This window comes from Sceloporus occidentalis, unplaced genomic scaffold (genome assembly GCF_023333645.1).
Source record: "Sceloporus occidentalis isolate IW3139 unplaced genomic scaffold, rSceOcc1.0.p SCAF_3, whole genome shotgun sequence".
NCBI classification, from domain to species: domain Eukaryota; kingdom Metazoa; phylum Chordata; class Lepidosauria; order Squamata; family Phrynosomatidae; genus Sceloporus; species Sceloporus occidentalis.
This window is the reverse complement of record NW_028316983.1, coordinates 10,709,442-10,837,495: the sequence shown is the minus strand read 5'-3', so window position 1 is coordinate 10,837,495 and position 128,054 is coordinate 10,709,442. Positions and strand designations below refer to the sequence as shown.

The 128,054-nt window shown below is 40.8% G+C and overlaps 2 protein-coding genes across 3 annotated transcripts; both read left to right on the top strand.

Moving 5' to 3' along the window:
* The first annotated feature begins 6,425 nt into the window (after nt 1-6,425).
* Nucleotides 6,426-23,044, top strand: GID8 (GID complex subunit 8 homolog). Of its 2 annotated transcripts, none has more exons than XM_089513644.1 (5): nt 6,426-6,443; nt 16,402-16,531; nt 17,906-18,102; nt 19,115-19,312; nt 20,199-23,044. In XM_089513644.1, the coding sequence occupies exons 2-5, from the start codon at nt 16,414-16,416 to the stop codon at nt 20,370-20,372; spliced, it is 687 nt and encodes a 228-aa protein (XP_089369770.1). In that variant the 5' UTR covers nt 6,426-6,443; nt 16,402-16,413; the 3' UTR covers nt 20,373-23,044. The 2 variants fall into 2 exon arrangements, with proteins under 2 accessions (XP_089369770.1, XP_089369769.1); XM_089513643.1 differs by lacking the exon at nt 6,426-6,443 and adding an exon at nt 8,940-9,052.
* A 21,512-nt stretch (nt 23,045-44,556) lies between these two features.
* Nucleotides 44,557-69,676, top strand: SLC17A9 (solute carrier family 17 member 9). Its single transcript, XM_089518469.1, has 13 exons — nt 44,557-44,601; nt 47,534-47,731; nt 49,252-49,391; nt 51,475-51,574; nt 53,561-53,691; nt 56,140-56,236; nt 56,895-56,991; nt 61,331-61,418; nt 63,389-63,423; nt 64,815-64,930; nt 66,333-66,388; nt 67,533-67,562; nt 68,083-69,676. Exons 2-13 carry the CDS (start codon nt 47,559-47,561, stop codon nt 68,244-68,246), a joined length of 1,227 nt encoding a protein of 408 aa, XP_089374595.1. The 5' UTR covers nt 44,557-44,601; nt 47,534-47,558; the 3' UTR covers nt 68,247-69,676.
* Nucleotides 69,677-128,054: the final 58,378 nt, after the last annotated feature.

Genomic DNA, 128,054 nt, shown 5'->3' with positions numbered 1-128,054 from the left:
AATCTTGCCAAGAAAACCCCAGGATAGGTTCGCCTTATTGTCATCACAAATCAGAAACGACTTGAAGGCAAACATCAAGGAGAAGAAGCTGTCATGGCTTTGTTCTGAAGAGGTTTGCCATTGCCTTCCCCAGAGGCCAAGAGTATGTGACTTGCCCAGGGTCAGGCAGTGGGTTTCATGGCTGAGCTGGGAATCGAACCTTCGTCTCCAGAGCCATAGGCCAACCTTTATCAAACGAACAGCTCAGGCTGCATCCACTGCAGAAATAACCCAGTTTGACGCTGCTTCAACTGCCATGGCTCAGTGCTATGGAATTCTGGGAACTGTAGTTTGTTGGGGCACCAGAGGTCTCTGGCAGACAAGGCTAAGTATCTCAAAACTACAAATCCCAAGATTCTGTAGGATGAAGCCATGGCAGTTAAAGCAGTGTCAAACTGCATTATTTCTACAATGCAGTTGCGCCTTACCTGGTATCATCCAAACAATGATACCTTTATGGGGCCAGCCAAAATGCACAATTACATGTTGCAAGCTTTCAAAGTCACACTGGCTTCTTCATCAGGCAGACAGGAGAAAGAAATTGAAGATGTTAGTCATAGGCCTGCATTTTCTGTTTCTGGTCTTAGTTCAGATGATAAGTGTGAGATGCAGATTTCTTCTAAGTACCAAATCAAATTAATCAGGACAAAACAGTCCGGCCAGAGAGAGGAGAAGGAGAGGAGCTGCTTGGCAGCCATTTTGAGACCATGTGCTTGAGACCGTGTGCTCGTTGCTGAAGGGGCGGAGCTTCTGTGAGTCACATCTGTGAGTCACAAGGGGGCGGAGCTAGCAGACTAGCTTTATATACCAACTTCCAGAGCCAGAAATGGAAAAAGGGGGAAATCACGAAAAAGGAATTCAAAGAAATAGCAGGCATGTGTAGGGATAAAGTCAGAAAAGCTAAAGCGCAGAATGAACTCAGGCTTGCTAGAGAGGTTAAGAACAATAAAAAGGGCTTTTTTGGATATGTCCGCAGCAAGAGGAAGAAGAAGGAAACGGTAGGGTCACTGCGTGGAGAAGATGGCAAAATGCTAACAGGAGATAGAGAAAAGGCAGAATTACTCAACACCTTCTTTGCCTCAGTCTTCTCAGAAAAGGCAAAGGGTGCTCAACCTGAGGATAATGGAGCAGAGGACAGAATAGGGGAATTTCAGCACAGAATAAGTAAAGAGATAGTAGAGGAACACCTTGTTAATCTAAATGAATTTAAGTCTCCGGGACCAGATGAACTCCATCCAAGGGTATTAAAAGAACTGGCAAAAGTAATATCGGAGCCATTGGCAATCATATTTGAAAACTCCTGGAGAACAGGAGAGATCCCAGCAGACTGGCGAAGGGCAAACGTTGTCCCCATCTTCAAAAAGGGGAAAAAAGAGGATCCCAACAATTATCGTCCAGTTAGTCTGACATCAATACCAGGAAAGATTCTGGAGCAGATCATTAAACAGAGTCTGTGAACATCTAGAAGGCAATGCCATAATCACAAAAAGTCAACATGGGTTTCAGAGAAACAAGTCATGCCAGACAAATCTAATCTCTTTCTTTGACAAAATTACCAGCTTGGTAGATGAAGGGAATGCTGTGGATATAGTATATCTTGATTTCAGTAAGGCCTTTGACAAGGTTTCCCATGACATTCTTGCAAACAAGCTTGTAAAATGTGGGCTAGACAAAGAAACTGTTAAATGGATCTGTAATTGGTTGACCGGCCGAACCCAAAGGGTGCTCAACAATGGCTCCTTTTCATCCTGGAGAGAAGTGACCAGTGGGGTCCCACAGGGCTCTGTCCTGGGCCCAGTGCTATTCAACATCTTTATCAATGACCTGGATGACAGAATTGGGAGCATACTTATCAAATTTGCAGATGACACCAAATTAGGGGGAATAGCTAATACCCCAGAGGACAGGATCAAGATTCAAAATGACCTGAATAGACTAGAAAGCTGGGCCAAAGCTAACAAAATGAAATTCAACACAGAGAAATGTAAGGTATTGCACTTAGGGCGGAAAAATAAAATGCACAGATATAGGATGGGTGACACCTGGCTGAATGAAACTACGTGTGAAAGGGATCTAGGAGTCCAAGTAGACCACAAGTTGAACATGAGTGAACAGTGTGATGCGGCAGCTAAAAAGGCCAATGCTATTTTAGGCTGCATCAATAGAAGTATAGTGTCTAGATCAAGAGAAGTAATAGTGCCACTGTATTCTGCTTTGGTCAGGCCCCACCTAGAATATTGTGTCCAGTTCTGGGCGCCACAATTCAGAAAGGACATTGAGAAACTGGAGCGTGTCCAAAGGAGGGCGACAAAAATGGTGAAGGGTCTGGAAACCATGCCCTATGAGGAACGACTTAGGGAGCTGGGGATGTTTAGCCTGGAGAAAAGAAGGTTAAGAGGTGATATGATAGCCCTGTTTAAATATTTGAAAGGATGTCATATTGAGGAGGGAGCAAGCTTGTTTTCTGCTGCTCCAGAGAACAGGACCCGGAACAATGGATGCAAGCTACAGGAAAAGAGATTCCACCTGAACATTAGGAGGAATTTCCTGACAGTAAGGGCTGTTCGGCAGTGGAATGCACTTCCTCCGAAGGTGATAGAGTCTCCTTCCTTGGAGGTCTTTAAGCAGAGGCTGGATGGCCATCTGTCAGGGATGCTTTGATTTGGATTTCCTGCATGGCAGGGGGTTGGACTGGATGGCCCTAGTGGTCTCTTCCAACTCTACGATTCTATGATTCTATGATTCTATGATTCTATGAAAACAAGTGAAGCAGCAATTTCCAATTTATTCATTACAGTCTTGCAAGAAGGGTGTCTCAGGCAAGAGGCTCACCGTCTGAGGGTTCACACAGTATTTATAAGACATTTTCTGTTACAATATTTCTATCTCATTTTCTTATTGGCCAGATCTAGGCATGTGATCAATTTTAAGACCACCTTTTCATGTATGTAAAAACTCCACCCATAACATATCTCATCATACATCTCATGACCATTTAAATTAGTCATTATAGATTCATAGGTGTGTTCTAATATTCATAGCCCCCCATTAGGCATGCGCAAAAGGGGATATCTCTTGACTTTTAGTAACTCCACCAAAAAAATAGTGTTCTTGACATTTAATGAGGATGGAGCTCTCTTATCAGTTGGCTCCAAAAACTGCTTTGCCTCCTTCTTTGCAAAGCTGTCGTTGACTTCCAGGTGCAGTCTTATTTATTTCTTTATTTATTTAAACAGAACACTTAGCTGTTTTGATAATCTTAACAGAGACAAAAAATACTATTTAAAATAACTAAGTCCAGCATATTTTATAAGTGTATCTTATTTATTATCAAAGATATAACCCCTCTTTATTCCTATAAAACAATATATTTAATATTTAATAAATAAAAGTGTTATAAAAAGTTTATCTAAAAACTCTTATCTTTTACTAACATATCTTTTTATAAAATTCCCTTTCAGTTAAAGGGCCTCAGCTGAGCTTTACTCAATCCTATTAGAATAGATATATTGATTATAATAGTATACATGTATATATGTGGTTCCATACTATTTATATATGTAATCTAATTATAGCATACCATTATATAATCCTTTCTACTCTAGTCATGTGTTTCTAACTCTTATTAAATCTTATGTGTTTGATTCAAATCCATTTCTCTGAATAAGGAGGGATATCTGCAGGCTGGCACCTTCCACTTTGGCCATGCTGTTACTGGCAGATTTTCAAAGTCAAGGAAATGTAATGTCCATGTGAAATTCAAAGAAGATTTTCCTTGCAATCCAGCATGTCTCCTTCCTTTGAGAAGCCACAGACTCCTATGTAGGTACAGAACGCTGAATTTCTCCAGAAGCCTTCATGTTTTGCATCAGGATGAAGCCGCAAGATTTGGATGAATTAAACATAAGAGTGATACCATATGCCAAATCTCAAAACTGTTAAAATTAAAAAAAAAAAACAGACTTGAAACATAGAACTGAAGGTGTCTTTGTCTAAAATGCAGAGGCAGAGTGTGACCTGACCTTTCCAACAATCAAAGAACAACTATATTCTATGGTATACTCAGTTTACAAGGGACAAATGGCGTTGTATGATCTAACTATACCCTCTTTCTGAGTTAATTATGTTTAAGAACAGCTAAAAAGCTATGGTTTTTAAGGTGATGTAATCTGCTATGAGTGCTCCATTGTATTTGGAACATATACATGTAATCAATATGGATTAGTGTGTTCATCTGTCATTAGTAACCATATCTGTTAATGGATAGAATTAGTTTTTTTTAAATGGCAGGTATTGGTAGTGTAATGATGTAATGGGGGGTTGCCAAACATGATGTCAGTGGGGTTTGAAAAAGTATAAAATTGTCTAGAACTCTTTGTTCGGGACCCTGACAAGATTTGAGCTTTGCCTCTTGTCTCGGTCAAACTTGCCTTGATTTTGCAAAACCAAATAAAGTTTTTGTTCCTGTTTAAAATTCTCTGGCTTCTTGTTCAGTTTTTTGGCTAACATACTGAGCAGGAAGGAATATCTGCATCTTTTTGCAGTTCCCGATTTCAAGGAAAACTAATGAAAGTTAATCTTCCTCCTTTCCCCCCTCTACAGCATGCATAATCCATGGTCTTGTTGGCTGTTGAATTCCAGGTATAACAATCAATAAAATAATATTTTTACACTTCAGTGGAAAACAAAATGGACCCCCCCCCCCCCATGTTCTTAACTGCAACCACCTCCCCAGGGACAGAAAGAGGAAGTATTTTACTTAAACCAATTGTAGAAGACCTTAGAATCATAGAGTTGTAAGAGACCGCAAGGGCCATCCAGCCCGACCCCATTCTGCCATGCAGGAACTCTCAATCAAAGCATCCCCGATAGATGGCCATCCAGCCTCTGTTTAAAGACCTCCAAGGAAGGAGACTCCACTACACTCCGAGGAAGGAGTGTGTTCCATTGTCGAACAGCTAGTGTTGTCAACAAGCCTCAAAAATATTCCCTGGAATGTTTTACTAAAATCCCCGGAATTCCCCAATATTTATTATTATTATTACTATTCAGTCAAAATCCCCAGAAAGAAATTAATTAAATTCCCTGGATTCTGGGGAATTCCCCAGAAATTGGCAATACTGCGAATAGGCCTTACTGTCAGGAAGTTCCTCCTAAAGTTGAGGTGGAATCTCTTTTCCTGTAACTTGCATCCATTGCTTCGGGTCCTAGTCTCTGGAGCAGCAGAAAACAAGCTTGCTCCCTCCTCAATATGACATCCCTTCAAATATTTAAACAGGGCTATCATATCACCTTTTAACCTTCTCCAGGCTAAACATCCCTAGCTCCATGAGTCTTTCCTCATAGAACATGGTTTCCAGGCCCTTCACCATTTTAGTCACCCTTCTGTAAAGAGTGCACACATCCCCCTGTAAAGAGTGCTTGGGTATCTTTTAAATTCTTCACAACCCTTGTAAAACATCTTTTAAATAACGTGCCAAGAATACAGACTCAAAGTTTTTTTAGTTTAAGGTAAAAGAATAACTAGCCCTAAAGTTGTAACAATTTGGGATGAACAAACTTCAAAGCAACAAACATTATTTTCAGCTGACAAACAAGGCTAATGAGATATAGAAAGAAGAGGGAGACTTGGGGGGAGAAATCACGTCTCAGGCTATAGTCAATTGCAATAGATTTAACTTTTTTTCTAAAAGGTAAACTAGAGTTCAAGGGATTTTCTCTTCTGAACATGCCTAATGAGAGTTATTAATATTAGTCACACGTTCACGAATCTATAATAATTGATTTAAACGGACATGCATTGTATGAAAATAGTATGAAGAAGGTGTGGAAAATACACATGTAATGGCAGAAATAGCACAGAGAGATACACCAGCTTCTCAGATTTGAGAAATCAAAGGGAAATATAAACCAAGATAGATGACCAATAGAAGAACACACTTTATGATCAAGACAAAATTAAAAAGGTAATGGAAGCAATACAATGTAATAGAGTAGCTGCTGGGTCCAGGGAGGCTTCTTATTAAGGTGTTTACTTAGTTTTATATTTTAATTTTTATATTCACAACTTAGTATTTTAAAGGATTTTACATGTTTGTTTGTTATATTAATGGGAAATGTCTAATTAATAAATTGTAAGCCGCTCTGATAGCCTTGGCTGAAGAGTGGGATATAAATAAATATTATTATTATTATTATTACTACTACTATTTATTTCTTGTTGCTTTTAATCTTTTGTGAGCTCCAAGTTGGGAAGAAGGCAGCATACAAATTCAGTAAATATATACATGAAGAACTATATTAAAGAGAAGAAACAGTGACAGATTCCTTCAAGCAAGAAGATCTGGTTTATGATCTTAAAAGGGGTTTTAAAAGGTGAAGTAGGAGCTGCTCTCCAAACACTTGTAAGTAACTAATCACTCTATCAATAGTGCTGTTTCAAGTTACAGAAAGAAAATCTATTTAAATTCTAAGTGAAATCTGCTATTTAAAAAAAAGCCTGTAGATTGGAAATACTCAAAATATATTCCAACCATCAAGAAAGGGAACATGAGGAATTTAATTCAGTGATAAAGCTGTATTAGTCTGTAGAATCAGCATGTAGAGAGAGAGATCTTGTAGCACTAAAAAGTTGGCAGCATGATCTTTCAAAGACTTTAGTCTACTTCCTCAGATGATTTTGGTGGAGTGGAAGCCAGGGACAGACATATATATGGCATGGGTATGTGAGAAAGCCAATTCAAATTCAAAATCCTTTGTGTATGGATTGGAAATGAAGTGGCAAGCCCAGTCTTAACGATGGTCGTTAGTGAACAAAGATGGTGGGAACTAGCCATTGTTTATGGAAATGAAGTGGCAAGACCAGCTTGGCTTTGGAAACTAGCCTGGAGGATAGATGGGTGTAGGAGGCCCAGGAGGAGTCAGATAGTGTTGAAATGAGCCATGAAACCATTATCCCTGTTCAATCCATTGCTGAGGGACTGTAGTTTGTGGATGAATTCCAATTTAGCTGCAGCTATCTCCAGAGGAAATAAACTTCCAAATTCTGGAGCCCTGATTTACAAGTGACCCAGTCTTTTATAGTACTTTGAACAAAGGAAACTACAAATTACATTCATTTGGTTATACATAAATTAAATATATACACGCCTTTACACTCATTGGATGCCAAGAATACATGTCTCCATCCCTCATGGATACCCATCAATCAAACTGTTATCTCTATGTTTTCCTTTTACTGTCTCCAAGTCCAACTGTCCTTGCATTATATCTTCTTATTTGGGATAACAACTTGAATCAGGAGCTATTTCAGTTTTTTTTAATATTCCAGAGCAGAAGATTTGACCTGGCCTAATATCTGTCGTCTGGGGGACCCTTGCTTTCAATATCTCAGCACTATAATTCTCTGCTCTTGAGCATAGTAACAACTCCAATTTTAACCTATCCTCTTCAATATAGCGTGAATAGGCCTCTAGTCCATGGATGACTCTTTTTTTAAAAAAATGCAAATTCAGAGCCAGCACAGTGTAGTGGTTTGAGTATTGTAGAGTTTGAATCCCTGTTGAGCCATGAAACCGACTGGGTGAACTTGGGCAAGACACACTCTCTCAGCCTCAGAGGATAGCAATGGCAAACCCCTCTGAAGAGACTTGCCAAGGAAACCCTATGATAGCTTCGCCTTTGGGTCGCCATAAGACGTGTAGGCACACAACAACAACAACAAATGCCAGCCAGGATCCATTTTAGTCCAGCGAGGCCCACTCCCTCCACCATGAAAGAGTAGCCCTTCTAGCCCTCCCAGCTTCCATCTCTATGGTCCAAAACAAACTGCAGAAATCATACGGTCTGAGAGTGCTTTAAATGCTCTGGTTCAGTGCTAGTGAATCCTGGGGATTGTAGTTTACAGTGGCACCAGAGTTCTCTGACAGAGAAGGCTAAATGTTTCACAAAACTACAGTTCCCAGAATTCCATAGCATTGAATCAGGGGAGTTATAGAGGTCTCAAACTGGATCATTTTTGTGGTGTGTTTGGACTTAACAATAACATAACATGCTTTACTCACTGCAAAAATAATCCAGTTTGAGACCACTTTAACCTGGCTCAGGGCTAGGGCATCCTGGGAATTGTAGTTTCATGACCGATTTAGCCTTCTCTGTCAGAGATAGCGCTGGTGCCACAATAAACTACAAACCCCAGGACTCCCTAGCACTGAGCCAGAGCAGTTAAAACAGTCTCAAACTGGATTATTTCCGCAGTGTGTTTAGGACTTGAGCAAAAGTTGGTTGCAGTGGAGAACACTGGGATGTGTGTGAGTGTGTTGTCAATCTTATTTTCTACCAAAGTGTAAAAAGATTGTTTTATTGATTGTTATGCATGGAATTCAGTGTGTTTGGGAATTTTGTTACTCTTGGCTGCATCCACACTGGAGAAGTAACCCAGTTTGGCACCATTTTAACTCTTTGTCTGGTTTAAAGGGTATGGAATTCTGGGAGTTGGAGTTTGTTGTGGAGCCCAGAGCGGAGCAGAGCCAGACAAAGAAATAAAGCGGTGCCAAAGCGGGTTACCTCTCCAGCCCTTGTGGGATAATACATTTACGTTCATACAGGGCCTTTAAAGCGCCCTTTAAACGAACTGGATTATTAGTGTGCTTTGCACCAGGGACGGTCTATCCCTCTTTCTCTGTCACAACTCTATGGTACAGCCCAATAGCTTCAACTTCCGGCCTCTCTCCCTCCCTCCATCCGGGCGTCTCTATCATCCGCGATTTGGAGAAGCCGGCGGCGCGACGCCATTGGCGGAGAGAGAAAGAGGACGAGGAAGGCCGAGTTCTCGCGAGAAGAGCGGCCCTGAGGAGCGAAGAAGCGGGGGAAGGGAGGGAAAAAAAGAGCGGAGGAGAGCGTGAGAAGGGGGCGGAAGAGGAGGAGGAAGAGGAGAAGGGAGTCCGGGGGCGGAGCTCGCGCGAGAGAAGGGGGCCTCGGCGTCAAAGTCCCGGAGAGAGCTGAGACTCGGCCGGTGAGTAAAATGGCGGCGCCCGAGAGAGAGCGAGCGCGAGCGAGAGGGGGAGAAAATGTGGCTGGTGGGTGGGGAAGGGGAGGAGGAGGCGGCGGCGCCTGGAGGAAGGAGCCATCTTGTGGAGCCGGCGGTGCGTGAGGCCGGCCTCGAAGGGGACCGCCCCCGTCTAGGCCTCCTTTGGCGGGCGGCGAGGCTGGCCTGGCGGGAAAGGCCTCCCGGGCTGCAAGAAGGGCCCTGGTCCTGCCATGCAGGAACTCCCAGTCCAAGCCTCCCCGACAGCTGCCCTCCCAGCCTCTCTCCTCCTTCTGGACCATTGGTCCCCAAGCTGCGTCCCTTAAGAGACTGTGGACCTCAGCTCCCAGAAGCCTCAGCCGTGTGGGGCAGTAGCCTGGGATTCTGGGAGCTGTAGTCCGAAATCCCTTTTGAAAAGGACCACTGTTCTGGATGCTCTTTTCCTGTCTCTGGCTGTTTTAATGATCTGAACTGTATCTTGTTGTTGTTAGTTGGAATTGTCGCGTTGTTTTGTTTAAGGAAGGAGGGGATAGTGGGATTTGTTTTTATATCCTATGGTTTTTATGACTGCTGTAAGGCTCCTCGGTCTTATTGGAGAGGCGGGGTAGAAATAAAAAGGCGTCTCTTTCAAGCCTCGTTCAGCCTTTGATTTTGCAGCTATGGAGACCCAGGATGTATAGGCTACATGTGACCCAGCATCATAAAATCATAGAGCTGGAAGAGACCCCAATCCAGCCCCATTCTGCCATGCAGGAACTCACAGTCAAAGCACTCCTGACAGACGGCCATCCAGCCTCTGTCTAAAGGTCTCCAAAGAAGGAGACTCCGCTGTAAGCGAGTGTTTCTAGCAGAGGTCCCTATGGCAAAGGAGGAGGAGGACAAGGCACCATGAAATGTAGGACAGTCAAGAAAAATTGAGGGCATGAGCCAGTAAGAAGCTTTTGAAAACTCACTAAGATAAATGTAAATGTATGCCACCTTGAATGAGAGAAAAGCAGGATATGAGTTGATAATAATAAAGATAATAATATAGTTTTCTTAGCCGTGCTCAGAATAGACTGAAGGTCCTTCTGGACAAAAGGTGGCAATGTAGGACATCACTAGAAGAGATCCTAAAATGCAAAGATACACAGTTGAACACAAAAGTTGGAATCATACAATGATGATGATGATGATGATGATTATATTTACTTGTTTCCCACTCTTTTCCCAGAACTGGGACTTAGAGCAGCTCACAACATTAAAAGAACAGTGCAATTAAAAACATAGAAAAGTGGTACATTACAGTGGGATTAAACTATTACAGTATTAAAATAGATTGCTTATTAAAGGGACAAAGTACAGTTTAAAATGGTAAACTTAAACAAAACACTTTAATACAAGCCATTGAATTCTCTGTTACCATGTATGGATGTGAGAGATGGATGCTTAAGAAAGCAGATAGGAAGAAAGTCAGTCCATTTGAAATGTGGTGCTGGAGAAGAGTACTGACGATCCCATGAACAGCCAAGAAGACAAACAAATGGCTCCTAAACCAGATCAAGCCAGAAATCTCTCTGCAAGCCAAGATGACAAAACTAAGGCTGATATACTTTGGACACATCATGAGAAGGCACAACTCACTGGAAAAAACCATAATGCTAGTGAAGGTAGAGGGAAGCAGAAAGAGAGGAAGGCCACATGCTAGATGGATAAATTATAATATATAATAATAATATATTTATTTGTATACCGCCCTGTGGCGAACCAATCCATAAGGAGATCATGGATATGAGTTTACGGGACCTAAGCAGGACAGGAAGTCTTGGAAATGTCTCATCCACAGGATCTCCATAGTTGGAGATCAACTCAAGGGCAGTTAACAACAACTGGCCACCCTGTCCTTGCAGCATCAGGGCCAAATCCCCTCCTTCAGAGTCAGTGCCTCATCTTGCTTCCCTGCGTATGCCCTACTTTTGATGTTGTTCACTGTCTTCAGGTTGACTTAATAATACGTATGGCATACTAGTCTGAGTGTTGGATTAGGAGGACTCTGGAGACGAGGGTTTGATTCCCATCTTGGCCAAGAAAAGCACTGGGTGACCCTGGGCCAGTCACACTCTCTCAGCCTCAGGGGAAGCCCATAAGTCAGAAATGACTTGAAGGGACACATCAACAATGAAACCCTAATGAGGGCCAAAACAGTGTAGTGGTTTGAGCATAGGACTAGGACTCTGGAAACCAGGGTTTGAATTCCAGCTCATCTATGGAAAGCCATGGGATGATTTTGGGCAAGTCCCACTCTCTCAGCCTCAGAGGATGGGCATGGCAAACCCTCTCTAAAGAAACCTGCCAAGAAAACTCTACGATAGGTTCACCTTCAGGTTACTGTAAGTCAGAAGTGACTTGAAGGCATTACACCAGCAGACCCAGACTTACCATTTACTAATGATTCAATGGGCCTGCTCTAGTTGGAACTAACAAGTGGATTTTAGCTCTCCATTTCCTTCCCAGAACTTGAGAAATTTACTCCTCAGGGTGTCTGATGTGCTATTTTATTTTAACCTTGTTGTGATCCCGCTTCGATCCATGGGGAGAGGCGGGAAGATAGAAATAAAAATTATTATTATTATTATTATTATTATTATTTGTTCACGGCTATCAAGTCAGCTTTGACCCTTCGCCACTCTATGAATGAGAGTCCTTGCAAATTACCTTATCCTCAGTCACCCTACTGGAGCTTGCAGATTCATGGCCATAGCTTCTCTTACTGAAACTATCCATCTGGAATAAGGTCTTCCACTTTTCCTACTGTCCATCACTTTACCAAGCATTATAGTCTTTTCTAGTGAATTCTCTATGCCAATAATACAACAACCTCAGTTTACTCACACTCAGGGCTAGCTGTGTTGGCCATACAGCAAACTACAATAACTTCCAAAATCCACAAAACAGTGATATCTTTATTTGGACAACCAAAAATGCACAAAATACATGATGCAAGCTTTTGAAGCTCCACTGGCTTCATCATCCGACAAAGACATTAAAAAAATGTGCTTTTATAGTGTGTCTGAAAGTTGTTTCTGACTTATGCTGACTCTTAACGCGAATCTATCATGGATGTTGGGTTTTTTCCAACTTAGGATGACCCTAACATGAACCTATCATGCCATCGCCTTCCCTTGAGGCTGAGAGTATATGGCTTGCCTAAGGTCACTCAGTGAGTTTCATGGCCAAGCAGGGAATTTAACCCTGGCCTCTAGAGTCATACTCCAACACTCAAACCAACATTTTTATATACGGTATATATAAAATAGTGATGTTAAGCACAGGCCTTCATTTTCTCAACGTGGTGTTGTTGTGTTGTTCTGTGGAGGGATAACTATGCAAGTAACACCTTGAGCAAATGGAGGCCTGTGACTAACATACTCATTTTGTAATTTCCCTCCTCTTCTATGATTATTTAACACCTTTGCCTGATACCAGTGGAACTTGGGACAGCTTGCATCATGAATTTCATGTATTTTGGTTGGATGAATAAAGCTATGACTGTTGTGTAGATTTTGGATGTCAGTTTAGTCATCTTTGCTTTCAGGAAGAGTTTGGGCTTCATGTAGGACCCATCCATTGGTCTTTTTAGCCATCCACGGTATTCTCAGAATTCTTCTCCAGCACCACATCTCCATTTTCTTTCTATGAGCTTTCTTCACTGTCTAGCTTTCACAACTATACATAGAAATGGGAAACGTGATAGCATGGACAGCCCTAACTTTGATACTTAATGGCATATTTTTATATTAACAGATCTTGTCTAGTTTCCTACAGGGGAGTGAAAAAAGTGATGTTTTTTAACACTTTTTTCAGTTTGGGCTACTTGGTCTCTGGCTCCATCTGCACTGCAGAAATAATGCAGTTGACACCATTTGAAGTACTGTAGCTCCATTGAATGGAATCTAGGGATTTGTAGTTTAACCTTCAGCCTTCTGTGCAAAAAGTGTGCCTGGGCCTCAGAAAACTACAGATCCTGGGATTCTGTAGGATGGAGCCATGGCAGTTGAAGTGGTGTCAAACTGCATTATTTTACAATGTAGATACAACTTAAGACACAAAAATTGCTGTAATTTACCGAGCTATACATCTCACACCAGTAGGGAAGACAGGAAAGGTTTGCTCAGACATGGTGGATAGTGATATACATGTACAGTTTAACATCACTTTAAGTGCTGTAGCTCCATTCTTTGGGATTGTGGGATTTGTAGTTTTACCAGGTCTTTAGCCTTCTCTGCCAAGGAGTTCTGGTGCCTCGAAAAACTGCAGATCCCACGATTCTGTAGTATGGAGTCATGGTAATTAAAGTGGTGTGAAACTGCATTATTTTTATATTGTAGGTGACCCTTTGAGGCTTTCTTTTGTTTCTCAACTTTGCCTCCTCCCCCTTTACTGTACAAAACCGATCATATATCAGTCGAAAGGAAAGGTTAGTGAGGCCATACCCAGTGGATGGTTATATCAAATAATCCCAAGTTCAAATGTTTTGAATAGGAACACATGTTTATAAAGACATGTTTCAGTTCTAAGTGAAGTTTTTATGCTAAATTGTCTAGCTGTCAAGTAGAAAAAAAGAAGGGAAAACAAGTGCTTAATACTTACAGTCTCCAGAGCAATTCCTTTTGGTCATTCATTGCTGTGGATTGTTTTGGTTCTTATCTGTGAAGGGTTCCTGATGAGCTCATATAATTGTGAAATCCTGCAAGAGATAATTTATCTAGCACAGTCCCTATCAGTTTGCTTTTTCTGTTCAGGCGTGTAGCCTTCATTATCTTTTGAGGTCAAACATGATTTGCATAGAAGTGGTATTACCAATTATAATTTAAGCAACGTGTATTGGGTGGATATCCAACTTAACATGGGTGACTGTAGTCAAGAATCAGCAGTTTTTAAAGCTGCAGCAGCAACTAGTAACTGGTTAGAAGGTGGTGAGGCTGTTTGCCACCAACCTTTAGTGTGATGTTTAACTTACATACTTTTAGAACAGAGCAGAAATAATATGACTAATAAGAGCTGTAGTTATTGACCAGATTCATTCTTGCAACAAAGCTACCATAATAGATCATGGTCTGAATTCTGGATTGCCAAGGGTAAAACAAGGCTTATCTCAGGCCCTCTTTGCAGGCAATGAAACTAATAGCCCATTTATGTTTGTGTTTAACTCAGTTCCATTCAGTTAATTGAAACTTTTATGGTCAGCTAACGATTCCAACCCTCTTTTAATATGTGAGCCTGATTTGAGTAATTTTGTTTGCTGGATCCAAGAGATGTTGCATCTATTTATTTTTTAGTTCAGGGAAATAATTAATTTCATTTCCTCTGATAAGTAGAAAATGTTTCCTACTTATTGTATCCTTCTCGCCTAAGAAAATATAAGGTATCCAGTATATGTTGTACCAAATGAAATTCTTTCTGGCTGAAGGTTTTGTTCACAAAAGTTTTTTGTATACCCCTAGATATAACATAATGGTTGTTTTTGCCCATTGTTTGTCCTAATATTTCACAGTCAGAACTGCAGATCAATTTTGTTTAACTGTTGCATTAAGGGCATTCAGGGTTTCTCCCCTGTTAATCTCTCCCTCGCTTCACTTGCTTGTGATAAGGAACACACCACATACTGTGACAGTAATTTTCACAGGCTTGTTATGCATTGTGGGAGGAAGTATATGCCTTAGGATCCTCATGGAAATGACTTAAAGGCACACAACAACAATGAGGAAGTATTTTCTTTTGACCTACCATCAGTGATCGTAGCTGGATAACCTGAAATTCCAGTATGAGGACAAAGTAAATTCTCTGTGTTCACTTTCATAAACTTTTTCATATTCTCCCATTTCGTAATAAACCATCCATTCCCACACTTCTCTTTCCTATTTTTCAAGCTACTCTTTAAAAAAAATTGGGACAATTTGAATGTGGTTTTAAATGATTGCAGAGTGAATCTTCCCAAGACAAAACAGCAAGAAGACCTAGATATGCAAGCAGATCTGGGGTGTACAGTCACCCCTCCTTATCTACGGATTTTTTATCCACAGATTCAAGCATTCACAGCTTGAAAATACTCAAAAATAGTATAAATTCCAAATTGCAAACCTTGATTTTCCATTTTATATAAGGGACACTATTTTGTTATGTCATTGTATTTAATGGGACTTAAACATCCACATATCTTGTTATCCACAGGGGGTCCTGGAACCAAACCCCAGCGGATAATAAGCGATCATTGTATTCACTCCATGTCATAATAATTTACTTAATTAGTAATGTGTACAAACAGGTGTAAGATAAGGTGTGAACCAGAAAGAAACCTTACTTCTGCCACAGTGTTAATAAGTGTCCTTAGAAAAACCCAATCATTCCTTTTGTCTAGGGGAATTGTGCTTGGCCATTTTACATTTTTTTGCCCAGTCCTATTTCTGTCCAAAAATGGATGTTAGCAGATGGACACAAGGGCTTTGCCTCCTCTCTGCCTAAAACAGGTATTAGGACCTGTCATGAAGGTACCAGAATGAGAGTGGGCACAAAGTTTTCTTCTTGGACTACACGGGGTCTGTTTCTCAGTTACATGATCAGTAGCTGCCAGGTACATATTTTCAGTTGTGGTGCATTATAAGCAAGTACTGTATAGGTCAATCAAATTAAGGTTTGTGAGATGGATGTATCCTTTTCCAGGGTGGGCACTAGATCGCTGATAGGTGGGTTAAGTAGTTTAGACTGTAAAGGTAGATGACATCAGGTGCCAGTGTTTCAGTTTTATTCCCTTCTAGATCTCTTTTCTAGTATGCTATCCTGGGTACAGTCTGGCCTTTTAATTTGTTTTTCCTTTTTGCTCCACTTCTTTTGGTGAATATTGTACTTGGGTTAATGTCTGATGGAAATCCTTGAGTTGCAAGTCTCTGTTTGCTGGGTCTAAATAGAAATAGTTGCATCATAGAACTTGTATTATGTGTACTTTGAGTGGAAGCTTCCATATGTGCGTATATGTATATATATAATTCATTAGATTCTGGATATGATTTGGTGCTTTTCATAAATCCAGTCTATAGCTGTGTAGTAGTTGTGTGTCCAGAATGTGAATAAGTTGTGTGGAATAAATTCTGGTTGAGGGTGGGATGATACTAAATGAAATCCTCGTGGATTTTCAGTAGGACTTCCTATCCATGAATCTAGACCAGACCTGCACAACTTGGCAGTAGGTAGGGGCCAAAATTAAGATAGGTTGAACTTCTTTGGGTTGAACAGTAATGATGTATTTGTATATTGTTCTTCTGTCAAAGTCATTTCTCAGTATATACTTTTTTCCTTGCTAGTGAGGGAGAAGAATGAGTTATGCAGAAAAACCCGATGAAATTACAAAAGACGAGTGGATGGAAAAACTCAATAATTTACACATCCAGAGAGCTGACATGAACCGCTTGATTATGAACTATCTTGTTACAGGTAATCAACAAGGAATTAAAATAATTTATTAGTAGTATAATTAGTGCTGTGGAATCTGTCAAACCTTCAACTCTCAATACTGCTATTTTAGTTCTCACTCCTTCATAGAAGGCAAATGTATATTAATTAGTAATAGTAAAATTCACTATATGGTAGCACAAGACATTTCATTATCCCCATATTAATAGTCAAGCTACTTGGATTGATAAAGCACAAAATGTATTTACTTAATTAATTTGATGGTCTCATCCCTCAAGTATTGCCAATTGAAACTTCTCAGCATTAGCAATATTGAAGACAGGGCTGGGCAAAATACAGGTTTTTTAAGTGTTGGTGTGATATTTGGTCAAAAATTGCACCCAACGCTCTGCCACATGCGTGCAGACATGTAAAAAGAACTCGAAGCCCCACCCAGAACCCTACCCAGAATATATCTCTCCTCTTTCGCTTTGATAGTATCGTTTTTAATTGTTATCTATTTTTATATTCTATTGTACTATATTGCTGTTTTTATTGTTGTGGTTTGTATTTGTATATTGTATATTATATTGAGTTGTAATCCCACCTCGATCCACCTGGAGAGGCGGGAAAATACAAATAAAATTTAATTATATATATATTATTATTATTATTACCCCTTTCAAATTCCTTGTTTTAAATCTGTTTCTCCTTCAGTATAATAACCAAAAGTGACATGATCTCCTTTTTGAAGGAAAAATGGAAAGAAATCAAGTTACTTTGATGCACTTGATGATTGTGTGTTAGGAAATTGGCCCTCAGTCTTGCACAGTTGCTCACCCTTGTCTAAAGGGTGGTAAAAGATACCTTACAAGGCTCTCTAAGTGGTATAATTGTCCAGCTGAAGAGATGTGCAGTCTCACTCAGATTGCTATGTAGCAGGGCCAGAAATGGTTCTTTGAAAACCTTCAGTTACAGCACCTACTCTAGGGGAAAGGTGGACAAACTCTGGGGAACATGTTTTCCAAGGCTCAGGCTGTCATAGGACTAAACCTGGACTTCCGAATGAATTTGGAAGGTCACTTAGGCCTGTTACAGACTGCCAAAATAAAGCTGCTTCGGGTCTCTTTGGAGGTATGCTGTTTAAATGATGCATGGGTCCATTCCTAAGCACTGGAGTGCAGCTTTGGTGCAGCTTCCAGATTCTTAGAATGCATGCATAATTTAAACAGCATACTTCCAAAGAGACCTGAAGCAGCTTTATTTTGGCAGTCTGTAACAGGCCTTAGTTGTTTTTTTTAAAGCCCAGTTTATTAGAAAACCCAGATCTTTGGCTAAAATGTAGTGGGGGTGGAGGTCTGTGTGTACTTTAAAAAATCTTGTTGCATTAGTCATTTTTTTCATCTTGAATTTCAGAAGGTTTTAAAGAAGCAGCAGAAAAGTTTCGAATGGAATCTGGAATTGAGCCCAGTGTCGATTTAGAAACCTTGGATGAAAGAATAAAAATTCGAGAGATGATTCTTAAAGGCCAGATTCAGGAAGCAATTGCATTGATCAATAGCCTCCACCCAGAATTGTTAGACACAAATCGGTACCTTTACTTTCATTTACAGGTATGATTCATATTTTATTTTATTCATATTTTATAACTTCTAATTAGTTTTAAGTACAATCAATGCTTGTTTAAATAAATAAATATTTAAACAAGCACTGATTGTATTTAAAAAGAATTAGAATTTTAAAACAATGGTGTTGTACTAAAAAGCAGTTTTATTTGTTTTTTTTAATATAGTTTAGTATAGGGTATGCGTTTTAAACATTGTTTGACCTGGTTTATACTTAGCGTGGTTCACAAACTGTATGGCCTATCCCTTTTCTTGCTGTCCTTAACTGTGTTTACACTAGTGTGTTTTTGAGGGTACAACTGAAGGTGTGGCTTGTTTGTGTGAAAATGTAATTGTAACAATTATTTTTTTCAAAAAAGTAGGACAAAAGTTACTATTTCATTTTTTTAAAATTAAAGATTTATTCAGTGTAAAAAATCAAAACAATATATTTATTTCATCTATTCTACTGAAGGATGAGAGAGTCCTCACCCGGTCCTTCGTGAAACCTTCAGAGACCTTTAAAGTAATGAATGCCAACTTATTTGTAGGTGTTTCTTGAATCATTCCCTTGAATTTTTAAATTTACTGTCTCTGGAGTAGGAAAAGTGAGTCAGACTTAGAATGATAAATTCATAGATTTTGCATCCAGGAGGTTATATTCCCAAATCTCCTTTTGTGAATCCTATGGCTCCAAAATCAATGATGCAGTTTTATTTCAGATCTGTCCCTTGGAACTTTGACCAGGTGAATAGCCACTCTTTGCTATTTTAAAAACTTTGGCTTGGTGAACTTGAATTCTTAAGAGGCATCATTTTATAACTGTATGAGTTTTTAATGTGTGAAAGAAATCCACTGTACTGTACTGAAGTTTTTTGCTGGTGTCTGTTTATGCAAAGGGATCTTGTAGCATCTTTGAAACTAACTGAAAGAGAGAAGTTGGTAGCATGAGCTTTTGTAGACTTGAACCTACTTCCGCAGATGCATGCTTTATTTAAATGGTTGTGTTTCCTTTGCACAGCAACAACATTTAATTGAGTTGATTCGGCAGCGTGAAACAGAAGCTGCACTGGAATTTGCTCAGACGCAGCTAGCAGAACAAGGAGAGGAGAGCCGGGAATGCCTGACAGAAATGGAGCGCACTCTTGCACTCCTTGCTTTTGATAACCCTGAAGAATCACCTTTTGGAGACCTGCTTAACATGATGCAGAGACAGAAAGTAATGGTCTTATTTCTTGTGCAGTTTAGAACTAGATATCTCATGACTCTCAAGGGGGTTGGACTGGATGGCCCTTGTGGTCTCTTACAACTCTACGATTCTATGATTCTATGACTCCTGCAAAGACACCATAAGAATTGTCTTTATATTACAGTATCTTTATGATATTATAAAGACCATAACTTGCTTTGTTTTTAATACCTTACATAGTAAATCTAGTTTTAGTTTTTCTTAATGTTTGTAGCCTGCTTTTGGTATGCCTAACTGGATTGTCTTGTGTTCAGAGTTTGTGGAATTCAATAGGATGTTACATGTAGAAACCATTAACTCACTAGGTGAATCAACCAGTTAATAAGTTGACAGGGATAAATCTTGGTGAGGCAAAGGTTTTTAAGCTACTTTGGTTCTTTGTTGCTCTAATAAGGAGTGACATGGAAAATAGCCTCACTGTTTTTGCCACTGTTATAGAATGTGTAAGTTCTTTCTCACTTCTTTATTTCTTAAAAAGATACATATATTAAAGTTGTGATTATATTGACTTTCATGTCAGTGATTTACTCATTTTATTCAATTCACAAACCTTCATATCTAATCCCTGCTTTAAGGAAAGGAGTTTTAAGGCTAGGATATAAGCACTTAGTGCCTCTGCATGACTTAATGCATGACCTAATCCTTCAGACTTAGCCTAAGACTTCTTAGTTGTAAATTACAAAATGCATTACAGGCTATGTAACAATAGTTTAAATACTATTTTGTAGAAAGAGCAATCTCAGCATCATGATTGAGGGGAAATTGGTCCTTTAGATCAAAATCCCAATGCTCTTATATGATTTTAACTTTCTAACATAAGCTTATATGGTACTAACCTAATTGTTTCTCTTTCCAGGTATGGAGTGAAGTTAACCAAGCTGTTCTAGACTATGAAAATCGCGAGTCAACACCCAAGCTGGCTAAATTATTGAAATTACTACTGTGGGCTCAGAATGAGCTGGACCAGAAGAAAGTAAAATACCCAAAAATGACAGACCTCAGCAAGGGGACAATTGAGGAACCCAAGTAAAATGTGCAGGTGGACACTAAACCTCAGAACTGCACAGTTGTACACACTTTTAATCAGTCTGTGACTGAAATATTTTTACTACAGTTCAGGACTTTGCAATTTGGTTGTGTGTTCTTTTTTCTTTTCTTTCTTGGAAAGCATACTTAAAGGGAGATGGGTCCCTTTTTAAATGCAGCAATTTGGCATTGAAAAGCATTGTATATCACTTTGACCATCTGACTTTGGCTATGCACTGTCATACATTTTAGCAAAAGACCTTTTTTTTTAAATACTGTGCTGCAGGTTTATAATGTCTGGCTGCTAAAACATTTTGGTGGTCAGTGAATTAACATTGAAGCTCTTGGCAAGTTAAACTTAACCTGTCTCTCACTTGAACATTGACTATTTTCTGTGTTAATTTATAGCCAAACATGCATTCCCTATTTATAAACTAGCAATTGGTTGAAGTGATCATTTTGTAAACCTCATGGCAATGTTTTTTTTTTCTGCATAGAATATAGCATAGAAAGCTTGTAAGCTGTAATTGAAGATATTTTCCCTTGCTTTTCACACCTTGGTGACTTATTTATATGGGGCTGAATGTTATATTCATGATGGGCCTAGTTCTTTCACAGATATTGCTGACAATAAAGGCATTTCCTTTTGTAATTTTCCAGAGTGACCAAAATAGTTGAAATGAGACATGAAATCACTTTGTAGTTAGGTTTTCTTTCATCTGGGTTTTATTCCCCCCCCCCCTCTATTTTTGAATACTGGCTGCAGTAATATTACTGCTTGAAGTGACAGCTACAGCCTTAACAGTATATGTGTGGGTGGTATAAAGGACACAGACCGTACTATTGTGGGCTAGAGCCTTCTCTACTAGAAGAAAATACCTGTCTTGAATCAGATACACTGGAAAGCTTACATATGTTGGGCCTATAATTTATGATGGCGCCATTTTGGCAGTTTCTTATCGTGGATAAATAGGACTCTGGTTTTTACAAATCTTCCTTGTTGGATTCCCATATTGATCATGGGGTGTTGTAATTACCCTGATGTGTTAGGGTTTATTTCTACCCAAGTTAAAGGCCCTGAAATTCCATGAGGTTATGTTTGTTAAATTGCTACATTGCAGTCTTCTTCTAGGGTATAGGATGGTACATAGTGTGTATGAATGTCATAAAAGTATCAGTCACTTGTCCAGTTGATAGTATTAAGCACTCTCCATGCTAGCTTCAAGAGTGTCATGCTAAACACCCATTCAGTTAAGGTGTATGCAGAGCTACTGAGGCAACTAATGAGCGCAGTAGCAAAGCTGTATGTAATGTTATAATTGACTGGCAGCTGTGCAAGCAATTGCACACCTCCCTTATGTAAAAGTACTTCTCTGCTGATTTGCAGAGCCAATAGAATATCACAATGGATACTTCAATGATAAACTAAACTTGTTGAACAGATGGTAGACCTAAAGAATAACAGTATTTGACTTCTGGCAAGGTTTGTTTTTGCCTCTGTGACTGAGATTTGGGAGTAATCTTTGGACACAGTTCAGCAGGAAAGTCTTTCAAGTAAGCCACATAAAGCAAATGGATGTTACTTGAGAGGAATTTCTGGGTGATTGTGCTCATTCCCATCAATAACTGCTGTGAATATTGATTGTGCTGTATGTGGTTTGATTTTCTGGGCAAGATGGTATGTGAGCTATTGGAATACACTTGTTCAAAGACAAGCTGAATTGCTGGATGTTCACCTTTCTACAGTCTACCTGCAGATAGAAACTCTGACACCTCAAGGTTTTGAATTGCTGCAGAAGTGACCACGTGAGGGTGATCATCACTTATTTTTGTGTCATGAGTTAGCTTTAGTTCCTGTTTCCAAACAATTCAGCTGTTTTAACTGACTGATTTTTTGTTTTGTTTTGTTTTGTTTTATGGACAAAGTGAAGCAGTGAAAGTGAAATGGGTCTAAGCCCTTCTTCAAATATGACCAGTTTTTCTTCCCATTATTGACTGCTCAGTGCAGTCTGAAGTTTTGAAAAAGTGTGAAGCTTCTTCAGCTTTCAGTGTGAAGTTGGTCATTTGTGTAACAAATGGGATTTTTTTCTACACCAAAAATACTGCACTGCAGCCCTGCTTAACAAGTTTACTAAGTGTTTGAAGCACTGCGCTTATTCCATGAGTTCATAGATGACTGGAACTTTCTTTAGCTTGCTTAATTCATTAATTTAAGAGCCAAATATGTGATTTAAATATAAAACTTTAGATTTACTTCATTTAGGTTTGTTAAAACATCATACACTGAAGCAGCTTTAATCTGTAAAGTTTTTAGGGTAACTTGAGAGAAAATATTTAAAATGGTATGAAAGAAAGCTATGCATTTTACAGAAAGCTCAAGGGTGTAGTCCCAGTGGTACTTTTAGGAATCTTTATATTCACATGTATATAAAATAGTTTGCATATACAAAATATAATATAATCAATAAGAATTATTCTCAGAAAAGAGAGGCTGTGAAGCATAACTTATGAAAATATTGTACACAGAAAGTGCAGCCCTCACAGCATAAGTGAATTTGTCATATGCATGAGAAATGTCTTATTTGGTGGCTATGGATGAACGATTGCAGTTTTGTTAGCTCCATAATGTTAGATTGCCACTCTAAACTGCTTAGCATTAAATACCACTTTGATCAATATATTTTACATTTGTTTGGTTTTTTCAAATTTTCCTCTTACCATAAATAGTGCATAGTATTTAAGTGTCTTGCTCACTTCTTACATTTCTTTGAAATTCTCCCATGTCCTTATATATTAGGCAGATTGCTGTGTATACTCAAAAAACCCCAACTATTATACCATGGCAAGAAATTGGTATATTGTAAGTAGTATTGGTGGATAGTGCTTGAGTGTTGGACTACACCTCTGGAGACCAGGGTTCAAATTTCTGCTTAGCCATGAAAACCCACTTGGTGACCTTAGGCAAGTAACGCTCTCCCATCCTCAGAGGGTGGCAAACCTACTCCCCCCCTGAAATTTATCTTGGCAAGAAAATCTCATATAGGCTCTCTTTATGGTTACCATAAGTTACAAACAACACAACAAATCCCACCTGTGCCACCTGTTTTTGCAGTGATTGTTGAATTCCTTTTTTAAAAAAATTGTAAACGATACAAATTAATTAAGTCAGACTTTTAAAAAATAGATTCAAATCCAGTTGTTAGCCCCACCTTCAATTATTAGGAAACTGGTAAATCAAAAGTTAACGTAAATTAAATAGGTGTAACAGGGCTATTCTAGTTGGAGGGATTACAGGCTTTAATGTTAAAGTAAGTAGAGGTATACCTCTCTACACCTGCCCAGCCCCCTCAATTTCCCCCCCCCCCCTTTTGCTCCATCTATCTGGAAACTATCAGTATTGGCATTGGGAAGATAGTGAAGAGGGACTGAAGAAACAGAGACATTGACACTCGGTTATAGCAGCATGTCTGCAATAAACAATGCAATAAAGCTTGACCCCAATTGGCAAAGGGGTCACACAAGGTTGCATCTTATCTCCCTACCTGTTTGACATATATGTAGAACATGTAAGAAAAGTAGGCTTGGACACACTGAAGGAAGAGTGAAACTAGGAGGAAGGAATATTAACCATCTAAGATATACTAGCAGAGAACAACAACTAAGGAAGATCAAGAAAGAAAGTGCAAAGGCAGGACTACTGTTGAACATAATAAAATAAAAATAATGACCTTGGAGAATACATAAATTCAACCTAGACAATGAAGAAATAGTAGTATAATACAAGAGTTCTCACACTTGGGATCAAAGATTGATAGAAACAGGAACAGCAGCCAAGAAATCAGAATATTAAGTATCGGGAGAGTGGGTATGAAAGAACTAGAAAATATTCTAAAATGCAAAGATATTCAACTGAGTGCAAAAGTTAGGATCGTACATTATATTCCTTGTTACCATGTATGGATGTGAGAGCTGAACAGTTAAAGAAGATCGGAAGAAAGTCAGTTAATTTCAGATGTGCTGGAAAAAAGTACTGAGGATACTATGGATAGCCAAAAAGACAAACAAATGGGTCCTAGAGCAGATCAAGCCAGAAAGCTCCCTGGAAGCCAAGATGACAAAAATCAGGCTGTCATACTTTGGACGCATGAGAAGGCATAAAAGAATAATACTGGGAAAATGGAAGGGAAGCAGAAATGTGCTAGATGGATGGACTCTTGAGGCCACAGGTATGAGTTTCGAGGAACTAAGCAGAACAGTAGAGGCTAGGGAGTCTTGGAGGTATCTCATCCACAGGGTCTCCATGGGTCAAAATTGACTCAAGGGCAGTTAAGAACAAAATAGCTTGAGTAGGGAAAATAATGGGATTCTAATCAAGCCAAATCTATGGTAGCCATCTGTGCCTGCCTACAATAGGCAAGGCAAAGTGCAGCTGCCTCCAGAATCCCTTACTGAGCATGCATGAACAGCAGAATAAAGAGAAAAGGGGGGGGGGGAGGATAAACCTGTCTCACGAGCTACCCCTAATATGTTAAAAAAAAGTATCAGTCTGTAAATCAAAATGGAGACCAATTAAAGAAATCAAAAATTATCCCTGAATGCACTTTGGAAAAAGCTTTCAAACTTCAGGTTCTTTTAAACTTACAAAGCTTACTCGACCTAGTTCTTTCATTTCATTATTGCTTACTAGTTTTGGATTGAGCTGCTCTTCTTTTTTGTGGTGTAAGAATTTCTCTCTTGATATTTCTGCCTTTGGCACCACATTTTCTGTTAAAAGACTTAATGCCTAGGAACATAATGACTTTGTTAACTGAAGTATACCTGTTAACTGAAGTATACCTGTACTATGATACAGATGACAAGCATCATGTTAAGAGATACACCCTTTTCTGTCTCTTAAGGGAAGGGAAGGAAACCCTCCTAAGAAGAAATACTGCTGGAGTACATAGCATTTAAAAACAGTGGGCTAAATCCAGACATGACCATATATGACTGGAAGGGATATTTCTGTTCACAGAAGGGGATCTGATATAGTAAAGGTTCTTGCAAGAAGGTGGGAGGTAAGTTTTGTCAGTCCTCCTTTCTTGCAGTGCCTTCTACCTGCACCCAAACTTTTCTAGAAAGTCTGACAGAGGAAGAAAGAATCAGTATTGGACAGTCTGGATTCAGTTTTAAGCAGCGCTTGTAAGCTATCCAAGGTAGGGGACCAATAGGGCTTTGATTGAATTATGAGAATTAGAAGAAACCACAAGGGCCATCCTGTCCAACCCACTGCCCTGTAGGAACACACAGTCACAGCACTCTGGACAGATGGCCTTCCAGCCTCTTTGAAAACCTCCAAAGGAGGAGACTCCATCACATTCCAAAGGAGTCTGTTTCACTGTCGAACAGCTCTGTCAGGAAGTTCCTCCTAACATTTAGGTGGAATCTCTATCTCTGTAGCTTGAACCCATTGCTCTGTGACCTAGTCTCTGGATCAACAGAAAGCAGGCTCGCTCCATCCTAAATATGACATCCCTTCACATATTTAAACATGGCTATCATGTCACCACTTAACCTTCTCTTCTTCAGGCTAAACATACCCAGCTCCCTAAGCCACTCCTTATAGGTCATGGTTTCCAGATCTTTCATCATTTTGAATGCCCTCTCCTGGATATGCTCCATCATGTCAACATCCTTCTTGAATTGTAGTGCCGAAAACTGGACACAGTATTCCAGGTGAGGTCTTACCAAAGCAGAATAGAGTGGCACTATTACTCCCCTTGATCTAGACATCATACACCTATTGATGCATCCTAGAATAGGTCTTTTGTAGCTGTCGCATCACATTGCTGACTCATGTTTAGCCTGTGGTCCACTAAGACTCTTAGATCCCCTTTACATGTACTGCTGTCAAGACAGGTGTCACCCATCCTGTATCTGTGCATTTCATTTTTACTGCCCAAATGTAGTATCCAGCATTTCTCATGGTTGAAGTTCATTTTGTTAGTTTTGGCCCAGCTTTTTAATCCATTAAGGTCATTTTGAATTTTGATCCTTTCCTCTGAGGTATTAGCTGCTCCTCCTAATTTGGTGTCATCTGCAAATTTGATAAGCTTGCCCTCTATTCTATCTTCCAAATTACTGATAAAGATGTTGAATAGCACTAGGCCCAGGACAGAACCCTGTGGCACCCGAATGGTCACTTCTCTCCAGGATGAGGAGGTGTGCTAGTTGTGCTTACGGACTCCCAACTACCCCCCCCCCCTTTCTTTTTTGGAAACTCTGGGGAATTTCAGTCAGTGGCTTAGGCAACTCCACCAGTCCAAGGACCCTCTCTTTGAGTAGTACTGAACTAATATATGCTTTTTGGTTCAAAAAAGAATTTCTCGCATGTGCTTTTAATGAATGGATTAAAATATGGCATTAGTGAAAGGATCTAACACTATACCTATGGGGAATAAGCTCCATTGCATACATCTATATGAGCATATGCTTTATAAAGCATTTTAAACTAATTGGCAGTTCTACTTAATTTGCCTAGTACTGGGGAAAGACGTGGGTATTGCATAGCTCCCAAAACAACAGCAATCTTCCACCGTCTGAGATTTCAGCAGGTATCCACACACCACATAACACATTGGCTGTTGTTAAAGGCTATGCGTTTAAAAAACAATAACAGATTTTTCACGATGTTGAGTTCTTGTCCCCCTTAGCACATTATGTTCGCCTGTGGATCTGTAGTACTTTTGTAACAGAGTAGGGAAAGATTGTGCCTGTGTCAAACTGCCCCGTGAGGATGCAAGAATATGGCTTGCCTGACGTTATCTGGTGTGGGAGAGGTGACATTTCAGCAATGAGTTTGCCACCTGACAACTCTGCAATCAGGTTGCATGCATATTTAACAGACCCAGATGGCTTTGATAAAAGCCAATATTTGCTAGGATAAATGTGTTTAGATCTGATGTGTAACAGGCTCTATTTATAGAGTGGGCTCAGCTACCATTTATTTTTTAAAAAATCTATGCTTAGTTTTAAAGATTGTGTTGGCATTTTAGCGCAGAAGCAATAAGTTAAAAAAAAAGTTACACTTTTCACTGTACTCCTTATTTCCAAACATACTTGTGCAATGAACTTCTGTTGTTGCCTCTTTTCCTATTCCAGTAGGTTGGAATTATGGTTTCAGTTAAGATTAAGAGAGTCTGAAGATGAAGAAATCAGGGACAGTGTTTTGTGAAGTACATTACACTTTTGAGAAATTCATATATATATATATATATATATATATATATATATATATATAGTTTCCTATATGCTCCCCATACACCAAATCAGGGGTGGGGAACAGTGGGAGGGTGCTTTAGACCCCAAGGATAATTTGGAAGGCTGTACCCTTTTAAACCAAAATCAATTTTCAACCTCCAAATTCCCTCCAGGGCATTTTATTATTATTATTATTATTAAACTTTATTTATGAAGCGCTGTAAATTTACACAGCGCTGTACATGCAATCTTTTTAGTTAGACGGTTCCCTGCCCTCAGGCTTACAATCTAAAAAGACATGACACAGAAGGAGAAGGGAGTGGTGACGGGAAAGGGTAAGAGGTCCAGCAGTTCCTCTCTACCTCCGAGGCCTGGACCAAGGCAGATGGACTGGAGGGAGGGCTTGGCTCCAAAAAGGAAGGTTAATCATTATCCAGGGAAAATACATACTCACAAGTAGGATAATACATATACAGTACATAGCAATACAGGAAATGGATCGATAAACAGCCAACAACAGAACATCAGATAGTAAGCGACAATTATGCGATGCCTGGGAAGGCTTCTCTGAACAGGATGGTTTTCAGCTCCGTTTTGAAGCTGGTTAAAGAAGTGATGGCTCTTGCTTGTGGAGGAAGAAGGTTCCAGGAGTGAGGGGCAGCAAGTGAAAAGGGGCGAATCCGAGATGGGGCAGAGGAAATCCTGGGCTGAGACAGGAACCCTTGACTACCAGAACGGAGGGCCCTGGTGGGAAGGTGAGGAGAAAGAAGGTCTGATAAGTAAGGAGGGGCCAGTCCATGGAGGGCTTTGAATGTCGACAGCAGGAGCTTATACTGAATGCGGAAAGGGAGAGGGAGCCAGTGAAGGGATGCCAACACAGGAGAGATGTGGTCAGAGCGGTGGGTGGAAGTGATAATGCGTGCAGCTGAATGCTGGACAGAGATTAAGGGACGGAGGTGAGAAAAAGGAAGACCAGCCAGGAGGACATTACAGTAATCAAGTCGTGAGACCACTAGGGCATGGACCAGGATCTTGGCAGTAGAGGCGGAGAGATATGGTCGGATTTTGGCAATATTGTACAAAAAGAATCTACAAGCCTTGGCTGTGGTCTGGATCTGAGGGATACACGACAGAGAAGAGTCAAAGATAAAGCCAAGACTGCGGGCTTGCTGGACTGGTTGAATGGAGATGTTGTCCACAGAGACAGAAAAGGAGTGTTGAAGGTTGGGGTTAGGAGGAAAGACAAGAAGCTCCGTCTTGGACATGTTGAGCTTCAACCGCCGATGGCGCATCCACTGCGAGACAGCTGTAAGGCAAGACGAGACTTGCTGTTCAAGCCTTGGAGAAAGGTCAGGGGCAGAAAGATACAGCTGGGTGTCATCAGCATACAGATGGTAGGAAAAGCCAAAAGAGCTGATGAGTTTTCCTAAGGACAGTGTGTAGAGAGAAAATAGAAGGGGACCCAGAACAGAGCCCTGGGGAACTCCAACAGATAAGGGAACAGGAGAAGAAGTCTGACCCCCTGCAACTACTGCAAAAGATCTGCCAGACAAGTAAGATCTAAACCAGTCGAGAACAGAGTCTGAGAACCCAAGGTCAGAGAGTATGTCAATTAGGAGACAGTGATCAACAGTGTCAAAGGCTGCAGACAAATCGAGAAGAATGAGAACAGAGTAAAGGCCATTAGCCTTGGCCTGTAAAAGGTCATTCGAGATCTTAGTGAGAGCTGTCTCTGTAGAATGCCTTGGGCGGAAACCAGACTGAAAGGGATCGAGAATGGAGTTGGCTTCAAGAAACTCAAGACAGCGCGAATAGACAACCCGTTCCAAAACCTTAGAAAGAAAGGGGAGAAGAGAAATCGGACGATAGCTAGACAAAGAGGAGGGGTCAAGAGAAGGTTTTTTCAGAATTGGGGAAATGAGAGCATGTTTGAAGTCCGAAGGGAAGGAGCCTGTAGAGAGAGAGAGATTGAAGATATGGAGAAGCGAGGGCAGAAAGGAGGGAGCTATAGAGATTAGAAGACGAGTAGGAATAGGATCAAGAGGACAGGTAGCAGGTTTGGAAGAGTTCAGAAGTGTAGAGAGTTCATCCAAAGAGGCAGGAGGAAAGACAGAAAATTTGTTAGGCGAAGGCGATAGAAGATTAAGAGCAGAAGAATCAGGAGGGACTATCTCAGAGCGAATAGTGGTAATCTTAGAGATGAAATAGTTAGCAAAGTCATTAGGAGAGAAAGATGAAGAGACAGGAGGAGAGGGAGGTTTAAGCAAAGTATTGAAGGTGGAGAACAAACGCTGCGGGCACCTCTCATTGGCAGAGATCAATGATTTGTAATAATTCTGTTTTGCCATAGAGAGGGCGCGTGAGAAGGAAGAAAGAACAAATTTGAAATGGATAAAATCAGCCCACTTTTTGGACTTTCTCCAAAGACGTTCGGCCGCTCTAGAGCAGGACCGGAGAAACTTAATGTTGGGGGTAAGCCAGGGCTGAGGTCTAGTCTTGGAGGAAGAAGTGTGTACAGAGACAGGGGCAAAATGGTCAAGAGTTGAGGAAAGAGTGGAGTTAAATAAAGACATAGCTGAATCAGCAGAATCCCCGAGATTTAGGGAAGAGAGAGATGAATCCAGGGTCAGACCAAGATGGTTAGAGTCGACAGATTGAAGATCACGAAAAAGGCGTTGAATAGTATGGCGAGGAGGAGGAGTATAAGTGAGAGCAAAGGAGATTAAATGATGGTCAGAGAGTGGAAAGTCAAGTGCCAGGTAGTCAGAAATGGCGCAGTTTGCAGCAAGAACTAGGTCAAGACAGTGACCAAGAGAATGAGTTGAAGAGTTGGAGTGTGGTTGGAGGCCAAAAGAAGCTAGCAGAGAGTTTTTGCCCCTTTGGCAATTTTAGGCCCAGGAGTGATCTTTTTTTAACAAGAGGAAATGGCTGCAAGTTACATGTGGCTTCTAGGAAACACTTTGCTCACAGCTGCTGTAAGCCTATTTCAGGTGGAGCCTAGATAAATACTTTTATATTAAAGAATAAACTCTCTTGGACTTCTCAGTGTGCAATGGTACTTTATTTCATGTAAGGTAGTTACTTCACTTGGTTTAAACAATTTTGTTTCCTCTAGAACTAAGATTATGTCTTCTATCTCTTTTTTGTTTAACAGGAAGACAAGGTCTATATTTTCGGGAGCAAGGGACATTGAGTCTCTTTTCTGTGTTCAGTCTTGCATCGTGTTCACATATCATAAACCAGAGGCTCAAGATGGATTTACATTATCACTTTTGTACAAAGAATGCAAGTTATCTTTTTCAGATATCAGCCTGAAGCATATTGTTGTGTGCCTTCAAGTCATTTCCATCTTTCGGTGACCCTAAGGAAAACCTATCACAGGTTTTCTGGGCAACATTTGTTCAGAGGGTGTTTGCCTTTGCTTACCTCTGAGGCTGAGAGAGTGTGACATGCCCAGGACCACCCATGGCTCAGCCTTTGCCTTACTTTGAGACTGAGAGAACATAACATGCCCAGGGTCACCCATGGCTGAGCAGGGATTCAAGTCATGGTCTCTACAGTCATAGTCCAAGGCTCAAACCACTATACCATGCTGGTTTTCAGAAGCATAAATAAGATTTTTTTTAAAAGGGAAAGATTGTGTTCATTTTCTTTTCTGTCCTGCATGTACTAATAGCATTCACATGGGGTCTCAAGTAGCATAAAGTAAGCCAAGTTGCACTGCTGTGTTGAACCTACTTGTAACCAAACAGGAATATGGTCAGACCCCTGGGCTAGTTAAGCTCATATGGTGACCTTTGTGGAAATAGACCAGCCTTCCTTTCTTGATTTTATGTTTAGATTGCAATTTTGGCTTTCTTGTATACCTATACCATACATGATCCTCCAAGTAAAATGTGGTCTGTGGGCTTTCTAGTGTACCCCCCCCATTCCAAATCCCCCCCTTACTGGTGTAAAAATAGCAAGGTGTGCCCCCAGATACCTCTAGGAGGCACAGTTCCCCATTTAAATGCTTTCCTCTAATCTGCCTGTTCTTATGCTTGAAATAACTTTTTTTTTCTTTAGAAAAGGAATTGAGTGACTGAGAACTGTGAATTATCTTGACAAAAGCAGTGTCACTGAGGAACCAGGATATGCAAAGCATCTGCCATTTTAAATTTTCTCAAGTGCTTTAGAGTGATGCTATGCTGGGAGGAAATGTTAATAGCAGGTGGCTATTAGTCTCCAACAGAGACTACAGGGTTACTGCAACCTGCAGCTGGTAAGGAAACCAAGGGGAAGCTGCAGGCAATATTTACCTGGGTTTGGGTGGGGAAGATTGCATCTAAGGTGGCCAGATCTCAGAGTCTGTCCCTGAGTCCAGTTTTATGTGGGTCATCTTTAGGTTGGTGGTGAGGGTGCACATGCTTCAGTTTTGTGGGGTCTAGCACCAGGCAAGATGTAAGATTTGCACTGTGCAAATCTCCAGATCAGCCAGTAGAGCTCCAGCATGCTGTGCTAGTGCTCTAAGTTCCAATGATTAATTGATTGGTTGCTGCAACTTACAAGGACTATCCCGGGAGTCTATATACTTACTACTACTACTATTTTTATTTATTTATATTCCACTTTTCTCTTGGTATAGGGACTCTAATATAACATAACATAAAATAATATACATATAAATAGGGATTCTTGCTATAGGGACTTAGCCTTCTCCTTCCCTTACAGTTATAGCAGAACCAAGGCTCCAGTCTGCTCTCCATCCACTTTTTGGCCAAAAGCAAGCAAGCTAGATTAAATATTCCTGAGCCTGGCTCCCTAAGTAAATGAAAAGGAATAATTATCTCATTTCAACTTGATCAGAGAACAGCCCATTTAGGACTTTTTACTTAATTTCCAAACAGAGAAATATGTTCTCATTCCCTCTCTCTCCCCTGCTGTGTATGTGTACATGTGCATGTGCCATCAAGTTGCCTGTCAACTTATGGTAACCCCATAAATTTCACAGTGTACTTATGGGAGGTGGCTTGCCATTGCAGTCCTTTGAAATACGGCCTACAGCAGTGCTACTCAGAATGATAATCCTTGGACTTGGCAAGGTCCCAGGAAAGAAAGAAACAACTGTACTCAATGTGAACAGATTTAGTGCTGGTCCTTGGTATATTGTGTGTATGTATCTTCAAGTTGCCTGTTGACTTATGGTGACCTCATGAATTTCATAGGGTTTTCTTAGGCAAGGAACACTCAGAAGCAGTCTTCTCAGTTCGTTCCTCTGAAACGTAGCCTACAGCACCTGGTATTTGTTGGCAGTCTCCCATCCAAATACTAACTAGAGTTGACCTTTTGTAGGGGATTATCTCATGGAGGTTTACTGCACTAAAATCGTTGGCTAAACGCTTCAGAAGTGTGGAGGTGTGGTAGCCGGTTGCATTCACTGAAGTGTGTCCCCGCACCTCTCCCAGCGACGAAGTGTTCATGGAGCAGCCATTTCTTAATAACAGAAGTTCCCGGCTGGTTTTTGGGGTCAATTATTTAACCCAAATTTCTGGACTTATACATGAATATTTACAGCAATCTAATGCCTTCAGGTAAACTATAGTAATGCACTGGTTGCGACCAAGCACACATTTGTTCAAGAGGAAATCCCAGTTTAACCTGGTAAACAGAAGAAGGTTCTGTGTGTCCTGCTATCTTGGAAGGTTGGTTTGGAAGGTTGTAAAGTAGAAACGTACTTACCTGTGCCCACAGTTGTCAGTTTCACCTGTGGCAAAATGTGGCCAGTCTAATCCTTCACTATTTAAAACAAGGAAAATGAATAGCAAGTCCATAGCTTTTCTGGGACCAAGTATAGAGGCAGGGTTCTCTTTCAAATACTAAACAAGGAACTGGAAAATAAAACACTCATGCCACAGTATCATTACCGCGTATTATATGACTCAGTGTTGTAAAGCAGGCTGATGTGAGTGTGTTAAAGGTTCATATGAAAAAAAGGCAGCTTGTTATCTTTGTCCACCTCTTTGATTTTTATCTTAGTCCACCTCTTTGACTTTTCACAGAGAATGTGGCTAAAAGACAAAAAAAGCGGCCACACTATTCTTATTGTTGGATCTAGTTTAAAAAAAATTCTGGCTATTTGAATCTTGTGACATTGTGTACTGCAATTTGGTACCACTTTAATAGCCATGACTTTATCATTATGTTCTATGGAATCCTGGGGTTTGTAGTTTGGTGAGCTATTCTGAAGACACCCTGAAAAGAAAGGGACTGAGGATTAAATCAATTTAATTCTGTAGGGTAGACAGGCACTTAGTACCTTAGAAATTGTAGTGGCCTGTGGACTGGTGATTTATGGGAGGGAAGTCCAAGTTAGAATCATAGAATCATAGAGTTGGAAGAGACCACAGGAGTCAACCAGTCCAACCCCATTCTGCCATGCAGGAACTCACCATCAGAGCACCCCAACAGATGGCCTTCCAGCCTCTCTTTAAAGACTTCCAAAAAAGGAGATTTCACCACAATCTGAGGACAATCCAAGCTCTTATGTCAGGAAGTTTCCCCCTAATGTTTAGGTAGAATCTCTTTTCTTGTAGCTTGCACCCATTGTTCCTGTTGTTGTGTGCTTTCCAGTCATTTTCATCTTATGGCGACCCTAAGGCAAACTTATCATTTGGAATCTACCCTTTGGTGGCTCAAGGGTATAGAAGAGAGAAACTGAAACCAGCCTTGACTGGACTTTGGCCAGCCACTCTGTTGACTTCTTCCAAGCCAGGTGGCATCCACACTGCAGAAATAATCCAGTTTTACACTGTTTTAACTACCATGGCGCCATGCTAAGGAATTCTGGAAATTGTAGTTTGTTGTGGCACCAGAGCAAAGCTCTAGGCCAGTGCTTCTCAAGCTATCCAATGTAGAGGACTGGGAAGTATTGTTTTCCAATGCACCAGGGTAGTGGCTAAATACCCTATATTTCTTCATGCTACCTTTTCTTCATGCTGTCTTTCCTCCCTGAGCTTATTGCAGCCATGGATCCATATAACACACACACACATATAGAGAGAGAATTTCTTGATGCTACCTCTATCTATCTATCTATCTATCTATCTATCTATCTATCTATCTATCTATCCATCCATCTATCTTCTTTCGCTCTCTCTCTCTCTCCTATATATTTTCTATATAGTATATGTATGCTATATTTCTTGGTGCATCAAGAAAAGCAGCAGTTTTCTAGCAGCCTCCAGCTCCCATGGTTTCAACGGAGAGAAAAAAATGCCTCTCTGCAGAGAAATCCCCATTACTTGAGCTCTACCTGGCAGCATCCTTCTACCTGAACCGCGATGATCGCGGTCCGATCTCTTTGGGCAGGAGGAGGTCGTCTCCTTTTTGTTGCCTGCTTTCATTTCTCCGCCTTTCTCCCCCCTCCCTCCCTCCCAAAAATAAAACAACAAACCCCCTAAACCTTGGTCTGCTTCACTTGCAGCTGCGAGACTTCCTGGAAAAAGACCCAGGCAGGAAGAGAGGCTGCGAAAGTGACACGTGGACTTGGAGTTTCTTGCAAAGAAGACAGAAAGAGAAAGAGAGAGAGAGAGAAAGGGAGATGCCATTCCTCGCAGGCAGCTTGGGCTTCTCAGCTGGGGGACTCTCAGGGCTCAGATCTGTCCCATTCGACTTCATCTGACCACAGAAAGGCTGGATGCTTTTGCTCCTGGGGTCCCCCTCTTTTAAAAACCAAATCAGCATCCCATTCCCCCTTTTTATTATTATTATTCTTACAGGCATCCAGTGGAGGCTGGACATTTTCAACCCATCTCTTTTGCAACCCTCTTCTATTTTCTTTTGGTCTGGAGCGGCCCCGACCCCATTTCTTTGCAGGTTTTTGGTAGGATCAACTGGAGATTTTTGGCCTTGCATTGATTCAGATTGTTTTTTTTAACTTAAAAGTTTCTTTTGCAACCCACTCCTCTGTTTTCTTTGGAGTGGTCCCTGCCTCTTTTCCTTGTAGGTTTTTTGGTAGGACCAACAAGAGAGTTTTAGCCTTGTATTGATCCTGATTTTTTTTTAATTAAAGTTTCTTTTACAACCCACTGCCCCCTTTTCTTTGGACTTAGTGTGGTCCCTACCCCATTTCCTTATGGGTTTTTGGTAGGGCCAACAAGAGATTTTTTGTCTTGCATTGATTTAGATTTTTTAAAAATAAATATTTTGTTTTGTTTTGTTTCTGCAACCCTCTCCCCCATTTTCTTTGGACTTTTTGGCCTTGCATTTATTCAGATTTTTAAAAAATCAAAAGTTGAATGGCCTTGGGCATCAGCAAGAATGGAGCCCAGGTGTATGGGAATGACCTGCTCTCTCTCCATCATCACAAGTACCAGCTTCTGCCGCCCACTCGATGTGTGCATCAGCATGAGGACAGCATGAAAAAGGATGGCACACCTGATGCTTTTTGGTCCAGGTGAGCTTCTGTGCCATGTTCACATCTGGTAAATGCATTCACAGACTGTCATATTAGTCTGTATCAGTCGTTAGATGCATCTGGAAGCACCTTTGAGACTAACTGGAGAGAAAGAAGATTGAAACACAAACTTTCACAGCTTCAGTCTGATGAAGCAGAGTTTATGAAAGCTTGTGCAACAATCTTCTTTCTCTCCAACTCAGATCTCTCAGGAATCTGGGATTTAAAGGCAGTTTTGGTCTTCATCTTCCTTTTATCTTCTTTATTTATTAGATTTCAAATATGATGGGGGGGGGGGGAACTCAACCTGTTTCCCCCCTGTTTATTTCACATTACGTGACAAAATGTTATTACCAGTTACCAGTACTGTTGTGAAGTGTAAGAACTTAAATATCAATGTAAAGAGCCTTCGTGATTTAGGCTGTGATAGATAAAGCAGCAAAAAACATTGTGACACCTTAAAATTTATAGCATTCAGGAAAAAACTGAACTAGAACAAATGGAGGCAGAAAGGTAAGTTGGGATCAATGCATAAACTCTGGATAAGTTGCAGTATATAGTCAAGGATTTCTGCCTCTCAATTAATTAAGCACAACAGCAACAAAATTGAAAAGGCAGTGCAGTGTAGTGGTCTGATTGTTTGAACCATGGCTCTGGAGACCAGGGTTCAAATCCTTCCTAGTCCATGAAAACCCACTGGGTGACCTTGGGCAAGTCACACTCTCTCAACCTCAGAGGAAGGCAATGGCAAACCTTCTATGAACACATCGTGCTGAGAAAATCCTGTGATAGATTTGCCTTAAGGTTGCCATAAGTTGGAAATGACTTGAACACATAACACACAAAACAAGAAACAACAAAATTACTACCCCACTCTTTTTGTTGTTGTTGTGTGCCTTCAAGTCATTTCTGAGTTATGACGACCTAACACTGAGAGTAGTCAGTGTCCCACTGCACAATGGGACTGATGTGTATGTTGTGGAAATTTCCAGTTTTAATTCCCACAGGCATGAATCCTCTCACAAAGACACAAGATCCCAACAAGATTCTGACTTGGCACTTTTTAAAATAAACAGTAGATCCTCCAGGCTTCAAGTCCACCTTCCTGTAAGCTTTATTAGATATGAAAAGTGTCCATTTTAGTTGGCACATTGTCGTTAAGTGCCTTCAAGTCAACTCCAACTTAATGGAGACTCCCCACGCATCTGAGAAGTAGACTCAAATCTAACCAACTTCTCTCTTTCAGTTAGTCTCAAAGGTGCTACAAGATCCCCTTGCACACTGATTTTTCCAGACTAACTTGGCTATGTCTTTGAATTTTACAGAGACTTTGTCATACCGTTTTCTTGGCAAGACTTATTCAGAAGTTTGTCATTGCCTTCCTCTTCAACTGAGAGAGTATAACTAGCCCAAGATCAGCCAGTAGATTTCCATGGTTTTCCATGTCTGGGTGCAGATTCAAACCCTGCTCTCCCAGAGTCTTAGTCCAGAACTCAAACTACTACACCACACATGCTTTTCTTGGTAAATACAGGGGTGCAAAGGCCATCCCATGCAAGACCTGTGGCCTATGTACACTTCTATGCAACTCTCATATGCATACAAGATAAAAATAGAAACCGTGCGCTGTAGTAATTTTGAGTGACAGCATTATCTTCTGAGCACTACTTTGTTAATTTAACCACTTGTACTAGGACCAGATAAGTCCCTCCACCTCAACGAAAAGCTAACAAGCAGAATCAAACCTGCTGATAAAATCTTGTTCAGCAATTTCATGCCACTGGGGTTTTCCTTTCAAGTTGGTCTTGAAGAGGACTGATTTTACCATCGTTGTTGCTGTGTGCCTTCAAGTCGTTTCTGACTTATGACGACCCTCAGGTGAACCTATCATGAGGTTTTCCTGGCAAGATTTGTTCAGAGGAGGTTTACCACTGCCTTTCCTTGACACTGAGAGAGTGTGACTTGCCCAAGGTCACCCAGTGGGTTTTATGGTGGAGTAATATTCAAACTCCAGAGTAATATTCAAACCACTACGCTACTCTCGCTCTTACCAGCACAAAATCTCAGGAGGTTTGTTTTCTTGGAAGTTTCTGAATCTTTGCTAGTTTTCAGATTAGGTTTGTATTCACCCTGCCACATTTCCCTGGAAACTGTCCTCGTTGTCCTCCGTAGGCAGCAGAAGATATTGTTAGGAAGTGATGGGATATAACACCTAGACGACACAAGCAAGTGAAGAAGCCCTTCATGTTATGAGGTCCTTTTGCCTGACAGGATACCTAGGCTTGCTGATGGGTTTGTCCTGTATTAGTGTGTCTGTTTTGTGGTTTGTTGTTACTGTTGAGTAACTATCAATTAAGGGGCTCTTGGTAAACTCGGATAAACCTAACACTCAAGGTCTATGAAAAAATGTTATTATTGGCAGCAGCAGAATATCAGTTAGTAACATAAGAAGACTGTTGGGTCTTCATATGTTAAAATGTATTGTTATAATTTTGTTTGCAAATATAAATTAGGAGTTGTTCACGAGTTGTTCATTATTGCTGTGTGCATTTTTGAAAAGTACAATGCAAATACAAGTCCCATTAGAAATAATGTAACAGAAACTGGTATGCAAAGGGATCTTGTAAGTCTTTGAGACTGACTGTGCAAAAGAAATTGTTGCATAAGTTTTCAAAGACCCCAAATGCATCTGAGGAAATAGACTAAGGCTGCATTCATACAGCAGAAATAATCCAGTTTGACACCATGGCTCAGTGTAATGGAATTCTGTGAACTGTAGTCTTGTGAGACATTTAGTCTTTTCTATCAGAGAGCTCTGGTGCCGCAACAAACTACAGTTCTCAGAAATCCATAGCATTGAAAAATGTCATTTAAAGTGGTGTCAAACTGGATTACTTCTGAGTGTGGATGCAGCCGAAAGTTAATGCTACAACTTGTTTCTCACAGCTAGTCTCAAAGATGCTTCTAGATCCTTTCAGATACTGATATTCTGGACTAATATGGCCATGTTTCTGAACTACGATCCAGTGGGAGAGGCGGGGAAACATAAATAAAATGTATTATTATTATTATTAACTCTACAACAGAAAATGGAATTAAGTAGGGGAAAAACCCCAGTTGGCTGAATAAGCCATGGATTTTGTTTTGTTGTTTTCACATAAGCGGCCACCTTTTCAAAGCAGTTTATTCACATTCATTTGATTTGGATCCTTTCCATAAACCTGGGTTTGTTTTGGCAAGCAGTTTGGCAAAAGTATGTTAAAGGCCCAGCTTAACTTGCTAACTGGATGTCTAGCGGCTGTAACGTAGGACTGACTGTCTGACTCTGTTACTTTCTCTGTATGTCTGAAGGCATATTGATATACTTGGACCAGGGGTGGCAAAAGCAAGCCACGTGTCCACCCATGGACACTACTTTTGTGATCTCTGGAGCTCTTTACCTGTTCCCCCCTCCCAAAAAAATCAGCAAAACTTTTGAGCAATCTTTGCCTCAAAACTATGCATAATGTCCACCAAATGTGAGAAAATATCCTCATCCCATCCCTAGAAACATTCTGTCACCATTTTGAGAAGGACTGCAGAGGAAAATGGAAGTATTGGGGCTTGCTGTGGGGGAGGATTGTGAGAATTGCCCCTAGACAGTTGCGTACCCATGATTTTGTCTCTAAGTCCAATTGTCAGTTCAAAATAGAGTAGACGCATTGTAGCAGTGGAATTTACATAACTGTTTCTTTACAGTCCAGAAGTTTTCCATGAGTGTACTGGACTGAATTTAGACCTTAAGAACAATCCCACTAGGCTCACAATAGCGAGGTAGAAAGTGGGAGACTGAGTTGGCTTTTAACCCCCATCAATTCATTTCTTGCTAAGCTTCTCCTTTCCATTAGCTCAAATGGAAGGTAAATAATTCTAATTATTTACATCATTTCAGCAATACTGTTGTTCTGGGCATATAAACCACCTTCCTTTAAATAGTCCTGTAGAGGTCCTTTCTGGAAGTGAAAGCTTTTAACAATGCAAGCCCACCTGGTTTTGCCACACAGGAAAAGTGCTGGTGGCAGCCTTCCTAATGCTATTTGGTGCCATTTTGGTCTACTGTGCTTCAGCAGGATGCTATACCACAGCATTGCATTCTGCATCCAGTCACCCCGAGTTCTAGTCCAACACCCACTATACCATGCTGGTTCCCTTTATCCTGTTGTATGGCTTAAATATCCTAAAAGCACCCAGTTCCATCTGATCTTGGTAGCTAAACAGGGTTAGTTTGGGCTGTTAACTGGCTGTGAGACTACCAATGAATATCAGATGCCGTAGGCTATATTTCAGAAGAAGGGATCGGCAAAACCATTTTCTGAGTATTCCTTGCCTAAGAAAACCCTATAAAATTTGTGTGATCACTACAAGTCAACAGGCGAGCTAAAGGCAGGCAGGCAGGCACACACAGTAAAATGCATTGTGTGTGTTGAAGATCTTTTTAACCAAGTTTGGATGAGTGTCTTTTAGGACTGCTTTGGTTGCATTTTCCTGCATGTATTGGACTGGAGTCCTGGTACCTTGTTTCAACTCTGTTTCTTGAGTCTATTTCTACTAGGTACATTATTTGGGGAAGGGCAACAGAAACTTAGCTGTCCCTGGTAGCCCTGCAATTTTGATTTCTTTCTCCTGAATCCTTCACAGAACATGGAGGATGACCTTTTTCTCCTGCTATTTTTCATAGAAGGTGAAACAGTGACTCATCTGTTGCTGCTATGGACACAGTGACTAGGATGATCTCTTTCACACAGTGACGTCCTTGGATTTCTCTATTACAATATCTCGCCCTCCTTGCTGAAGCTTGATTGTTCTCCCTGCCCAACAGAGTGGGTGGAGAAGATGAGTAGATTTGACCTTCAAAAATATGTACAGAACAGCTGGTACCATGTAAGGTACCCTGTTACCGAGTCAGACAGACCATTTATCATTTTATCCGGTACTATCCACTCCAATCGACAGGGGTTACCTTTTTTGGGACTGTTAATCTGAGACTCCATCACATAATTATTCAAACTATTAGCTCTTTTATTGCTCAGGATAGAATCTGGACCTTTTGCACGACAAGCATGTGTCCTGCTATTGTGCTACAGCCCTTCTCCTAAGTCAACAATTGATAGATTTGTATGGGCTTCTAATGTCTATGTTAGGAATACAGGTAATTTTCTGGTTATAAATCCAAACAATTTGAATCACTGGTGCCAGTGATGTAGGGTTGGAACCAGTGGCCAGAATTCTTTTGGTGACTCTGGTTGTTGTTGTTGTTGTTGTTGTGGTGGTGGTGGTGGTGGTGTGCCTTGAAGTCATTTCCAACATGAATAAGTTTCTTCTTGAAGATATCAATGAGTAATTTTACTAATTTTCTTCCTGCATCAGGAAAGTCTTCGAAAACCACACTGTTTTGGAAGACTGCTCACATTTTGGAACTGCTCTGTGTAAATTTTGCACAGGGGTGTTCTGTGCAGAAAACAGCATTTTCTGTGTGGAAAATAATATTTCAATACAGAAATATGAATTCCCTTGCAGAAATACGGTTGTTTTCTATTTAAATCAACCATGTATGAATTTTATGTAGAACAAATAACCAATTACAGCATTCTCTGCATAGAAAACTCTGTTTTTTGTGCCAAACATCCATGTGCGGATTTTGTTCAGAGTAAGTCCTGAACTGTAAAGATTCTTGTCACTCCAGGATTCTTCTTATTACAGTTTCTCAATACTTGAAAAAACATGTTCTTAAATCATTTCTTGAATATTCTTTTCAGTCTCTAATATCTCTTCCTGAAGAGCTTGAAAAACTGACTTCGTTGGAACATCTCTCTCAGTTGTGCTGTAACATTATGGAAAATTTGGATGACCACGGTTATTAGTCAGTTTTTCAAAGTATGGTCAAGGACAGATTGGGGGGTGAGAGTTCATCAGTTGCAAATGTAGATGAAAACTCCAATTCCTTTTGCTGTCCATACTTCTGTTAAGTCTTGGCTGCATCTGCACTGCAGAGATATTGTAGTTTGTCATCATTTTAACTGCCATGGCTCAATGCTCTGGAATTCTGGGATTTGTAGTAATGTGACATATTTAGCCTTCTCTTGTCAGAGAGTTCTGTTGCCACAAGAAACTACAAATACTGAGATTCCATAGCATTAAACAATTGCCTTTAATGGTAATGCAGTTAAAGCAGTACAATTAAATGGCAATGTCGTTAAAGCATTGCCAAACAGCATTAATTTTGCAGTTGCCACTTCTGTGTTGCTTAAACCTCAAAGGCACATGAGATTGTAGTATGAAGGAACACGTCTTTTTAAGAGGGAGGTTGAGATTGTAATAGCACTTTTTTCTCCTTTGTGGTTGGATGTGATTTTCCTTGAGAAGTTGTTTGGGATGTATCTCTGTTGTGTTCCTACTGTGAATATGCATGCGCTGTTGTGACATATTAAAGTTCTGAAGTCATGCTGTTTTGCTCATGTTTGGTCTTAGGACAGAACATGCTTGTAGTGATAGGCAAAAAGAAGATATTTACTCCCCAAATAAGAACTCTTCCCCCCCCCCCCACTGAGAAAATTACCTTCAGTTCCCAAATATTTCAATTATTGCAGTATCTTAAAACTTCATGTTGAGTATTTAGAAGTGTAGTTGAAGGGTCTAAAGAAAAGGGACAGGAAGAATTCCCAAGGGAATGTGACACACAGCAAATAAAATAGTTCTATGTGTGAATGAATTTTAATGTCTCACCATTTGTCATGCTGGAAATTTGGGGAATTAAGGAAAATGAATGAGATGGGGGAAATTCCTTGCTTTTATTTCCTCCAAATAGCTGTGCCTCAGACTAGTTACAGGACAAATCACGTTGTATCATTTGTAAGCAAAGAAAGTTAGAAGCAAACATTATGAGAAAATTACACACTGTGATTGTATTTGAGTACTTGGCCAATGTTGGTTAATAATACTCCAAAACTGTGTTTCGACTGTGTGTGTGGTTAGTTAACTGTTAACTTGTGTTTGCACTGTTGGAGGTGGACAGTGCTCAGATAAATAGGAAAGAAGGCATTTAGGTGTCTCCTGGACGAACAAATGGGATCCAGAAACTTTTATGGGATAACCGTTCTCTTTGAATAAACAATTAACATTGTAGCTCTGAAAAACCTGCAGTTTGGCAGTGGCTACAACCCAGAAACTACCTTTCATCCAGTCAGTCAACTTTCTCTTGCACTTATGCAATGTTTCCGGGTTCTTGCAAGGATAAAACAGGAATTGAGGACTGAGAAGCCATGTATGTGATCAGAGCTCCTGGGAGAAACAATGTAAATAAATAAAGATAGACCAAACTATTACAAAACGGTGAGCAAACATTGGAGTTCTCCTCTATTTTGTCAGACTAGATGATAAGGAAAAAATAGGAACATGGGATGTGGGAGGTGATGTTGAGTATGACGCTGATGCTGATGTCCATTCTGTATGCTTCACTCCTGTAACAGCCCCACTGTAAGAGCAGTTGTATTTTTTCCAGGATCATACACAGAATTATAGAATCATAGACCTGGAAAGGACCAGAAGAGTCATCTAGTTCAGCTCCTTACCATGCAAGGATACACAACTTAAGCATTCCTGAAAGATGGCCATCCAAGCTCTGTATAAAGACTTTCAAAGATGGCGAGTCCACTGAAGCAGGCTATTCTGTTGTTGAACAGCTCTTAACAGGATGTTCTTCCTAATGTTTAAATGGAATTTTTGTCTTGTAATTTGAATCAATTGGTTCACATCTTAGTCTGTGGAGCAGCAGAATGTATAAAGATGGCTGTCATATCGCCTCTCAGTCTTCTCTTCACCAAGACAAACATAGATGGCTAAATATCTCACAGTACTGTAGATCCCAGAATTCCATCACATTGAGTGTAGATTCAGGCTGAGAGAGTATGAGATGAAGCAAGTGAGGGAGGAGGAAAGACGAGAGAATTACCTTACCTTTATTTCTCTAATAAACAAATCAACATTTTTTACATTAAGTCCAGAACCTCACAGCTGGTCCACTGAAATATTTTATTTATTTATATTTTATTTCAAGGATTTATATCCCACCTTTCTCCCACAATAGGATTCAAGGCAGTACAGATTGTAGGGAAGACTATATCTAGGCTTGACATTTTAAGAGAAAATAGATAAATCTGGATAGATTTTCTGTTATGAAAATTGTGCCAGTCTAGTTGTGGAAGTTTTGGCAACTCCCAGTTCCACTTTCTTGTTGTTATTGTTGTTTTTTTTTAATGGAGAGGCTTTTTCTTGCCAACAGCTGAGTTTGTGGACGCATGAGAGAGCTTTCTTCCTTGGTTTCATGAAAGGACTTGGGAGCTGGGCCAAATTATTGTCACTGTTGCTAAACCTTCCGCTGGTGAGCTCAGTCATGCCAACAGAGCTCAGAATGATGGGTGAGTGGCAGAATGTTGGAGGGCATGTGATGATACGAGGAACAGTTATGGAAAGTGGGGAGACCAGTTGGACCTGGTGAGGCTCTGGAGGAACTTGTGTTGCTTGAGTTAGGTGATCTGAATTGAAATGGGTTTGATGAACATGAATGAACTGGCTAAACGTGACAGCCGCTTGGTGTAAGAACAGTTGTAAGTGCTAGTGTAGAATAGTGGCCAAGAAACCAAGCTGTAACCTAAGCAATTTCTGGTTCAAATTTTGCTGCTGCCATAAATTAATTGAAGAGTGTTTGAAAAATTGGAAACCATCTGAAGGTGTTTTGAAAGATTGGATGTTTTGAGCAATAAGAAATCTAATGATTTATTTAGTTGCATGTATAGTGGTAGAATAATATATTTCTTCTTTCGTCCCCCCCCTTTTTATTACAGTTTTGATGGGGTGTGTGTGTCAGAGCCCCTTTGTTTCTTAGTCAGTTACTGTTTAGCATATTAGTTTGTGTTTATTTTCTTAATTTAGTGTTTTAGTATTGTGTTTTAACTTTTGTTTACTTTTAATTTTGTATGTTTGTGGGTGTGTTTCTGTGTGTATTTATATCACTATATATGTATATCTTTTTCAATTTTTTCTTCTCTTTTTAAACTTACTCTTCTTCTGAATGTTTATTATTTTGTTCGGGAATTAGACTGTTGGTATAAAAACAAACAAACAAACAAATAATTTTAAACAAACCATGATCAGACGGGAATAAAAACTAGTGAAACAGTGGGTAACACTGAAAAGAAAAGAATAGAAATGAAATTTTGCCACAGACATGAAAATACTGAGCGTGTGTCCACATTTCAAAATTATATCAGTTTAATGCCACTGTAACTGCCATTGCTCTGTGCTACAGGATCTGGAGTTTGATGACAGTAGCTGGAATTCTGCCAGTTAGTCCCAACTGGAGTAGAATCGTTTAGTTAACTGTTAAATGCTGTGTCAACACATAAGTAAATCCAGTTGATTCAATGGTTCTTTTTTAGTTGGGACAAACAAAAGGATTTTGGTCAATATTTAGAATACTCTTCTGGACAGCTCTAGAGTATTAATAACTCTTGACCACGCTTTGATATTGGTAGAATTTGGAGACACAGCCAACATTACTCTGGGATACCAGTATGCAAAGGGATCTTGTAGCACCTTTGAGACTAACTGTGCCCCAGGCTCATGAGGTCACTCTTTGCCAGTTTATCACATCTATTTTCGGGTTTCTAGCCTGGACATACCACATTCCAAAATTCCTTCTGCCATTTATAATGGTCATTCACTCACCCTGGTCTTAGACAACATCTTTCCTTTGGCTCTCAGCTACTGTGATAAAACTCAAAGAGATAGCCATGTTAGACTGGAAAATCCATACACAAAGGGATCTTGCAGCACCTTCGAGACTAACTGAAAGACATAAGTTGGTAGTATGATCTTTCATAGACTTCAGCCTACTTCCTCAGATACATTTGGTGAAGTAGAAAGCCCCAGGACCTATATAGGAATGCAAAACTTTGTGGGTGTAGAGATGAGGTGACAAGTTCAGTTTTATCAGTGGTTGTTAGGAGACAAGGCAGAAGGGACAGTGTTGCCTCAAGCCAAGTTTAGTAGATAACCATATGAATATTGGGATATAGTGTGGGAGCCAAAAAGATGTGATGAACTGGCGAAGTTAGTTGATATACTCCAATTCTGCTGCTTCTCTTTTCAGTCTTGAAACTGAACTTGTCATCTCATCACCATACCCACAAGTTTTGCATTTCTATGGCTATTCATATACTCTGATTATAAAGGAACTTTTTGGACAATATTTCACTCCATGTATCTGAGGAAGTAGACAAAGTCTATGAAAGATTATGCTATAACTTTTTCTACACAGTGTGAAAGCTGCTACAAGATCCCTTTGCACACTCTGATGTTGCTTGGCACTACATTCCCTGGTTTTCATATGTGAAATGTTGGCACGTATGGAAGTCAAAGTTGTGCACATTGGTTGCTCAGGCCATCTCTTATCTGAAGCTTGCTTGAGCCAGGCAGTGTAACTTCAGTGTAGTGGTTGCTGGATGAATTTTCCAGCTATGCCCTGTTATGAATAAGGGTGGCCAAAGATGAGTCTTTAAAATACAAATCTGACATGACATCACCAAATCCAGGTGAATAGGTTCAGATCTCTTTTACAGCCTCTCTCTTGTTCTTCCTTTCTGTCCTAATCCCAGGTGTCGTAATTTAGAAACTGATGTCAGATTAAGTTTATCTGAGAGTCTTGCTTTTCATTGTGTGCTTTTTTTATTAAAAAAAAAATCAATGTCTCTGCCTTTTTATGGCAGAGTGGGCAAAGTGCCATCCTCCAGATGATATTAAACTACAACTCTGATCAACCCTAACCAGAACATCCAGTGATGAAGAATGCTGGGAGTTGCAGTTCAGCAACATCTGGAGAGCTGCAGCTTGACCATGTCTCATTGACCACAAGCTTTCAAACATCTTTGATCACCTTGAGTGCCACTTGTTTTTGAGAAAGACAGGGGATAAATTCAATAACTCAGGGGTGGGGCCTCAGTTTGTGATCCCTGAAATTCTCAGAACCTCAAAAAATGGGTTATTTTTTTGTCCAATAATCACCCTGTGCAAAAATGTTTCATAAAACAAACCTAGGCCCCCCTCTCCCATTCCACCAAACCTCAACAGCTCAAAATGAAACCTGAAGTGGCCTAACATCCTTTGCATTTGTGTTTGATGTAGCCTACTATATGCATGTGTGAAAAATAGCTCCTGCCCCCTCTGCAGTTGTCCACTCCTGTAGTAAATAAATCCAGTGTGGCATCTTATGGGGTTGAAATTAGCTTTTTATTAAAAATAATAGAGAAGGATTGAGATACTTTGGGTGCATTCTTTTGTACCTAATGTCAAATCCTATGCATATGCTAAAACAAATACTTGTTGGGAAAACACAATTTATTTTACTGGCTGGCTTAGAATACTTGTTGAAAACAAATGGCATCTCCCATCTTCTGCAGGCCTGAATCTCGAATATGGACCTTGATGCTGCTGATTGGCACCTGTTTGCTCTACTGTACAAGGGTCACAATGCCCATCTGTGTAGTGGCCATGAGTGCCCACTTTGACTGGGACAAGAAACAGTCTGGCATTGTGCTAAGCAGCTTCTTCTGGGGCTACTGTTTAACTCAGATCATTGGAGGTCACCTGAGTGATAGGTAAGGATGATTCTATATTTAATTGCATTGTGACCATTATAGATCTAGAATGAATATTCACAGTTATTCAAAATGCATTAGGTTTTTTTAATTTTGCCATTCAGATTTTGAATGATTTGCACGCTGAGTATGAAACCTGACCTCCTCATTTGAATGTTCTTAGCTTTCTATGCACATCTTTGATAGGTTTGTTGTTGTGTGCTACAAGTTGTTTCTGACTTATGGCAATCCTGAGGTGAGCTTATCATGAGGTTTTCTTTGGAAGATTTGTTCAGAGAGAATTTGTCTTTGCCTTCCTCTGTGACTGAGAGAGTGTGACTTGCCAAAGGTTCCCCAGTGGGGTTCCATGCCTGAGCAGGGATTTGAACCCTGGTCTCCAGAGTTAGAGTCAAATGCTCAAACCACTACACCAGGCTGGCTCACTCTTTGATAGGTATCAAGTATGGAATAGCATATAAATGGTCACCTACGAAATATGTATGTCTGCTATCAAATCCTTTCAAATACTATCCACTGTATGTCAACTGTCTCTGATAATTATAATTATAATTATAATATGATTGTAGTATATTGTGCTGTAGTATATTGTGTAGCATTGTGTGCCAGCTGCCAAATACTAAAACGTTAGCAGTTGTCAGATTATAAGATAATATCAAATAATTTCCTGATTTCAATAGTTTAAATCAGCAGTGGAAATCCTGTGACTCTCCAGATGTTAATGGATTGCAGTACCCAGCATTTTTCACAATTGGTTAAGATGCATAGAGCTGGTGGGAGATGCAGAAATACAACACATGGAAGCCCACATATTTCCAACCTCTGCTTTATTTCACATGATTTAGGATGTCAACAATTTGCAGAATTTTGAGCATCAAAAATGTTTGGTGGATGAGTTTAAATTTAAATTAGATTTGAAAAGTGAAAACACACAGGCAAGTCAGGGTCAAATTTATTCCACTCCCCCACTTTCCATTTCTTTTCAGGGTCTTTGTAGTCCAGCCTTCACCACTTGGTGCCTAGAATAAGTGGTGAACTGGAACTGGTCTTTCAAAACTGTACAATTGAAGGTGGAAGAACTTCAGACTCTGCAGCAGAATATGTACCTCTGAGCTTTCCGAAATTGCCATACCCCCTTCCCCATTACCCCATCATTTTTGCATGAGTTTTCCCCTGTTCTAAAATGTTGAAATGCTTTTCCTTATTCTCTTCATTCTTGGCAGTAAGAACTTGTTTAAAATGCTTTGATATTTTTCGGTACTACCCCTTTATTTCTAGCATTGGTCAACACTGGAATGCAAATTTGCAACCCGGGCAAATGTTTCTGAAATTGAATTTGTCTTTTCTCTGCTGAAAGAGATTTGCCACCCTTGTGGCATATGAATAGTGGCATGCACAACTCATGTGCTATGCCCCACTCATTTTCAGGTAGGGGCAGCATTGTTTCCTGCACCTAAAACATTGATTTAGGAGTGCACAAAACACCTTTGTGGCCAGTATCCTGATTCTCTTCTGTCTTCTAGGATAGGAGGAGAGAAAGTTCTCCTCCTTTCTGCAACAGCCTGGGGGTGCATTACTGCCATCACTCCATTGTTCATCTATGTTGGCTCTGCTCACCTGGTCCTTATGACCTTCTCCCGGTTCTTCATGGGGCTGTTTCAAGGTAAGATTATCTATTTTTCAGAGTTTTGTTTACCGAGATATTGGGACTGGAGTGTGAAGTTGGGCTAATCAACTCGTGGCCATGAAAGTTTCTCATTTTTAATTATAATTATATTTTTTTCTTTTTCTTTTTTGCTGTGCCAATGTAGCTTCCCAAGGTTTCCTGAGAGCAATGCATCCCCTAACCTCTAATACAGTGGTCTCCAAACTTTTTCCAGCTACTGCCCCCTCAGTTGAATAGCAACTGAGAAGCCTCTCTCCCATTCCAACTATCCATCAAAGACCAGTTCAGGTGTCTCGTGGTTGTTCAGCCAGCTGTTCGGTTGCTGCTCCCAGTGTGACCAGATGCAAAGGGAGACATTTCTCCCTGGCAAGGAGGGACTCTCGGTCTTTCTTTATTGGGGTGGAGATGGGCACAGCCAGTGTGTATGTTGCAGGTTTTCAGAGACCACATGCTATGGACTGGAGACTGATACAGATAGGGAAAGGGAGCAGTTTTAATTACAGGAGCTGCTTTAAGGTGAAGGACTCTTTCCAAGAATCAATCCCAGATGTTCCTCCCTTTCCTTCACCAGAAATATGTCTTCCCCACACATATTCACGTGTTCCCTCCCCATACACATACACAAACATTTCTTCTTCTGTTACCTTTTCTCTCATCCCGTCCAATGACAGGTCCCAGCAAAGCTCACATAGTTTAAGCAGTGTCCCAAATCTGAAAGCTTCTTTTTGCTGCCACTTCTTCCCCACCACCATGTGCTCTAACTCCTTGCTCCATTCAGTCAGTCTGTTCCAAAATAGTGCCACTTCAAACCATAGAAGTGAGGTCCTGTGCCCAAGCCTCACAAGAGATTCCCAACTGCCACTGCCACCACCAGTGAAAACAATTATTTAGTGGATTTTGGATTTTGTTGTAGAGAGAAACTTGTCTTTCCAGTAATCCTGTTTCCAAACCTTGGTGTACTAGCATTTTGAGCTGGCTCCACCAACAAACTGGGAGCAAGTTTAATTGTTTCTATAAGAGAATTACGTGTTCTCTGTATGCAGAAAGAATTTGCAGCCTAACTCCATGGTCTGGGGTAACTTGCTTTTGGACATTCCTTATAAGCCACCCTAAGTAGAGCACATTGTTCAGTCAGATCTGAACAGATCTTCAGTCTCAAGAAAAGTAATGGTTGGTTCACCAGACTCAGCTGGTAAAAGCAGTTGTCAGCAACCACCACTTTGTGCAGGAGTAATATGAGATCCAAAGGCATGCCAGTGCCATAAGCGATGCTCTTTTCATCTTACTCCACAGCAGCAGCAGCCCTGACCATTTAGGTCCATCTCTTTGATAGTGAATATAGAAAGGGTGAGATATGCTGGGATGTGAATGGCAGGGCAGTTGTGATTTCATGGAATGTTCACCACAGTCCAGTTGTTGAAGAGAAAGGGTTGGCAAAAGTGTTGACAAACCAGTTTTTCTGTGAGATGTGAACGCAAATCTGAAATAAATTGTTTGCTTAAGAGGCAAATCTTAAGAGACAATCTGTGGTTGCTTCCAAAGTATTCTGTTCCCAGAACTGCCTTAAATTCTTCTCGTTACCTCCACATTCTTGAGAGATGCTGAGCAGCTGTTTATACATGTGTTCCACTGTGCAGTCTGGCAGTGCCAGCCTTGCACATCTAGTACAAATCACTTCCTGTGAGGTTGAAAATGAGGCACCCAACATCAATCATATGGCTGGGTGCCTCATTGTGATCACAAAGGGAGTGACTCATGCCAGAGGTGCTGGGTGGCACAGTGAGATGCTATGCAAACAGCTGCCCAGTGTCACTCCAGAGTGCTCTGGATTTTTCTGGAAAATCTGCAGCAAAAGGTAAATCTTTAAAATGTGGTTTAAGGCAGGGATCCCCAGATTCAATGTTGTGAGGACAGTCTACAGTTGAATTGGAGCTTTGACCCTGTATCATGAAGACAGGTTGTGATGATTGGGGTGCAGGGAACAGTTCACTTGGCCCATGTAGGCATGCCCAAAGAGGAGCTGTGTAGTGCCCCAAACCTATTATAATGGGAATATCTTCTTCCCCCTCTAACTTATTAGGAGTTTACTTTCCTGCCTTGGCCAGCCTGTTTTCCCGAAAGGTGCGAGAGAGTGAGAGAGCCTTTACATATAGCACTGTTGGAACTGGATCACAGTTTGGGTGAGTATTTTTGAATGAATAGTGGGGCCATAAAAAAAGAAGACAAATTCTACTGGGATCTTTTCAGTGGTGGCTGGTGGCTCCTGTGTCAGTGAGTTTGTGAACAGGCTCTAGGTTTTTGTCTGAACCTAAAAGGAGCTTTGAGAGGGTACATCTACTACACTATAGAAATAATGCCTTTTGACACTACTTTAACTGCTATGGCGCCATCCTACACAATCCTGAGATTTGTAGTTTTGTGAGGCACCAGTACTCTTTGGTTTGGAAGGCCAAAAGACATGATAAAACTAGAGATCTCAGGATTCCATAGGAAGGAGCTATAGCACTTAAAGTGGTGTCAAACTGCATTATTTCTGCAGTGTAGATGCAACCAGAGGTACTGAGCTAGTTTTGGGATTACAGTTCAGTACATTGACTATCTCCTTGGGAGATCAGAGTAAAGCCTGCAGCAGATTTGTGACTCTCCAGTACTGAACTGTACCCTTAAAATAGGTTCAGCACCTTGGATACCTCCTTTACAGTTCAAATTAATGCACAAAGCACATCCAGAATCCCAGTGACATGGAAGCTGTCAGATACTACTGACTGCGGCTCTCTTAGCATCCTTAGCAACATGTCATGGGCTATTGGAAGGGTTTTGCAGTCTGTGGTCAACCCAATCTACATTAAACAAGCAAGAAATATAAACCCATTCTAAATGAATAAAATCAGTTTCAACTAGGATAAATGTAAGGTGCTACATCTAGGCAGAAAATGTGAAATGCACAAATATAGGTTTGGTGGCACCTGGCTTGAAAGTAGTACATGTGAAAAAGATCTAGAGGTCTTAGTAAACCAGAGACTAAAGAGTCAACAGTAGGATACAGCAGCCAAAAACAGCAATGCAGTTCTGGGCTGCATCATCAAGAGTGTAGTGTCCCCATAGAGGGAAGGATTAGAGCCATTCTATTCTGCTTTGGTTAGACCTCACTTGGAATACTGTCTCCAATTCTGGGCATGACAGTTCAAAAGGATAATTGGCAAGCTGGAATGTGTCCAGAGGAGGGTGACCAAAATGACCAAAGGTCTGGAAACCAAGCTTTACAAGGAATGATTTACGAAGCTGGGTATATTCATCTTGGGAAAGAGAAGACTGAGAGGTGACATGATAGCTATCTTTAAATATCTGAAGGGATGTCATATAGAAGATGGAGCCACCTTGTTTTCTGCTGCTCTGGAGGCCAATGGATTCAAATGACAAGAAAAGAGATTCCATCTAAACATTAAGAAGAACTCTTGTACTGTAAAAGCATTTAAATAATAATAATAATAATAATAATAATAAACTTGTTTATTTATAGCCCGCTTTCCTGGCAGATCAAAGTGGGTTACAACAAGGGTACTACACAATGTACAATTTACAAACAGTATGCATATAAAAATCACAACAGTATATCAAATTATTATTAAAAACAGGGTAAAAAATTACAAGATTAAAAAACCACAACAATAAACTAGCTTAAAGTGCTGGTGCAATGGGGAGAGAGCAGATATCATAGCGTCTGGGGGAAAGCCTGTTGGAAGAGGAAGGTTTTCAGCTTCTTCCTAAACAGGTCAAGGGATGTAACCGAGTGGAGCTCACCGGGAAGAGAGTTCCAAAGCTGCGGGGCTGAGATAGAAAATGCCCTCTATGCAGTCACGGAATATCTCGTGTCAGGAATTTCAACTGTGGCATAGACTGACTCACAGGGTGATGGATGTATTTAAACAGAGGGTGGATGGCAACTTTCAGGAGTACTTTAGTTGTGTAGTCCTGTATGGCAGAGCATTGGGCTAGATGTCTCTTGTGATCCCTTCCAATCCTAAGATTCTATGGTTCTATTCTGTGCAGGTATGCAATAACACTGAGTGGTTTTCCCAATTTAATTACTTTCTCTCTTTCAAGCTCTTTGTTAGATGACAGAATGGGAAGCAAAGGTCGCATCTTAACTCTTTTTCACCTTTCAGGACTCTGGTGATGGGGGCTGTAGGATCCCTCCTCCTCGACTGGTATGGATGGGAAAGTGTCTTCTACTTCTCAGGAGTGCTAACATTGGTCTGGGTATACTGCATGTGCAAATACTTGCTGAATGAAAAGGGTAAATATGTCTTTTTTTTCCACTGCAGCTTCACCCTTCCGACACTTGTTTGGCACTGGCCAGTAACCAGAAATATGAAAGTTTTGCCAATCTTGTGTGAGTGTGTCAATGATGAAAACTCAGGGCTTGGTTGATTTTCATCAACTTTGCATACATTTATTTAAAAGACACTAGCAATTGTGTTGTGATGATCAACAGGATATCTTGGAGAAAGAAGTGGACCTAAACTAAATTACTAGTTCCAGATACAGCAGGCATGGGCAAATGTTAGGGGTTAGGAGGCTGCAGTCCCTCCCCCTCCGAGAACATGGAAGTCTTTCCACCACCCTGAAACAAACAGGGATGTAATTTATCATTAGGTTTCTTCTCAAAAGAAACAATGAGTAATCCTAGCAATTCCCTTTCTGCTGCAAGAAAGTATTTGAAAACCATGTACAGTGGATCCTTGTTATACGCTGGGGTTTGGTTCCAAGATCCCCCGTGTATAACAAAATCCGTGTATGCTCAAGTCCCATTAAGTATAATGACATAGCAAAATGGTGTCCCTAATAAAAAATGGAACATCAAGGTAAATTTATACTTTTTTGGAACATTTTCAAACCGTGTATGCTTAAATCCGTGTATAAAAAATCTGTGTATAAGAAGGGCCGACTGTAGCTTCCGATGCCAATCTGCAATTTGTTACTTATTCTGTGCAAAATTCACAGGGGGTTGTTTTGCACAGAAAACAAGAGGAAATGACATTCATGTACAAAAATATTTCCTGTGTGTAAAATGTTTCCTGTGCAGAAAGTGCTATTTTTCAGTATAAATCACACACATGCAAATTTTGTACAGAGTAAGTCTTGTGATAAGCATTTGTTATGAAGGAAACAGATTTTTTTCCTGTGCTATTTTCTGTGCAAAGCCACAATATGCAAATTTTGCACAGAATAAGTCCTGAACTGCAAAGATTCTCATCAGTTTAGGATTCTTCTCATAAGGGTTTCTCTACCCTCACAAAACATGCTTTTTAATCATTTAGGTCCGTTTTAAGAGTGGCTTGAGTGCTGAACTACAACTCTGAAGAACAGGGTTCAATTTCCTGCTAAACTGAAATCCACTGGATGACTTTGGGAAAATCATGCTCTCTCAGATGCAAGGGAAGGCAATGGAAAACCACCACTGAACAAATCTTGCCAAGAAAACCCTATGATAGGTTCACCTTGGCATTGTCATTAATTGGAAATGACTTGAAGGCACATAACAAATGCTCAGAAATAATGTCTGCTGAAGTTTTAGCAGTAATGTTAACTATTATAAAATATTTAAAACAACCATGTAACACACAGTTAACTAGTTTCTACATAGATTTATAGAACAAATTACTGTAATAATATTCATTGACGAGACTTCTTAATTAGCCCATGTGTTTTCCTGGATCCAAAACTGTTGAAGAATTTCATCTACTCCTCTATCTAGTCCTCTGAAGCATAGGATACTGAGGCAAAAATAATACATGTGTAGTTCTTGTTAGTCTAACTGCATTCCTTGAAACAATACTCTTTGACATGGCTATTCACAGGATGTGATATGGCTGTTTCATGATCTTTTATCATTCAAAATACTTCATTCATACATTTCAAATTCTTCTTCACATAGCCAATCATGATTCTTCATCAGTCAAAACTATTATCTAAAGGTATACATGCAGTACATTAGTAAAGGCAGTTAACATACATACAACAGTGTGTCCAGAGGAGGGCGACCAAAATAGTGAAGGTTCTGAAAACCATGCCTTATGAGGAGAGACTTAGGGAGTTGGGTATGTTTAGACTGGAGAAGAGAAGGTTAAGAGGTGATATGATATGATAGCTCTGTTTAAACATTTGAAGGGGTGTCACACGGAGTATGGAACAAGCTTGTTTTCTGCTGCTGCAGAGAATAGGATGCAGAACAATGGAGGCAAGCTATAGGAAAAGAGATTTCACTTCAACATTAGGAGGAACTTCCTGAAAGTAAGGGCTGTTTGACAGTGGAACACACTCCCTCAGAGGGTGGCAGAGTCTCCTTCTTTGGAGATCTTTAAACAGAGGCTGGATGGCCATCTGTCATGGTTTTGATTGTGTATTCCTGCATGGCAGAGGGTTGGACTGGTCTTAGGCAACATCGTTCCTCCTGTCTTTGTCCCTCAACAACTATAGTTAAAGCTGAACTTGTCACCTCATCACCATACAACCTTGTTTTGCATTTTTCTGGGTATACAAACATTCTATAAAGGTCATTTATGGGCATCAGTTAATTCCGTGCTTCTGTGGAAGTGGATCAAGTCTACAAAACGTTATGCTATAGCTTCTTTCGCACAGTTAGTCTCAAAGGTGCCCTTTGCATACAGCATATATGTATATATATGTACACATTTAATGTTCATCATCATTCATTTAGATCTGTGTCATTTTTGATGTGTAGAAATCATCATCCCATTAGAAGACCTAGCAAAGGGCCTCTCCTTATCCAAACAGACCAAAGTGCCATGGAAACAAATATTTAAGAAGGCCCCAGTATGGTAAGTCACTATTATTCATTCATCTCCTCTGTAAGAACCGATGTGAATACAATTGTATGAGTGTACTTCCCTTGCTATACATATCCTAGCAAGCACAAAGAAGTTAAGGGATAAATGTCTCCTTTTTCTTATGGAGATATTGCATATGTGGAGGGGAATGTATGAAGAGTAGGGAGGTATTTTGTTTATTTTAGTCTCATCTGAGAGAATTAAAAATTCTCAAAATTTATTCCCCAATGGATGAAATTATGAGAATTTTTGCACATTGTTTTGCATTTTGGAATTTCTGTAAAAAAAAATTGCCAGCATTTTTTTCTTGTATGCTAAAATCATGCTTTGGAGTAAAAACTGCCGTTCTTTTTCTGCACAAAATAGGACTATTGCAAAATGCAATTTTTAGAGGAAAATGCAACTTTTTTTGCTATTGCTTTTGACAAGTCTTTTTGCTCTTATACAGGACAAAAAACTTCTCATTTTTTGGACAGAGTGTCTCAAGAGATACTCTTTGCTTATTTTCTTTTCATTCTTAGCAAAGTGCACCTGTTTTCAGTACATTCCCTCATAAATTGTTCATTTTGCTTCCTTTTCAATCCTGGTGGTCATTCATTAAAGAATTCTAAGGCTCTGATTTTGTCTTTTCTTCCATGTCTTCCACCAGGGCAGTGATTGTAGCCCAGCTGTGTGCAGCTAGCACCTTCTTTACCCTCCTCTCCTGGCTTCCCACATTCTTCACGGAAACATTTCCTGACTCAAAAGTAAGCTGGAATTATGTCCAAGAAGGGGGAGCATAAGACCATCACAGGGGTTGTTGTGACTGGTCTGCAAAGCATAGGTATATCTTCCTTTTTGGGGATGGGTTGCCAAATGGCAACCTGAATATCCTGCCTATACCTTCAAAGGGTTTGCTGCACTCATTGTTCAAGTCCCGCACTCTTCCTCCACTGATGCCCTCCTGTCTCCTGATTGCTATAAGATTGGGTCAGCAACTGTGGCAAGTTCAGGAGGGCAATTTTCAAACAGCCAAAAATAAAAAACTGACTGACTGACTGACTGACTGACTGTCTGTCTGTCTCTGTCTGTCTGTTTGTCTGTCTGTCTGTCTATCTATCTATCTATCTATGTATGTATCTATCAGGAGGCAGTGTGGTGTAGTGGTTTGAGTTTTGGACCATGTCACTAAAGATTAGGGTTCGAATCCCCACTCGGCCATGTAAACTCACTGGGATCTTGGACAAGTTACTCTCTCAGCCTCAGAGGATGGAAATGGCAAACCCCCTTCTGCAGAAACGTGCCAAGAGAACCCTGTGATAGAGTTGCCATAAGTTGGAAACAACGTGAAGGCACACAACAACAATATATATATATATATATATATATATATATTTTCTATAAAGGTTTTTTCTGGGCATCAGTGTATATGTACACACACACACACCAGTTTATATATACATACAGAAAGGTGGTTTAAAAAAAATGTTAAACTGTGCAAGGTGGTCTTGCAACCTATCTGAAAGGTGAATTGTCTCTCCTGGAAGTTCCCATGAAAGGCAGTTAATCTTATTTTTGGTCTTTTGCGGGAGGGGAAGAAAATTGTGGTACAGGTAGTTTGAACTGCTGAAGGCTGGAAAAATACCCTTGAGTTTACTATCACCACTTGTGGTATAAAAGATGTGTGTGGGGAAGAGGTAAGAATGCTGGATAGACGAGTCAAATGTGTCTTGCAATGGTTGCAGGTAATGTTTCCGATTTCCCAGGCCCTGGGGTTTCTAGGCCTAAGCCTGAGATCTAGGGGGTGCCTTGTGCATTAAGTACCAAGTACAGCTTGTCATTCAAACATGCAAACTGAGTGCAAAGAGCAAAAATAGTTTGCAGTCACTTAACACAGCAGTGGGGCAAGGGGAGGAGGAGCAGTATCTTCCCCATCCCTGTTGGCTTAAGCAAAAGCATTTAGCTGCAGCCTTTCCTAGTTAGTGTGTTGTTCCATATTAATAACTTCTGCAATGTTAATTATTCTCCAATATTTCTTGGCCACAAGTGTCCCCACTTTTATCTGTGTAACATTGGAAGGAATGCAGGAAGGTAACTGGCAGTCACTTCCAGCTCATTTCTTGTTTTTTAAAAAAGGCTTCTCCTGGGTCTAAAATGGCCCAGGGGGTTGAAAGACTGGTTGAAATTGCCCTTCCACACCTACTACAGGGAAGGTGGTGGAGAGGTATAAAGAAGCCTGTTTTGCTCAAGGGTGGGGTATAAATAAATAAGGGTATAAAAGAAGGCTTTTTGAAACATGTTTTAAGTCTTGAGAGGGCCACACACAGGGTACAGACCACATTTTGCTCACTACTGATTTAAAAAGAGATGCATCATCTTTGAAAGGAGGTCTTGCGGTTCTAGTTCGTTTTCATGTTAAAAGATTTTTCCTCTGCTAATTCCTGTTGGACACAAGCCAAGATGTTTTCTTAAAATTTATATTTATTTATTTATTTATATTTATTTTTTGCTATTTAAATTCTTTTTATGCAAGAGGAGACTATTTTTGGAATGCATGCAACCTTTGAGTGCCCATGGTTGCATTAGGCTGGGTGCTGCTGATATAAAACCATGCAAGTCCTGGTAAGCAGTGCAGCAATGCCACTGAGTACATGCACACATGTCACTGTCTAGGAAAAATTAGTTCCTAATATCTTATGGAAGAAACTTTGCTTGTATGAGGCAGGTTCATGATTAAGATGAAAGAGGGACCATAGATTTAGATCCTTTGGAGGAAGAGTCAGCATGGTGAAACTGAACCACCTACTGACTGGCCTTGTGTATTGCAAATAAGCAATTTCTATCATATGAATGAGTGTTTTTCTGCAATATTGGCTAGAAGTACCCAGTTTGTTTTTATTGCTATTGATGGCTGTCAAGTCAGCTTTGACATATGGCAACCCTGTGAATGAAAGACTTCCCAGTCACTTTTTTTTTCCACCAACAGACCTTGTCAGGTCTTGCAAGCTCAAGGCTGTGACTTCCTTTACAGAATCAAAAATTTAGCCAACCCAATAAAGCTATCACTGTTCTGTGGATTTTAGATTTTGTTGTATGAGAGAAACATGTTTTTCCAATAACCCTCTTTCCACGGACCACACCACGTGACACCCTAAGGGGAGGTGACACCATTGCTCCTCAGACATCTGAGTTTTGGCAGAAACATGATATGGGATTTACCTGTGTCCCATTAAAATACTGCAGAAACATTGTGAGTGGAGTAAAGCTCAGTAGGAGGAGAAAGAAGAGACCCCAGCTTTTTTTTACAAATAAAATTTCAAATTTCAAAATTTTAATTTTTAAAAACAAAAATTATTTAAATTTTTTTTCTTTAAAAGTCAAATTTTATCAAATTTTCACTTTAACCATATGAAACTGTGTATATGTAAATGCAAATGAATTTAAACAGAGAGAAATGTAAGGTACTACACTTAGAGAGAAAAAGTGAAATGCATAGATATAGGATGGGAGACATCTGGCTTGACAACAGTTAATGTGAAAAAGATCTAGGAGTCGTAGTAGACAACAAGTTGAACATGAGTCAACAATGTGATGCTGCAGCCAAAAAAAAAAAAAAAAAAAAAAAGCCAAAGGGAGTCTTGGCTGCATCAAAAGAAGTATAGTGTCTAGAATGAGGGAAATAATAGTACCACTTTATTCTGCTTTGGTCAGGCCTCACCTGGAATACTATCTCCAATTCTGGGCACCACAATTCAAAAAGGATGTAGACAAACTGGCACATATCCAGAGGAGGGCAACCAAAATGGTGAAGGGTCTGGAAACCATGCCTTATGAGGAGATACTTAGGGAGCTGGGTATGTTTAGCCTGGTAAAGAGACAGTTCAGATAGCCCTGTTTTAATATTTGAAGGGATGTCATATTGAGGATGGATCAAGCTTGTTTTCTGCTGCTCCAGAGAATGGGACATGGAGCAATGGATGCAAGCTACAGGAAAAGAGATTTCACTTCAATATTAGGAAGGTCTCTCCCAACTCTATGAGGGCTATCCAGTCCAACCCCTGCCAAGAAGAAAAAATACAATTAGAGCACCCCGAATAGATGGCCATCCAGCCTCAATTTAAAGACCTCCAAGGAAGGAGACTCCACCACTCTCCAAAGAAGTGTGTTCCATTCTTGAACAGCTCTTACTGTCAAGACGTTCTTCCTAATATTGACAACCCTAAGGCCTCCCCTCATTTCATGAAGACCCAACATGTACATGTGTTCCTGTACAAAGAAGAGAAGGCTTTTTATTGACCATTAATGAATATCAAATTATGGCCATTAAAAAGACTTCTTTCCTTTGTATAGGTCCAAGTGTGTAAGTTGTGTCTTCAAGAAAGGAGGGAAGACCAGCACTTCAGAGATAGAGCACTTGCTTTACATCACAGTTTCAAAATTTTATTTTTGGGATTATAACTCCCAGAATCCCCCAAAGTGGTGGGAAGTTGTAGTCTAAACAGCAACAGTTCAAAGTTTGCATGCAAAAGGTCACAGGTTCCCTCATAAGAAATTTCAGGCAGGGATGGGAAAGTCCTCCATCTATAACCTTGCAGTGTCAGTGTATAGCAACCTTCTTCAGCCTGGTGGGGTCTGATTGTATTGGACTGCAACTCCCATTAGCCTGGATGATGATCAGGGATAAAGGGAATAGCAAGAAGGTTGGTGTGGACAATAGAAAAATAGCCCAGTGGTCTGACCATGTATGAGGCAGCTTTCTATCTTTCTTTGGCAAATTCCACAGGGAACATCAGGTCTGCACAAAATGCAGAATTGGATGATAACCACTTTTGAACAGTAGTAGCTGATGATGTCTGGGTCAGTGGGTTGGTACATTGAGTTTGTAATTTTAATGGTGCTCTCCAAAAGAGGTTAAACACCTTAGATAGTTTGTTTAAATAAGAATTAGAATCTTGAGTGGATTCAGCATCCCACTGCCATGGAGCCAACCAGCCACCATTGCATTTGAAGGTGTGTTATGCTGAGCTGTATCCTTGATCCCATGGTACCTAGATCTTTGTTAGCCAAGTATCTGTTTGCATGTTTGTTTTTCTTCACTTCTTTCAGGGCTGGATATTTAATGTAGTTCCATGGCTCGTAGCGATTCCAGCAAGCTTGTTCAGTGGATTTCTTTCTGATCAGTGTATCAGTCAAGGTAATATGTCCTTTCTTTCTTTGGGTTGGAAGCATTCTATTCAGAACAGAACAACAAACATACTTTTTTTTTGTTCTGGTCTGGAGTGTGGCCTAAATATGCCAAAGACATCCAAGCCCATCTGAACTTGGGAGCCAAGCAGGGTCAGTCCTGGTTCATATTTGGATGGAAGACTGCCAATGAATACCAGGTACTGTAGGCTTTCAAAGAGAGAGAGAGGAATTGGCAAAACCACATATTCCATGCCTAAAAAGCCCTATGAATTTCCTAAGTCAACAGGTGACTTGAAGGCACACACATAAAGTGTGAGCAAATTGTCATTTGCTAGAGGAGTGGCATGAGAGGGTAAGTTTTGCTTAAATTGCTTCTCTTTATGTGCATCTTAAACCACAGGAGTTTTGCCTACTAAGGAATCATACACTTGGGATTTAATTCTTAGCTAATTTTGGTCTTGAGGGAAGCAATGAGAAAATTTAGTAATGTTCTTCCTGCTGTAAGAAAGTCTTTGAAAACAGTGTGTTTTTTTTTAAGACAGTTTGCAGTTCGGCACAAATTTCACATAGGAGCTTTTCTGGCTCAGAAACATTTGTTGCACAGCAAGTGCTGTTTTCTGCATACCAAAATGTGCAAAGTTTGCACAGGATCAAGTCCCAAACTGCAAAGAGTCTCATCAGTTCAGAATTTTCTTCATCAGGGTTTCCCAATTCTTGAGAAAGACAATTTTTAAAAATCATTTCCCAAGTATTTTTAAATAATGTGAAGTCGAAGCCTTTCATGCTGGAATCAATAGTTTTTTGTGGGGTTTTGGGGCTATATGGCTATGTTCTGGAAGAGTTTTTTTCTGATGTTTCACCAGCATTTGTGGCTGGCATCTTCAGAGAATGTTGGCATGGAAGTGAGTGGGGTATATATACTGTGTGACCCTTGGTTGAGAAGAAATGATTTACATGTTAATCTCTGTGTTGGTCTGTTGTTATTGGAATATTTTTGAATAGTCCATCCTTCTATAAGTTCAAGGTTTCCACAGAATTGCGAAACACATGGTAATAGCTCAGCAGAAAGCTAAACAGTGGTGTAAAAAAAATGGAAAAGAAAGTCAGGACATTTAATTCTATTTTCATTTTTATAAGGACAAGGGAAAAGACTTGCTTGCTGCAAGTCTGGATTTAATGGGCCACAGTAGGACAGTGTGTGGGGAAAAATTGAAATGAAATGAAAAAAAATGGAAAAAATGTAGCATGGAATTAAAATATGGAGAACTATGCTTGGAAAGTATGACTCCTTTTAACCAAGGTTCATGTTTCTGGGTGATTTTCAAAAATGTTTTTAAAAATAAAGTTTTCCATGTGGTCTTATACTGATTTCCTGTTTTTATGGGAGGGGTTGTTGTGGCCCACAATGTGGCCAGAGGGTGGAGAATTGTCTTCTGGATCCTCTTAATGGTTCAGCATTAGGAGAACCATCTTGAGGACAAGAGCAGTTTGACAGTGGAGTATATTACCTAGAAGAGTAGTTAGCCCCCCCCCCCCCCCTTACTGAAAACCCTTAAGGCTAGGCTGGGCAGTCATTTGATGGGAATGTTCTAGCTCTTAATTTCCTGAACTGAGCAGGGAATGGCTAAATAACCTTTAAGGTACCTCCATTGGTATCATTCTGTAATACCTCTGTAAAGCTGAGCAATGTCTGCAGAATGTCAGTTTGTGTGTGGGGCTGTGTGTGTTTGTGTGCACGCACCTACAAGTTACCTGTTGACTTGTAGAACATAAATTCCATAGGGGTTTCTTAGGCAAGGAATCCTCAGAGGTGTTTTTGCGAGTTCCTCCCTCCTTCCTACAAAACCTGGAATTCCTTAGCAGTTTCCCATCCAAGTACTAACCAGGGCTGACCTTGCTTAGCTTCCAGGATCAGGAACTCAGGTTCTTTGGATGTCAATTTACTTTCTCTGTTTTCTGTTTCTTCTTCCATTCCAGGATATAAAGCAATCACCATTCGCAAGTTTATGCAGGTAAGAAGAGAACCGTACTATTCTAGCAGGCAAGGGTGATAGAAACCGACAAATCTCTCAATATCTTCATTTGTATGAGAGCCTAGGTCAGGGGTAGGCAACCCCCGGCCTGCGGGCCGGATCTGGCCCAGCGAGGTGGCAGGACCAGCCCCAGCCCGGTCCTGCCGCCGCCGCCACCCTTGCGGCCCCAGGTCTCCCTACGGAGGGAGGCCTGGGGCTGCAAGGGCTGTGGGGGGGAGCCCGCGGAGGTGGCAGGCCTCTTCCACGGACTCCTTCTCGGTCCATGCGGCCCCAGGCCTCTCTCTCCGGAAGGAAGCCTGGGGCCGTAAGGGCCGTGGGGGGAGCCTGAGGAGGCAGCAGGCCGCTTCCGCGGGCTCCTTCTCAGCCCATGCAGCCCCAGGCCTCTCTCTCCAGAGGGAGGCCTGGGGCCGCAAGGGCCATGGGGGGAGCCCGCGGAGGTGGCAGGCCGCTTCTGCGGGCTCCTTCTTGGCCCATGCGGCCCCAGGCCTCTCTCTCCGGAGGCCTGGGGCCGCAAGGGCCATGGGGGGAGCCCGCGGAGGCAGCAGGCCGCTTCCGCGGGCTCCTTCTCGGCTCATGCGGCCCCAGGCCTCTCTCTCTGGAGAGAGGCCTGGGGCTGCAAGGGCCGTGGGGGAGCCCACGGAGGCGGCCTGCCCAAGCCCTTCCCTTCGGCCAAAAGGGCCCCTTGGGCCTGGGACGGGTGCCCAAGCCCTTCCCTTCGGTCTCCTTCCCCTTCGGCTGAAAGGGTCCCTTGGAGCCCTTTCGGCCGAAGGGAAGGGCCTGGGATGGGTGCCCAAGCCCTTCCCTTCGGCCTCCCTCCTCTTCGGCTGAACGGGCCCCTTGGAGCCCATTCGGCCAAAGGAAGGGACCGAGGAGGAGAGGGCGGGCACACGCCTCCTCCTCCCTGCGGGGATTCGGTGGAAGCTCCACCCCCGGCACGCGGCCCTGCCCTTGGAGGGTGGAAGCTCCCCCCAGCTTCGGCCCCCCAGTTGTCTGAGGGACAGCAACCCGGCCTCCGGCTCAAAAAGTTTGCCTACCCCTGGCCTAGGTGGTCCAGGAGAATCTGATGTGGGCCAGAGGGACAGGGGCTGAAATCTCTGGGACTTGTCCCTTATTTCTTCTTGCGACCTAATTTATAGAATTGTTTTGAGGTTGAAAGTAGTGAGTGGTAGGAAGACAGTTATGCATACTTTGAAAAACCTTTCTTTGATTCTGGCAGTAAGTCTGTTGAAGGCAATAGTGATTGTATTCAAGTAAGCATTCATAGACTGGGCAGCTTTTACCTTAGTGACTTTTTGAGTCTCTGTAAAGTGAAGCTTCTATCTTACCTGTTGGCAACAAATCTAGCATTTTGATTTTCTTTTTTCTTTGAGATTGTTGGCTCAGGAATGTCCAGTATATTTGCCTTGGGCATTGGTTACACCTCCAGTTTTTTCCAAGCAGTGGTTTTTGCATCTGCCTGCATTGGACTTCAGACCTTCAACCACAGGTAATATTAAGATCCCAGGTGGGGCATGGATGAACGGGTGTGTTTTGGTGGATGGGCTTGGGTCAGGTCTCTACTTGGCTCAGCAACTTGCTGGCTTGACACAGGAAAGTAATTATGTCTTTGCCTAACCTAATTCACAAAACTGTTGAGAGGATGTGCTACACCAGATAGAATAATAGAACTATAGAGTTGGAAACTACCACAAGAGCTATCTGATCCAACTCCAGCCATGCACAAATTCAAAGCTAAAGCACTTAAAAGATGGTGATCTAACCTTTATTTAGAGACCTTTAAAGGTGAGTCCGCCATCCTCTGAGGCAGTCTATTTCACTGTCAAACAGCTTTAATTGTCAATATGTTCTTTCTAATGTTTAGGTGGAGTCTCTTTTGTTCTAATTTGAACCCATTGGTTTATGTTCTGGTCTCTGGAGCAGAAGAAAACAAATTCATTCAGTTTTTCCTTCAAATTATTTAATACTAATTCAATGTAGTGGTTTGTGTGCTGAGTTACAACTCTAGAGACTAGGGTTGAAGTCCTTGCTTGGCCATGAAAACCTACATGGAAATGTTGGGCAAGTCACATTCTCTCAGTCTCAGAGGAAGGCAATGGCAAAGCCCCTCTGAAGAAACTTTGCCAAGAAAACCCCATGATAGGGTCCTCTTAGGGTTGCAATAAGTAGGAAATGACTTGAAGGCACACAACAACAAACTGAACTATGTCTGTCCTATCACTTCTGAATCTTCTCTTGTCCAAGCTAAACATACCCAGCTATCCCATTCCTCATAAGGCTTGCTTTCTAGACCTTTTGCCATCTTAGACACCCCTCTTGTGGACATACTCTAGCTTGTCAGTATCCTTGAAATGTGGTGTATGGAAATGGAAATTGTATTCCAGGTGAGGTCTTCCTAAAGCAAAATAGAGGGGAACTATTACTTCCCTTGATCTGAACATCATATTACAGCTGATGCAGCTCAGAACTGTATTGGCTTTTTTGGCCACCTCATCATGTTGTTGACTCATGTTTAACTTGTGGTCTATTAATTATGCCCTGTGTCATGCATCCTATCTGTGTGAATTTAAGTTTTCCTGCCTAAATGTGGTGTCTTGTGTTTATGCCTGTTGTAATCTGTTAGTTTTGGCACATCTATCCAGTCTGTTAAGGTCATTTTGGAACCTGACTGTGTCCTCAAGAGTATTAGCTACCCCTCCTAATTTGGGGTACCTTAGCCAAAGGATGTGACTCTTTTGCCCTTCCCCACTCCAGCAATATTCAATTGCAATAATGTTCAATTTCATTGCAAATAATGTATTATTTTGTAGAGCTTTTCAAATAGAGTGTTTGTCTGATTAATCATGTTCTTTACTCAGAGTTGAACTACTTCATTTTTTTTCCCTAAACAGTGGCATCTCAGTCAACATACAGGACCTTGCTCCTTCATGTGCTGGCTTACTCTTTGGTGAGGATAAGCTATTTCCAGATTTTCTCTGCATCAGAAAGAGTAGGGGGAAAATCAAGAAGCAGTGTGATATTGTAGTTGGAATGTGGGACTTGAGAGATCCAGATTTGAGGTGCCCATGACACTCATTTCATAATCTTGTCTCTCATTCTGACCTACCTCACAGGATTGTCATAAAAATAGTGGGGCAAGGAGAACCGTGTATAGCACCTTGAGCTTGTTGGAAATGAGGTGGGGATATAAAATGTAACTTGTCAAAAATTGTCAAGTTTCCATCCCCTAAATATCATCATATGAGAGGGACTAGAAGTTGAGGATAGGGCTAAGGATATTGAACACTGCATTCCAGTTACATGAAGTAACTTTTCCAAGTAATAGAAGAGTAAGGTCTGAATTTTGGGCGGGAGGAGAGGGGGGGGGGGTCCAGATATTGTTGAACTGCAAGTCCCTCCAACTCTACCCAGTTTAGCAGATGGTGAAGAATTCCAAAAGTTGCATCGCAATAACATTTGAAGGACCACATCATTCCCTACCTTGAAATAAAAGGAGGCTCCATGATAGCCAGCATGGTGTAGTGCAGTGGTTCCTAAACTATTCTTTAAGGAATTTTGGACTTCAGCTCCCAGAATCCCAGACTATTGGCCAACATGGCTGAGGCTTCTGGAAGCTGAAGTCCAAAATCTCTTAAAGGATACAGTTTGGGAACCATTGGTGTAGAGGTTTAAGCACTGGATTATGACTCTGGGGACCAGGGTTTGAATTCCTGCTTGGCCATGGAAACCCACTTGGTGACCTTTGGCAAGTCTCAGCTTCAGAGGAAGGCAAAGGAAAACCCATTCTGAACAAATCGTGCCAAGACAACCCCATGTGGCCGTAGGGTTGCCAGAAGTCAGAAACTATTTGAAGGCATGCAACAACTGCACTCACTGGTTCAGGGAAAGCTTGGCTAGAAAGGGGCTGTTTGAAAAGATTTGAATAGGTTCATAGATGAAAGATGATGTTTGAGATGAAGTATTTGGGAAAAGGGAAGATAGTAGGTATACATATATGGAACAAAAGCGGCAGGAAACAGAAAATGTATGGAATTAAAAGCATTGCGTATTTTTTGGCATCATGCCTCAATTTCCCTTCTGTCTCTTGGCAGGTGTGGCAAATACTGGAGGAGCTTTATTAGGTAAGTTGTTGTTGTTGTTGTGTACCTTCAGGTCCTTCTGACTTATGACAGAAATAACATGAAGGCACTTAAGAAGAAATCGAGACACAGCTAGATGTTTCTTTGATTCCTCCCATTCTCCACCAACCAAAGAATGGCCATAGGGGGCAGCTGCAGTGGCTCAATTATAAGTTGGGGGGGGGCAACTTATACCAACCTCTGCAGTCACCAAGAAAAGTCATACATGGTCATAAGGTGGACTTACACCTGTATATGCGACTAACAGGATGCCAGCCATGGTGTTTTTATTTTAACCAATTAATTTTAACTAATTAATTTTAAATAAATAAATAATTAATTAATTTGTAAGCACTTTGCATCCAAACTCTGGGATGAAGGCAGGATTTAAGTCATATAAGTTATAGTACAGATATATTGAATGCCATAGATGTTTGGTTTTAATAGAAGAGAAGCAAGAGGCTAGTTTTATGTCAATTTTTTTAAAAAAATGCAAACCCTTTCCCTCCCTCTTTTCATGCAGGTGTTGTTTGTGTATACTTAGCTGGACATTTGATTGAAAGTACTGGCTCATGGGTATCTGTCTTCAACCTTGTGGCAACAGTGAATGCTCTTGGACTCTGCACATTTCTGATCTTTGGCAAAGCTCACAGAGTGGACACAGACACTGTCAATGTAGATCTATAAGTGTTCTCCTTGACAGGACTAGAAAATTGCCAGGATGGTTTTGGACTTACATTACAGAGCTTCAGCTGAACACCAAAAATAACTTTGTTGGCCATGCAATGATGAGAAACCACATGCTCACCTATTGACTCTGGGGGTTATCAGAGCCCCTTTCATTCCCATATCATTCGTATGTGTTTGACCCACTTTGCTGCTTACCTGCAAGATGGTAATGTTGTCAGCTCATCTATATTTGGGCTTGTCTTCAGTTCCTTTGTGTAGTGGAACAGGGTTTAAATTGCAGACAAACACAGAAAAAGGCCACCACAATTGTTACCGATTATTTTTAAATGGTTTGGCAATGGGAGCAGCATAGAGTTGGAAGAGTGAACTATCTGTATAAAGAGAGAGGATGACAGAAAGAATTTCTTTTATGCAGTTGTCATGGAGGTCCTGCAGATTTCAGCCAAAGCATGTGAAAAATGGTAGAGTTTCTTTTTTCTTTCAGAGGTCCTTAATCCCTTCTTCAGAATCAGACTGACAAACCAGGCATTGGTTTTCTCAGCGATAACTCCGAAACTTCCAGCGTGTGAGACGTTCTCTCTGTTGCTGAGATGCTACATGGCTGAGAGTAGTGTTAGAGTTTTGGGTGTGGAATTCTGTTACAACTCCTGTGTTAACTGCCTTAAGGCCATTCCATTGCTGATGGAATGTATATGTGTGTGTGTGTGTGTGTGTGTGTGTGTGTGTGTGTGTGTGTGTGGAGACTGGAGAAGCATCTGGCATATCTATTGGAGTGCTGGAGGTCTAAGCAGATGGTGTCACTGACTTGCAGCTGCCTATGGAGACATAGCCAGTTACCTCTCCTATCCTCTCTTCTCACCACCTTCAATGGAATGACCATGGAGTGGGGACTGTCACAGTGCAACAGTGAGTCCTGGAGGTAATTTGGTTATTGCAGACAGAAGAAAATCGCTGGAAGGGCGGTATATAAATAAAACTTTATTATTATTATTATAAGAAAAGAATGCCAGCCTCTGCAATGACCAGCCCATAAGGTGAAGTTCTGATTACATGTATTACTATCAGGATGCCAGCCTACATGTGCAATAACAACTTAGTTGTTTCATAGTTATATATGGTCCTGCCTATTTTCCACAGGGAGACTTTCACTTGTGGAAGAAAGTTTATTTTACTTAATACTCAGACTTAAAAAAATATATATTTGGGAGCAAACTGCAATCTGACTTCTCCCCCCTCCCCCCATTACCAGCAGATATATTTGCCAAACCACCAGTATGTTAACAGTAGCTGTGGTTTCTTCCTTTGTTCTGGAGGATGTGGTTTTGTACTTAAATACTATCTGGAATTGGTTTGTGTTTATAATATGGCTTGAGATAAGCAACGTTTGCTCTCTCTACTCCATGACCATTTCATTTTGCACGCTTTCAATCACGTGTGAGCATGTGTATGTGTCTATATATACATACACATTCTGTGTATTATATATTTAAATGTTTAAGTTGTAACTATTAACTTAAATAATTAAGTTATTATATTATTTTATTGCTCTTAATAGTCAGTGTTCAACTGCTGTAATATATTCACACAGAAAGTCTGATCTAACCCTTTAAATAAAAAGCAAAAGGAGAGATGGCTGTGATGCAGATGTATGGGGAAATACAGTTGCAGGATTGTGTTAGAGTAAATCCCCAAAAGCTAACCAAGAGGTGCATAAAAGCCATGAGCATTCCTACCAGAATGGAATCAACATGGAAAAAGGGAAACCTATTACATTCTATACTAAGAACAGGAGAGTTTGGCCCTTTGTTTACACTTATAGAATCAGAGTTTGGAGGGAGCTCAGGGCTTTCTAGTCTGAGTGTCTGCTATACAGGAATCCACACCTAAATCACCCCTGAGAGATGATTCTCCAACTTCCCATTTAAAGACTTCCAAAGAATGAGAGTCCACTACTCTCTGACTGTCTGTTACACTCTCAAACAGCTTTTAACTATCAAGAAATTCATCCTAGTTTTTAAGTGGAATTTATTTACTTGTAATTGGTTCATGTTCTAGTCTTTGGAGCAGCAGAAAACATGCTTGCTCCATCTTCTGCATTAAATCCTTTCAACTATTTAAAGATGTCTGCTATGTCACATCTCACTTGATTCTTCTCCAAGTTACACATATCCAGCTCCCTAAACTTTTCTGCATATAGCTTAGTTTCCAGACCTTTGATCATTTTGGTTGCCCTCATCCAGAAATGTTTTAACTTGTCAACTTCCTTCTAGAAATGTGGTACCCAGATGTGAACATAATATTTCAGGTGACATCTGGCCAAAGCAGAATATAGAGATATGATTACTTCCTGCAATCTGAACACAGCACTGCTGTTGATGCAGCCCAGAATTGCATTAGCTTTTTGATCACCACATCATACATTTCATCCATGGTTAGTTTTCATCCATGGTTAGTGGTCTACTAAGACACTTAGATCTTTTTCTCATGTACTGTTGTCAAACCAAGTGTTACCCATTCTGTGCATTCCTTTCTGAAATGTGTAGTACCTTGTGTTTATCCCTGTTGAAATTCATTTTGTTAGCTTTGGTTCAACTTTGTAATCTAAGTTCAATTTGAATCTTGATTCCATTCTCTTGGGGTATTAGATACCCCTTCCTAAGTTGCTATCACCTGCAGATTTGCTAAGCATGATCTCAGTTCTACCATCCAAGTAATTTATAAAGCTCCTGAAACACACCAGCCCCAGGCCAGAATTTTGATGTATTATATCCATAAGGAAGGGAAACTGATGGTAAGTACTCCATGAGAAGTGCCAGCAGACTGGAGGAGGGCAAATGTTGTCCCCATCTTCAAAAAGGGGAAAAAAGAGGATCCCAACAATTATCGTCCAGTCAGTCTGACATCAACACCAGGAAAGATTCTGGAGCAGATAATTAAACAGAGAGTCTGTGAACATCTAGAAAGCAATGCCATAATCACAAAAAGTCAACATGGGTTTCAGAGAAACAAGTCATGCCAGACAAATCTGATCTCTTTCTTTGATAAAATTACCAGCTTGGTAGATGAAGGGAATGCTGTGGATATAGTATATCTTGATTTCAGTAAGGCCTTTGACAAGGTTTCCCATGATATTCTTGCAAACAAGCTTGTAAAATGTGGGCTAGACAAAGTAACTGTTAAATGGATCTGTAACTGGTTGACCGGCCGAACCCAAAGGGTGCTCAACAATGGCTCCTTTTCATCCTGGAGAGAAGTGACCAGTGGGGTCCCACAGGGCTCTGTCCTGGGCCCAGTGTTATTCAACATCTTTATCAATGACCTGGATGACAGAATTGGGAGCACACTTATCAAATTTGCAGATGACACCAAATTAGGAGGAATAGTTAATACTCCAGAGGACAGGATCAACATTCAAAATGATCTGAAGAGACTAGAAAGCTGGGCCAAAGCTAACAAAATGAAATTCAACACAGAGAAATGTAAAGTACTGCACTTATGGCAGAAAAATGAAATGCACAGATATAGGATGGGAGACACATTGCTGAATGAAAGTACATGTGAAAGAGATCTAGGAGTCCAAGTAGACCATAAGTTGAACATGAGTCAACAGTGTGATGTGACAGCTAAAAAGGCCAATGCAATTCTAGGCTGCATCAATAAAAGTATAGTGTCTAGATCAAGAGAAGTAATAGTGCCACTGTATTCTGCTTTGGTCAGGCCCCACCTGGAATATTGTGTCCAGTTCTGGGCACCACAATTCAAAAAGGACATTGAGAAACTGGAGCGTGTCCAGAGGAGGGCGACTAAAATGGTGAAGGGTCTGGAGACCATGCCCTATGAGGAACGACTCAGGGAGCTGGGGATGTTTAGCCTGGAGAAAAGAAGGTTAAGAGGTGATATGATAGCCCTGTTTAAATATTTGAAAGGATGTCACATTGAGGAGGGAGCAAGCTTGTTTTCTGCTGCTCCAGAGAACGGGACCCGGAACAATGGATGCAAGCTCCAGGAAAAGAGATTCCACCTCAACATTAGGAAGAACTTCCTGACAGTAAGGGCTGTTCGACAGTGGAACAAACTCCCTCGGAGTGTAGTGGAGTCTCCTTCCTTGGAGGTCTTTAAGCAGAGGCTAGATGGCCATCTGTTGGGGATGCTTTGATTTGGATTTCCTGCATGGCAGGGGGTTGGACTTGACTACCAGAATGGAGGGCCCTAGTGGGAAGGTGAGGAGAAAGAAGGTCTGATAAGTAAGGAGGGGCCAGCCCATGGAGGAGCTTATACTGAATGCGGAAAGGGAGAGGGAGCCAGTGAAGGGATGCCAACACAGGAGAGATGTGGTCAGAGCGGTGGGCGGATGTGATAATGTGTGCAGCTGAGTGCTGGACAGAAATTAAAGGACGAGGTGAGAAAGAGGAGTAGAGAGATCTAGGCACAAAATTCAGCTTCATAGACTCCTAGAACTGGCAGCTACACCATGGGACATCATGGGACATCTAGTCTGACTCCCTGCCATGCAGAAACTATGGCATTTCTAAAAGAACCCCATCCAACTTCTGTTTAGAAACTGCCAAAGATGGAGAGGCTGTCATCATTCAAGGCAATCTGTTCTTAACAGTTCTAATAGATCTAACAGTTCTTCCTAATGTTTAAGTGGAATCACTTTTCTTGTCATTTGAATCCATTGTTTATTGTTCTAGTCTCTGGAGCAGCAGAAAACTCTTGAAAAATGGGTTTCCCAAGTGTTGGAAACCTAGCAAGGCGAATCGTAGATGGGCAAGAACCTTCATAGTTTGGGAGTTACTCTGCATGAAATGCTGCCTTCTAGACACACATGCATTTTTTGTATAAAATAACTCCCAGACTGCAAACTGTCTATCTCAAATTCTCCTTGTAAGGCTTTCCTGGCACTTAGAAAACCCCATTTTCACTTTTTCTTTTCTTTTAAAAAGAACCAGTTTCATAAAGAATGTTCAAGCCTACATACACCCAGATTTCCAACAGAGGGAGCTGCAAGATCTAGTCAGTCCAAGTCTGGATTTCAAAGTGCGCTTCACTCTATTTCAAAAGGCTGTAAAAAGCAGTTCAGCATGGAAACAAAAATGCAACTTGCTTGCAGATGATCTCCCAGGTTTTGTTGCCTTTTGCAGATGTTCCTTAGAGCACCATTGCTGCTAACTGCCCCTTCCTTGATCTTGTTGTTGCTATAGATTATCATAGCAGTCAACATTGTTTTGTGGGTTCGGGGTAGATATCAAGAATTTTTTAAAAAGGAAGAAAGGATGGACAGACAGACAGATGGATGGACAGTCAGACTTCATTTTCACATGAGCTCTTGTGGATGTAATAAACCCACTTCAAAATTGTCAAAAGGACTTTGAGAAGTTCAAAAGAAAGAAAACATGCTCTTTTAGTTATTTTAGAACTTACCGAGAAAGGTCTAAGGGGGTCCCAAGCAAAGTAAATACAAAGGAAGATACTTTTGCATGTTTTGTCTATAAGAAAAAATTATCATTACCCCTTTTTGCAAGTGAGAATGGAGAATATACAGTCGGCCCTCCATATCCATGGATTCTGCATCCACACATACAACCAAACATGGCTTGAGAATATTCCAAAAATATTTATACAGTGAACCCTTGGTATCCACTGAAGTTTCGTTCCAGGACCCAGCATGGATACTAAAATTTGTGGCTGCTCAAGTCCCATTATATACAATGGAATAGTACAATGGTGTCTCTTATATAAAATGGCAAAATCAAGGTTTGTTCTTTGGAATTTATATATATATAAAATATTTTCAATCCATGGATGCTTGAATCCATGAATAGAGATTCTGTGGATACAGGGGGCTGACTGTATTTCCCTAAAACTTTGATTTTGCCATTTTACATAAGAGGCAGCATTTTACCATGCCATTGTATATAATGGGGCTTGAGCATCCACAAATTTTGGTATCCATGGGGGATCCTGACCCAAACCCCAGCAGATATGAAGGGCCAACTGTAAAAGTGCTTGCTTTCCCATAATGCAATTATTATATGAAAGTCCTCTCTTTTGTTTAAAATGGCATGGGGTTGAAGCATGGCAGAAATGCCCCCCAAAGCCCCTGGGGGCAATTGGGGGTAAAATGGGGGTTAATGGCATATGTGTGTATGTGTGTGTTGTGTGCCCTCCAAATCTCCTAGGGACCTATCCCTGATTTAAAGTGTAATTCATAATCTGAGAGATCATTAAATCAATTCTAATGCAGTCTTGTCTAATTTGTCTCCAAAAGAGCCAAAACAAAACAAAATGTTCTAAAACTGGATGAATGTCCAAACCTGGAAGTGACAGATACCTGCTTCAGGCTTTGATTCTGGGTTTTTGGAGAGGGGGATTCAGTCTTGCTTCCTCACTGTGGACACACAATGCTTCAAATTGGATTTGGATGCTTCAGATTGTTGTTTTGGGGTTGCCCCATCCAAGTGGCTGGACACCATCCTCCAAATACATTCAGCCCCTTGACCAGACTGTTTAAACTTTAGTCTAAAACCTGGAGCAGAGTCACTGCTTTACTGATGTGGAAGCCACCAGCCTCAACTGTATGTATTTATTACCATTTGTTTATTTAAAATATTTGTATCCCACCTCATAAAATCATAAATTTGTTGGGTAGTTCACAATAAAATCAATAATCTATTATACACACACATACATACACACACTGTTTTGGAAGACTTCCCCATGTATATCTTCTAAAAACATCTGAGACACTTGAAGAACTTGAAAGTTAATGCAGTCTGAAAGCATGTAGATAAAAAAACTCTTTTTTTAACCTGAGAGAACATCTCTCTAGTAATCTCTAGGTCTTCCAGTGCAACTCTGTGGTCAACATCTGCTGGAAGTTGACCACTGACTTCTGCTGGAGGCCCTACAAATGCCCAGAGATGTGTTTTCCTAGGAATCTCTAGGTCCTCCTTCATAGCCCTATAGTCAACTTCCAGAAGAGTTAAGCTGGAAGACCTAGCGATTTCTAGAGAGAACATATTATTCAAATCCATGAATAATCAAATCTGCAAAAGTCAAAGGCACTGACAAAGTGAAGGGCTGACTGTATATGTATATTTTTAGATGAGATTGTTAGACTCCAAAGGCTTTCATGGAAAGCCAGGTTTTAACTTGATGCTGAAATAACAACAACACCAGCACAAATTGGGTCTCCAAGGAAGGAGAGTCCATAAGTGGGATTCCACAGCAGAGAAGGCCTCCTCTATGTCCTTGCATGGTGTATTGCTCCCACTGGTTGGACACAGAGGAGGGTCCCTCCAGCAGATCTCAGTCCTCACACAAGCATACATTGGGAAAGATGCTCCTTCAGATATTAAGGTCCCATATTGTTTAATGCAGTGGATCTTAACCTATGGTCTGAGGACTATCAAGGGACCACAGTGTCCTCACAAGGGGTCTGTAAAGGTTTGAAGGCGGCTCAAAACACCTGCCTGCCTGCAGCTTTGGAGTCAAAGCAAAACCTGTTGCTGTTCAATCTACTCCAGTTGCAAACTGGTGGGAAGTAGCAAAAGAAAAGTCTCCTTTCCTCTCCGGGACCTCTAAGGGAAGGTTTAACAAATGGTGTCACTGTTAATGGTTTAGTATTTGGGTATTATTATTATTATATCTTGAGTTAAGTCTTGGATTTCCATGGCAATAAAAGATATTTAAAGGGAGTCCCTAGTAAGGAAAACGTTTAGTGCATTTACCAGCACTACGAATTCAAGCCAGAAATGTATTGATAGATACTGCTGCTGTTGTTGTTGCTATTGTTACCCTGTTCTTCTCAGAATATTGAGATGCAAGATACAATTTAAAAACACAATAAGACTAAAAAAACAATTAAAAGGGGATTAAACTTTCTGATCATATTAAAAGGATTTAACACTATACTTGAAATATAAAATACTATGAAAAGATTTAAAAAGTTATTAAAACAGTCCAGTCTAAAACAATACAGTACTCTAGTCTACTGCTAGACTTGTGCCATAAGGATTTGTGAACTATAGCCGACTTCATGAATACATCCATGCCCAAGCTCAGTGAGGAGCAAGGTGATGTGAAACATTTTGTTCACTAAGAAATTGCAGTAAGATTATAAGCAATAATGATAATAGCAATTTACAAGAAATCGCAAAGCCAGTTCAAGATCTGGTGTAGCATACTAAGATTTTGTCATTAATGCCAACAAATTGCTTTTAATTCCAGGTCTATTGGAAGGTGCTCTATACTGGGGAGGGGGGAATCGAAACTCACAGGAGACAGTAGTAAGGTACATGTGTTGCAATTATCTGTGTTATGACTTTCTATGCAAAGACTGATAAGGCTTACTAAAAACCTGTCCTGAATTCTCATTAATAGAAAACAGGCAGCCATTGACAAGGGATTTTCCATTGTTGCTTTTTAGGCTCATTGCAGCTGTTAGCTTCCTTTTCATGTCATTTCCCCCCTTCCTCCCCTCTATGTCTTCTGTAAAAACATTAATTTATCATCTCTTCAGTTCTATGGCTGTGATGAGGGGAAAAACACTGTCAGGGAAAAGATCGGAAGGTCTTTCTGATGTCCCTGTTGTGACTTCTCTTGGGGGAAGTCTTCCAAAACAAACTATTTCTCTCTTTGAAAACTATCAGCACGGATACTTGGCAGATTTTGCAATCAGTAATGGACTGCTTGTTGTTTGGGTGTGGATTTGGGTGTAGACCAGAGCCTGGATAAGAGAATTTTTTTGGACCACAATTCCCATAATCCCCCAGCCAGTGGCCATGACCTTGAGGATTTTATGTGTTTGTGTAAATTTTTCTACCCTGCTCAATATCTGAAGATCTCAAGGTGGCTTGCAATAAAATCTACTGAAAACAATAAATCATAATAACATTTTAAATTTTTTAAAAAAAATATTTGATTGTCAACTTTAAAACACAATTTAAAACCATTTGAAATAATTTCAAACATAGAACATGCATAGCCTGGATAAAATCAGTTATGCTTGAAGGCTTAAACAAAAATCCAGATTTAATTCCAACATTGGTGCCAGTTGGACTGCCATGAAAAATCCATTACTGGGAGGAGTGGACCAAGGAAAGCAAACGAGAGCAGGCCTTTAGTCTATTGTGTCAATAGGTAGAGAGCAGAAAACCAGGGTTGCAACTTAGTGAGACTTAAACAATCCTGACAACATTCTAAGAGATGTCATACAAAAATCTATCTTTCCAAAACTTTGTATGAACCCATCAAGTGTTGGTGGTGGGAACTAACCTCCAACCTCTCTGACTGGTTTGTTCCTAGGATTGATGGCTCTTTCCTAAATGGTGCATTAATCCAGAATTGCCAAATTACTGAGCAAATACATTTCTGAATGAACAAACAGCCATTGAATATTGGAAAGGGGGCAGAGGAAAGAATGCTGAATAGCACCAACAGTAGTGCTATTGAAGAGAATGTTTTTTTAAGGGGGGTACACACCTACCCCCCCCCCTCACACACAGACTCCTTCACAGTAAAAAATAGGTGGTGATTTGATTTCATCAAAACAGTTCAAAATTTAAACCTAGTGGAAAAATATTTCTATCTACAAAGGTATGCACCTACAGGCACCCAGAATGGTTAAATTAAATGAAGCCTGAGAAAAATCTCCCAAATACATCAACTCAGGCATGCAGCTCCAGAAGAAAGGAATGGGGAAAAATCTGACACTTTCTAATCTAACCTAAACAACCTTCCACACTCTTCTTAATTTGATCTTTCTTTCTACCTAGCCTGAATCTGACATAAACTGAGGAACAGGAGAAACTGGCAATGATATTTTCAGGGACATCAGCCCAGCACACCCACTTCATAGATGGTGCAATAGGAATTTTCTAGGAAATGTTTGTGACATTCTTGCCACCAATTGGAAGCTAGTACTGTCACTACAACTCTATGTCAGCATCACATATGGGGTTTGAGAGGTATTTGATGAAATCCTATATCACCTTTCACTTAATATAACTTTACATACATTTTACTAAGCAGTGAAGGTGCAAAGAAATCTTATTAGTGAAGTACAAAGATGTGTGTTGAGACAACACCAAGAGTGTCTGATGCACATTGGTGTCTGGTGTGCATTCGGACTGATACATGTTGGTACCTGGTGCACATTGGTCCCATTGTAGAACAATCACTTTGCTAGCTCTGCTACATAGTAATGTAACAGAAGTCCTCTACTGCATATGGACATTACAAAACTGCCCAATTCTGATTCCCCATGTGTGTGATTCTGGCCTTCAGTTCTCCCATGCTGAAATATCTGTTATACCACAGTGTTTCAGAAATCATTGGAATGTTTCCAGGAGGCCCAATATGATCTGATTTGAATCTGGATTGAGTTGAATCTGATTGATCCATTCTAGAATGTGAGTTTTGGCTTAACTATGTGCATAACCCTAGTGCACGCTTGCGTGTGCGTGCGCACACACACATACAGTTAATGCTAATGTATACATTTTTACTGCAGAGCTTGGAAGTAACATTGCAGAGTTTAGAAGTAACTTCATCGAGTTGTTTGTAATTAGTCCACTCCCCCAATATTTAATGTTATAGTTAGTTTTATTTGAACATTACAAAACACTCTGATAAAACAGTATATCTGCTAAAATAGATCTACCAGCACTCTCATTCATGTTTGACAAAGGACATGTATGACAAAGGACAAACAAAAAACTAAAATGGCTACTAAAACAACTGATTTCCCTTTGCAATCCACCGCTGACAACTTTAGAAATTTGCAGCATATCTGAAACCACTTTAGAATAATAGAATCATAATGTATAATTACATTACACTAAAACTGTAAAATGTTTAGGGAGAACATGCAATGAGCATAATTGCACAATGCATGACTAAGCACAATGGAACCACATGCTAACTCTTCTTCCATAGTTTTGCACTGAATACACACATTTTGTGTTCTGTGGGGAAACTGACACCTGTCACCAGCATTGTGTCAGCCAAAGTTATGTTACAACTGCTAGACAAACCAAATAGCAAACCAAACGACCACTCTGATTGCAAGGATATGTGCTTGTGGTGTGGAACACATTGCATGAGAATTAGCCAGCACATGTGGTAAATGTGCATGAACATGACAAGGTACACCTGGGCTGAGATCCTACATGGGAGTTGCATATTGTAAATCTGGACATGTGAAGTTACATACAGATTGTGCCACATAACTGTTGTGTTGAACAGCAGCAATGTGCAACTGAGTATACACCAGAATGTACATCTCTTGCCCATGCACAAGTGCATCTTATGGACATTTTGTGCACATGTTCATCTTTATGCAAAATGGGACCACATGCCCATAGTGCTTAACTCAATGCAGATGTGCTGCATTGGATTAAAATACCCAATCACTTTCACAGGGGAACTTATGCATGTGTATGAGAGCTGCAGGATTCTGGCCATGGATTGTTTTAATAGGAACTGTTGTCACCAGTAGCCATTCCAGGAAGCTATAGCAGAGACAGTTGTAAAAAACAGATTATTCCAACCACCTTTTCCTTTCCCAGGGTAGACTTAGGAAAGTGTGGAAGGCTAAGAGGCTGCATTAGTCCACCAGAACACTGCACCTCTCTGTAAAAAAATCTATCAAAACTGGGAGATGTTCAGTTTGCAAACTGAAGACATAAAAGCAGAATAAAAAAAAGACATGTGTATCTCTGTTGTTGTTGTGTGCCTTCAAGTCATTTCTGATTTATGGCAACCCAAAAGTGAACATATCAATAGGTTTTCTTGGCAGAATTTGTTCAGAGGGGGTTTGACCTTACCTTCGTCTGTGGCTGAGAGAGTATGACTTGCCCAAAGTCACCCAGTGGGTTTCCATCCCTGAGCGAGAATTCGAACCCTGGTCTCCCAGTGTCCTAGGCCAACATCAAAACACAACACCACACCGAACTGTGACACTGAATCTTTCTGTGCTCAAACTCTTACCTAAGTAGCAGAATAGTGTGTGTCTGGCATGGCTTGAAATACCAAAAGATTTGAAGGAAGAAAGGAAAACATATCTCTCTTTACAGTTTTCTTCTTTTTAGGAAGCCAGGGGGAAGGCAGAGGAAGAGATGGCAGGCGGGTGGGCTGAAGGAGCTGGGGGTGGGGGGCAAGCAAGGAGAAAAGCTGACACATGTTTGATATACTCTTTTGGCAGAGATTTTACTTTATTATGTTTAATTGAAAAGTGTTAAAGTCCTCTGACATGAATATTCAGGAGAGGCCTTTTGGTGATGTTCCAGGAGTTATGATTGTCTGTGATTCTGCCGCAGCTTCGCGGCACGGAGCCCTGTCAAAGTGAGAGTGACAGTGGGGAAGCTATTAATTGAAATAGCTTCATTAATTAGTAATTAACAGCGGGGTAATGACTATGTCACCCATCGTATTTCAATGAATGCCCTTCATGTGTTATGGGGCCTTTAATTACAGAATATGCATTTTAATTAAAAGGCAAACTTTGGCCCTTTGGCCTTTTGGAATACAAAAGATGTTTCTAACTTTCCAGAAGCAAAGGAAGAGGGGGAGAGGGAGGGAGGAGGAAGGGTACAGCTCTATAAAGGGAGAGCTGGGGAGAGTGAGAACAGTTTCAAAGGCTACCAGCTGTGTTCACTGGTGTGGTCTACTGCAGCCTGATAGCAGAGGCAGGAATATGGAAAGACTTGGTCTTCATCCAGAGCTGGCTCAAGACCCTTGCTGCCTGAGGTGAAGAACAAGACAATGCCTCCTCTCCTAATCCATACAGAAAAGCTAACAGGCTGGGAACTGGGATGTCCTCCAAAGCATTTGAAGAAATAGTCTGGGGATTTAAGGCAGTTTGGAAACCTAGAGTTAGAAGGTACCCCCAAGGACCATTCTAGGCCAACCCTTTGCCATGTAGGAATCTACTTCTAAACCACACCTGAGACACAGCTGGCCAACCTCTTTTTCTTAAGGGATGCAATGGATTAGTGGTTAAGATGCCAATTCTGACAATCGTAAGGTTGGAAGGTTGGCGCTTCAAGGCCCAAGTGCCACATGATGAGATGAGCTCCTGTCACTAGTCCCAGCTTCTGCCAACTGAGTTTGAATGCATGCAAATGCAAGTAGATAAATAGGTACAACTTGGGTGGGAAAGTAACAGCATTCTGTGCAGGCATACTGGCCACATGACCACGGAGTCGTCTTTGGACAATGCCGGCTCTTAGGCTTAGCAATGGAGATGAGCACCACTGCCTACAGTCAGTTACAACTTGACATTCATGTTAAAGGGAGACCTTTACCTTAAATAGAATCCAGAACCAGCCAGGAGTAGTGGTTTGAATGTTGGACTATGACTCTGGAGACCAGAGTTTAATTCCCAGCTCAGCCACAAAACCCACTGGGTGACCTTGGGCAGGTCACATGCTCTCAGCCTCAGAGGATGGCCATAGCAAACCTCCTCTGAACAAATCTTGCCAAGAAAGCCCCAAGATAGGGTTGCCTTAGGGTTGCTCTAAGTTGGAAATAAGCTGAATGCACACAACTTCCAACTCTATGATTCTATGATTCTAGGGAGAATCCACGACCTTCTGGGATAGTTTATTCCAGTGTCAGGCAGCTTTTAAGGTGAGGAAACTCTTCCTAATATTTAGGGGAAATCTCTTTTCTTGTAATATGAACCATTTGGTTCATCTAGTTTTCCAGAGTAGCAGAAAAGAAGCTTGCTGGGTCTTTGACATGGCATCCTTTGTTGTTGCTAGGTGCCTTCAAGTCATTTCCAATTTATCATGGGGTTTTCTTGGCAATATTTGTTCAGAGGGGGTTTGCCTTTGCCTTTCCCTGAGGCTGAGAGTGTGACTTGCCCAAGGTCGCTCAGTGGGTTTGCATGGCTGAGCAGAGATTTGAACCCATGGCTCTAGAGTCATAGTCAAACACTCAAGCCATCACACCACATTGGCTCTCACACAGGATATCCCTGCAGATATTTAAAGATGATTCTCATGATACCTCTCAATCCTCTTCTCCAGGCTCACTACACTCAGATCCCTAAGCCATTCCACATAAGGCTTGGTTTCCAGTCCCTTTACCATCTTAGCAGCCTCTTCTTACTGCTGCCATCCAGCATTTGCCACCTGAAGGAACTGACACCTTTGTGTTTGGTTCCATTTTCTATCCACTGTGAAATCTGATGGAAACAGGGAGTCATAGGGAGGGGTCTCCCCTCAACATAACACATTCTATACAAGAAGTAAAGGAAAAGATGAGCATGACCCCACTGACATCAGGCAATTATAGCATAGTAATCAAAAATGTAATCAAAAGATAAATGACTAGGTGCCACTGCACAAAGCAGGAAGCATAATGCAAAGTACAGGCTGCACAACCATAACACATAATTCCCAATGTGCAACTTGCAAAGACAAGTGACAGATGAACATGTTGACAGCCCAATTCCACTTCCACAGCTATTGGAGAAGATGTCGGTTGTGCAATGGTGACTTTTTGGCCCCACATGCATAGCATGAGTATGCCCTTAACAGACTTCCAGCCTTGACTTGACCAAAGTTACTCCATGGGTTTCCATAGCTGAGCATGCATTTGAACCTGGTCTTCCAGAGTCTGAATCCAACACTTAGCCCAGTTTCACCATGCTTGCTCTTATTTCTGATTAGAAGTTATATCATTTCTCCACCCACCCCCATCTTTCTATTAGAAAATATACAAAGCAACACAACAATTTATCAGAACAAATGAAAAGCTCAACAAAAGATATGCAGAAATAATCAACATGTTTAACTCTAAAAATCTGATTTTAAAACAAGAGAAGGGACCTGTTTATTTGCTAAAACAAACTGCTTCAAGCCCACTGTGTCCCCTTCTGATTTTGATTGTAAGCTTGACTCCCCAGATGTCCTTGATGCAAAAGGCATGAAAAGGAAGCAGATTCCAAATGGGAGTTGGACTCAGTGAATGAAGTGCTTCATCTCAAAGGGAAAACAGCAGATGAAGGGCAAAACTAGTGTGACAAACTGAAATCCAGAATCCAGGGGGATTCGGTCTTTGGAGAAGCTGAAGCCAGATAAACTTTCGGCGGCAGCTGCTATCTGCAGCAGTGACTGAATATAGGAAACTACTTGATACCAAGTCAGATGTTCTTTTCCTCTACATTAGGATTGTGTAAAGTAGGAGTGGGGTGAAGGAACATGTGATCTGCCAGCACTTCATTTAAAGCTGAAGCTGGGTTGTAGATACTGTAATGTGAAAAAACTGAAAAACAAATCACTTCCATTTTCCATGTATGGTAATAAATGTTAAGAACACTAAATAATTTGAGTTGACAGGTCATATATTATATTATATTTCTTTGGCATTTTTACTGGGCTTGACATGGATTTGTCCCTGCATTAAAAAATCTTCTGGATGGTATTTATTACAAAGGAAAAATTAAAGTGCAAAGACCTACAGACTTTTATAGGCAGGTTATGGAGGTACTTGATGAAGTGAAATAAGTCTGGATCTGGTTAGTGTCCGAATGGGAGACCCCTTGGAAACTCTAGGGATGTTGCCTTAAGCTCAGGAGAGGATCAAAGACAGAATATAAATGAAATAGTTACTTAAAGGGCCCAAGTACCCTAAAGTCACCAGATCCTGTCTCATCTTGGAAGCTAAACAGGTCAGTCATGGTTATTATGTGGATGAGAGACTGCCAATGAAAACGAGGCACTGTAGGCTATGGCTCGATTTAAACAGGCCTTTGCACCGCCCCCGTCACATGCTAGGGGTTGGCCGAGGATGCAGCGTCCATACCGGCCTCACTCCTAGCATGTGGCGGGGGCGTCAAAATGGCGGCGCCCTGTACACATGAGCGCTGCCATTTTGATGCGACGGACGCGTAGCGTCCACATGCCCCGTCGCACTGGCGACATCATGAGTGCACCATTTGTGCACTTGGGTGTCACAAGCATGACGCAAAAAGAACCCGCTGGCGGGATACAGACTGCCCAAAAAGGGCAGTCTCCCGCTGCCCTGGTTTGCTCTGCAAGGGAGCCGTAGCGGACAAACCGTGTGGAGCAGCGTCACAAAGGCACCAGGGTTCTTCTTATGGTGCCTTTGTGATGCTGCAAGGTGCCAATGGCGCACTTGCGGCATCACAAAGGCACCAGGGCGTGCGGACGCTAAGCGTCCGTCATATCAAAATGGCAGTGTGTACAGGGCACCACCATTTTGACGCCCTCGTCACATGCTAGGGAAGAGGCCAATATGGACGGTGCGTCCTTGGCCAACCCTTAGCACGTGACGGGGGTGGCACAAAGGCCTGTGTAAATCGGGCCGCTTTTTGCAGGTTCTTTTTCTGCTGTCGGGAAGCTTCGCCGTTTGGCAGCTGAGGCTTCCTGCCAGCGGAACTGGAGGCAGCGGCAGACTGCCCTTTTTAGGCGGTCTGTATCCTACCTATATTTCAGAGGAAGGAACTGGCAAAACCACTTTTGAAGATTTCTTGCCTAAGAAAACCCTATGGAATGCATAGGGTCTCCATAATTTGATAGGTGATTTGAGCACACATACACGCAGAGACAAGCAGGTTTATAGCATTTAGAGTGGGATGAGAGCATTGCCCTTCCAATTAAGAGTTCTGGCCTCAATGAAGTTTTCCTTCACTCCTCAAATTTTTGGCATTGCAGCTGAGCATTTTGAACAATTGCATCTGATGAAGAGGACCATGGGCCGATACAGACCGGCTAGGGTTGCCTTGGTGTGGTGCTTCCACATGCCCTTCAACCCTAGCACATGAGGAAGGCGTCACAATGGCAGTGCCCTGTACACATGGGCGCCGCCATTGTTACACAAGCATGGTGCAGTATCCGCACAGCGCTGCGTGGTGCTTGCATAATGAGTGTGCCAGTGGCACACTGTGGAGCACTTGTTACGCAACAGGCAAGGTGTAAAAAGAACCAGCTTTTCATGGGTTCTTTTTACTCCACAGGGGAGCTGCGCAGTTTGGCAGCTGTGGCTTCCCTGCAGAGGGAAAATAGGCACCGGTAGGCCGCCCTTTTGGGGCAGTATGTACTGAGCCTATGAAAGCTTTTGCTGGAAATTTCAGACATGTACAGTGAGCCCTTGGTATCTTCTAGGGTTTGTTTCCATAACCCTCTGTGGACAGCAAAATCTGTGGATGCTTAAGTTCCATTATATACAGTGGCACAGTAAAATGGTGTCCCTTATATAAAATGGCAAAATCAAAGTTTGCCTTTTGGGAATTATTTAAAAAAATCCAAGCTGTGGATGGTTGAATCCATGGATAAAGAATCCTTGGATATGGTGGGTCGATGGTATATCACACTATACTGTTATAGCACTATTATCCCACTTTAGCTGTTATGGCTACCTCCTGCGGAATTCTGGGGTTTGTAGTATAGCATGGTCTAAGAGCTCTCTGGCTGAGATTTCTAAATGCTTCTCCCTGTAAATCTGTAAATCCTAGGATCTCACAGGAGGCAGCCATAGCAGTTAAAATGGAGCAATAGTGCTATAACAGTGTAGTCTGATGTTGACCAGTTGCAAGGGTGCTAAAGGATTCCTTAATAATAATAATAATAATAATAATAATAATAATAATAATACTTTATTCTTATATACCGCTATTCCTTTTTCAAGATCATAACGGTGTACACGTTAAAAGACAGTATAAAAACAGCAAAAAACAGTGTTAAAACATCAAATAGCAATCTAAAAACAGATAATAAAACATCAACTCATAGGGGGGAAAGCTTGACGGAAAAGGAAAGTTTTTAGCATCCTTTTAAATCCATCAAGGGATGAGGCTGTGTGGAGCTCGTCGGGCAGGGTATTCCATAATCTGGGGGCTGAGATTGAAAATGCCCTCTGTGTTGCACTATAATGAGCACTTGGAATAGACAAAAGATGTTTCCCACCCGACCTGAGAGTGCGGGGCGGATTGTATGGGGAGAGGCGGTCCTCCAAGTACCCTGGGCCCAAGCCATTTAGGCCTGCAGTCTTGAATGGCAGAAGTATTTGGCCACTTTCTCACTACTCACACCTGCTATTGTGAGGTCTTATGTATCAAAGCATCATACATACCTCTCTGGAGAACTCTGGTAAGGATGATCTGGAGTACTTGTGTCAGGTCTCAGAGCTATGGCTTCCAGTGAAGGCTGGTGGCTCCCATTTCAGTAAATACACGCTGCCATTAGTCTTCTGCCAAGCCATTGAACATAATGAACTGTCAGTAGTGGAAAGGAGGTCTGTTCAGTGGGTCCATGGTATCCATTGGGGTTTGGTTTCAGAAAACCCCACACCGCCATGGATACCAAAATCTGTGGATACTAAATTCCCATTAAATACAATGGCCAAGTAAAATGGCAAAATTAAGTTTTGTATTTTAAAATTTATATTTGTTTTGAATATTTTTCAAGCTGTGGAAGGTTGAATCTGTGGATAAAGAATCCATGGATAGGGAGGGCTGACTGTATATGAGGAACAGGGACTACATTATCAGTAGACATGGACTGAGTGAGGGAGGCTCTGCACAGTTGGTTGCAGCCTCTTGCTGTTGGTGAACAAGAGGGCAGCAGCAATGGCAACAGTAAACTTAGGGTCCTCATAAGTCATGGAGGCAGTAGGAAAAAGGGGAGATCCCCCTACAGGTAGATTGATTTAATAAAAGAAGCCATGGGCCCTGTGTTTGCAAAGACAGCCAGAGTCATCAAAGATCTGGAAATGAGGCCTTCTGAGAAATGAGTGAAAGAGCTGGGTATGTTGGAGAAAAGAAGACATAGAGGCTGTGCAGACTGGCCATTAAGGTCGGCCTGGGGATGGAGTTGGGGTGTGGTGTTTGCATGATGCATGCCCCGTCTCCACCCCCATGGTGATAGGATGCCACGTGCTGCACCACATGGTGTATAGCACTAGAGCGCTCCTCTGATGCTGCATCCACATGATGCAGTGCCAAAGGAGCGCTGTAAAGTCATGGTGCCAGTGGCTACAGCGCCCTTTCCAGGGTTCAAAAAGGCCAGATTGGGGCCGAGGCATGCAGTTGCCATGGCCCCAATCTTGTGAAGATGGCAGCGGCTGCAGGCCGCCCCTTCAGGGGTGGTCTGCACAGCCCCTAAGAGTTGACATGATAGCCATCTTTAAATATCTGAAAGGTAGAAGATGTATGTAGAAGATAGAAGAGGCAGTTTGTTTTCTGTTGCTCCACAGACTAGAACACGAACCAGTGGATTTACAGGAAAAGAGATTCCATCTAATCATTAGTAAGAATTTTTTTTTTTTTACTATAAGAGCTATTCAACAGTGGAATAGGTTGGATGGACATCTTTCAGAGGTGCTTTACTTGTGTATTTCTGCATTGCAAAGGGTTGGATTACATGGTCCTTGTGGTCCCAGTTCTAAGATTTTATAATTTGAGAAGGGCTTTGGTCATAAGGTTGCCATAAGTCAATGCCAACATGACAGCACATACCAACAGCAATGAACATGACCAACAGGATTCCAGTCCCTGTCTCCCTAAAGGCTTTTTAAAAAGTCTTCAGAATATTAACAGGCATGGTGAGGAATCTGATAGATGCTGCTTACCTGGACTTCCATGAAGGATTTAACAAAAGTCTCTTGCTAATAACTCCTGAACAAACATAGGAGTTATGGGGTAAGAAGAAGAAGAAGAATCTGCTCATGGGCTAGTGAATGGCTGAAGACTAAACTCTAAGTTTTCACAGTAAGGCATGTCAATATTGAGGGTCCCACAAGGTATTTTATTGGGAATAGTGCTTTTGAATTTGTTAATAAATGATCTTGAGTTGGGGGAGCTGCAATGAAGTGGCTGATGACACCAAATGATTTAGGAAGGTTAAAACCATCTTGAAAGTAACAAATTACAAATAAGACAACCATTTGTTAACTGTGGAGGTAATAAGGCTATGATGAAAGCACTTTCCAAAATAGTGTAACAAGAAAGAAACTCCACTGATGTAATGAGCACTGGGTTCTAGTTACTTTCAAAAATTATGCTTTAAGGACATTTTAAACTATGTTTTGACAGGATTTTTTTCTCAATGTTTCATGCCTTTCATTCATCAGTCCCCAAAATCATCTCTCTCAATCAAAGAAATGGAAATTACAGTAATAGGAAAGCAATGTGAGCCATGTGGGAAGGTAGAACATCTCATGTCATGGTAGTTTTCAACAGAAATATTCACACCAAATAACCAGAATTCTCTTCTTCAAATTCAGGGTGGCTCTTATTTGAAAAAAGGAAAAAGATATACATGGTAAACAAACAAACAAAAAACACAAAACAAGCCAGACAGAAAACACAGTGTAGAAAGGGTATTCAAAAGTGGCCAGGTATGCACAAAAGACTTTGCTGTTGTTGTGTGCCTTCAAGTCATTTTCAACTTATAGAGACCCTAAGGCGAACCTGTCATGGGTTTTCTTTGGCAAGATTTGTTCTGAGGAGCTCTGCCATTGTCTTTCTTTGAGTCTGAGAGTCTGAGGATGTTATCACACAGGAGGAATGTCTCTCAGTTTTGAAAGAAAAGAAAGCAGGGCAATTCGGAAATGAACGCAAGGACATGGATCATTATCACACCACAGAAGAACACAGCGCCCATCCCAAAGCCAAAGTAGTACCAATGCAAATTAATTTATCATATGAATACGTACCCTTTGTAGTCTAGAATTCGAATTAGCATCCCTGCACATGCGCAGTGAGGGCAGAATCGACTGTGACCTTTTTACACTTCTGGCAGGACTTGCCTATGGTTCCCGTGGTTTTGCCTTGTTTCATGTTATTTGTTCATTCATTACCCTTTATTTCACGTTATTTAGGCAATTTACCAATTCAAAATCAGTCCAAAGTAACCTTGTACTTGGTTTGAGCATTGGACTATGACTCTAGAAGGTAGGGATCGAATCCCACTGGGTGACCTGGTGCAAGTCACACTCTCTCAGCCTTCTCAGAAAATGGCAATGTCAAACCCCATCTGAATAAAGCTGCCAAGAAAACCCTGTGACAGGGTCGCGAGCGAGAAAGAGAGAGCCCTGGCCAATCCCTTCCCTCCAGTTAGAGAGGATGAGTTTGCAAAAGGGAAAGAGCTGGAAAGAGCTGCAAGGAGGAAGGAGGGAGGGAGGCAGTGTGTGTGTGTGTCTCTCTGGGGAAGGCTGCTTCATCCCCAAAACAACTCCAGAAGTACTCCAAGAGGAACTTTGCGAGGCTGAGAGAAAAGCCTCCCCACCTGGAGGGAGGGAGGAAAGGCGGACTTTGGTGCTGGTCTTTTAACTTTTTAGGGAGGCCAGAGCATCCCCCCCCCCTCCGGACAGCACAATTGCTTTCACTTTTCCCACCCCTTTGCTCCCAGAGGAAGCAGTCAGGGAGCACAAGAGAGAAAATTGCAGCCAGCAAAGGAGCTTGAGAATTGTAGTCTGATTCGAAGGCAATCCAAGGGCAACCAAGACATGCCTTTCATACCTGCGAAATTCGAATTGAACGCAACTTTGGAGTGGAACAGGATTTGTAAATTCTATATTTCCCAGAATTAACAAATCTCTTGGTTGACCCTGGATTGGGTTTGAATTGACTTAGCATTGATTTCGATTACGTATGATAACCTCTTGTGCAAAACCGTGAAACCCCATAATTGCATCTGGGATCACGCTGCGCTGACCTTCCAATTTTCCCTGTGTGATAATGTCCTGAGAAAGGTCACCCAATGGGTTTCATGGCTGAGCTGGAATCGAACCCTGATCTTCAGAGTCGGAATCTTACAAACCACTATGCCACACTGGCTCTTAAAAGTCTTACTCATTTTGATTATATTTCTGTAGCTGAAGGGACATCATATAGAAGATGGAGCAAGCCTGCTTTCTACTGCTCCAGAGACTAGACCATGAACCAATGGATTCAAATTACTAGAAAAGAAGTTCTGCCTAAACATTAGGAAGAACTTCAGCACTGTAATAAATGTTCAACAGTGGAATAGATGGCCTCACAGGGTGGTGGAACCTCTTTCCCTGGAGGTCTTTGAACAGAAGCTTGATGGCCATTCTTAGGAGTACTTTAGTTGTGTATTCCTGTATGACAATCAAACACTCCCAACAGATGACCATCCATCCTCTGTTTAATACCCTTCAAAGAAGGAGAGTCCACCATGATTTGAGGCAAACAGATCTTACAATTAGGAGGTCTTTCCTAATATTTAGGTAGAGTCTCTTTTCCTGTGGCTTGAAGCTATTGCTCTATGTCCTATTCTCTGGAGCTGCTGAAAACAAAGTTGCTCTATCTTCAATATGACATTCCTTCAAATATTTCAGCCTTCTCTTCTCCAGGCTAAACATACCCAGCTCCCCAAGCCAGTCCTCATATGGGGTGAGACAAAGAAGGATGGAACCACAGAAATATGTAGGGCCATTTATATATTTTCACAGATCCTTGGTAGAGACAACAGAACATCCAGCCCATGTCTGACCTTGCTCTGTTTGCTTCTGGTATAAATTCTGGGGAGGAACACAATTGTTTCCCTTTAATCGGCTGTTTATTGTGTATTAGAATGTGCCATCAAACATCTTTACTCTTCTGTACCTTCAGAAATTAAAAACGTGGTAGGCTGCTTTTGTTTTGAAGCTCAGGATTAAAAGTTGTTTGAAGACAAATGTTTTTCTAAGTTTCTGCTGACATTCAATTTTAATGGCTTTTTAAAAACAAAGTAACTATTAACTGTGCATCGTTTTATAGTTTCCTGATGTCTGACAGGTGTTTTTGCCCATGTGGGAAACAGATGCTAATAACATTTCCCCTAATAGCTCATAAATAATAATCGTTTAGCATTTTCCTTTGTATACTGCTCTGTCAATAGCCAATTTACTTTTCAGAAGCTGCTACGTTTTTCTGTCAATCATTTTTAGCCTCAGGCTCTTTTTGGTGATTAGAAGCCCCCTTGGAGAGTGAGGACTCCAAATTAGTTTTAAATAAAAAATAAGAGTATTCATGCTGTTGAACATCTAAAGGTAAAAAAGAAAAAAATGATTTGGGTACACAAATATCACTGGTAGCATATTAATACTTTATAAAAATAGAGTGACCAGCTGTCCTCTGGAGAAACAAAGTAGAGGAATGAACATGACACTAAAAGTAACAGGGAAAAGTGGAAATAAACTGGTTTTGATTAAAGAAAAAGAAAGAAATGAAGTAAGTTGAGGTATTAGCCAAGTCTGTCTGCTCACATTAGAGGTGGCACTTTGCTTTTTTTGGCAACTGGGGTGGAATCTATTGGTTTTCACAGAACCCTGGGCATCTCAACTTACATTTAAAAGCAAATTATGTTTCTAGTCCTTATCATAGGAGAGCTATGATGGAACTCTTCCAGCCTACGTTTGTGAATCACAGCCACACAAAAGGTCCAAGTTTTCCCAGAACTTATCCCCTTCACTAATGTTTCTAGATATTCAATGGGCTTCTCTTTTTTGTCTCAGTGAAGAAGGGATAGATCCATGTGCCTCCATAAACACGTGGTTTTATTTTATGTCAAGCTGTGACTTGAAACATGCAGATATATTTTTATTTCTGTATTTGCATTTTCAACTACATTTTTGTCCTGTATACTATTAATGTGAGCCAGTGTGAGCCCGTGTAGTATAGTGGTTTCAGCATTGTGTAAAGACTCTGGAGATCAGGGTTTGAATCCCCACTCAATCATGGAAACCCCCTGGATGACCCTAGGCTCAGAGGAAGGCAAAAGCCAACTCACTCTGAAAAATCTTGCCAAGAAAACCCCATGCTAGGTTCACCTTAGGATCACCACAAGTCACTCAGAAGTTAATTGAGGACACAACAACAACAACAACAACAACAACAACAACAACAACAACAGTGCTATTGGAGGCCATGATCCTATATCATTGCTGATGGAGCGTCAAGCTCTGCCAGTCTGTGTCAGCTGGGCTCATTCCATCTGAGAGTGGTTTGGTGGCCAATTAATGGCCCAGAGAAGGCAGGTGTTCCCAGACAACATTGAATTGTAGTTCCACATTAGAAGAAAATAAGAAATGCCATTCAGTTGGACTTTCAGCTATACACTGGGCTTCTCCTTTTGTGGCCTCTGGTGAGTACACGAATGGACATTTATGCTCCATCAGCAGTTCCTTTGACTTTTGCTTATTTATGCCAGTGTAGGTAAGGTGTAGCTATGTATTACAAGAACCACTGTGGTGTAGTGGTGTAGAACTAGGCCACCAAGAGACCACGGTGCAAATCCCTGCTCAGCCATATTATTATTATTGTTTGTAGACCACTCTTTTCCCAGAACTAGGACTCAGTGTGACTTCACAGTATTAAAAACAATTAAAACCTAGATAAGTAAATTTACAGTGCTTTATAAATAAAGGATAATAATAATAATAATAATAATAATAATACATTAAAATAAAATTAAATTGTTACAATATTAAAATAGATTACTTATTAAAAGAATAAAAATACAGTTAAAAAGATAAAAAATTTAAAAGACTTAAAATGATACAACATTGTACCTGGTCCTTTAAGAACATTCTGTTTTAAAAAGCCTGCCTGCATAGCAAGGTTTTATCCTGGAAGGCCAATAAGGAGGGGCCATTCTGGTCTCCTTGGGCAGGGAGTTCCCAAGTCTAGGGGCAGCCACTGAGAAGGCCCTCTCTCGCAGCCCCACCAACCATGCTTGTGATGGTGGTGGGACAGAGAGAAAGGCCTTTCCAGAGGATCTCATGGCTTGGGCCAGTTCTTATAGGGAGATACGGTCCCATAGAAAATCACTGGGTGATCGTGGGCAGGCTAGACTCTCCAGCTGTGGAGGAAGGCAATGGAAAACCTCCTCCAAATAAATCTTGCCAAGATAACCCTATAATGGAGTTGCCATAGGTCAGAGTTAATATGAATCATAGAATCACAGAGTTGAAAGAGAGCACAAGGGCCATCCAGTCCAACCCCCTGCCATGCAGGAAATCTAAATCAAAGCATCCCTGACAGATGGCCAACCAGTCTCTGTTTAAAGACCTCTAAGGAAGACACACAACAACAAGAAGCTATGACCTGTATGCAGGTTGAGCCCCTATTATCGAAAATGCTTGGGACCAAAGGTATTTTGTATTATTCTTTTTTTGTATTTTGGAATATGTACATAATAATGTATCTTTAGACCCAAGTCTAAACCCAAAATTCATTTTTGTTTCATATGCCCAACAGAAAGAGGCAATGGCTTTTGAGCAGAAGTGGTGTTTGCACATTATATGGACAGTGTACAACATGGGTTGTACACTGGTGCTATCAGAACAGGCATTTGGCACAGAGAGCCTAGGCCTTGTTTAGTGAAGTGAGCAGCAGAGTGGGCTTACTATATTTTGAAATAAATGAAGTCACACACATTACCATCCAAGAGAGGGGCAATCTGGGGGGCTTGCCCCCCACAACGATCCTCTGCCTTGGCATACCCCTGGAGAGACACAGGGATTTTGGGGTGGGTGGGTGGGTGATGGTGGTGACTGACCTGTTTTCATAAAGACATTGAGTCAGGAGCTTAAAAGGCACCATTCCTTTGGGAGCATTCAATCCCAATTCTTCATGTTACTGCTGAAAAGAACATTTAATGCTCCACTAACTTTATCGTATCACCTCTCAATCTTTCTGTTGGATTATTGTTTCCCACCAGCTGCCATGACTGTTCAACCTTGCTGTTTCTCCTACATATTGGCTGGGTTGGCCATTCAGTCAGGCCATTGGATTGCACCTAGCAGAGAGCCACCAAATCAACAATCATGTACTTAACTACAAAACAGCAACATAACATAAATAATACTTGACAAGAGTAGGGTGGCCATGTGTCCTACTTTCAGTGGTGTCACTAGAGTTGGCATCGCCCAGTGCGGTAGCTCACTGTCACTCGCCCATTGACCTCCTCGCATACCACACCATACAGAATACTTAGTAATGTCTTTTGTACCCATGTTACTCATAAAACTTAATTCCCATATATTGCTGAATGTAACGGCAATAGTTGTAACTAGCAGAAATAAAATTATTCCTTTAAATTACAATAAATGTATTTATGTGGGCATTATTTCATGTGGTTAAAGTGAAAATTTGATAAGATGTGATGTTTTTAAAGAAAATTTAAAAATATATTTGTTAAAGTGAAAATTTGATAAGATGTGATGTTTTTAAAGAAAATTTAAAAATATATTTTTTATTTTTTAAAATGAAATTTACAATTTAATATTTTTAAAGCCTGGGGCCTCTCCTTTTTCTTCCCACTGAGCCTCACCCCACTCACACCATCCCTTCAGAAATGTAAAGGGGTGAACACCACATCCCATTTCTGCCAAAAGACAGATGTCTAGGACCAGTAGTGTCACCTTTAGGATGTCACCTGGTGTGCCCCCCTAATGACACCCCTGCCCAGTTTAAAGAGAAAATGTCTCTATCTGAAGGCACCCTCTGGTTGAAGAGCTCTCCAGACCTTCAGTTAGGAACCATAAGAAGTTACCAATCAGTTACCAATCATCCTTTATCTACCAGACAGCAGTTACACAAGTTGTCTGGCCACAACTATACTGAGATCTATTGGATTTCAGTTTAATCAGCGGTAGCCATTTTGTCATATTGCTATGTATTTTTAACCATGTTTTATTGTTTAATTTTATATTGGGAGGGAAGGTTGGGCTGGGGTCTTGGGGGCTTGTTGTTTTTATTGTTGTATATTATATAAACTTTGCTGTTACCCGCCTCGATCCTCAAAATGGAAGAGGCAGGATATAAATAAATATTTACTATTATTATTATTTATAGGTGGCTTTCCAGATGCTGAACAATAACTCCCAGCAGTCCTTGCCATTGCATATGCTGATTATGCTGGCAGTTGCAGTCCAAAACACCTGGAGAGTTGCACAATTCCACCCCTGTTTTAAAAAATAGTAATTATTTCTGAATGTGGGTCTATAGTTATTAAAGAGCACTTTCACATATTATAGATATCAACAAGGAGAGTTTTCTCTGAGTCAAGAGGTATCTCTTGCTCCTACAGCACTGATTCTCAAACCTTGGTCTTCCAGAAGTTTTGGACCTCATCTGCCAGAAGCCCCAGCCATTTTGGCTCAAGATCAGGAATTTTGGGAGCTGAAATCCAAAACATCTGGAGGACAAAAGTTTGGGAACCCTGTCTTAGGGTCTAGGATCCAAAACATAAGCTAAGGACATTATCACACTAGCCTCATGGCTTGTGGCAATTGTGTTATGAAAGGAAACACAAACATGCCACTTTGAAAACCTTTCTTATCACACTTCTCTTCTTTCTCACAACTTCATTGCTTTGAAAATGAGGTGTAATAAGACTCTTTGCTGCAGTTCCGGCACTGCGGCAGTCAATGGCATGTGAAGTCCTGATTCTCCTTCTCTCTCCTCTTCCCACTAACTATTCCAAAATGGGATAATTCCATGCCTGCTGGTTTGTTTATTTTTAATTTTGCTGTATTTATTTAATTACAACAAAAATGTTTAAAAATGATTAAAATTATTTTTGTTTTATTTTATCATTTTGCTGCAAGGATGCAAACAGAGCAAAGATAAAAAATACTGCCTGACAGGCATTGAATTAGTCTGCTTTGGAATAGTGAGTGAGAGGTGGAGAGAGAAGGAGAATCAGTCCCTATCCTGCCACATGACAGCTGTAGTGCCAAAATTAAAGTGGCGTTTTGCACTATAATAGAGAAATTGACAGTTCATTTCATCAGTGAAAAGGTGCACTATAGTAATAAGGCAGCAGCAAGATGGATATGACATTGTCTGATCAGTATTGACTAAAGACACTTTGATCCTATTGAAATTCTACTTTATATCCTCATGTGATAAAGTCCTAAGATCCTACACTGGGATTGTGCAATGCAAATATCTGCATGGCAAGTTTCTGCTGCCCAGTCCTTGAGTTGAATAGTGATATTGTGTAACTGAATGTATACATGACTTTTCAACTGAATGTCCTTCTTATGGGCCTTGCATGTACATCACACGTGCATCACAACCTTGAACTGAATGCAGATGGTGCATAGCAGACAAAAATGCCCAACCGTTTCCATAGAGGAACTTAAGCATGAAAGGTACCAACAGGATTCCAGTCATAAGCAGTTGTCATATCCTGGGTTAAATCACTGGTCCATCTAGCTCTGTATTGTTCTAACATATTGGTGGTATCTTTCCAGGGTTTCAGACATGGTTCTTTCCCAACCCTCCTTGGACATGTTGAGGATTTAACTTGGAACTTGAAATACTGATTGAAATATAGCTTTTCTTCAATGAACATTAGTCATTTTATTCTTATATACTCTGAAAGTAAACTTTCTCAGGGTCAGTCTTATATCCACACATCGAGGACAGGGAGATGCTTCCTGATTGATTCCCAATCTTACAATATTTTGGTTAATAAACTGTATTTAGATATTGATCTGGCCATTGTTTGGGCAGAAACATATGCCATCAGCACCATTGTCTCCTGTGAAAACCTCTGTCACATCACTAAATATTTTAGCAAATAAAGATTTTTCCTCCCTGCACTCCCAGTACATGGCCAGATGTCCACGCTGACACAGTGCTTAAGGCGTTTGACTGATAAAAAGCCGAGGACCTTGGTAAACGGGGATTTTCAAAACATGTCCTGAGGCAAGAGTGCAAAATTAAAAACATCCTGGGCTCTTTTGTATGGAGATTTGCATACGCCGAGGTTTGAAAGAGGATGTCCATCTGTCACTGAGCATTCTCCTGATTCTACAAAGTGTTGATAAATATTTTGAACCCCAGTCGCTTTTTGCAGGGGGCACCAGTGCTAGAATATAATAGCTTCAGCTGGGAAATCCATGCTTTGTGCTTTAAAAGAGAGACCGCTGTCTCATTCAGAAGGGGAATTCAATATTTATGAGGATGACAAGCGTGTTACAATTAGGGAGCAACAACATGGTCTTTGGAAAGATTGGTTAGGAAAGGTCTGTCAGTGGAAAGTGGATACTGAAGCTTTGGCTTTTGGTGGAAAATCTAGGCAAACTGGCATTGATATTTGATTTTGTGCATTCACAATATTTGTTAATTACCTCTCAGCTCACCAGGGCCACTGAGGCAATCCATAAAAGGAACTAAGCACTTTAAAAACATTCTCCAAAACAAATGAAAAATAATTAAATAATTTTGAAAAGACAAACATAGCTAAAACAACCCTAGCAATATAAAACAGCACAGTTTGGGTTGCCTAGCGGAAGCTCAAATGGGACCAAGGTGCTAAACAGACTGGCATTTAACACCGGCCTTGGGACAGAATGAGAGTGTGGCATCTGCATGACACACACCCTGATGCCACCACCACACTGGTGTCACATCGACTGACCGGCTACATGGCGGGCAGTGTCATGGCACTCCTTTGGTGCAGTTTTCAGATGACACACAACAAAAGGAATGGTGGAAAGTGCCATCATGGTGGCAAAGGCACTTTTTTGCTGGCTCTAAAAGGAGTGGCACTGAAAGGGGCGGTGGGATGCCACTCTATTGGGCAGTCTGCTTTGCCCACAAGTCAATCTGCCTTCTCTTGTGAGGGTGTACCACCATTGAGGTGCCACCATCTTCTGTATCCAATAAACCTGACTTTCCAGCGTGGTGGGACATGCAACAGGCTCTCCACTGAGGATCTCAATAGGCTCATAGTACGGGGTGGGCACAGTGTGGTTCCTATCCCATTAAGGCTGTTTTTGCAGCCTTTGAGCGCTCCAGTCTTCCTAGCACACTCTTTTCTTATATGGCTCCTCATATTCTTTCTATACAGAATGGAGAGGCAATACTGTGTGATAGTTTCTGTCATAATGGAAGAAAAAAAAACCACAACAGTTAATGCACAAAATTATAATACAAATCAGAGTAATTTGTATAACATGCAAATTATATACAACACATGCAAAGTGTTAGGCAAACAATATGGAAACATGCAAATTATATAGACAAACTTCAGAAAGTGCAATAGAGCAACCCTACCTAAAGGGCTGGCAATCCCCCCCCCCCCCGCCCTCAACCTTTCCCAAATACCCCTGGGATGCATGGAGAAAATTTTTAGCATGTTTGGTCCTTTCTTGCACTTTTAGGGCTTTCTTGTTTTTTTATGTTTCAGTTGTGTTTATCAACCTTTTCAAAATTTTGAGATCCAGTTTTGGGGGAAAGCAGAGTATAATTAAAGTTACACAATACAGTCTTGGTCAGAATCCTGTATTGTTAGCCCCATCTAGACTTGACCCATAGAATCAATGGAATTTGCATAAAATTCATTGATCCAATGGGTCTACTCTATTTGGAGTACTATGAGGGTTAGCCATTCAAGTTACCTTTGAGATGGACAAGTATGGTATAAGTGCTTCAAAACTAAAAAGAAACAATTGCAATGGTAATTGACAGGTGGCAACCACAGGCAAGACAAAACTAGAATAAATGAATACAGTTTTAAATGGAATTCATTGTGCAGTCATGACACCCAACAAAAGAGATTAGTCACTGCAGGAACTAGCTTCCTGAGCAGCCTCCAGGGTTGGATTCAGTGGTGTCTACCTCACCCCCCCCCTCCCCGAAATTGCTGTTACTTTACACCCAACTCTTCAGGGCTTGCTTAGCAGCAATCATTTAATTTACACAAACTAATCATTAGAGCCAAATTAAAACCCGCAATTAGCAATCCAGGAGTGCATTGCTATAATTCAGGCAGATGTACCACTTAAAAATATTTACATAAATCTGCTGGAGTAACTACCTAGCTTGCAGCAATCAAAATAAAACCCAGTTTGCTTTTCTTTCTTTTTAAACACCACTTTATTTCCCACTTTTACTTATGAGGAGAATGTAGCAGAGCTTGGAAAAGTTTCTCTTATGAACTATAACTCACAGAATCCTCCAGCCAGCATGACCATAATAATAGTCTGGGCTGCCTACAGTTAGGTCAGCTTTACTCCTGGAATGGAAACATATCCATCTCTTGCAGTCAGGACAGGACACCTTCTGAAATATTTGCAAAAAAGAGGGAGGAAGAGAGGGAAAAGGAAATAATACACTTAAAAAAAAGATTTGGAGTCACAGCCTCTTGGGAGTGACTGAGAACATTTCAGCAGAATCAAGAATGGCTGCCTACCTTGACATATACTCCAGTGTGCATTCAAAATTCTCATTGCTCAGACAGACTACTCTGACACATACATCTGATTCCCCCCCCCCTCCAACAAGCACCAGTTTTTAATGGGTAAAAAAGGCATTGCTGCATGATCTTATGTATGGCTCAATAGTACCTCCTGCTGTGTTCAGGGGTCCTTGCTTTTTAGTACATGTGTCTTGTACTGTTGGCTTTCTGTATTCCAGCTTTAACTGAGCCAATGAGAAACTAAAGGTACCATCTGTCTGGCCTTCTCCCTTCTCTAAGTCCCTCAGGAAACCAGTATTTGGATTACCATTTGCCATCTCCAAACCATGCCTAAATGTTTTTTGTGTGAATGTTCACCTTTGAAAACAAGTTCAACCCGTTTCTTCAGTGTGACTTTAGCACAGCTATGCACCTTTTTGCTGTTTTCTCTTTCCTATAATTGATATCAATCAATCAGGAATCACATAGTGATAGTGGGATACCATCACAATACTACATAACAAAACTATATGATGATGATGGGACAATTAAGTTGATTACATAGGAGTGAGCACAAATCTTCTTAGATAAGTGGCAAGAGGGTTCTCACCCAGATAAAAATGTTGTAGTGTGGGTAGTAGGCTGATGACAGTCTAGCTAATCAATTTTGGCTATGTAATGATATCAAAATGAGCTCAGTTTTATAACAATGTGAAATAGCCTGAAAAGTATAGTTTATAATGATATATAATAATAATAATAATAATAATAATAATAATAATAATCTTTATTTCTACCCCGCCTTTCCACAATGTGATCAAGGCGGCTTACAGGTAAGAAGACAATAAAATACAAGTTAAAATATTATATGAGAGCCAGCTTGGTGTAGTGGTTTGAGCATTGGATTATGACTCTGGAGACCAGGGTTCAAATCCCGTCTCAGCCATATTAGCCCACTGGGCGACCTTGGATAAGTAACAATCTCTCAGCCTCAGAGGATGGCAATGGCAAACCTCCACTAAAGAAACTTGCCAAGAAAACCCCATGATAGGTTTGCCTTAGGGTTGCCATAAGCTTGAAACAAATTAAAGGCAGACCACAACAACAGCAAGAACAACAACAACAACATATAATTACATGCTTTTTATGATTTGATAGGGGAAAAAATCCCAGTATACTAAAACTGTGCATTGTTATTGTTGTGTGCCTTCAAGTTATTTCTGACATGTGGCAACACTAAGGTGAACCTAACTAAGGGTTTTTCTGGGCAAGATCTGGCCGGAGGTATTGTCATTGGCTTCCTGTGAGATTGAAAGTATGACATGCTCAAGTGCACCAGTCGGTTTCCATGGTCAAGCAGGGATTCAAACCTTAATCTTCCAGTCTTAGTCCAACATTCAAGCTACTATACCATGCTGGCTTCTTTATTATTACATATAATAATTATAATATATATATAATTATAATTATTACATATAATAATTATAATATACCCTAAGTCTGGCTAATAATTTTACGGTTGACTCTTATCATAGAATCATAGAATTGGAAGAGACCTCAAGGGCCATCAAACCCTACCCCATTCTGCCATGACAGATACCCAAATACCCATGACAGATGACTATCCAGCCTCTGTTTATAAATCTCCAAAGGAGACTCCACCACACTCCAAGGCAGTGTCTTCCACTTCAAACTACTCTTACTAATGTTGAGGTGAAATCTCCTTTCCCGTAGTTTGAATCCATTGCTCTGGGTACTATTCTCTAGAGTGGCAGAAAACAAATTTGCTTCATCTTCAGTATGAGATCTCTTCAAATATTTAAACAGGGCTATCATATTACCTCTTAACTTTTTCTTCTCCAGGCTAAACATACCCAGCTCCCCAAGTCTCTTCTCATAGGGTATGGTTTCCAGACCCTTCACCATTTTGGTTGCCCTCCTCTGGACATGCTCCAGCTTGTTAAAATCCTTTTTAAATTGTGATGCCCAGAACTGGACACAGTATTCCAGGTGGAGCCTGACCAAAGCAGAATAGAGTGGTGCTATTACTTCCCTTGATCTAGATACTATACTTCTATTTACATAGTTTTTTTTCATTGATCTTTTAGCATCCTAATCCTGTAATGGTTTGGTGTGGAATTGGCAGGTTTCTTTGTTTTGCTTGTTCTTTTATAGTTTTGTATTCTTGTATTTGCCCAGGGGGATGCACAAATAGGGCCATATATAAAATAATTTAAAGAAAATTAATATTAATAATACACTAATAATAACAATACTGCCTTTTTTTAAAAATAAAAATATGAATGAATGACTAAACTGAAAAATCCTGAAAACTGCCTCACTACAGACTGTGATCTCAGCAATATAAGAAGAAGCTTAGCAGCATAAAGATCATGTGTAATTAGAGTTTCTCTCCTTTGAATTCACAAGCCAGTTAAACCACAGAGTTTGAACACAAACCTTCAAGTTCAACAAAACTGGATCAGCTTTAGTTTCAATTATTTTGGCTTAAATGGCTCACAGTGGAGAAGAGCTTTGCCCTTTAGCAAGGTGCCCGGAAACTTTCTGAAACTGGATTCTTTTTTTATTAAAAATATTCAAAATGAAAGAAGCTCTTGTTCCAGCCCAATTAATCTCTTCATCTAAGGGCTTGGAAAATTCTAGCAGGTGATTTGCTTTGTTTCAGCACAATGGAAGCTTTAAAAAATACTGCAGACAAATTTTTATTATTACAGCTTTTATAGAGAACATGAAATGTGCACTGTTTAATACAAAGTCATTACTGCAGTTAAAACCATTAAGTTAATTAATATGGACATTTATTACTGCCGATAAAAGATAATAACAGGGGATTTATAGAATCAATATATCTGTATATGTATGTATTCATACTTCTAAAACCTCTGCAAAGAAGGGTTTCTTGAGTGGGGAGGGAGGACCATATAATATGACCTATGAACCACTGCCAGAGCTAAAGCAGGTCAAGGGGAATCTTAAAAGACAAAATTCCTTTCTGAAGCCTTCAAAATGTATTGATAATCCGAAGAATAATAGATGCTGTGGTTTAAGAAAGCCAAGGCGCTTTGACAGAAGTATAGAAAGACTTATTTAGACAGGAGAGAGTTGATGGATCCAGGAGACTCCTTTAACAGTCCTGACAGAGTTGCCTGGTTTATCTTCTTAGTTGGGTAAATTGGCTATAATAGCTGGAGACAAGTGTGAAAGAATGGGATGTCTTTCGTCCATAGTGTGTCTTTCTTGTACATCTCTCCAGTTAAGGATGAGGTGATTCAATTGTCTGGACATGGAAGGAAAAGAGGAAGCTGTTGAGGCCAACTATTAAAAATACAGCAAACTGAGCTTTTCTGACTCTGTATGCCAACCTTCCCCAACATGGGCCGCATTCCCACTATGATTTAAAGCGAATTGCTGATTGAGTTATATAAGTTTCAATTGTGATGAAGTGAGGCAAATGCAAAAAACCAGCTGTTTCCTGACACCAATTCTTTGGCAGTTCTTTTGAAAAAAATCGATTCCAAAGCATGTTTAACAAGTGGGAATGACAGATCTCAGTCGCATCATTCTGGAGGAGGGGGACTAATGGCAGAGGGGTATTTACCATCCTGCCTCAGTTTTGGGACAGATCCACCACCACCCTCCGCCAGTCTCAGCACTATCTTTGTGCTTGTGGTATAATCTATGGGCACATGGTTTTCTTTAAAAAAATTGATAGAAGATTTGATTCATTGATTTTGCAACTACTTGCAATTACTTGGGCAGTAAGCCGGGTCTGAGTCACATCATTCTGGAGGGCAGGGACTAATGACAGAGGGGTGTTTACCATCCCTCCTCAATTTTTGGTAGATCCACCATTCCCACCCCCTTTCAGCACTGCCTTTGTGCTTATGGTGTGACCTATGGGCGCATGATTTTTTTTTAAATTTAATTGATAGAAGATTTGATTAATTGATTTTGCAACTACTTACAATTATACAGGTGGCAAGCTGGCCAATCAGGCTGACGGCAGCTCAGTGAGGCAAGCAGTTGCAAAACCAATGAATCGAATCTTCTATCAACTTTTAAAAAACAAAATCCAGTTCCCAAGCTGGGCTGCTGTTTACATCACTGATGATGCGCAGATGATTGACATACATTTTGAAGTGGCTCAAACTAGTGAGGATGACAATTATGCCAAAAAGTAACCAATTACAAGGGGATAATGAAAACATACACTTTCATAGTGGGAACAATGGACCTTTTGGAACTGATTCCCCAACATGGAGCAAAAGCGAATTGCAAACCGGTTTAAGTGTAAGTGGGAATGGGGCCCTGGTATCTTCTGTATATGCTGGATGATGATTCCCATCTCCTCCAGCTAGCCCTCAAATGTATATCTCCTTATCTAGTTTTTAATTGTTGTATTTTATATTTTACTGTTGTCAACCGCCCGGATTGGTTTCCCATAGGGCGGTATACAAATAAATATTATTATTATTATTATTATTATTATTAACCACAAAGCAATAGTGCAAAACTTGACAATACCTAGGTTAATGCCCAAAATACAGTCCACAATTTGTGAACCATATTATCATGGGTGGCTACAATATTGTTGTTGTTGTTCACTGATATCAACTTCAGCCTATGATGAGCCCCATGAATGAGAGACCTCCATGTCACCCTGATATCAACAGGCCTGCTCAGGTCTTGTAGATTCAAGTCTGTGGCTTCTTTAACTGAAACTGCATCTACACTGCAGAATTAATACTGCTTTGACACTTCTTTAACTGCTATTGATCAATACTATGGAATTATGGAATTTATAGTTTTATGAAATATTTATCTGTCTCTGTCAAAGAGCTCTGGTGCCACAACAAACAACAAATCCCAGGATTTCATAGGATAGAGACAGTTAAAACAGTGTCAGATGATTAATTCTGTAGTTTGACAGCATCCTGAGTCTATCCATCTGGAATGCAGTCTTCCTCCTTTTCTGTTGCCTTACTAAGCGTTATGTCTTTCATAGTAAGTCATATCTTCTTATGTTATGGCAAAAGTACCACAATTTCAGTTTAGTCATATTGGTTTCTAGGACCCATTAGTTTAGGCTTGATTCATTCTAGGACCCATTAATTTATCTTTTTAGAAGTCCACAGAATCCATAGAACTCTTCTCCAGCACCAAAAATGTCAAATGAGTTTTCACAACATACAATTGATTCTTGGGTTGCTTGAAGAATGTATTTGTGATGAGCAAACTGTTGGCCTTCCAAAGTTCAGCAAGTTGGTCACCTGCTTAATTTCTGTTATTCTACTTTAACTGCCATAGTTCCAGCCTATGGAATCCTGGGATCTGTAGTTTGGTGAGGCAATAGAGCTATTTGTCTGATAAATGCTCCTCCCTAAACTTTCAATCCCAAGATTCCATGGGATGTTGTCATGGCGGTTGAAGTGGAATGTAGGACTATAATCATGTAATATATAAATGGGCACCTGACTGTTCTGTTACAATATCCTATTACAGTCGGCCCTTCTTATACACTGATTTTTTATACACGGATTCAAGCATACACGGTTTGAAAATGTCCCAAAAAAGTATACATTTACCTTGATTTTTCATTTTTTATAAGGGACACCATTTTGCTATGTCATTATATTTAATGGGACTTGAGCATACACGGATTTTGTTATACACGGGGGATCTTGGAACCAAACCCCAGCGTATAACAAGGGTCCACTGTACAGAGGATAGCCCTCTATCTGAAGGGCTGTCTAGGCCAAGTCTTGCTTAAACAGAGTGGCCTGAATCCAATTGATTAGGCTCAATGAGAGTAGACTGACTGAATCACTGGTGGAAATGTAAGTCAACAAATGGGTAAATCCCATTAAATCAATGGGTTGACTCTACTTAGGACTACCCTAACCCATTAATTAAATGGTCCAGATTTACATTGTGTGTTGTTGTTGTTGTTTGTCTTCAAGCCATTTCTGACTTATGGTGACCCTAAGGCAAACCTATCATGGAATTTTCTTGGCAAGATTTGTTCAGAGGAGGTTTGCCATTGCCCTCCCCTGAGGCTGAGAGCGTGTGACTTGCCCAAGGTCACCCAGTGGGTTCATGGCCAAGCTGGGAATTGAACCCTGGTCTCTTGAGTCACACTCCAACACTGAAACCACTACACCACACTGTTTCTACATTGTGTTTATACAGTGTAAATCTACATTCAGCTAACTACATGTAGATGAGCTACACCACCCTTCTGCTGAATACCAATATAATAACTGTGTCATCTGCCTGTGTATCTGATTTGCAACACTTCTAAATGGGTGGCAAAGACACTGCAATTGTTAAAGATTTCCTATACTTTGGCTCAGTCATTAATCAAAATGGAGACTGTAGTCAGGAGATCAGAAGAAGACCAGGACTTGGAAGAGCAGCTATGAAGAAACCAGAAAAGATCCTCAAACGTTGTTTGTTTGAATTATATCCTGCCTTTCTCCCTATGCAGGATTCACTGTAAAGATACCATTAAATACCAAAATCAGGACTGTCCACACCATTGTATTTCCAGTGTCTATGAACAGCTATGAAAACTGGACAGTGAAGAAATCTGACAGGGAGAAAATCAACTCATTTGAAATGTGCTGCTGGAGAAGAGTTCTACAGATACCATGGATAGCCACAAAGATAAATGAATGTTTTTTTTTGCAAACCAAGCCTGAACCTTTGCTAGAAGTGAAGATGACCAAACAGAGGAAGTCATGGTTTGGACATACTGTATCGTGAGATGATGTGACTTCATTGAAAAAGATGATAATGCTTGATAAAGTGGAAGGCAGTACGGAAAGAGGGCAATCACACTACAGATAGGTTGATTCAGTCAAGGAAGTCACAACTACACTGAGTTGGCAAGATCTGAGCAGGGCAGTTAATGACTAGGACTTTGGAGGTCTCTCATAAGTTGCCATAATACAATAAGGTCCAAAACCCACAAAACAGTGATAATTTTATTGGGTCAACCAAAATGTACAAAATACGTGCCACAAGCTTTCGAGGCTGCCTGCATGGATATCCCTCTACACCATTTAAACTAAGAACAACAACAGCATCTTGACCAAATGCATCTTGACACTGCCATATTTTTCCCCCTTTTGTATGATTTTTAACACCTTTAACACCTTTTTCTGATGAAAAAGCCAGTGGAGCTCCAAAAGCTGGCGACATGTATTTTGTGCGTTCATTGATTCTGTTCTAGCAGGAGTTAACCATAGAATTTAGGGCCATGTGATTTAGGCCCATTACTTTTGTGAAACTGCATTTACACAACCATAAATGGAATATGTCTGCTGTTTAGTGGCTAAAAAATACAACTGTATGTTAAAGCAACTTACATTTGTATATGATACCAACAGGATTCTGGCCAAGGGTCTTCTCTAATTGAGATTAAATTTGGTAAATCCCATTAGTCTCATTGGGACTAATGATAGGATTCAGTCAAAGAACTCTTAAGACAGAAGAACAGGGACCTTAAAGTTATTTCTTAATAGCATCTGGACAGCAGGCTGAGCTGGAGGCATATAGATCACCTTGGCATAGTCTTCCCCACTATTTTGCGATGTACAGCTTTGAAAATTACAGTACTTATTTTGTCTTAGGGTGCACCTATACAATAGAAATAATGCAGTTTGATACCACTTTAACTACCATGGCTCCATCCTACACAATCCTGGGATTTGTAGTTTTGTGAGGCACTAGCACTCTTTGGCAGAGAAGGTTAAAGACCGTATAGCACTACAAATGCCAGGATTCCATAGGATGGAGTTACAGCAATTAAAATCGTGTCAAACTGCATTATTTCTACATAGATCCTAAATTTCCATGGATACATTTATATTAGTATCCACTACATTTTTGCAAACTGTTTCCTTTCCTCTGTTTTGGTGGCATAGAAGTGGCCACCCTTCAACCTTAAGGAATAGTCATCAGCCTTAAGGAATTTCATCCCCATGTCCCCATCTGATGATTACTGGACATCTTCATTAGTGTCAAACTTGGTGCCCCCTGCTTCATAAGCATTTGGCTTCTCTGATTTCAGATGCCATTTGGAAAGCATGGCAATTTAGTGGAGGGCTAAGAGCACTAGCAACTGCAAAATATGATATGGAAGACTCTATCCATCATGATAATGATAGACATTAGTGGAATGCCAAGTGTTTTGGTTAGAGCGATGGCGACGTTTCAGCTTTGCCATCAAGTACAGTTATACACAGTGGCTATTCTAATTTAGTGCTGCCTCCTGAACTGTCGTTTAAAGGAGAGATTTATTGGTCTGATACATTTGATTTACACCTGACAGCTTCAGCATTTCTAACTATAGAGCCACAATAGCAGTTAACAACCAATTAAAACCCTTTTCAATCCATTTTGCCGGAAGGTAGGAAAGCTCCTTTGGACTAACACTTCATTGTAACCCTTCCACCCCCCTTTATCATTTTGCAGGCAAAGACAAATCCACTCACTGCCCTTCAAGGCACAGCAAGAATCATTTCAAACATGCAGAAAGGTTGCATTGGCAAGGATCTCCCAGGCAACTAATTCTGAGAAAAGGCCAGCAACACTTTCTGAGAGTTGTTTATTGGCTTATTCTATTGTTGCCACATAAGCAGCTTCCATTGTATCCTGTCAAGGAGGACTGAACAATTTGTTTTGAACCATGGATGCTGACTATGACCTGATCAGGTGCATCTGATTTGCATGTATTGCTGTACACATGACAGAATGTACATGTAAGCTCATTGACATGTCATATTCTATCCCTGCAGATAGTGAGTATTTTTTAAAATTTTACACTAGCAGTATATTAAGCATCTGAACAGAATGGAGATGTGAAACACTGTCTTCCCAAAGCAATCTAAATAAAACAGAACAGGATACAGAAGCGAGCATGTGATGCGATGGTTTGAGTGTTGGATTAGGACTCAGAGATACCAGGGTTCAAATCTCTGCTCAACCATGGAAACCTACTGGTTGACCTTGGGCAAATCACACTCTTTCTGTCCAAGAGGAAAGCAATGGCAACCTCCCTCTGAACAAATACTGCTAAGAAAACCCCATAATATATTCACTTTAAGGTTTCAGTAAGTCAGAAATTACTCAAAGGCACACAACAACAACAACAACAACAGCAACAACAACATAATACTGAAACAGAAGGGACTTGTAAAAGGTACAAGTAAAAAAATAAGGAAGAAGGTTGCCAGCTTTAATGGGCGCATTACTCATGTATGTAAAGAGTTCTACGCTGCTGGGAATGGATCTTGGAAGAGGAGTCAGGAAGGAAGACCTCTCTCCAATATTGACAATGTCTTATCTTCACTGCAGAAATAATGTAGTTCAACACCGCTTTAACTGACATGGCTCAATGTTATGGAAATCTGGGATTTGTAGTTAGACAACAACACATACAACAACACTAGAAAAGACAATAATGCTTGATAAAGTAGAAGGCAGTAGGAAAACAGGAAGACCACAATGCAGGTGGATAGACTCAAACAAGGAAGCCACATTCCTGCATCTACAAGGCCAGAGTAGGTCTGTTGATAGGAGGGTAACTTGGAGGTTTCTCATTCACAGGATTGTCAGAAGTTGAAGTTGAATTGAGTAAATTCACAATGTCTATATTCAACTAGGTGCTGCCATGATGTCACAATGTATGTGTGCCCATTGTACAAGGGTATTCAGTGGAGTGACTGATGTACAATGGCCCGATGAGCAATGGACACTAGTGCTGGAACACAATGGAAGTGCCTGATGCATATTAGAAATACACAGTATTCACGAAAGCACTCTTGTCAGGATGTGTATCTTTGCAGTTCACTAACAGGGTTTTGTTCCATTTCTGCAGTGTCACTACAGATTCATAAAGCTACAAAATTTAGACTGTGATGTAGGATCTCAGCCAATATTGGCACACACTTTATTTAATTTATATCCTGCTTTTCTCTTATGAATCTCTTGCTTGTTCAAACAGAAGCATAAGGCAGAAGTTCCAGCCTTACTTTTTGTACTGATTGTAGTACATCTCTCTCCACTCCTGCTTTCAGTTTTTAATAAAATCTCTTTTGTATATCAGGAATTGCCAAAGCTGGCATGTTGATAGCATTGACTGTCTCCAGCGCATGTTTTCAAAGCAAGAGGCTGTGCAGTCACACAGCTTCATCTGAAGCACAAACCAGTCCAGCTGCGTGGCGGCATGTTGAGCTGATCTGGGTTTTTGTGTGAGATGAGCAATATTTTTTTTAAAAATACTGTGGCACATGGGTGATAATTAGTTCCACTGCATATTGTATGTGGGAGGTCTCATTTGAATGACACCAACTTCATTACAAGTGACAACTTGATTCGCCTCCTTTTCTTAAAAGACTGAAAATATTTAGTCCAGAAGACTTCACATTTGGTAAACTGGATTTACACAGCTTGGACAACTTGAGTTACTGTGGGAAAAAAAATTCTTCACCTCTGTTTTATACCTGTAAAATGGGTACAGTAAAAGCATTGGCCCCATGGCGAGAAAAAACATATTCCCCTATAGGACTTTGTCACAGTTGATTCACCCACCGAAAGGCAGTGATAGCTAATTAGTTAAATGTTCTTGCAAAAATCCAGAATGATGTGTTATATCTGAAGTTCCTGAAACTTAATAAGTCTTGCATGTGAATTTTCCCAGCATCCCCACAGACAATTAGCAGCCATTTATATCGGAGGCAGAGACACATCCAGGATCAATCCAGCTGCCAATGCATAGCCTGGGGAAATTATTGCACAAGGAGATGCTGGAAAATGTACTGAATATACATTTTGCCAGTTTCAGGATCTGAAATGGAGACTACAACAGGAATCTGAAATGGGGAATACAATAGGAAAGTGATTGCACATTGTTTAAAAAATAAACAATGCCTAATGTGAAGTCAAAGGCTTTCATGGCCAGCATCCATAGTTTTTTGTGGGTTTTTCGGACTATGTGGCAATGTTCTAGAAGAATTTATTCCTGACATTTCACCAGCATCTGTGGCTGGCATCTTCACAGAATCTTCTAAAACTCTTCTAGAACATGGCCACGTAGCCCAACCCCCCCCCCCCAACCATAAACAATGTATAAATTTAAACAAGAAATTGTCTAAATTTAGTATGGTATGTACCTGGGTAGGTGAAAGACCATGTAAAACTACAGTTCCCAGGATTCCATAGTATGGAGCTACAGCACTTAAAGTGGTGTGAAACTGCATAATTTGGACAGTGTAGATGCACCCTCAGCCACAAGAAAGATTCCAGATAGTAGTAGAAGCCTCCAGAAGTTAGCAGAGCTTGCTTTCCCAGATGCCTTCTGAAGAAAGAAAGAGAGAGAAGCAATGAATTTGTGTTTTATTAGATGTGGATGTACATGAATTTCTGTTTGGATAAGAAAGTATGAGTTAACCCCACTGAGTTTTACTTTGACTAAGCCTGAGTTGTGCTTGTTTTCCCACCTTATTAGCATACACCACAGAAGGTAACCATGAAGCCCTTGGATTGAATAGCTAGATATCAATATAGATTTCAATCTCAAAGAGACAGGGCCAAACAGGGCAGTGAAGTAATACTACAAAGAAGGTGCTAGCCTACCCTCCAAGATAGTGTCCCTATAACAAGCACAACTAAGGTCCTTCTTAGGTGCCTCATCTGCTGAGTTGGCAAGTTATAAAGGAAAAGATTGAATAACATTTCTTGTTTATCCAACACTGAGCAGTGATGAAATAAATCCAATTGGTCCCATGTAAGTCTCACAAAGATGAATGTAGACCTTTTTACTGGTTTCTGATATTGAGTCAGAGCACTTGTCCATCTAGCCAGTACTGTCAACTTTGATTGGCAACATCTTTCCAGGGCTTCAGGCAGGTTTTTCTGAGATCTACCTTTGACAGTTTGCCATCCAGTTGCTAACTAAGACCAATCATGCATTAGCATCTAAAAACAGTTGAGACTGGGGTGGTATATGACACCTGTAAAATTATTTAAATTTTATAAGATACAAGACAACAGATGCTGGGTGCCAGCAAAACACTGGAACATATTTCCACATGTGGTGGGACTGCTAGTTAGTTTAAAACTTTGGAAGGAGATAACATAGACAATGTCGATAATACTGGCATTAGGATTCCATTTAAGCCAGAACTTTTCTTGTTTAACATGATACACCTATTCTATGAAAAAGCAGAGAGACAACATTGGAGAATCATACTTTATATGGTAATCACAGCAAGGTTGCTATATGCACAAAAATGGAAACCTAAACAAATACCCAGTGTCGACCAATGAATACATCAGTCTTTGGGACATGAAAGAGCTACACAGACTTTCTAGGAACATCAATGGAAAAAATGATAGTCTAGAAGAAGATTGGAACTTATTTGAAAAATATATGAGAAAGAAATAAGGAACAGATAATGCGGAAACAACTAAAGTGAATACCCCAAACAGCTGAGATTGGGTGTGTTCAGGGTGGTATAGTGGAGTTTTGGATAATAGGAATTGTGGATTGTGCCCAGTGTCACAACTGAGTCAGTGTGGCATATTGGTTTGAGCGCTGGACTAGGACTCTGGAGACCAGGTTTTGGATCCTGGCTTGGCCATGGAAACCCATTGGGTGGCCTTGGGGAGTCACACACTCTCATCCTGAGAAGATGGCAGTGTAAACCCTCTCTGAACAAACTGTGCCAAGAAAACCCCAGAATAGGTTTATCTTAAGGTTGCCATAAGTTGCAAATGACTTGAAGGTACACAACAACAACAAGCCTAATATCAACTCTAATAAATAGTAGCAATGTGCAATAATACACTGGTGGTGCAGTGGTTAAATGCCTGTACTGCAGCCACTCACTCAAAACCACAAGGTTGCGAGTTCAATCCCAACTAAAGGGGCTCAAGTTTGACTCAGGCTTGCAACCTTCCGAGGAGGTCGCTAAAATGAGTACCCAGATTGTTGGGGGCAATTAGCTTACAATTGTAAACCGCTTACAGACTGTTAGTTCAGTATGAAGCGGTATATAAATGAAGCTGTTTTTTATATAATGAACATATGAATTTTTGTTATAGTACATCAGAAACTTGGTCCATCCCATCCTTCTTGGCCAGATGATCATCAGCTCTACTTTGCAAGGCATTTCTGACTACTGAGGACATCAATTTATTTTTAACTGAAGAGCTTATTGCAGAAATGGGGAATTTGCAGCCCTCCAGATTTTCATTTCATGCTTCACTGTTGGCAAGGCTAGTAGGAACTGGAATCCAACAATACCTGGAGGGTCACTGGTTCTCCACACCTTGATAGATTTGGAGGATGAACCTGGAACCTTCTCCAGATAGCTCCATCACTGATTATGGTCCCTCCTGAAGATATGGGTATTTCATTCCCTTGTTTTGTCAGGCATTATGCCTATAAATAATCAAAATATACAGATATGTTACAAAGCATGGTTCCAAAAAAATGGAATGGGTCCTAGTTAGAGCTTGGGAAGTTATTTTTGGGGCCTACAGTTCCCAGAATGCCCCACATTGTCTGGGAGATTCCGGCTATTTGAATCCAAAATAGCTTCTCAAAGTTCTGATGAGACAAGGAATCTCTCAAATGATGTTTTGCTCCTGGAAAAACTTACTTTTTGGACTGCATGCCCCAGAAGCCTCAGGATCTCTTGGGGATTCTGGGAGTTGTAGCTGAACCCCCAGCATTTATTCTTAGCTCTGTACCTGCAATATTTTAGCCAACTAAAAGAATTAGCTTCCCTGATCCCTTGTTTAGCATGTGGAAGTGAAGTAGTCATAGCAGATGTACTAGGATGGCAAACTCATTCCAGATAAACTCTAATAGTCCCTGGAGTCCTAAGAATTCTTCACTTCCACCTTCTGTGTCAGGTGATATCACTGCAAAGGTATGTTACCTACTTAGTGCCTTGACATATTGACATGACTCTTGATTTCTCCCCACGGTGTATCAAATTTAATATGCATAATGTTAGGAGAAGCAGGTCAGGGTTTGAGATTAACACCAATAACCATAATGAGAACAGATGTTTACATCCATCTGGAATGCAGATTTAATATGTTAAGTTCATAGCGCAAGCCCATGAAATACAATCAGAGGTTTGCTGGGCCCAATTTAATGAGTGATTTCGGATTAAGCGAGCTCCTCCTTCGCCTCCCCCAAACAACAGGCCACTGATCTATATTAAATCTCCACAAAATGAAAATTGCAAAGATTTACTTAGGGTCATTACACAAGAAAATTTAATCACAACCCCATCCATAATGTCACATCGTCATCGACTGATAATTGAAATGCCATGCGAGGGATTATGAATGGAGATAGCTTTCTGATTATCTTTATGTCCTGTGGGTAGCATAAAATATGATTTTTAACAATATGCACAATCCTGGCTTACAAGAATCTCTGTTGAGAGATTTATTCAGAACAACAAAACAAAACAGTATTCACCTTTACATCCTTGGTGACTTCTGTTCCTGATACATGGGGTGGGCAACTCTACATATGTTGGTCCCCTGTAGAAATCTGAACCATGTCCTCCTGATCAGCACAAAGGTGTTCAAAACTGGAACCAAAAGCAATTACTGATTTTTATTTCTGGCTATTTTTTTAACCGTAATTTTTATTTTAGTAAGGTTGACTTTGAGATGTTTTAAAACCATCTTATCATTGTCAGTGATTTTCTTATTCTCTCCCCCCCCCCCCCCCCCCCGCACACACCCCAAGGTATATAGGAGTTTGAGGTGGATGTGGTACACTTCATGGAGACGTAAAAAGACACCAGGCGGCACATGTGGCCTGTGGGTCACAGTTCCCCATTCCTGTGGCACAGAGCCTGTCTTCACTGACAGAAGAAATTGGCTTACTGTGGGGACTTCTGGATCCATGGGGAGGACAAGCAGTCTGCATATTTAGCACCCACAATGGACTGAAATCAACAACACAGTCAGCTCATGTTGCAGCGTGATTGTGTGCTTATGCAGTCAATCTGCATCAGTGTGTTGTCCTGATGGTATTGTTGTGCTAAAGTGTGCTTGTGCAATCAACTGGCAGTCTGCAAAAGGAATGATGATGGAGGAACAGCACAAACTGGACAATGAAAGTGTTGTGCCTGGGGAACTGGAAATTTGTTGTGGGAAGAGATCAGTGGCTCACCTACCTGCTGACACTGCCCCCCCCATCCCTGTACCACATAATAATAATAATAATAATAATAATAATAATAATGTTTTATTTATATACCACTGTTCCAAAGATCATAGCGGTGAACAGCAAGTAAGCTAATTAGCAAGTAAGCTAATTTGCCCCCAACAGTCTGGGTACTCATTTTAGCAACCTCGGAAGGATGCAAGCCTGAGTCGAGCTTGGGCCCTTTTGCTGGTCTTGAACTCGCAACCTTGTGGTTTTGAGTGAATGGCTGCAGTACAGGCATTTAACCACTGCGAATGCCCAAGGGATTCTCCAGAGTTTCTGCCCCAATCTGGAAATGGGGGTTCTTTTTTCCTCCAGAGAATTGCTCTGGAACACAGATTGGACCCTTGCCACACCTGCTTTGGCCCTGTGCATCACTGGAAGAAGTGAGTGTGGGAATGGGATGGGGATGTTTCTTTTTGCCCATGCAGATAGGGCTACACACACACAGACACAGACACACACACAGAGCAATTATGAACTAAAATCTACTCAGGTTTTGTAGCTACGTTTCCAGTATTGCCTTTTCAGATTTTAGTTGTATAAACTAGTCAGAAATATTTTATATAGATTTCCTGCTGTAGTTTGGAGGTCCTCCTTCTCTGTATCTGATTGTTGGATACCACTCAGGCTATAAGCAACATTTCTAATTTAGTTTCCTGTGCTTTCTCTTCCCAATCAAGTTGTTATGTGACTTCCCAGTTGCCTTTGAGTTATGGTGACCCCAAGGAAAACCTACTAAAGGTATTTTTTTTTTGGGGGGGGGGGGGGCAAGATTTTTTCAAAGGAGCATTTTCCTTTGTCTTCCTCTTGGGCTGAGAGAGTGTGATTTGCCATAAGTCAGCTAGTGGGTTTCTATGAGTGGGGATTTCAAACTTGGTCTCCAGAGTCATAGTCCAATGCTTAAACCACTACATCATGCTAACCTCCCTCAATAAACTAGGGTTACCATATTTTGAAAAGCATACCAACTACTGTATATAATCATGTATAAGTCTAGAAACGTAGGTAAAAAAATGACTAAAAAACTGAGTTGTCTTAACCACAGGTCAAATGAACCATCTCCTGGTGAAAGGCAAGAGCATAATCTGTCCTGGAAGCACTGACCCCACTTTACTCTCTCATCCATCCAGCCTTAGGGTGAACACAAACAGTTACACCTGCCAGGATTTTGTAAGTTCTTTGGCATTGTTTTCCTTTGTTTCATCCTTAACATCCTTTGTTACATGCCCCTAAGTTTTATCCCCAACTTATCCAGGGATCATATCAAAATCCATAATTTTGGCACCAAAACCTGCCCCCAATTTATACATGAGTTCAACTTATAGTCGAGTATATATATATATATGATACTTCAAACCACAAGTCTCTATGACTCTCTCTTTAAATACCTCTACTTGATAAACTGTGATAATTGTAATTAGAAATGTTCCTAACTTTCATTATGTTTAAAAAATAATTTTACTGATTATTTAGTGATAATTAATAATATAAACAATCGATCCAGCTACCGCACCAACACATGAGATTTGAGGCCCATCCCCCATACCTGCTAATAAATTACTCCAGCACTGCAGGTTCCCACAACAACCCTGCAAGGTAGGACAACAGCAGGGGAAAATGTCTAGGGGACCAAAAAGAAGAGCTATGGATGGTGCAAGCGACAATGGCTGGAGGGCCTTGAGAAGAGGAAAAGCTCACAAGCTCCTTTCCCCCTCCAGCCAGTCTCCATGAGTCCTATTGGTAGAAAGTGATGATGTGAAATTCACAAGCTATAATCTTGGTTATCCCTAGTGATAGGATATTTTCTATATGGTACTTTGTTTTGTCCTATAGAGTCACAATAATTAGATTTACAGAGGCTGCTTTCTTCCCAGTTTCAGAGGCATGTGGAGCCTTACAACAAAATCTAGCTCTGTAAATGTGGACATATCTGGAGAAAGGAAGACATATGGTAACTCTACCATTAATACATTTTATACATTGTAAACCACTTAGGGAGTGCTTAAGAGCACTGATAAGCAGTATAGAAATGTACTTCCTATTGCTATTAAGCAGCATTTAAGCATACCACCTCTCACTTGCAATTTTTTAAGCTGGCCCAGTTCAGCAAAGGGCCCAGATTATATATATCTGACAAACCTGCAACACCTATCCTATATGTACTGCCTTGGTGTTGCATCATTTTACATGGACCGCCATGGACCAGAGAAAAGCTGCACAGAAAACCCCTGAGCCCTGAATGTCACTGTCCTTTGCACTTGCAATTATGGGTGCAGCATCCTTTACCAACAACAAGTGCAGCCCCTTGTACTTGAAAAGTGGCACGTTGTCTCTCTAAACGACATATTTAGCTAGCGATTCAGGGCTATAATGAAGCCGCTTAATGAAGTCAATGTCCTTGAAAGTTCTTCATCAATTTCTCCCTCCTCGTCTGTCAGCATGTCCACTCGCCGACACAATATTAATTAAACACAACATTTCCCGAAGTGTCGAAGTGAAGCCCCAGCACTGATAATGAACAGGTTTAGGAGAGTCACATCCCAACAAAATTACTTTTTAAACCAGTCTTATTAAGCAGAAAATTAGACCTAAATCACCCTACACCATCCTCATTAAAAGCCACTGATCCTTGGCTGCTTCTGTGTTCTAACATCTTTAATTAGCAAACTGCTAGTCTCTCTGCCTTGATAAATGCTATTAATCTTACCTTTCATTTGTCCCCCTCCCCAATTGCACCAACCTACCATTTTTCTATTTGGGGGAGTTCCATGCCTTCAACCAGAATTCAGGCTGTCTATTGTTCTTGTTATAAGACAAAAACAAAACAAAAAAACCCACAATTTTTCAGTTTTGGAAAGATCGGCTGTGATGAAAGTTATTTCATCTATTGGGTGAACATCATATTCCTTTCTGTAATCTGATGGTGGCTGGAATCCTTCTAGTCCTGACTAGAGGTGATCCAGTCAATCCAACTGGTGAGTCAATTGGTGAATCCAACTGATTCAATAGATGTTTTAAATGATGATTCTTAAATGATGTATCTTAAATGTGGATTGTTTTAGAATGTGCATGTCTTATTTGTGCTTTTAAACTGTTGCATGTTTTAATCAATGTATTTTAATTGATGCCACATATTGTTTGTTTGCTGTTGTTCCCTGCCTCGATCCATGGGGAGAGGTGGGTAATAATAATAATAATAATAATAATAATAATAATAATAATATGTTCTACTTGGGACTGACAATAGGAGTATTGTTTAAACACTTGATCATTATAATAGCAAGATTCTGAATATGTCTTGCAGTGGTTAAAGATTTGGATGGATATGTACATATAATGTTTCAACCTGTGGCCAATTCCCATCTCTCTTTGATCCGCTCTGCAGGCTACGGGCTACAATTCCTGCAGAAAACCCAAATACTTCCTTTTTTCTCTGCAGTCCCTCTCAAAATGGTGATAGGAAGTGATATTGCATTACTTCCTGTCATCATTTTGAGAAGGAGTGCATAAGAAAAAGGAGTTATTTGGTAGTCTTATGGGGTTCTAAGTGGTTGTATTTTTGCATGTTTTGGGAGCTTTCTGTGTGGTGTTGGTTTTTTATAAATTCCCAAATTGTGCCCTTTGATGGTTGAGAGGATGGACAGAGGCTACAAAAGAGGGGTCAAGAATCCTATGTGGCCTATGAGCCACACTATGCCTGACCCAGGTTTAATCCAAACCCAATACCTTCTGGATCCTAATTCTGCCCATTGAGTCTTCCAGTGTAATTCAAGAAATTGCAATGGCAAACCTCCTCTGAACCAATCTTGCCAAGAAAACCCCATGGTAGGTTCACCTTAGAGTTGCCTCAAGTCAGAAATGACTTGAAGGCATACAACAGCGGACTGAAGTGTATGAAAGCTCATGCTGCCAACTTCTTTCTTTAGTTAGTCTCAAAGGTGCTACAAGATCTCTCTACATACTGATCTATAGACTAACACAGCTATAGCTTTGAATTCAACAACAACAAACATACAGGAGGAAATGTTTTCCTTTAGGCTTCCTACAAGATGTTTCTTGATGCTCTGTCCCAAGTGTTTCCAGTCCCAGCACTCAGTTCACTCTTCTTGACTCCATTTTCAAGCTTTCAAAGTTTTTGATGTAGCACTTTTTCCAATTCCACTGTTAGACAGTTTCAAAATTAATAGCGGCAACGAAATTTATCTCAACTTGGAACAGTGGGAGCTGGAAATCCACTCAGGGATTTACTCTCAATTTTCCAGGCTTTATCCAAGGTGCTGAACCTATTTTGGGGATAGGCTTCAGCCCATCCAATAGTTCCTTTACAGTTCTTTCTAAGACCCAGAGAGGAAAGGATGCAGCCATGGCAGTTAAGGTGGATTCCCAGCAGTATAATTGTGTAATGTGGAAAGGCCTTATAATAGTAACAGTTTATGAGCATCATTAGACCAACAGTAGGCACCTAAAATCCTCTCACCCTGTTCCTTTGAGTGTTCCTCAATACTCATCCTACCAGCTGTCTTCTGGTCAGGTTCACAAACCATCAAGCCTATGTATGGAATCATCAGGGCTAGAATCCTGGTTCCTTTTAATAATTAAAGATTCCATCTCTTGTGAGAAGAAACACAACCATGGTGCTATTCCAAGATACATGGTTTGTGTCCAGGTTACCTACAGGATCTCCTTCTCCTGTGCAATTGCCCTGTACACTCAGGTCCTCTGGCAGACATCTACTCCAACTGTCAGTCAGAGGGCATTTTCTTCAGCTACCCCTAGACTGTGGAATGTCCTGCTGGAAGAGATTTGACAACTGAATATGTTGTCTGAACTAAAACAGCATTGAAGACCAGTCTCTTCCAGCAGGCTTATCCAGATGATTTTTCAATTGTAAATTTAGATGATGAATTTTAAATGTGGATTGTTTTAAAATGTGTATGTCTTATTTGTCTTTTTAAACTGTTGCATGTGTTAATGTGCTTTAATTGATGTTGTGCACTGTTGGTTTGTTGTTTTTCCCTGCCTCAATAACAACAACAACAACAACAACAACAACAACAACATTTAGTAGTGGAATTAACATCACATGGTTTGCCACTGGCATGTGATTCCCAAGGATATCTTTGTGGTCACATCAAGCAAAGTTTTTCTTACCAAAACAGAAAAATCAGAGCTCCTGGGCACCTCCAAACATGATGACTTTGCTCTCGAGCATGGGGACTGTTTGGTGATGGTGGGGATACTCTCCTCCCTTCCAATTGGAAATGAACTTCTGGTCACTTCTGGTTTTGGAAAATAATGCAAAAATATATGGAAGGAGTGGAGCTTGTGTTGGGCCAACAAAATTGGGATCTGGACCTTGCCTCCCCTGACTGTGGAAGAACAGAGCACAAGCAAGGTTGCAAATCAGAACACAGGATGCTGCCTTATGTCAGCTCAGGCTACGTACATGTTAGAGTCTAGACCACTTGGCCTCTCCAGGGTTTCAGCCAGAGGTTTTTCCCATCACCCATGACAGAGACCCTTTAAGAGGAAACCAACAGTGATTGAAATGCATGAATCACAGGTGCTCTATCCCTGAATTACAGTCATTCCCTAAATCAACTGGGAATGGTTATGTTCCTGTCAAGATTATGATTTTTGACAGCTGACAATTTTTTTGGAGAAAAATGTTTGCAACTGTAGAATCCATGCAGTATCACTGTTGGGTTACCTAGGAACTAAGAGCAGTTGAAAGAAGAAATCATGTACTCGCACATGAAGAAGATGCAAACTGGAAATTAAGGACAAACAAGGATTTATAAAGTTTATAAAGAAAAACATTCTACTCATTAACACAGCTACCAGAGAATGTCTTCACAGAAGCTATATTGTTGCAACAAGTAAAGCTGTGAACAGTATTGTATTACTTTCCCATAAATTAGATATAAAAATTACAAAGCAGAGTGAGCATTTTCAGGTACTGCATTCAGATGCAAAATAGCACCTCCTGTTTCCATGCATAGATGGTTTCTATACAGTAAAAGCATCCACAGATTGGAACTCGTCAGCTAGAATCCTGTTGGTGTAATATATCTTTACATTTTCCATTATCACTGACTGTTAGTCATGATGCTCATGTTTTGATTGTGTGCTTGCTGTGTTATTGTAGAGATGTTTTGATTTTGTAATATTGATGTTTTAGACTGTATGCCATTTGGCAGGTTTTTATTCTTTTTTCTATGTAACGTGCTGTGCAAATCCTACAGCACACTATAAATAAATATTAATAATATTAATAATACTTAGGCAGGCAAGCTTTTTTTGTCATTGCATTATTGCTGTTTGCAGAGTTTCACAACTGTAACTATTGCACATGCTACTGTGATGGTGCAGAAGTCTTTGTTAGTGCCTTCAGCATACCATTTGATTCACGGGGACTGTGGAGAAGGCTATTGCTCATTCCCAACTGAAACATAGGTAAGCACATTAACAGATGCACAGTCTATTGCATGTGAAGGAAAGAGTAATGCTTACGTGTGTAAAAAATTATGCTAATCAAGTACAATGTAGGATCTCACAATTCCTGTTGCAACAGGATGGAGATACTGACATAGGTAAGAATGACACCTAGCATGTGCCTTTATTAGATTGTGCAGCAGACAGCTTTATGTAGGTGTTACATGCCTTCAAGTTACGGTGACCCTATCCTATTCTTGGCACGTTTTATTGACGGGAAGTTTGCCACTGCCATCCTCGAAGGCTGAGTGAGTGCAATATTCAGTCAGAGGCTTTCTGACTGAGCAGGGATTCAGACATCATGCTGGCTTTCCATATGGTGACCTATCCTAGGGTTTTCCTGCCAAATTTATTCAGATGAGGTTTGCCCTTGTCTTCCTCTGAGGCTGAGAGAGAGAGACTTGCCCAACGTCACCACAGCTGCATCTGCACTGCAAAAATAAGGCAGTCTGACCTCACTTTAACTGCTATGGAACAATGCTTTGGGATTGACAGTTTTGTGATATATTTGTCAGAGAGTTCTGGTGCCACAACAAACTACAAGTCTCAGGATTCCATAGTATTGAGCCATGGTGGTGTTAAACTATATTATTTCTGCAGTGCACATGCAGCTTTATTGGGTTACCATGGCTCAGTGGGGGTTCAAACTCTGGTCTCACAGAGTGTTAGTCCAACACTCAGATGACTGCACCACACAGCTGAACAGGGTGAACTGGTTTAACCTGCAGATGGCCTGACTCATCCATCCAGAAAGTTTCCAGTAATCAGGATTAAAGTTGGTTCTTCACCTGCTGCAAGAATCTAGACATGCAAACAACTCCATGTTTGATGAAACACAGGATCTGTGACTTTCCAATACTAGAACAGCTTTCCATGTCACTCTAGTCCAAAGCTTAGGAAAAAATCCCTTTTTGCACAACTCACAGAGCCCCACAGTTAGCAAGACTACTGACCTTGCTGGCTTGGAAATGTGATGACAGCTTCTTAAAATAAAACCTGTGGTGACTGGAAGAAGGGTGTAGCTGGGGAGTGGGAGAATGAAGGCATTGCTTCTTCCAAATAGGAATTCTGACACCCCCCCCCCCCATTGCAATTTGCCTTCAGCATTCCAATTTCTAGCATTGCAGTAATTTAGAACCTCAGTTGAACATTGAGAAATACATATCCAAAGGTAGCTGTGTTGGCCATATAGCAAAGTACAACATCCAAAAGCCACAAAACTGTGATGGCTTTATTGGGCCAGCCAAAATCCACGAAATACATTATTTGCAAAATTGTATCATACATAGGGAGGGGAATCCGAAATCTTTTTTGGAAAAAATACCCCCCCCCCCCGGCTCTGTGGACTGCATTCTCCTACTACCAGAACTATGGTGATTCAGTTATGTTCAGTTTGTGTACAGCCAGCCTTCCATATCCATGGATTTTTCACCAATAGATTCAAGCATCCATGGCTTGAAAGTATTCCAAAAAGATATAAATTCCAAACAGCAAACCTTGATTTTGCTATTTTATATAAGGGACACAATTTTCCAAACCACAGTATTTAATGGGATTTGAGCATCCACAGATTTTGGTATCCAAGGTAGGTCCTGGAACCAAACCCCACTGGATAACAAGGACTCACTGTACAACGAAGAGGGCATGAAATGGGTACACAGGAATCTGGAGATGCAAATCTCTGTTTGCTTCATTCTTGCATAAAGGAACAAACAATGTGAAAATTTCTTCCCCAGTGGATAAGATTACAAGATGCTTTGTGCATTTGTCAATGATTTTATTGTATATTTCAAAACTTTTTTTTTCTTGAAAAAATCATTTGCACAAAATTCTCTGACTTTTTGGTAGAAAATTTTACACAAGGATTTTTTTTGTGAAACAAAGAATTTTGCATAGAAGTACATTCTGTGCAAAAAGATGTTTTTGCAATTTTTTTGTTGCACAAATGAATGTTTCACAAAAACCTTAAAATCTGAAAAATGTCATGTCTCACTATGTAGAGAAGCCCTTTCTTGTTGAGAACAAGAAAAAGTATGCTCTACAGATTAAAAGCTTCCTGCTGTCTCTTTTTTTCAAGCCACTGTGGTCCCGCTGGACTTTGAATCTGCACCAGTGCATTTGCTGCAATGTGAACAGAGCTATGTGTAAGCACTCCAGGAGATGTGACTCGGGCAACCTCCAATGGGAGATATAAGGGGATCCTAACATGATAAACGCACTGGATACAGTGTAGGATTCAGATTATCTTATTCAAACCAGCAACTATCTAAATGATGAAGGCCTTGTCAGATATGATAAAGCAACAAAAATATCACAGAAAACCACTGATCCTGGCCCTGGGTACATAGGAGAGTCTATCCATCAAGGGGCACTGAACAAAGATCATAAGAGACTGCAAACCAAGGTTAAGTACTCTCAAGAATCAGTAAGTTATTCACTGGGATGACTGTAAACTCCTGAAATTTTGGCTTTCCTTGAAACACATTAGTCAATCTGGAGTGCTCCATTAATTTCTCCTTAGGGTCAGAACTGGATCACTATCTTCACCACTCTGAACAATTTATGCTGTTGGCAGATAACCATTTCACTGCTCACCCCAATTACAGATCTTTTGTTATGGATGGAGAACGTGTGGCTTTTCAGATGTTATTGGATTGCAAGTCCCATCAGCTCCAAGCAGCCTAGCTAATGGGGTTGGGAGTTGCACCCCACAACCTCTGAAAAGTGACAGCTTTAGTTGGGCTTCAGAAAGTTGTTTGTTGGGAATTCTCCAAGAATTGGGTTGCAACCTCCAGTCCTGGATGGGGTCACACTCTCCTCCAGCGACTGTGTTCGCAGTCTGGGGGTGCTCCTTGACTCGTCGCTCCTGATGACAAATCAGGTAAATGCGACGGTCAGGAGTGCCTGTTATCAGCTTCGGCTGATACGCCAGCTGCGCCCTTTTCTGGAAGTAAGGGATCTCGAGACGGTTGTGCACGCACTGGTAACCTCACGCCTTGACTTCTGTAATGCACTCTACATGGGGCTACCCCTGTGCTTGACTCGGAAATTACAGCTGGTTCAAAATATGGCAGCCAGGCTTATTTCTGGTACATCGAGGAGGGACCACATTACTCCGGTTTTGAGGTCCCTCCACTGGCTGCCTATCAGCTTCCGGGCCCAGTACAAGGTGTTGGTTATCACCTTTAAAGCCCTAAATGGCTTGGGTCCAAACTATCTTAGAGACCGCCTCCTCCCGTACAATCCTCCCCGCGCTCTCCGGTCCTCTGGGAGGAACTTACTGCAGCCTCTAAAATCTAGGCTTGCGGCAACCTCCCAGAGGGCGTTCTCTGCTGTCGCCCCCAAACTCTGGAACGACCTGCCGGATGAGATCCGTCAGATAACATCATTAGACAGCTTTAAAAAAGCGGTCAAGACGGATCTCTTCCGGCAGGCCTTTCCAGATTAACCATCCCGGCCCAGGTTCCCTGATTCCCTCATTCCTCCCGTGGCCCCATCTTAGTGATGGTTGAGGATCAACAGAGGGATATCAGGGTTTTTAGTTTTAATTGCTGTTTTTATCCTTGATATTGTATTTTTAATATGTTATACTATTTAATACTGTCTTAAGGGGGGGAGGGATAAAGTGTTTTTAATTGTGATATTTTATATTTTACTGTTGTTAACTGCCCGGATTGGTTTGCCAGAGGGCGGTATACAAATAAATATTATTATTATTATTATTATCTTGCAACCTCAGTCAGAAAAGAGGTTCCACCCGACTATTCGGAAGAACTTCAGATGGTAAGACTTGTTTGCACTGGAATATATTGCTTCAAAAGGGTGGATTATCTTCCTTTGGAAGTCTTTGAACAGGAGTTGGATGGCCATTTTCAGGAGTGCTTTAGTGGCGTATTCCTGTGTGTGCTCGACAACATGGCCCTTGCAACCCCTTCCAACTTCATGGTTCCTGAATTATGTTCAGGTAATATGGATTGGTCCACTGCCTATGAGAAGAACAGTACAGAGGCAGCTGTCCCATGCTTTCTCCATCAGAGATGTATCAAGCAGAATTAGGTCTTAAAAATGTATAGCTTTCGGGCCCAGTGAAACAAAGGCATATTCTCAGTCAAAATGCTCTACTAGGAAACAAAGCAAACCAACAGAAGCTCAGCATTACTATACCAACTACAGCTGCAAGCAAACCTGGCTCTTTTCTCTGCAAGGGTCTGATGCTGAACGTTGTAAGAATAAGCACTCCCTGCTCAAACTAGTCTCCTGGCGTTGTATTATTCGTCACGCTGCCAAATTGAATCACAAAATCGCATTTTAGGAGCAACAGAGCTTCTGGAAGAAAAATTGTTTTCTTTTCTCAAATCTTTTAGGAACAGATTGAGGCAAGATGGCAATAAAAAAAAAATCCCAAGAAAAACAAAACAACAAAAAACAGATTCCTCAAGGGAAAACATCTTCTTGTTGAGAATATTTGCACTGTTGTTAGACACGCAGAATGAGCCGGAGGCCTTCAACCCAGCAGCTTGGGTGAGAGAGGTTTTCACCCTCTTTTCCATGTGATATCTTCCTTTCTTGATTCTTCAAACATGCCCACAGTCACTGTAGCTAGGAGAGAAGGTATTTTAAAAGTATAATCTGGAATATGTGTGTGTATGTCCGAGATCTGATATCAAGGAAACAGAGCACAAATTCATGCTTACGGAGTTACAGGGAATGTGTGCAACAGTGCCTTATTAGTAAATTGTGACCCAGTGTACATGCACAGCCCAGTGTGCAATGTTCATGCATAACCATTGATAGGCAAGCATTCACACGAGCCTCAATGAACAAGCATGGGCAACGGTTTAGTTAGGACAAGCGATACAATCTATTCTTATTCTTATATTCACATTCTGCTTTTCACTCAGTCTGAGACTCAAGGCAAACTTATAAAGCTTAAACCAGATACAATTAAAAATTTGATATCATACAAAAGGTAAAAATATAATTAAACTAACAACAGAATTAAAAGAAGTTAAAAACACAGGGGGGATCCTCATTCGCAGCCATGAATGTGTAACTCCGAGTTACACATTCATAACTGATTTGTATTGATGACCTGTTTTCAATTGGATAGGGAATATGTAGGTATTGTAACATTCCCTAGTCGTGATTTACCAAGTATCAGCCATTGCAAGCAACATGGCTGGGGTGGGTGGGTTTCTGTTTTCCTTTTGATCAGATTGCAGCAGAATAACATTTCCAACCCCTCTTGCAAGTGATCTCTAGTATGAAGAGGAATTGTGAAAGAGATCCAGCTTCTGACTGTCACACTGGAAATTACACACAATACAGCATATTCCTAAAGGCCCCTTCACACATTTAGGGCAGAATGAAATTGTTGCATTTGTGGAACTCGGCTATGGCTGCATCTACACTGCAGAATTAATGCAGCCTGTCACTACTAATACAGTCCTGGCTCAATGCTATGGAATTCTGGGATTTGTAATTTTATGAGGTATACATCCTGCTCTGTCAGAGAGCTTTGATGCCACACCAACTGTAAATCCCAAAATTCCGTAGGATGGAGCCATGATAATTAAAGTGGTGTCAAACTGCATTAATTCTGCAATGTGACAACAGCCTTAGACAGCCATGAATTGATTGTATCCATTGCACAATGGTCAAAGTAGTAAACCTGTTTGTACAAGGGAACTTAAAGAGGAGTGTGAGACCAGTGGTATCAGTAGGGGGTACGGATGGTGCAAATCGCACCAGGTGACTATCCAAACATCTGGCTTTGGGCAGAAATGGCCCATGGCCTATCAGTGTCCCTTTAAAATGCTGAAGAGATGATATAAATGGGGGGGGGGGGGGAGACTTAGTGGAGGGAGAAAGGAGAGCCCCCAGTTTTTTTTTTAATTAAAAATATTTAGGAACATTACACTTTACCAAATGTTTATTTCAACCACATGAAACTATGTATATGCATATTTGGGTTGTACATATGATATTATTTAAAGGTACACCTTTAATTTTGTTAGTTGTTTATGTCACATCTATTACCATTGCATTCAGTAATTTAAAGGAATTATGATTAATGAGTAATTTTAATACAAAAATATATTACTATGGATTCTGTATGGTGTGGTATGGGCATAGGTCAAAGCAGGGGTGACACGATGAGTTGCCACACTGACACCAAGCCTAGTGATGCCACTGGTGAGATTAACAGGGTTCTGGCCAAAGCTTCTCCCCATCCATTTCTGATGCAAGCAAGAAGTTTTCTCATTTGGCACTTCCATGTGCTCAGAAAGAGAAGTCCATGGAACTGCTTCATCCTTCCAAGTGAATGGGGAAGCCCACACAATCAGAAACTCCACATTCATCATAGAGTAGGCCCAGAGATTTGGTTAAGAGCTGTCTCAGCTAGGCACAGGCCTAAAAATAAATGAATAGATAAATAAATAATCATCATCATCTGGTTTTAGGTATGCCATGCAGCCATTGGAGCGTGTCCAGAGGAAGGTGACCAGAATGGTCAAAGGTCTGGAGTCCATGCCCTATGAGGATCAGGGAGCTGGGTACATTTAGCCTGGAGAATGAGTAGAAGAAGAGGTTAAGAGGTGATGATAGCCCTGTTTAAATATTTGAAAGGATGTTATACTGAAGATGGAGTAAGTTTATTTTCTGCAGCACCAGAGAATAGGACCCACAGCAACATATTCAAATTCCTAGAAAAGTGATTCCACCTCAACATTAGGAATAACTTTCTGCTGGTGAGAGTTGTTTGACAGTGGAACATGCTGTCTCAGAATGTGATGGAGTTTCCTTCCTAGGAGGTTTTTCAACAGAGGCTGGATGGCTATCTGTCAGGAATAGTTGGATTGT

Coding starts and splice junctions, on each gene's coding strand:
- GID8 (XM_089513644.1), top strand. CDS start 16,414: ATGAGTTATGCAGAAAAACCCGATGAAATTACAAAAGACGAGTGGATG. Junction 16,532..17,905: donor TATGAACTATCTTGTTACAG/GTAATCAACAAG, acceptor CTTGAATTTCAG/AAGGTTTTAAAGAAGCAGCA. Junction 19,313..20,198: donor ACATGATGCAGAGACAGAAA/GTAATGGTCTTA, acceptor TTCTCTTTCCAG/GTATGGAGTGAAGTTAACCA.
- SLC17A9 (XM_089518469.1), top strand. CDS start 47,559: ATGCTGCTGATTGGCACCTGTTTGCTCTACTGTACAAGGGTCACAATG. Junction 49,392..51,474: donor CTTCATGGGGCTGTTTCAAG/GTAAGATTATCT, acceptor CTAACTTATTAG/GAGTTTACTTTCCTGCCTTG. Junction 66,389..67,532: donor ATGTGCTGGCTTACTCTTTG/GTGAGGATAAGC, acceptor GTCTCTTGGCAG/GTGTGGCAAATACTGGAGGA.